The 119,830-nt window shown below is 42.2% G+C and overlaps 3 protein-coding genes and 1 pseudogene across 8 annotated transcripts; 2 read left to right on the forward strand and 2 right to left on the reverse strand.

Annotated features, from left to right (window-relative positions):
• Positions 1 to 5,615: 5,615 nt before the first annotated feature.
• Positions 5,616 to 13,936, reverse strand: slc16a3b (solute carrier family 16 member 3b). 3 transcript variants are annotated; one of them, XM_060940076.1, is made up of 5 exons: positions 13,800 to 13,936; positions 8,949 to 9,196; positions 8,565 to 8,708; positions 7,659 to 8,438; positions 5,616 to 7,549 (listed from the first exon to the last, which is right to left on the reverse strand). In XM_060940076.1, the coding sequence occupies exons 2-5, from the start codon at positions 9,169 to 9,171 to the stop codon at positions 7,122 to 7,124; spliced, it is 1,575 nt and encodes a 524-aa protein (XP_060796059.1). In that variant the 5' UTR covers positions 9,172 to 9,196; positions 13,800 to 13,936; the 3' UTR covers positions 5,616 to 7,121. The 3 variants fall into 3 exon arrangements, with proteins under 3 accessions (XP_060796059.1, XP_060796058.1, XP_060796060.1); XM_060940075.1 differs by having other exon boundaries at positions 8,949 to 9,199; XM_060940077.1 differs by lacking the exon at positions 8,565 to 8,708 and having other exon boundaries at positions 8,949 to 9,199.
• Positions 13,937 to 20,190: 6,254 nt separating this feature from the next.
• ccdc57 (coiled-coil domain containing 57) lies at positions 20,191 to 67,798 on the forward strand. 2 transcript variants are annotated; one of them, XM_060940078.1, is made up of 21 exons: positions 20,191 to 20,289; positions 20,691 to 20,768; positions 23,457 to 23,895; positions 24,573 to 24,681; positions 27,015 to 27,116; positions 27,207 to 27,364; positions 27,446 to 27,520; positions 27,808 to 28,008; positions 29,785 to 29,943; positions 34,669 to 34,831; positions 35,050 to 35,166; positions 47,287 to 47,470; positions 53,250 to 53,438; positions 53,669 to 53,769; positions 53,927 to 54,127; positions 54,934 to 54,990; positions 55,677 to 55,896; positions 57,433 to 57,563; positions 57,833 to 57,952; positions 58,064 to 58,250; positions 67,590 to 67,798. In XM_060940078.1, the coding sequence occupies exons 3-21, from the start codon at positions 23,498 to 23,500 to the stop codon at positions 67,781 to 67,783; spliced, it is 3,066 nt and encodes a 1,021-aa protein (XP_060796061.1). In that variant the 5' UTR covers positions 20,191 to 20,289; positions 20,691 to 20,768; positions 23,457 to 23,497; the 3' UTR covers positions 67,784 to 67,798. The 2 variants fall into 2 exon arrangements, with proteins under 2 accessions (XP_060796061.1, XP_060796062.1); XM_060940079.1 differs by having other exon boundaries at positions 23,486 to 23,895.
• A 4,653-nt stretch (positions 67,799 to 72,451) lies between these two features.
• fasn (fatty acid synthase) lies at positions 72,452 to 106,682 on the forward strand. Of its 3 annotated transcripts, none has more exons than XM_060940080.1 (42): positions 72,452 to 72,702; positions 83,018 to 83,158; positions 83,964 to 84,116; positions 84,236 to 84,409; positions 85,058 to 85,258; positions 85,586 to 85,708; positions 86,975 to 87,090; positions 87,173 to 87,307; positions 87,460 to 87,922; positions 88,050 to 88,237; positions 88,688 to 88,877; positions 89,634 to 89,728; positions 89,835 to 89,969; positions 90,455 to 90,658; positions 90,785 to 90,900; positions 91,716 to 91,891; positions 92,088 to 92,279; positions 92,463 to 92,543; positions 92,648 to 92,833; positions 92,938 to 93,117; positions 93,253 to 93,456; positions 93,605 to 93,918; positions 94,143 to 94,529; positions 94,677 to 94,841; positions 96,291 to 96,406; positions 96,545 to 96,699; positions 96,825 to 97,028; positions 97,220 to 97,370; positions 97,476 to 97,654; positions 97,757 to 97,876; positions 97,982 to 98,104; positions 98,684 to 98,907; positions 99,057 to 99,255; positions 99,338 to 99,489; positions 99,597 to 99,688; positions 99,781 to 100,178; positions 101,705 to 101,893; positions 102,010 to 102,237; positions 102,951 to 103,162; positions 103,257 to 103,355; positions 104,846 to 105,097; positions 105,195 to 106,682. In XM_060940080.1, exons 2-42 carry the CDS (start codon positions 83,032 to 83,034, stop codon positions 105,330 to 105,332), a joined length of 7,536 nt encoding a protein of 2,511 aa, XP_060796063.1. In that variant the 5' UTR covers positions 72,452 to 72,702; positions 83,018 to 83,031; the 3' UTR covers positions 105,333 to 106,682. The 3 variants fall into 3 exon arrangements, with proteins under 3 accessions (XP_060796063.1, XP_060796064.1, XP_060796065.1); XM_060940081.1 differs by having other exon boundaries at positions 102,013 to 102,237; XM_060940082.1 differs by lacking the exons at positions 72,452 to 72,702; positions 83,018 to 83,158 and adding an exon at positions 83,589 to 83,651.
• Positions 106,683 to 110,440: 3,758 nt separating this feature from the next.
• LOC132897636 (zinc finger BED domain-containing protein 5-like) lies at positions 110,441 to 111,611 on the reverse strand (annotated as a pseudogene).
• Positions 111,612 to 119,830: the final 8,219 nt, after the last annotated feature.

A 119,830-nucleotide genomic window follows, 5' to 3' on the forward strand; every position in this document is an offset into this window, starting at 1 on the left:
TCAGGCACACTGCACTTACTGGCAAAACACTACCTCCAAAACAACTGCACTTCCCGCATACAGTCTTAAGTGTGTGTCTCCTCATGTCCAGTGGCTTGCCCTGTCAGCAGGATATTGATGTTATGTCCTTTCCTATCTCGCTGAGCTATTACAATCTGCATTCATGGCAACTGGCAGGCCTGGTCAGACAATTAACTACATCCCAAACCATACACAACCCCAGTAAGAGCAGAGTGGAGCCCCATACTTGAGACTGGATTCATCTGATTTTTGATTCCTTGACCGTGTGATGTCCATACGAACATGTACCATCACAGGGAACCCGATCGTAAGTGCAAGGTAACATATCTCATAAACACTTGACCATTGGACAACGAAATTTGTATCTTTATGTATGTAAGATAGATGGGTTTTTATCCAGCACTTATTTTTATTTTTAATTTGCTTTTTAAAAATAATGTGGGATTATATACTAACACATTTTACAGAAGATATTCATGAGATTCATATAAAATTAGTTAAAACAGTTTTATTAGTCCATTAGCTTGTTGGAAAGTTGACAGTTTCTGTCATGTAAGGGCGATCGATGGATATAAGTGTAGGAAATTTTTATTGAAAGCTCACTCGCAAACAGATCCAAAATGGAGGCGGAGGCAGAGTTGAAAAACGGGCAGTGGTCGAGTGAGGCACAGACAGGATATCAGAGGTAATACAATACTCAAAATCCAAAAACACAAACAGGGTCAAAACCAGAAAAGTGATACAAAATACAAGGCTTGGTAACGTCAGACGTAGGGTACAGAGCGTATACTTCACAAAGTCTGTGTATTACTGGGGAGCAAAGTGATGAGATTCCAGCCAGACGTAGGACATCAGGATGGATCCGGCAGGTCCAAAGAGCAGAAGAGATGTCTCAGGATCGACATGTAACTCGACAAAGAGGGACAGATTGATAGAAAACACAGGTTGTTAGGTATGCCCAATGCCACCTAATGGTTTAGAACAGTATACAGTTTGCGTTGATCAGCATCCATACATCCCAGTTGACCAAAACACTCCGTGCCTGAGGACCCTCCAGATCTATTCCTTTACCTAATAAAAAGCTATTAACAAAAAGCTTGACTATAACGATGTTTTCAGCCTAGACTTAAACACGGAGACTGTGTCTGAGTCCCAAACACTACTATTCCATAAGTGTGGGGCTTTGTAAGAAAAGACTCTGCCCCCTGATGTAGCCTTCACTGTATGAGGTACCAATACATAGCCTGCACCTTTTGATCAAAGTAGGCATCGTGGGTCATAAACCAGAAGTTTGCTCAGGTACTGTGGCACAACACCATTCAGTGCTTTATAGGTCAATCGTAGTATTTTATAATCAATGCAAAATTTGATTGGGAGCCAGTGCAATGTGGATAAAATAGGGGTGATGTGGTCATATCTTCTAGTTCTAGTAAGGACTCTTGCTGCTGCATTTTGAACGAACTGGAGCTTGCATTTATTGGAACATCCAGACAGTAAGGTATTACAATGATCCAACCGAGAGGTAACAAAGGCATGAACTGGTTTTTCTGCATGATGTCATGACATATTTCTTACCTTAGCAATATTTCTGAGATGAAAGAAAGCTATCCTTGTAATATTATTGAAACGAGTTTCAAACGAAAGACTGGAGTCAATGATCACACCGAGGTCTTTTACTGCTGCACGTGAAGAAACAGAAAGGCCATCCAGAATTACTATATAATCAGAAAACTTACTTCAAGCTGCATTTGGTCCTAGCACTTCTGTCTTGTCAGAGTTAAATAGAAGGAAGTTAATAAGCATCCAGTGTCTGCGCGGGTTTCCTCCGGGTGCTCTGGTTTCCTCCACAGTCCAAAGACATGCATTGAGGTTAAATGACTACTCTAAATTGCCCATAGGTGTGAATGTGTGTGTGAATGGTTGAGAGGAGAAAATCTCTATAATAATCCAATAGAAGGCAATGGGAAACCACGACTGTAATTTTCCTTAGAAACTTTGACAGAAGTCAGAATCAAGTTTATTGCGAAGTACGTTCTCACAGACAAGCAGAGCGGCCAAGTCACTGCAATGACGTCAAATAGTGAGTGAGTGAATCATTTTTTTTCTTTTAAATGGAGCTACATTATCTAAAGTAAAGCAGAATGTTGACTCTAAGCTTTCAGTTGCCCGATCAAGTTCTGTGGGGTCTGACAATGATCCAATAACAGCTGAAAACCCTTTCATGATAAATTGATAAATGTTGTGCAGTGTATTGATAAAACTTTGTGCAGTAGCACAACAAGGTTATATATTATTGCTCAGACATACAGTACCTTGCAAACGTATTTATCCCCCTTGGTGTTTGTCCCGTTTTGTTGCATTACAAGCTGGAATTAAAATGGATTTTTGGGGGGTTAGCACCATTTTATTTACACAGCATGCCTACCACTTTAAAGGTGCACGTTTTTTTGTTATAGTGACACGAACAATAATTAAGATGAAAAAAACAGAAATCTGGAGTGTGCATAAGTATTCAACTCCTTTCGTATGAAACCCATAAATAAGAGCTGGTCCAACCAATTCACTTCATAAGTCACATAATTAGTTGATTAAGATCCACCTGTGTGCAATCAAAGTGTCACATGATCTGTCACATGATGTCTGTATAAATCAACCTGTTCTGGAAGGACCCTGACTCTGCAACACTACGAAGCAAGCCACATAAAAACCAAGGCGCACTCCAAACAGGTCAGAGACAAAGTTGTGGAGAAGTATAGATCAGGGTTGGGTAATAAAAAATATCTCAAACTTTGAACATCCCAGGGAGCACCATTAAATCCATTATAGCAAAATGGAAAGAATATGGCACCACTACAAACCTGACAAGAGAAGGCTGCCCACCAAAACTCACAGACCGGGTAAGGAGGGCATTAATCAGAGATGCAACAAAGACACCAATGATAACGCCGAGGGAGCTGCAAAAATCCACAGTGAAGATGGGAGTATCTGCCCATAGGACCACTTTAAGCCATACACTCCACAGAGTGGGTCTTTATGGAAGAGTGGTCAGAAAAAAAGTAATTGCTTAAAAAAACAGGTTTGGAGTTTGCCCAACAGCATGTGGCAGACTCCCCAAACACATGGAAGAAGATTCTCTGGTCAAATGAGACAAAAATTGAACTTTTTGGCCATCACGTGAAATACCACGTGTGGCGCAAACCCAACACCCTGAGAACACCATTCCTACAGTGAAGCATGGTGGTGGTAGCATCATACTGTGGCAATATTTTTCATCTGCAGGGACATGAAAGCTGGTCAGAACTGAAGGAAAGATAGATGGCACTAATACTGGGCAATTCTGGAGGAAAACCTATTTGAGTCAACCAGAGGTTTGAGACTGGGACGAAGGTTCACAGTCTAGCAGGACAATGACCCTAAACATACTGCTAAAGCTACACTGGAGTGGTTTAAAGGGAAACATTTAAATGTCTTGGAATGGCCTAGTCAAAGCCCAGACCTCAATCCAACTGAGAATCTGTGGCATAACTTGAAGATTGCTGTACACCAATGCAACCCATCTAACTTGGAGTTGGAGCAGTTTTGCCTTGAGGAATGGGCAAAAATCCCAGTGGCTAGATGTGCTAAGCTAATAGAGACATACCCCAAGAGACTTGCAGCTCTAATTGTAGCAAAAGGTGGCTCTATAAAGTATCGACTTTTTTTTTTTGGAGGGGGGGGGATACTTATACACACTCCAGATTTCTGTTTTTTCATATTTGTTTGTGTCACAATAAAAAAAATGTGCACCTTTAAAGTGGTAGGCATGTTGTGTAAATCAAATGGTGCTAACCCCCCAAAAATCCATTTCAATTACAGCTTGTAATGCAACAAAACAGGACAAACACCAAGGGGAATAAATACTTTTGCAAGACACTGTATTTTAAATGAGATAATGGTCTGAGGTAGCTTCAGACTGTGGAAGTGCAACTATATTTTCTATATTTAATCCGAATGTTAGTGTTAGCTCGAGTGTGACCACCATTATGGGTAGTTCCTATGATGTTCTAATTAACCCCTACTGAATCTAGAATGGACATGAATGCTGTTTTCAGAGGATCTTCCAAGTTATCAAAGTGAATATTAAAATCTCCAACAACTAAGGCTTTGTCAAAGGAAACAACCGGGTCTGAAACGAAATCCACAAATTCAGAAACTGATCCTGGGAGCCGGTAAACAATTAGTAACAGAATTGACTGGGTAGACTCGTTTTTTGTGGCTATATAAATGTTACTATAAAGAACTTCAACCATATTGAATTTATAACCAGGTTTTTGTATTACACCTAGATAATTATAAATAACCGCAACACCACCTCCTCTGCCAGTTAGAGGAGGCTGATGTATATAACTGTATCCAGGAAGACTAGCTTTATTTAAATGCTACATACTCATTTCGTTTAATCCATGTTTCTGTTAAACACTGTACATTAAACTCCTGATTAGTAATAAGTTAATTAGCACTTTAGATATGAGATCTAATATTTAATAGTAATACTTTTAGATCAAAAGGTGCTGGCAGTGGCTATACAGTCAGTATGAGCCAATTTTATATTAAAATTAGGTTAGAACAAACTCAGTATTTCTACTTTTTTGTATAGTTCAGGGAACAGACACAGTCTCGCCACAGTGGAACCTGAGTGATGTCTGCTAGCTGCACAGTCAAGCCAGCTTAGCTAGTATGTCTGCTCCCTGGCTCTGGATTCAATAGCTCTACTATAATTCAAAACAAAGGTTATCATTTTGGGAGAAACAACTCCACATAGGCGGCACGGTGGTGTAGTGGTTAGCGCTGTCGCCTCACAGCAAGAAGGTCCGGGTTCGAGCCCCGTGGCCGGCGAGGGCCTTTCTGTGTGGAGTTTGCATGTTCTCCCCGTGTCCGCGTGGGTTTCCTCCGGGTGCTCCGGTTTCCCCCACAGTCCAAAGACATGCAGGTTAGGTTAACTGGTGACTCTAAATTGACCGTAGGTGTGAATGTGAATGGTTGTCTGTGTCTATATGTCAGCCCTGTGATGACCTGGCGACTTGTCCAGGGTGTACCCCGCTTTTCGCCCATAGTCAGCTGGGATAGGCTCCAGCTTGCCTGCGACCCTGTAGAAGGATAAAGGGGCTAGAGATAATGAGATGAGATGAACTCCACATACTCTAACTGATTAAAAAAATTAACAAAGAAAAGTTACTCACTGATGTGGGGATGTTTTCAATAAGGAGACTTTAGTAGTTATGGAAAGAGTCTCCACTGTCAGTATTTTGTAACATTCAGCAGGTTTTCTGCCAAGTGAAAACCTTCAGGACAGGAATGTGCACTTTTCAGTAACGTCCAGAAGCATTTTTGTCTCAAGAGCGAAAAGTGACTGAGAAATTTGTCTCATGGATTTTTACAGAATCTTAAATGTTTGTTAGTAAATTTGAAGTTGTACAAGAGGAATAACACTTTCAGACCTGCTATTCTAGGAAAATAGTTAACTTTGGTGCTAATGGTCTTATCAGGTATCACACCACCCTAGAACAGCTTGCCTCATGTTTTATTCCTCAATTAAAAGCATGCATCATTTAGAATTTGTTTGCTTTCAGTTAAGAACTTTATTCATCAACTTACAGAAATAGACAGCATCTTGGACAAAAAAAAGTGAAGACTTAAAATATTCTACTTTGTGTGTTTTCTGTAACGTCATTCCAGGTTTAAGGCACAGCCAAATCTCAAGTATTTTAAACCATCAAAGAGCACCCTATACACTCTGCTGGTTCACGAAAGAAACTTGTAACAGAAGTCTTATTACTGACCAAAAACAAGATGCTGGATAGGTAGTCATGAACAGTGCAACCTTTAAAATGTTGAACATGTTTTCACTAGAAACGAAACATCCAAATGTATTTAAGAAAAAAAAACAAAACAAAAAAAAACATTATACATATCTAAAAATAGCAACTATTGTTGCTAGCAGCAAATATCTAGCAACAAGAACTACAAAACTATGATAAGTAGTGAAAAATATAAAGCAGACTAACTAAAGCTACAACATTAAAATCAATGGCAGTGTCAGCGACTTCATTTCATCATTCATCCAAATTCATTCAACCTCATCTGCTCTACTTGTTCAGACCAGTGTTTAACACTGGATAAACCCAAAAATGTTTGGTTTTATTGCTAAAACACCCAATTTAGCTCACAAATGACTTGTTAAATGAGCTTAGGAGTAAAAACCAGTGTGATTTTGGGGGGGACTGCACTAGAGATACATCACCCAGTAGACTACTGAAGTTGCACTACACTGCCACTTTGAAGTATTACAATCAAGCACAAGGACCCCATTTTAAAAACTTCACTGACAAAACACTGAAAATTAAGTGTGCGCATTTCAATGGGTCTCCAATACAGAGACAGTTATACATTTGACTGTGGGTAACTTGAAGCAGCTCAATTTGCGTAACGTTTACAGACCTATGCCACAAATACTCCTTTACACCAAGCTTGAAAAGACAATGAACACTTTACACAGTAGCCAACACTACAATTGAGATCAAGCATGTTCACAATAATGGTTATGAATATTTACTGGCTGTTGGTTTGGTAACAAATCTAAAATACATCTCTGTGCTGCACACTTCGTAATCTGGGCAGGTCCTTTAAATAACACTGCACCATTTAATACTTCCCTAGATATTGATTACTTAATGACCGAGTTGCTGTTTCACTGTAGGACAATTTTAATCGAACAACCATTAAGAGTAATTTTAAAATCCAAAATACTTTATTAGTATGCCTGTTTCGTATCCTTGTCCACATACAGTAGCTTACTTTAAATTTGTGGTAGTATTTCTGTTAGGAACACAGCCTTTGTTTTTATATGGGTGCATAAACCCACTTTTGGCTCATCACTGTACAAGGTTGTAAAAGGATAATGTGTTCTAAATGTCTTTGAAATTCAAACACTAAACGTATCTGTAAATCACAAGACATTGATCAGTGCAGTACAGAAAGCACACAAGACATCCAAAGCAAACACGTAAAACATCAAGTTCTTTCTTTTGCAAACAGTCCAAGACTATCTCACAGTACCGAGATCACAGAGAACTTTCAGGTTCCATTGCACCGCCATTCGCTTTGGTCACTGCTTCAGAAGGCTTCTCAAGATCTACAGACTCAACCTGAAGTGCATCTTGACTTGCCGTTTCTGGCTTGTCAGGGTCCTCAGTGGTCCCTTTCTGGGCTTCCACCTCTGGATTTATACTCTGCTCTCCTGCCTGTACATCACTGGGCTCCGGTTCTTTCTTCCCACCTTGATCCTCTTCATCCTGAGAAACTCTGTTAAACTGCTCCAGCTCAGTCTCTGTCACAGCCATCTCCATCTTGGCAGAGGAGTCAGGCTGCTGAGGTGTTTTCTTGATAAAAAGCAGGTTGCAGATGCAAAGTACGAGAGCTGAGAGGACCACCTCACAGCCTGCTAGCAGGAACACGTACATGTAGACCTTGGTGGCATCCAGGAGCCGACCTGCAATCCAATAAAATAAAAAAGGCTTATGATTTTACCTTTAATATATTATCCCAAGATCGGACATAAGTTATTGTTGTTCTTATTCTTATTAAAAAAGTGAACCGACCTGCACCAGGTGGCCCCACTAGCACAGCAATGGCCTCGACCAGGAGCACCAGGCCGATTGCACTGGAGAACTTTTCTGTTCCCACAATGGCCATTAGGACCTCAAACTGCAAGGCTCCCACCATTCCATAGGAGACACCGAAGAAAATACAGAAAATTACAAGTGCCGTGTAGTCCTTTGACATGGACCCTATAATATCGGTGGTACCATTAAAGATCATAGCAAAGCTGAAGAAGTAAACACAACGTGGGCGCACCCACTTCAGTCCAGCAATAATACCACATGTAGGTCTAGCAAAGATATCGACAAAGCCAAGAATGGTGAGCAGAAGTGCAGACTTGGTGTCTTCATTGCCCAGCTCTTTTGCATAGCTAACTACAAATACTGGTGGCACAAACAGCCCTAACACCATAATAGCTGCTGCAATGGTGTAGATGACAAACCCTCGGTCTTTAAAGACACTGAAGTCCAGCAACTTGGACTTTGGTTTTGGCTTTTCCATCATTCCTTTTGCTGCTTCCTGGTCATCTTTCCTCTTTGGTGCCACCAATGGCCTCATGAGGGCTGCACATGCACAGCAGTTAAGCAGTATGCCTCCGAGGATGAGGAAGCCACCACGCCAGCCATACTTATACTGAAGAACTTGGCCCAGGGGAGATAAACAGCACAGTGCAACGGGACTCCCAGCTGCAGCCAGTCCGTTGGCCAAGGGTCTTTTTTCACTGAAGTATCTATTCAGCATGATGAGTGAAGGCTGGAAATTCAAGGCCAGACCCAAACCTGCAACAAACCCCACACTGCATTAGACAATTAACTTAAGGGTGCCAGTTGTAAGCTTAGTTCAGCATCATGAGTGTTTACACACTGACTTATTTAAAAGCAAGATACATGTTATGAACAATTCACCCGTGATGACTCCAGTGCTGAGATAGATATGAAAAATGTTGCTGGCAAAAGACGCCAAGATCATGCCAAGAGAAGCAAAGAGGCCACCCACCATCATCACAGGGCGACACCCAAAGCGATTTACTAAAACACTACACAGGGGACCTGTGAATCATAATGAATGAATCAAATTTTAATTAACCAGCTATTTATTTTCAATTCATTTATAAAGGCAGGTCATATTAGTTTAAAAATCAGACAATACAATCTTCCTTAGCTGGATTACTTCATTTAAAAAAAAAAGGGGGATTTTGTTCTACCTTTTTGGTGAACGCCAATACAGTTTAGCTCTAAAAGTGAAACCATATTACAGTGCACAATCATATTTCTAAAAAGTGTCCCAACCTGAACCATAGAGCATTGCCAGCAGAATCGAAGAGATCCAGGCAGTGTCACTGTAGCCCACACCAAACTCACGAATCAGCTCTTTAAAGAAGACGCTGACAGCTTTAGGAAAAGCATAGGAAAAGCCAGTGATAATGAAGCAGCCAAAGAGCACAGCCCAGCTCCATCCTCCATCAGGGGCCTTCACCCCACCACCTCCATCATCCACCACCACTCCTCCCATGATGCTCTGTTCAAGTCACTTGAAGCTGCTATGAAGAGAAAGAGGCCATGTTTAAACACAGATAAATAGGAAAGTGAAGTGTGCTCTCATGGGTCTTATCAACTGATCACAGCTTTAAAAGGACAAAGATTTATAAGAGAGCAAAACACTCCTAGTTTGGTGGCCAAACAAAGTGCATGAGAAAATGTGATGGAGCAAAAATACCATTGGAATGAAAGTTTCAAATGCCATTAAAAACACACCTCTGACCTATTTAATGCTGTACACTGGTGCTTCCCAAGACTAACCATTCCCAACAGCCAGGGTGTTCTTCCTAAAACACACTAGCTACCATCAGTAAAGCCAAGTGCTTTACAGTATTTAACAGAGATCATCAAGTGCTTTAAAATTACTGTTGCTTAATTCTGCCATATGCCCATAGACACGTGATTAGCCAGCTCATGGCTTATGAGATGTAGCTCAGAGAGGCTTAGCTGTTTTTGATATGCCCCAGGAGGTACACAACTCATTAAAAGTTCCAGCTCGATATATCATTAGCAAAATACCATCAGTGGTTATCGTTGCATTGTTTGTCCTCCTATGGGTTTATATTTTGTTTTAAAAAAAAAAAAACCCTGTACTTGTGTTCTTGGGTTTGTGTCTGGAAGCCAATCCACTTGAAAAATAGTGTCTCATTATTTAAATCATGATTATGCCCAGCTGTTTTCTAACAAAAAAAAAAAAAAAGGACCTTTGGCTTGAACAGGTAATGTGTTCTAAATGAATACAAACAGGAGGTGAAGAGTTCATTTTTCTTGTACAAGTGAATGGGAGGTTTTAATTTTACTATTGAGGTTTTTCACCTGACGTCACAGGGTCACATGACGCCCCGGTGTCCGCCATTTTGAAGGTCAAGCTACATACTAACGCTGCAGACAGAGAGGGAGAACCAGCTTGAAAAAAAAAAAAAAAAAAAACATGTTACAGACACCGGATCCAATGTAAATAGCTGCCAGAGCGCGCTCCAGCTTGCTCCCCCTCAACTTAACCAGCGATCCGGCTTGCTCCCGGAGTGCTCCGGCCGAGGTTCCGGAGCGCGCTCCGGCTTGCTCCCCCTCAAATTAAGCAGCGCGCTCCGGCTTGCTCCCGGAGTGCTTCGGGAGCAAGCCGGAGCACGCTGCTTAATTTGAGGGGGAGCAAGCCGGAGCGCGCTCCGGCAGCTATTTACACTGGATCCGGTGTAAATAGCTGCCGGATCATAATTACAGTAAACTAGTAAATACAGTAAAGGAAAAACTTGAGACTGAAAAGGTTTTAACAGTCATCCAAATGACTGAACGTAAACATTGCTACAGTAACATACCAGCTACTATGCTGTTGACATTAGCTAGTGCTAACAGCTAGCTGCTAGTACACTGCTACAACACAGACAGACCCTAATAATACAGTTTTTGGTCATTGCCTGGTGACAGCAAATTTATAACGGGCCATGTCTCAGACTAAGAAGTTATTTCAATGACATTTAATAACACTGTTTATCCTGAGGACCGAAAGTAAATGAAAATGTGAACAAACCTTAGCTGTAATAAGATGGCGACCACCGGCTCCAGGGACGACCCACTGATGTAGGCATGTTACCCAGCCTGACAGAAAATATTTGTAGGCATCCAAACTCGTATACGCTTTCAGATCAATACCTGTGTATGGCGATGGGTTTTTAACGACATAGGTATACAGATCATGTGGGCCGAAGTCAGGTAAAGACGAGGGCTTCGTGTACTTCCATACGTCAGTGAACAATCCTGGTGGAAGCAGGTAAACGTCGTTCTCTAAGCCTGCTAACCTCAATTTTTGCAAATACCTCTCCCTCTGCTCGCCCTGTAAATGCCCTACGTCGCTGGATAGTGAAGGTGTTTTCTGCATCTCGCTCCTTTTTCTTTTATGTTTTTCGTTTGTCACCTTCCTCGCATTCAAACTGATTCGAGCCGTGACATCCAAAATGGCAGCCTAACGATGCATCACATGACTTGGTCACGTGGGTGAAAAACCTCAATAGGCACACAAGAGCAGTCAGATAAAGTGTGCAGGACAAACAAAGACCATGTTCTGTAAGTGCTATTCATTTAGTCATTAGTAATTGCCTTGTCTGGGTCACAGTGGTTAAAATTAGGCTTCTAGTTGTTGGAGCCAGAATTCACAGACCAAGTGGACGGTGTGAGCATTTCTACCTCTGGTATCTCCCCCCCTGCCCAGTGTCTTTCAGAGGCATAGTTGTAGGGTTAATATTTAATATAAAACTAAATACTCATTTCAGTTTAGGCAATGTTGAGAGGAATAGGCCCTGGATCTAATGCAACTCTGACCAAGATAAAATAAAACAATGGACATTCCTGCCCATCATACTCCAGCTGAATGTTGTCTCACTCTTTCCTGATGCACGATTTCAGTTACTCAACAGTTCAGGGTCTCTTTCAAACTGGGGTTGTATAAATGGAGAAAGTTTATTGCTAAAGGAACACACTGGACATTAGGGAAGGATGCGACACCCCTTGATTTGTTCCATTAATGTTTGAAAGCGTAACATGTATTAAATAAAATGTCCGACATACAGGACACACAGGCAGCTTAAGACATGCTTAAACAAAATAAACAAAAGTTAAATTTGAAATCCCTTTTCTTTTAGAAAATATTCTAGTTTTACTACTTCAAGTTAGCCCACTATTATGCATGAGCTCACTGTGTGGAACATAACCTATGACAAAACATCCTGTCATTAGAACAACCCATGAAATTCCCCTTTAACACTCTTGCGCAAACCCTTTCAAATGTGCGTAACTATATTGTTACTTAGAAAGGAAAGTGTTTACAGGACACTTAAGGTCACCCACCTAAAATGGTTCCATACAATCATTACAGCCTATATAAATAACTTAAGTGGCATTACAAATCCAAGAGAATTTCCAATGACGGACAAACAAGCAGTGGTAGATCAGGCAGTTAGCATTCATTGAGAACCTACCTAGCTGCTCCCTGGGGTCTTTCCACATGCGATTGTAATGGTGTCCAGGCTACATCTCTTGTGAGGCTTTTGTGGGTTGGAGTTTGGATAAACGCTACTTAACCCTGTCCCCTGCACCCAGGCTTAACTTGTACTAAATTAGGACTGTGGCATTAGTCGTCACTAGAGCCATAATTAAACATCAGTGACTGTACACACATTCACTCTGCATTCCCAAAGAGACAGGTATTTGCTGGGGAGGCCGATGTTAAAGGATAGTGTGCGCGCACACAAGGTTTGAAAGGCAAGTTCCCTCCTTGTTGACCAGGATAAGCACAGAAACCTGTTTAAAATAGGTCAATCCTTTCCGTTTAATACGTATCCATCTTTTAAAAAACAAAAACAAAACCACAGTACCATAACTGCATTTTAGACTAGACTAGGTAAAGGATACATACAAAATCAAAATACAAACCCGTGCAAATACCATCTCAGCAACAAGGAGAGGTAGAGTTTATTACTCTGGTTTCTGAGAGGTAGGGTCACAATATTTATCCAACCATCCATTACCTATAAAGTTTATCCATCAGGGTACAGACATCAGCTGGATTCAGGCAAAAGTGTGGGTCACCAATCTATCACCAAGTTAAGACAGAGATAAACAACCAACCAGTCACACGTTCACACCTATGGGCAATTTTGAGTAAACAGTTCCTCTAATCCCAAAGTCTTTGGGCTGTAGGAGGAAGTTAGAGCACCCAGAGGGAAAACAAGCCTTTTATCCATCCCATTTAGCAGGGATGTATGATGATCTTTCTTTAGGATTAAAAAACATATGTTATAAGCAGTAAATTGATTCCAAAATAAACATTTAAAAAATGGCTGTGTTATTATATCAAATTAAACAACAAGTGCATAGGGCTTCATTGAACATGATAAAGTTGACAAAAATCCTCCATTTAGTGCAAGTCAAGGTTTGGATCAACCAACTAGGCTACTTAATTGAAACCCCTATCTAATAGATCTGGCAAGAAAAAAAGAAAAAACCTCAAGCAAAAAAAAAAAAAAGTTATGTCCATGAATGTAACGGAGTGACTCTATAGGATGAAAACTAACACCCAGTGCAGCTCACAGCACGTCATAGTGTACGTGACTAGACTGGAGTATTACTTCTCCTTCTTAGTAATTTAAAAAAAAAAAAAAGTTACTCCACCTAGTGAACCTGGAAATGAGTAGAGTTCCAGTTTCACATCATTCCGATGCGCATGGATCACAAGCTGTAGGTTATTAGGTTTCTATAACCTAGACCTAGAGGATCATTTCGCGACCTCAATTCAAACAGCCTCGTGTTGAATGAAAATAGGGCCCATAAAATAATTACAGCTGCTTTATTAGAAATAGGTTGGAAATATTACAGAAAACCAACCTAGTGTGAGGTTTCAAAACAGGAAAATATATGGAAGATTATTTGTTGTCCATAGAAGAAACAAACAAACACTCAGAAACCGACAGTGTTGCAGGTAAACAAGTTAGAATAATAAATATATATAAATAGAAATTAATTGTGCCGGATTCATCCGGCTCAGAAAGACCTGTTAACAGCTGGACACCAGGAACAAAGCAAACGCTTAGAGATACTAAAATAGCCTACCTTATCGACTTTCAGCTGATAAATATGTCCTTTAGTATCACAAGCATGGCTCTATCCGACATGAACTGTATCTCACACACCTGAGTGTGGAAACCGTGGACGTGCGCAAATGATGCGCTTTTCTAGTGCGACGTGCATCATCATCATCATCATCATTCTCCCCTCCCCTCCCCTCATCACTTCCTCCTCCTCCTCCTTTTCACTGTCAGCTTAATTTAAGAGAACTTACAAAACCTTGTACATGTTAACAAACCGGTTCTCTGCATGTCCATTACAATACACATGTTCCAGATGTGTATCACTGATACCTTTATTTGTAATGTGTAAGCTATTCTCTGAGCTTAGTCATTAAATTGTTTTGAATGATCTGTTAAGCTATTATCACTCTCGGATGCCATCAATCACTTTGCTTTAAGTTGTATGAGCTGTAAGGTCTGTGCGACAGCAAAGCACTCAGGGCTACGTGATGCCAGGCAGGTAGTGATTTGATGTGTCGTTTGTGAATGATTCGACTCTTTAAGGTCATTCCTGAGAGTCGACTTGCATATATAGTACGAGGCAGTTTCAAGTTTCAGGTTTATTAGTGATGCAGTGCAGAGCACAGCATCACTATTGTTCTTCTATGCGTTTCTTATTATTATTATTATTATTATAATTATTATTATTTATTTATTTTTTTCTTATTATTATTCATCTTCCGTACCGATTTTGATTGCTAATAACTCAATAACCGTGCATCGCACGCAGGCGGGCTGCATACGAAAACGTGCGGCTCGGTCGGACTCGGCGTGCTATTACTTTGCCCGACATTCAGTTAAACCCTCTAGCGCCACCAACGGCTCAAGACTCAGGTACATTTCTGCTTGTAACTTTTCAACCGTTGGTCCCATTTTCGAAAAGGTCTCCCTGGAATCCTTGGACCCAGCCGAGTCCAGTGCACCCTATGACGTCATTTTCCGCCCGCCTACTTTTCCCGCCATTTTGATTTTATTCTTGTTCATCTTTCCATGCAAACTTTGATTGCGTGTAACTCGGTGACCGTTCATCGCACACGGGCAAGCTATATATCAAAACGTGCGGCTCGATCGGACTCGGTGTGCTGTTGCTTTGAACGTTCCTGTGTGAAACCCTCTAGCGCCACCAACGGCTCAAAGTCTCGTGTAAATTTCCCATTCATTTTTATGGAGTTTTTGGAAAACTTCAAACGTCCCCCTCTGCGTCTCCTTAGCAGGCCCTTAACGTCGTGAAATTTTGCACACTGTTTCTTCACACACTCAAGGTTCGTCTCAGCAAGTTTCAAGTCACTGGCTTAAACTCTCTAGCGCCACCAACTGCTCAAACTCGAGGGTGCAGGTCGCCGGTACGTTTCCGCTTGTAACTTTTGAACCGTTGGTCCGATTTTCGAAAACTTGGTTTCGCTGGACTCATTGGGCCAGGACGAATCCAGGGCACCCTTTGACAAAATTTTGAATACGGGAAAGTTTTCCCGCAATTTTGCATTTTGTGAAAATCACTTAAAATGCTTCTCATCCCTCATTTTTTGACCCATTTCTCCCAAACTTGGTAAATTGCACCACTGCACTCAGCTGCACAACACAATTACCCGGTGTTCAGAATTTCATTAACGTGGGGCCGTGGCGGCCAATCAAATTTGCGCCCGCAGCTCGAGGTCGCTGGTACATTTCTGCTTGTAACTTTTGAACCGTTGGTCCGATTTTCAAAAACTTGGTATCTCTGGAATCCTTGGCCCATGCCGAGTCCATAGCACCCTTTGATGTCATTTTCAACCCTGAAACATTTTCCGCCATTTTGAGTTATGCGAAAATCAATCATACTGCTTCTCCTCCCTCAATTTTTAACCACTTTCTCCCAAACTTGGTCTTTGGCTTCTTGGGGCTAATCTGCATAATACACTTGCCCGGTGTTTGCGGTTTCAGGACCGTTTGGCCGTGGTAGCCAATCAAAATTGGCCGCGCAGACGCGAATCAGGATGTTTGCTCATATCTCGGCCGCCCTTTTGCGTACCTTAACGAAACTTCGTGGCATTATGCCGCGCCCCTCCACAAATGCCAGCAAAAAAATTGGGACAGTCTGGCCGCTAGGGGGCGCTATACCTAGGGACAATGTCTTTTGCCTCTTATCTCATGCTGCCTTTTGGGTGGTCCTTTCACCTTGTTAGTGATGAAGTTGGTGTCCCTGGATTCCTTGGGCCCAGACGAATCCAACTATGACATCATTTTCCGCCCACCTACTTTTCCCGCCATTTTGAATTTACTCTTATTCATCTTCCTTTCAAACTTTTGAATGCGAATAACTCATTAACCATTCATCGCACACGGGCAAGCGATATATCAAAACGTGCGGCTCGATCGGACTCGGTGTCCTATTGGTTTGTATGTTATTCTGTCAAACTCTCTAGCGCCACCAACGGCTCAAAGTCTCAGCTACATTTCCCATTCATTTCTTTTCGGTGGTCCTTTCACCTAGCCTCATATCTCAAGCTGCCTTTTGGGTGGTGCTTTCACCTAGAGGCCTGGCTTCACGCACTGCATCACTCTCGCGATTTCCCGCAGGGGAATTGTCTAGTTGTCATATACTATCCATCCATCTATCCATCCATCTATCCATTATCTGTAGCCACTTATCCTAGAGGGTCGCTGGAGCCCTGGGATAGGTCATCACAGGGCTGACACATAGAGACAAACAACCATTCATACTCACATTCACACCTACGGTCAATTTAGAGCCACCTAACCTGCATGTCTTTGGACTGTAGGGGAAACCGGAGAACCTGGAGGAAACCCATGCAGACACGGGGAGAACATGCAAACTCCATTCATTTACCAGTAATGAAATTCTTAGCCTTAGATAAGCATAAGCAGCTTTATATAAGCAGTTTTATTATTCATCCATTATCTGTAGCTGCTTATCCTGTTCTACAGGGTCACAGGCAAGCTGGAGCCTATCCCGGCTGAGAGGCAGGGTACACCCTGGACAGGTTATCGCAGGGCTGACACGTAGAGACAAACAACCATTCATACTCACATTCACACCTACGGTCAATTTAGAGTCACCAGTTAGCCTAACCTGCATGTCTTTGGACTGTGGGGGAAACCGGAGCACCCGGAGGAAACCCACACAGGCACGGGGAGAACATGCAAACTCCACACAGAAAGGCCCTTGCCGGCCGCTGGGCTCGAACCCAGGACCTTCTTGCTGCAAGGTGACAGTGCTAACCACTACACCACCGTGCTGCCCCATATACTAATTGATAATTATGCAGACATCATTTACCAGGAATTAATTTCTTAGCCTAAGATAAGCATAAGCAGCTTTATATAAGCAGTTTTATTATTATTAATTATTATTATTTATTTCCAATTAGAGGCTACTATAACTATTAGATCAATAGATTACTGGTAGCCAATTTTCCTAGCTAGCCTACGTAAGTACGTATGTAACTTAAGTCTATGTAACTTTCCTCACTGATGCTAACCTGAGGTAATTTTTAAAAAAATTTAGGTTAGTACCTCAAGGTTTTAGGTTAGTTTTAGTTAGGGGGTGCGCGTTATTTTTCTGACTGTTGAAAATTTGTACAATTAACGTGAAAGCTGTTCTTGAAATACTTCACCAATGTAAGCTTCTCAGTGGATACATGTTTTCACTGTTTCCAACATAGTCCTTAGAGCCAACTTCTTCTTCTTTATTTGCCTTGTCTGGAGCAGATATTGGTGGTCATGATCCTCCATTTTTCTCGGTCATTTGAGGTCCTTATGAATGTGTTATTGTCGGTGCTATTGTCAGTAGTCCAGTTGTTAAGGCTCTGAACTACATGAGTTCACATGTAATTAGTTTTGCTTTTTTTTTAAACAAGAAAATAAATTTGTGCAAAAGGGGCGTTTTGCCCCAGTAGTGGGGTAAGTCTCCCTCTAATGTGGGGTAACATGCCCCTAGCCTGTCAAAGCAATTCGCTTCATGCATTAATAGCGAAATCACAAGATAAGCAGTTTTATTATTTATTTATTTATTTCCAATTAGAGGCTACTATAACTATTAGATCAATAGATTACTGGAAGCCAATTTTCCTAGCTAGCCTATGTAAGTATGTACGTAACTTAAGCCTGTGTAACTTTCCTCACTGATGCTAACCTGAGGTAATATTTTTAAACTTAGGTTAGCACCTCAAGGTTTTAGGTTAGTTTTAGTTAGGAGGTGCACGTTATTTTCCTGACTGCTGAAAATTAGTACAATTAACGTGAAATCTGTTCTTGAAATACTTTACCAATGTACACTGCAAAATACTCATCTCATCTCATTATCTCTAGCCGCTTTATCCTGTTCTACAGGGTCGCAGGCAAGCTGGAGCCTATCCCAGCTGACTCCGGGCGAAAGGCAGGGTACACCCTGGACAAGTCGCCAAGACTGCAAAATACTGAAAACTGAATTTGAAGAGAAAATTACTTAATACTAGTGAAATTATCTTGCTGCATGGACAGATATCTTTACTTGATAAGACATCTTAGAATAAGTTGGTTGCAATCTAGAACTAGGTTTAATAATCTCAGAACTGGTGTCTTGTATTCTAATAGGAAATGCTAGATCGTTTCAACTATTTTCAAGATATTTTCACTTGCTAAGATATCATTTTTTGCAGTGTAAGCTTCTCAGTGGATCCATGTATTTCACTGTTTCCAACGTAGTCCATAGCAACAATAAAACTGTAACTTGATTCCATCTATTGTGCTACCATCTGTTGAGCTAATCATCCTTTCTTAAAGCTGAATAGCTGGATTACAAAGGATGCAGCTCAGCATGGCCAAGTCGAAGGCATACAAAGGTGCCACCTCCCCCCCTTTGGACTGTGGGGGAAACTGGAGCACTCAGGGGAAACCCACACAGACACAGGGAGAACATGCAAACTCCACACAGAAAGGACCCTATTGACATCTGGGCTCAAACCCAGAACCTTCTTGCTGTGAGGTGACAGTACTAACCACTACACCACCATGGTTGGTTAGTTTGGGGGAAAATGTGGAGGGTGTTTTACCCCAATGGGCATTTCCCCCCAACTCTACAATAAGAAACAGAGTAGCGCAATTACAAAAATGGCATGTAAATTACGTCACAACATAGCACCAACACTGTGCAATACTGAGATAGTTAAAGTGACCAGTGGTCATTTGAATATTTTTTTCCTTTCTTTCCCCTTTTTTGTTTAATATCTATACTCTTGCAATGTGGTGATTCCCAGCTGTATGAGGCAGTATGACAGAGAAGGCCTGCTTTCAGTGTATTGGAGATGGTGATCATTCAAGATAAATGCAAATTATTATTATTAATTTTTTATATAGTGAAGAGGGACCATAACATCAGGTGGCACGGTGGTGTAGTGGTTAGCACTGTCGCCTCACAGCAAGAAGGTCCCGAGTTCGAGGCTGGCGAGGGCCTTTCTGTGTGGAGTTTGCATGTCCTCTCCGTGTCTGCATGGGTTTCCTCCGGGTGCTCCGGTTTCCCCCACAGTCCAAAGACATGCAGGTTAGGCTAATTGGTGGCTCTAAATTGACCGTAGGTGTGAATGTGAGTGTGAATGGTTGTTTCTCTGTGTCAGCCCTGTGATGACCTGGCGACTTGTCCAGGGTGTACCCCGCCTCTCACCCACAGTCAGCTGGGATAGGCTCCAGCTTGCCTGCAACCCTGTAGAACAGGATAAGCGGCTACAGATGATGGATGGATGCATGGATGGTTGGACAATAACATCAGGGATGCTGACTGTATTTTTTCAAACACATTTGTACTACCTTGCTGATTTAATTATTTCCACAGATCTTTTTAATGTAATTCGAAGCAATGTTAATTATAAGAATATGTTTTCATGAAAGGCTGAGAATGAGTAAAGAAAATGAACCGTTTGGGAGCACAAAGAATCAACTCTTTTTTGTGTGTCAAATAAATTGACTCATTGGAAGGAGTCAGAGACGGCGGATTTCAGTTTCCTGTTGCGTCACCTGCCTTTTGTTTCCCCCGGGAAACTGGTGTCACTGTGTTCCAAGATTACTGTCCGTAAATATCAGTGTGAAATCCCACGAAAGGAATGTTTGAGTCATGATGAGTAAACTGAGGATAAACGTGGAGTATCACATATAATCAGCTGGATTTTAGTCAGGGATGCAAATATCAGTTTAAATGGGCATTTCTATTTTAAGAATTACTGAAAATCTTATTATAGAACAGGAGCATAGATCGTGTTTTTTAATCGTTCTGTTATTAAATATTGCACAATTATTCCTACAACTATTAGTAATATCAATAGGCACACATTAATATGTCAGTTGACCAAACAAACAAAACAAGACACATTCCCGGTTGAACAAAAGCGGAACGCTTCAGCTGGAGTAAGTTTCACACGGAACTTTTCAGCGGCACTCTGAATCTGCTGTTCCCATAGAACCCAAACTGATGGCGTATGCACAAATCTGTTGTAGAATTAATAGTAAGTGTGTCCTTTTTTCAGTTGCCTTCAGTAATCTTTGTATTTTGTCGTAAATTTATATTCTTGTGCACAATATTTGACTTACATTAACAGTTATTGACCTTAAATGTAAATAATTTAATAGTATTTACCCGGTAATATTTACAAGTAGTGAGTAAAACGTCACTAATTTGGTCTCCATATTACACTGAGCGTTTACATTTCACTCAGATTTAGCAATATGCGGCTGCTAACGTTCACTATGCATTAAAGTCAAGTGTAGATGTTAACTAATTAATATAAATACAATACAGTGATATAATCGGTTTCTGTTAAAAGTTAATCAAAATATTAGATTCCTCTTAAAGGTGGAGCAAGTATGCCTCTTATAGTTTGCTTAAGACAACTACTTTTTCTTGTAGGTGACTTGTGAAAAATAAACACACACTTTTTGAGCTCACCCCAGAAAGTGTGTGCTGCAAGAAGTCAAAGTATTCAAGGTAGGGAATAAAAGTTGAAACACTTTTAAACTGTTATGAAATGGTGTACAAATATTTCTACTAATATATAGATTTAGGCACTGCCTAAAAGCGGAGCTCCCATCTGTTTCTGGGTTGTAGAATTTTCTTATATCATAGCCAGTCTCTTTTGTTTTATTTCTTTACTGGCTAGCACTGACCACGAGGCGGGGTGTATGACTGGTAATTACTAACACTGGCCACTAGGCGGCGTGTATGACTGGTAATTGCTAACACCGGCCACTAGGCGGCGTGTATGACTGGTAATTGCTAACACCGGCCACTAGGCGGCGCGTATGACTGTAATTGCTAACACTGGCCACTAGGCGGCGTGTATGACTGGTAATTGCTAACACCGGCCACTAGGCGGCGTGTATGACTGGTAATTGCTAACACCGGCCACTAGGCGGCGTGTATGACTGGTAATTGCTAACACCGGCCACTAGGCGGCGTGTATGACTGGCAATTGCTAACACCGGCCACTAGGCGGCGTGTATGACTGGCAATTGCTAACACCGGCCACTAGGCGGCGTGTATGACTGGTAATTGCTAACACCGGCCACTAGGCGGCGTGTATGACTGGTAATTGCTAACACCGGCCACTAGGCGGCGTGTATGACTGTAATTGCTAACACTGGCCACTAGGCGGCGTGTATGACTGGTAATTGCTAACACCGGCCACTAGGCGGCGTGTATGACTGGTAATTGCTAACACCGGCCACTAGGCGGCGTGTATGACTGGTAATTGCTAACACCGGCCACTAGGCGGCGTGTATGACTGGTAATTGCTAACACCGGCCACTAGGCGGCGTGTATGACTGGTAATTGCTAACACTGGCCACTAGGCGGCGTGTATGACTGGTAATTGCTAACACTGGCCACTAGGCGGCGTGTATTACTGGTAATTGCTAACACTGGCCACTAGGCGGCGTGTATGACTGGTAATTGCTAACACTGGCCACGAGGCGGCGTGTGTGACTGGTAATTGCTAACACTGGCCACTAGGCGGCGTGTGTGACTGGTAATTACTAACACTGGCTACTAGGCGGCGTGTATGACTATAATTACTAACACTGGCCACTAGGCGGCGTGTATGACTGGTAATTACTAACATGATGCTGTAATTGATGCAGTATGTGGTTTGGCATTGTCATGTTGGAAAATGCAAGGTCTTCCCTGAAAGAGACGTCGTTTGGATGGGAATATATGTTGCTCTAGAACCTGGATATACCTTTCAGCATTGATGGTGTCTTTCCAGATGTGTACGCTGCCCATGCCACACGCACTAATGCAACCCCATACCATCAGAGATGCAGGCTTCTGAACTGAGCGCTGATAACAACTTGGTCGTCCTTCTCCTCTTTAGTCCGAATGACACGGCGTCCCTGATTTCCATAAAGAACTTCAAATTTTGATTCGTCTGACCACAGAACAGTTTTCCACTTTGCCACAGTCCATTTTAAATGAGCCCAGAGAAGACGTCTGCGCTTCTGGTTTGTGTTTAGATACGGCTTCTTCTTTGAACTATAGTTTTAGCTGGCAATGGTGGATGGCACGGTGAATTGTGTTCACAGATAATGTTCTCTGGAAATATTCCTGAGCCCATTTTGTGATTTCCAATACAGAAGCATGCCTGTATGTGATGCAGTGCCGTCTAAGGGCCCGAAGATCACGGGCACCCAGTATGGTTTCCCGGCCTTGACCCTTACGCACAGAGATTCTTCCAGATTCTCTGAATCTTTTGATGATATTATGCACTGTAGATGATGATATGTTCAAACTCTTTGCAATTTTACACTGTCGAACTCCTTTCTGATATTGCTCCACTATTTGTCGGTGCAGAATTAGGGGGATTGGTGATCCTCTTCCCATCTTTACTTCTGAGAGCCGCTGCTACTCCAAGATGCTCTTTTTATACCCAGTCATGTTAATGACCTATTGCCAATTGACCTAATGAATTGCAGTTTGGTCCTCCAGCTGTTCCTTTTTTGTACCTTTAACTTTTCCAGCCTCTTATTGCCCCTGTCCCAACTTTTTTGAGATGTGTTGCTGTCATGAAATTTCAAACGAGCCAATATTTGGCATGAAATTTCAAAATGTCTTACTTTCGACATTTGATATGTTGTCTATGTTCTATTGTGAATACAATATCAGTTTTTGAGATTTGTAAATTATTGCATTCCGTTTTTATTTACAATTTGTACTTTGTCCAAACTTTTTTGGAATCAGGGTTGTAAGTAAAATGTTTAATTTTTAAGATGAAATATGTCCATTTATCAAATTTCACTTCAAATTTAGAATTCTAATTAGAAATATTTGCCTTTAAAAAGATCGTTATTTCTTTTATTCATCTGCTGACACTTGATTTAAAAACCTAATCAGTTTTGTTCTGCTCTCAGTGTAAAAGCACTTAAGCAAAGTAATTAATTACTGGCACATTGCTCTCCTCCTGAGGGAAAGCTTGGCTACTGTTAGCTGTATGATACAATAAACTGTCTGTTGATACCTCATTGTTAACAAAAATAATGGGCGTGATAGCCATTCAAACTATTGTTTGAATTATTCAGTGCCTTTCAATGCCTTCTATATGAATGATTTATTCCTTTCACGGTTTTTTGATCGATTCACTTCACAAAGCTAATGTATTTACACATTTGTTTCTCCATTGAGGACCGGTTGAACAATGTCGTGATGTTCAGCCTTTAAAAACCATGCAGGATGGTGTGGATCTTGAGGCCCAGCTAGCCTCAAAGGAGAGGGAATTGAAAGAGCTTCAGGCTTTGCGTGTTCAACAGCTGGAGACTGCACTGTCTGAGGCCACCAGTGAGCTTTCCACCTTGAAAGAGCGCTTCCTGCGTTTACGAGATGATTTCCAGTTTAACCTGCGTGTGCTGGAGGAGCGGGACCAAGAGCTGGAGCGCTATGATGCGATGACCGTCCGCATCCAGACTGAAAATAGTGCCTGGCAGGCAGAGCTCAGTGAGCTGAGGATCCAGCTAGCCAAAGTGCAGGATGCCCTGGGAGAGGAAAAAAAGCAAAAGGAAGATTTGCAGGCTCAGTATCAGAAAAGAGGAGTAGAGCACCGGTTACAGCTGGAGAGAGTGTACAGGTAAAGAGTGTTTTGTCAAAAACCATTATGATTAAATTTTTTTTTTAAATCATCAAAAGTTCTCATGCTGTTTGATAAAAGGCTGCAGTTAAGTACCATTGAATTTTGCTAACAGCTAAGGACACTGCAGAAATTATCAGCATTCCTAGTTATAAAAAGTGCTATACAGTCATGTTGTGGTTAAGACCACCTAAACCAAGACCAGGACCAGAGTGTATTGAGATTGAGACAAGACCAAAACTTTTTGAGGAGTTGAGATCAAGTCAAGAACAGGACCAGACCAGGGAGTGTGAAGGGGGGGGTGGGGGAGGGGTGACAGCCATTAACAGTAATGAAAATTTTGAATTAGCATTGAGTCATGTTACTGGTCTCATTTGAAGCAGGAAGTTTTACATCAATCACAGTAATGATGTTAGCAAATAAATCAGACATTGCACAGGCAATTTAGTGAAATCTCTGTAATTGTGGTCTTGACCGGTCTTGAAATAAAATTCCGAGTCCTCTATGTCTGAGACCGAGACAAGACCGAGTTAAAATGCGCTGGAGACAAGATGGAGACCTTTGAAAAGTGGTCTTGAGACCAGTCTCAAGTACTACAACACTACTAGACAGTCTATATCTGAACCAAGGATATTACATTGAGAATCCTGACTTTTAATAATGAGTTTGTTTTACAGCAAGAAGGAGGATGAGATTCAGACAGTCAGAGAAGAGAATGAGACACTGAGGCGGGACCTCCAACGGCGAATCCAGGCATCAGATGGCGAGTTGGCACTGCAAAAACAGGTACCACACACACCTTGTCCAATCTGTCAGATGATCAAAAGGTAGGAATTAGTGTGACCAGTGTGTTTGTTCTCTTCACATATCCTTGTGTGCATGAGGCATAAAGTGTCTGCACTGAGGTACATTTGAATTTGCAAAGTATTTAGCCTAGATGCTGATTGATTTTTTTTTTCGTAGACTTGCTTGTCAGTGTGTCATTAAACAAAGCTACTGATTGAAGAAAATGAATAATAAAGTCTATGGCGGTCTTATTTAGTTTACATTTTAGCCCAACACAAATCTGCTTGCCATTGCGTGGTATTTAAACTAAAATGACCGTCTGGTACCTCGCCTGACACCGTTTCTTGGTCTCAGTGGATTTTATCCCTCAGAAATGTTCATGTCGCACTGTAAAATGAGTAGCTGATTAATGCCTAGACATTGGATGGTGGTGTTGTGCAAAATGTCACATCATGTGTTGTTCATACCGAGAATAATTGTTATTAATTTCAATGCAGTCACATTTGACATTTGCTTGTTGAGCTGGGATTAACTGAGCTGTGCTCAGCAGCTGCATTTTAAATATGTCTGTAGTGTTTGTTCCCACTTTAGTCCATTTAGATACTGGCATACGACACTGCAAAAAATAATATCTTAGCAAGTGAAAATATCTTGAAAATAGTTTAAACAATCGAGCATTTCTTATTAGAAGAATACAAGACACTAATTCTGAGATTCAGAGGTGGGCAAAGTACCCAAGTTTATTACTTAAGTCAAAGTACAGATCCCACTGGTCAAATGTTACTCCGATACAAGTGAAAGTTGTCCAGTCAAATTTTTATTTAAGTTAAAGTACTGAAGTACTTGCGTTTAAAAATACTTAAGTATTAAAAGTACATTTTCTGTCAACGCATTGTTGTTTTATTGCCACAACGCTTACAAAGCCTAACGCTTCTGAAGCAACTGACTGGATTTACTGACTAGCTTGTAGAACCTGTAGAGCTGACGCTCCACCTGACATGCTAGCAAACTCTTTTCAAACTCAAAATTATATTGGGTAGCTAATGCTACTAGAAAAGAGAGATTTCTACATTGTTTATTTGGCAAGATTATGCTAATGTTATTCATGTTAGCGTAACTCTGTTTTTACATGCTAACTAACAGTGTCCAAGTTAACTAGCTATATGTTAACGTTAGCTATGGACTAGGCTGTAGCAACTTGGTGGCCAAATCCATAGAAAGTCATTTGACGAACCAGACTGCATAGCTATTGCAACGTTATCGCTAGCTCTAAAAGCACAGACAACTTCATTGCAAGCTTTCTCTTGGAATAAAATGTTTACATCCTTCAATATGGACGGCGAGTTTTTGAAGGCCGTGATGTGGTTCGTTTTAGGCAAACAAAACAAACATTTAAAATGAAACAAATCTTTATTTCTTTCTGAAAACTGAAACATGGGTTCGAGGTATAGCTATGAGTGCGTGCATTCTCCAGAAGAACCGCCTCCTTCCATTCTGCCATCAACTGATCGTGTTCAAATAACGCTGCTGAAAAATTGAACTTGATTTTATACAGCCTATGGACGTGACCTGACCCTAGTGATTACTGATAGACTGTCTCAGTGTCATCTGCGAAAAAACAATCGCATTTTATAAAAGAAAACAAAAAACATCCACTTTCAAAGCTGCATCATAGTAACGAGGACCTTGATAGAAATGTAGTGGAGTGAAAAGTACGATATTTGTCTTTCAAATGTAGTGAAGTTAAAGTCATAAGTTTCCAAAAAAAAAATACTCAAAGTACAGATACTCAAAAAGCGTACTTAAGTACAGCACTCAAGTAAATGTACTTCGTTACTGTCCACCTCTGCTGATATTATGAAACCTTGTTCTAGATTGCAACCAACTTATTCTAAGATGTCTTCACTAGTATTAAGTGATTTTTCTCTTCAAATTCAGTTTTCAATTTTTTGTAGTGTAACACTTCAGGAATAAAACAAAACCCCACACCTGTCCTTGACTATTGTTGGTCGTGTATCATGCATTTAATAGCACTCAATATGGTCTTGGATTGTATTATTTACTTACGGTTCATTTTGAAACCCTCTTTACGTAAGTTTCAACACCATTCAGTTGATGGTGTTAGACATATAAAATAGGGAAATCTAATATACCAGATCTAAATTAATTCCACATCCATGATCTAGGATGTTTTGTAATCGCCTCTGACGTGTGTGAGAGCAGTGTTTTCCTGTTTTTAGAAGCAGATATTCTTCCAATGCACAGCCCTGAGTGAAGCTGTAGTAAGCTGTGCAAGTGCATGACAGCTCGTGTCTTTTTGTAATTGATGACAGGAAATGTTGGCAGACTTCGACAGTGAGATGCGAAAAAGAGAACACGAGTTCAACCTGAGACTGGATGAACTGCGGAACGTTGTGCTGTCTCATGAGCTCAAGGTGAAATCTAATGAACCGAGAACCACAAACCAAAACGTTTTTCATGGGTTTATCATGTTAGATTATTGGACGTGATGGTTTATTTAACAGGTGCAGCTTCTGAACAAAGAGTTGGATGTCCATGCCAAAGCCCGCAATGAGGCTGTCGAAGCACTTCAGCTGTCTGAGCAACTCTGTCAACAAGCACAGAAAGAGATCCTGCACAGAGACTGGGACCTCAAGAACACATCTGCAGTCAAAGACTCAAGGTTCTTATGTCATGCAGCATATCTGTATTATTTCTCCTTTAATTACACAGTTACTCACTGAGATTCTTTGTCATTTCCTAGGATAAATGAGCTTGAGGAAGAAGTGACCCAAATGAAGGCTAAACGTAAAAAAGAAGTCGTCGTCAACAACCGGAAGTAATCCATGATATCACATTTAATCATTTCTCCAGCGCACAATTTAATGCTGAGTAACTTGGAAATTGATTTCTTTTTGAATTAAAAACTTTATATTAAAATGTGCACAGAATGTACAATATGTACGTTTGTCCCCCCACACCTCCAAAAAAAAATCATGCATAGGTTATGAACTTTACTGTGATATTTATATGTACTATAAATAACCTGTGCACTTTAGACCGGGATTGTCCGGCTGCTGTGAAGTAATTAGTGTTATTTTGCTGTGGTGTGGCCACTCGCTCCAGGCATGCAGCGTTGGAGCGCAGGGTCCGGGAGAAAGAAACTGCTCTGGAGGCCATGAAGGAGGCGCACATATCTGACCTGCACGAGGAGAAAAAGAAAGCCACACAGCTCCAGATGCAGCTAGACAGCCTGGTCCTGGAGCAGCAGAGGAGAGAGGAAAGACATACAGAGGAGATGATCCAGAGAGAACAGCAGATCCAAGAGTAAAACACACACACACAAACTCCATGTCGATTATTTCTGCTAATATGAGACTGCCAAAAAAAAAAAAAAGGCCCAATAGGCAATAGTGATGGAAAGCTATTTATTTACTAACTAACAAATAATTAGTGAGGTCATATATCCACTGGAACAGGATATGTTTAGGTCTAGTAAGTTTTTGGTTTGCTCCAGGAAAAAGTTTCAAACTGGCAGTTTAACAGAATTATGTTAATTGTGTGGACAATCTTGTACAATGCTAAGTCAAATGCTCTTTCCTGTGAGCATAGAAAGCCTTTGTGTATCTCATATACATGACTTGCAACCACATGATCAAAACGTGCTACGTCACGAGCAGCTAGGATGACAGCTGCTGGAAGTGTGTCTGTAAACACTGCTGAATTTTCTCAGTATTTCCATGATTTGAACGCTCAAGCAAAGATTCGGTACAAAGAGAAGATGGATATGTGGTTTTGACACGCATTATTTTAAAAAAGTCAGACTTTTCTGAAGATAAGACACTTCTACTGACCGTCGAGTACCAGTACAGGTCATTTCATCCAATGCCTTTTTGTCCAACAGTTAAGACATTTCATCCAAAGCCTTTTTCATGCACACAATTATTTTATATTTCAGGTATTTGTTTGTTCGAAAAAAGGAGGAATTCTGAATGGAATTTGACTGAAGCAAAACACATTTTTGTAAAGCAAATGAGCGCCATAGTACGTGCACTTTGACACTAAAGAGCGTACTGAGGGGGGTAACCACATAGGCCTGTACCACTTGCTGACCCTGGGATGAGTTAACTCGCTTGTCATTGCAGGCTGCTCGCTTGCATGTCTGTTTCTGGCTGGATCATATTAAATCTTCAGGAGCAGAGCAGCACTCTCGCAGGGGATTCGTTCGTGAATACTGGGCCAAGGCATGGTCCTACCGACCCAAGACCGTGCTCTTTCGACGGGGGGTGCTTAGAGGGAGGTGCCTGTAAAATTTGGCTTTGCTGTGAGCTCCGTTGACGGACTTATTCATTTTTAAAGCCGGCTGGATCACGTTAAATCTTTAGGCGCAGAGCAACGCTTTTGTTCACAAACGCCGGAATACCTGAAATGTAAAATAATTGATAGTGCATATGAAAAAGGCTTTGGATGAAATGTCTTAACTATTGGATGAAATGGTCATCGAACGAAGTGTCCTGATCCCCTCGTCTCCTCTCTGTACTAAGCCTCCGGGTTTCCTCGCCCTCTTTCTGAATCACGGATGGTATTCTAAAAAATCGGAACATGCCCCAGTTATGTTGTGATTGTGTTATTTTGTCATCTTTGTAATGTATTGTTGTGACCACAACCATATACAGCACAAAGATATGGCATAGCTAAAAGAACGCTTAAAGCAGTGGAAAAACAAAGAAAGTTGCGCACGCGTGACTGTTTTGTATGGAATGTTGCTTGACCCTGCCTTTGTATATCGACCAACATGGCCGACATCCGGGTTTCTATTTTGCTTTGACGTCACTTGCGAGTCAAGGATTGGCTCCTTAAACATGACTGGTAATTAAACCTATAAAAAGCTAAAACTGTTATTTGGTTAGGTGTCTAATGGCTTATTAAGACACAGCTATGGCCCCATAACTATTAACTATTAATAATTAACTCTTGTCCATTATTTCTTTCTTCTACTCGGATCCTTTTAACCAATGAAAGTTACACTTGCAGAAGTAACATGAGGGGGAAACGATTAATCTGTCACATTATCATAATAATAGTTGTCTTGTTGACCGAAAGGCTCCGTGCACAGCTGGAGAAGACGCAGGCCAGCTGGGATGCTTACATCACACAGGTCTCTAAAGAAACGGTTGCCAAGGACACAGAGTTGCTGTCTGCGGGGGACAGAGAGGCCAAAATCAGAGCAGAGCTGCAGAAATGTAAAGAGGGTTCAGAGAGGTAGGTGCTTGCTAATAATCACACTGATCAGGTGTCTCATAGAGTGTTGATCATAGAGAGTTTATATTGACTTTAAACCTCTTGCTAAGTAACCGCATATTGGTGTTTATACTGTACATACAGCAAACAGGGCAGAGGGAAATGAGTGTTATAATTTTGAGAATAGCATTTCTTTCAGCATACCTTTTTCCAAATATCTGTGTTTGGTGTAATACAGTAATTACATTGCGAGCATTTAACAGACACTCTTATTCAGAGTGTCATACAACATGCCTGGGGAGCAGTTAGGGGTTAGGTGCCTTGCTCAAGCGCACTTCAGCCATTCCTGCTGATCCAGGGAATTGTACCAGTGGCCCAAAGCTGTTTCTCTAACCTTTAAGCCATGGCTTCCCCTCAGGAATATGTCAGGGATCCCCTACATCTCAGACATGGAGATGTTCAGATTAGTTTTCCTTTGACAAAAATGAGAAAATGCATATGTTGTAATACTCTGCCATTATTAATGTAAAGTGGGGCTAATAATCCAGTGGGACTGCATATTTTCTACTTAATTGACATTGCATATTAGCTCCTCTGGCCCATGAGCTATTGCCATGGTGTGGTGTCCGTCGTCCATCCGTCATCCACAATTCAGTTAAATCGTATCTCCTCCATCAATTCTCCATGGATTTCTGTTCTGATTGTTTGGTTTGAAAGAACTAGTTCTTCTGTACAAAACTTGGTCAGTGTATTGTCAAATTTTTTGCTAACGAACTGATAATTAGGTCACCTTAAGTTTTCGGACTTTTCACTAGAATTCTGTCTCCTCTCTCATTTCTCATCCGATTTCAGTTCTGATCAATGTTTTGGGTAGATCTTCCCATGAGTCACAAAACTTGGTTGGTTGGTTGGTTGTTGATTTTCCTGTTGTAAGCAATTTTTTTTAACAACTTTGTTTATTTTCAGTTAAATCGTATCTCTTCCCTCTATTCTCACTGGATTTCAGTTCCGATCGTTGCGTTTGAAAGAACTAGTCATTCTGCACAACACTTGGATAGAGCGCCGCTTGGGGAACGAAACTTAGTCCTTTGTTGATTTTCCTGTTGTAAACAGTTTGTCATGGGAGATTGGTCCTCTCTCACATTGTCACATTTCAGTTCTGTTTGATGTTATGGTTGTTTTGATGGCAGGCCAGATGAGCTACTACGTCCTTGACATTCTGGTAAAAATATAAGGTTGATGAGGTGCAGGTCACTATCTCGAGCCAATCTCCAGCTGACATAATCTATAGACCCCTTCGCATGTTTGTAAACAAACCGACCGTTGCCAGGATGCACGCGCAGCCTGGACTCAAACAATGGCGCTGCCCATAGACCGGCATTATGAGCGGTCAGATTATGCAAAACAATTGTCGTTACAAGATCGAGAATGCTACGTAAATAAGTTAACTCTAACAAGTGGACATCGCTTACCGGATCCATATTTAATTAGAGTGGACGGACGATGTTAGTAAGTTCCCTGGTATACAATGGCCAGATATATACTCGTACCTTATTGACAAGACTTCAGTGTACACCCACGAAAAACTTTGTGCCTACAAGTCTTTAGATGCATATGATTATGTTGTGTGGGCATGTACAACTTGATTAACAGTGGGACATTGATATTCATTTTGTTTTAATCAAATTATGCCAGTGATGTGATGGCAATGTGGCTTTAGCTACAACAGCAAATCCCAACACTAAACAGCAATTTGCAGGAGGTAATGGCATGAAAGGAATGATAGTGTAAAGAGTGCAGCTAAGAGAAATCAGAGCTGCGTAAAAAGCGAGAGGCAGAGAGCAGAAATGAAACTGAACGGGGCGGGAGCTACTGTAGGTTAGAGCAGTCAACGTAAGTTGGCATTTAGAGTGAGGGCACACAATTTTACCTTTCCATCCTTGCTTTAAAATTGTGATTTTCGGCATACACAAATAACGATGGCACAAAATCTGGACTGCTTGAGTCAAGCGAGACCTCTCCTACAAACAAAATTGCATGCAAAGCTAAGTTAACATGCTAACAATATTCATTACATTGTGTAACTAATGACCCAGCTAATCAGACAAACGTTACCAAAGTATTTTGCTACATCAATAAACGAAGACTAGAAAGAATAAAAAAAGATTTAATAAATAGCCTGATCTTACCTGTGATGAAGTGGGCGCTGCAAACCCGCGCGTTTTTGATGGTGCTTTCATCCCAGTCTACACGTTTGATGGCTTGTAGTCATAGACGTCGGCGATTTTTTATTTTTTTTTGGAATGGGTGAGATCCTGCTGGAATTCTGTACATTTTAACCCCATCACTGCTACGATTCTGACACCTGACAACACAACAACTAGGCATCGCTGAGTCTTTTTTGAGTCCAGGCTGCGCGCGCAATTTCCTCTTGCGTATGAATGACGTTTACTGCGAAGGGGTCTATTTAAACGTATATATTTAACCTTTATTATACCAATTAAGGCTCTGATGCAAATGAAACCTGAACACAAGGCTGACAGCTGCAATTCTGTCCAGATTTTTTTTTTAAAACTTGAGTACAACCCCAAATCAGAAAAAGTTTAAATGGTATGTTGTAATTCAAATTAAAACTGAAAACAATGATTTGTAAATAATCTCTCTGACCACACTACACATTTCCACTGTGTGATGGTCCATCTCTGATGCCTCCGAGCCCAGAGAAGTCAACAGTGCTTCTGAACACAGTTAACATAAGGCGTCCTTTTTGCGCAGTAAAGTTTTAACTTGCATTTGTTGATGTAACTCTGTATTGTGTAGTGCTTGACAAAGGTTTGCCAAAGTAATCTCGAGCCCATGTGGTTCTGTCAGCTACAGGTGAATAACGGTTCTTGATGCAGTGCCATCTGAGGGGTCGTAGGTGTTCAGCTTAGGCTTGAGCCCTTGCCCTTTACACACCGAAATTCCTCCAGATTCCTTGAATCATTTAATGATATTCTGCACCACAGAGAGTGAAATATCCAAATCCCTTCCTATGTTTCTTTGAGGAACATTGTTTTTCAACATTTCATTAATGTTCTCATGCAGTTGTTGACAAACTGGAGATCCTCAGCCCATCTTTTTGCTTCTCAAAGAGCAGGCCTTTCCTGGATATTGATTTTGTATCAAATGTCACCTGTTGACATCACCCATTTCAAATCACATCATCTCATCTCATTATCTCTAGCCGCTTTATCCTGTTCTACAGGGTCGCAGGCAAGCTGGAGCCTATCCCAGCTGACTACGGGCGAAAGGCGGGGTACACCCTGGACAAGTCGCCAGGTCATCACAGGGCTGACACATAGACACAGACAACCATTCACACCTACGGTCAATTTAGAGTCACCAGTTAACCTAACCTGCATGTCTTTGGACTGTGGGGGAAACCGGAGCACCCAGAGGAAACCCACGCGGACACGGGGAGAACATGCAAACTCCACACAGAAAGGCCCTCGCCAGCCACGGGGCTCGAACCCAGACCTTCTTGCTGTGAGGCGACAGCGCTAACCACTACACCACCGTGCCGCCCAAATCACATCATTATTTAATTATTTTACCTCGTTACCTGCCCTAAATTGTCCTGTCCTAACTTTTTTTTGGAATGTATTGCAGGCCTTAAATGCAGGAATGGATGTATATTAACAAATGAAATGAAGTCGATCAGGCGGCACGGTGGTGTAGTGGTTAGCGCTGTCGCCTCACAGCAAGAAGGTCCGGGTTTGAGCCCCGTGGTCGGCGAGGGCCTTTCTGTGTGGAGTTTGCATGTTCTCCCCGTGTCTGCGTGGGTTTCCTCTGGGTGCTCCGGTTTCCCCCACAGTCCAAAGACATGCAGGTTAGGTTAACTGGTGACTCTAAATTGACCGTAGGTGTGAATGTGAGTGTGAATGGTTGTCTATGTGTCGGCCCTGTGATGACCTGGCGACTTGTCTAGGGTGGACCCCGCCTTTCGCACGTAGTCAGCTGGGATAGGCTCCAGCTTGCCTGCGACCCTGTAGAACAGGATAAAGCGGCTACAGATAATGAGATGAGATGAAGTCAATCAAACAAAACATGAAATATCTTGGGTTCATACTGTCTGTAATGAAATGCAAGTCAAAGTTGAAAAAAAAAAAAAAATCGCTGCTGCCCCCCCCCCTTAATTTAATTAATTAATTTTTTAATGTTCATTTTCCATACAGTACCAGCTTTTCTGATTTAGGGTTATAAAAATTTTATTTTAATAATATATTTAAATGTTTTTCAAAACATAATCTTTTATATTGTTTTCATACATTCCTTGAAATCTGAACTTTGTTCACATTCTTGTTTCATTAGTGGTGGGGTTTTTTTTTTGTTTTGGTGAAGGCGGTATTTGAGCTAACCTGAAATACAACAGTCCTTTAAACTTGTAATGTTTCAGTAAAAATTTTGATGAAGTAATACATGTGCAATGGGTTTTGTGAGTGTCCGTCAGTAAGGGATGTTAAGGAGTTGACTTTAATGTCAGGGATGTCCGACTGAGATGTTCTAGACGACCTTCCAGGAACAACTGTTGTGTACGTTTGTAGGAAATGGAAAAAGGTCTTGGAACTCGCCCTGGAAAATACTTCTTGAAAAACAGTAGAAAACCCTGTACGTGTGACTTAATATAGAGTGATTTTTAAAAGCAGTTCACAGTCTGTTTGCTGTGGATAAAGTGTCCAAATAAACCTTGTGTGATGGATTCAGGTATAAGCAGCAGTTGGCCAATGCAGTTCAAAGGGAACAGGCTCTGGAGCAGAAGTGTGTGCAGTTGGAGCTGGACTGGGAGCAACGCTGTGAGGAAGTGCGTGCTGAACACTACCTCAAGAGTGAGGAGCTCATCCATGGGCTGACCCAGTCCAGAGAAAAGGTGAGCTCATTCACACTTAAATACAGGCAAGCTGAAATATCACACCAGAAATCATCCAAGGCATGAGAGATAGTCGGTAAACTTGACCAAGTTCGTACAAAGATGTCACGTTTCAGCGGAGGGCTCCAAAAACATAAAAAGGATCATGGAAAAATTGTATAAGTAATCTGTGACTTGACTTTCTGATGGTATTAATGTCCTGAACTGTGTCCCCTCAGGCAAATGCTGAATTGAGGGAGAAGGAGCGAGAGCTGCAGGAAACGGTTGCTTTGCTAAGGAGTGTGACCACAGAGCGAGACCAGGCTGTGCGTGAACTCGCCTCTAACACATCTCAGGTTAGAGCAAAAAAAAATGCCATTCCTGCCAAACTGATGGCAAAATCAACATTTGTTTTCCTTAAGGACTACAAGCATTTGCTTTCCATTCATTCAGTAAAACCTCACTTCACTCTCAGAGATGTAAATCTTTCATCACTAGTATACATGACCCTGACCACAAGAAGGGCAACTAAATGCCAGAACTTTTATCAGAGGTCAGTGAGAACCCTGAGTTACAGTGCAATGCAATAATGAGTACACCCCCCTGAAAAACGACATTTTTCACAGTATTAAAATGAACACAAACAATATGTCCCAAACAGTTCCTTGATGTTTACTGCACTATGTTCTTACATTATAACTCAAGCAGAAAGGTGAAAAGATGCCTTAAATTACATATTTTTCTGTTTCCGTGAAAGTGGGGTGGAGCAAAAGTGAGTACACCCCACAACAAACTCAATTACATCCAGTACATTTAGTACTTTGTATGGCCTCCATTATTTGCAATGACAGCCCCAAGTCTCCTTGGCATGGAGTGCACAAGTTGACAACATTTGGCTACATCAATCTTTTTCTATTCTTCAAGGATGACATCTTTCAGAGCCTGGATGTTGGATGGAGAGTGATGCTCAACCTGCCTCTTCAGTATTCCCCAAAGATGCTCTATAGGGTTCAGATCAGGTGACATACTTGGCCATGGAATCACTCTCACCCTGTTCCTCTTCAGAAAGTCAGCAGTGGCCTTAGGCCAAGTTTACATTAGACCGTATCTGTCTCGTTTTCTTCGCGGATGCACTGTCCGTTTACATTAAAACGCCTGGAAACGCCGGGAAACGGGAATCCGCCAGCGTCCACGTATTCAATCTAGATCATGTCTGGTCCGGTGCTGTGTAAACATTGAGAATACGCGGATATGCTGTGCTGAGCTCTAGCTGGCGTCGTCATTGGACAACGTCACTGTGACATCCACCTTCCTGATTCGCTGGCGTTGGTCATGTGACGCGACTGCTGAAAAACGGCGCGGACTTCCACCTTGTATCACCTTTCATTAAAGAGTATAAAAGTATGAAAATACTGCAAATACTGATGCAAATACTGCCCATTGTGTAGTTATGATTGTCTTTAGGCTTGCCATCCTTCCACTTGCAAGTGGTAAGTGACGCGCATACCCGATGTGCACCGAGAGAGCGCACACAGCGGCTCAGTCCCGAATTACTGCTCGTGCACTTCACTTGCGCGCTCTGTGAGCTGCGCAGGGCCGGAGTGCGCCCCCTCCAGAGGGCACTCGCTGTTCAGGGCGGAGTGATTTGGAGCGCAGGATGCCTGCGGAGCCGAGCGTATCCATGTATTGGCGTTGCTGTGTGCAGGCGAATCGTGTATTGGTGTTGCTGTGTGCATGTTAATCATTTTAAAAACGTTAATCTGATGATCCGCTAATACGGTCTAATGTAAACCCCACCTTAGATGTGTGTTTTGGGTCGTTGTCATGTTGAAAAATGGCACGACGACCAACGGCCCGAAGTGATGGAAGCATCTTAGCTTTCAGTATAGAGCAGTACATTTGAGAATTCATGATGCCATCAATGAAATGCAGTTCTCCAACACCCGCAGCACTCATGCAACCCCACATAAGAACACTACCCCCTCCATGTTTCACTGTGGGCACCATGCATTTTTCCTTGTACTCCTCACCCTTGCGACGCCAGACTGTTTTGAAGCCATCAGTTCCAAAAAGATTGATTTTGGTCTCATCACTCCAGAGTATAGAGTCCCAATAGCCTTCATCCTTTTCAGCATGTGCCCTGGCGAACTCTAGACGGGCTTTTTTGTGACTGGGCTTTAGGAGAGGCTTCCTTCGGGGACGACACCCATGCATGCCATTCCGCTGCACTGTACGGCATATTGTGTCACGTGACACATTTGCTCCAATTTCAGTCTCTACTTCCTTAGATACCTGTTGTGCACTTGCATGCCGATTTTCCTCAACTTTTCTCATTACAAGCCGCTCCTGCCTGGGTGTTAATTTTCTTGGCCGGCCTGTACGTCTCTGTACTTTGGCTGCAGTTCCATCTGTCTTGAATTTTTGGATCACTTTTGCAACCATGTTCTTACTGATAAGTAAGGCTTTACTGATCATCTTGTAGCCCTCACCTCTCTTGTGTAAAGCAATAATCCGCTTTCTCAGATCCAGAGACATTTCCTGGCCATGAGGTGCCATTGCTGACAGCAGGAAATGGGAAAGGGTGGTTTGCTTTAGGTAACAGCCTTTTGTAGCCAACTGCCTAATTAACACCTGTGTAATGACTAATTAGACTCACCTGTGGTTAATTGTTTGTTCAGGTCCACATTGGTAGCCTAAAAAGTTGCTTTACTCAGAGCCCTTCAGTGGGGTGTACTCATTTCTGCACCACACATATTTCACTAAAACTTAAATAAAAATCATTTAAGTTATATTATTAGCCTTTGTTTTGAGTTCAAAAGCTCAACAGAACCTGTGTTTAACTTAGTCTGGGAACATTTTGGAAATATATCTTTGTGTTCCTTGTCATATTGTGTGAAATGTTACTTTTCAAAGAGGGTGTACTCATTATTGCATTGCACTGTATGTGTGTGCATGCACTCCTTTTGTAAGTCATTTATCATGTAACATTTAAAGGTCTTTAAATAGCGTGTCAGCAAGGGATGCTGTAACTGTAGCACCATGCGGCACTCAAAGTTCAAGGTTCCTCTTGTGGGAGTATTTTAGGAAGGCTGTATTTGATGACAAGCATGCATGCCTGATTTATTTTGAACAGCTGAATCTGATAGGCTTCACCCTGAATCCAAAACATTTGCCACATCCATTATTCCAAATCCACAAATGCATATTTCCTTCGTGTGACCCAGTCAAGACCCGAATATGATCTGGGCAGGCTGTGGTGCACTTTAGTATTGCGTATAACTTTACACAGTTCCGCACCAGCTGACGGACTGTGAAAAAGTCATAGAAGTATGACTTGAGGTAACCAGAGGTGAATGCTGTCTTGATGTGTGGACGTTTCCTTTCATTCCATAGTTAGGAGCATTCACGATGGAACAGGGGCGTGTCTAGAATGCACCGAGGTCAGGCCAACTTCTACTTCTGCATCGAACCTATGCCGTACGTATGGTATCGACCCTCGTGCAGGGAGAAGCAGTTATACTTGCATGTGATGTGTGCATCTTGTCTAGGAGGTGCTATCGCATGAAACGCAACAGAATGTACTGCTTTTAGAATGGAATGCAAGCTCTGTGTTTCACTGTAGGAATAATAAACAGAAAATAACGCGGACAAAAAGTTGTTTTCATGGTTCCCATGGGTCCTTGAAAGTTTGTGAATTTGGAAAAAAAAATTCAAGGCCTTGAAAGTTAGACATGTGTCATTGAATGTCCTTAAATTGATATATTTTGTGCAAAAATAGAAATTGAAGACCCTCAGACAACACTGCATCAAGTACCGTCATTCATCGTTAGCTGATATAACCACATGGGCTTGGGATTAACTTTGTCCAGCACTAAAATATGGAGTTACATCCACAAACGTCTCTTAACATTAACTTTCTTGCCGCTATTTAACCTGCATCATTCGACATCAGTCACTCATGCACGCACGTGACGGTGGCCGTTACACTTTCTTAAGGCAGGTGGCGTGTATTTGTCAATTCATTTGGCCATGGTCATGTTCATGAAAAATGTGTTTTGTGTTGTGAAGCTGGTGATAATGAAATAAACGAGCTCAACTTGCACATCGTTTCGCTGTGCTGTGTTAGAAAAGGCAAGCGACCACATCATCTGCCATCACTGTAACAGTACAGTCGAGAAGTCTTGACACAATCAAGCCTCTTTTTCTTTTTTTTAAATTGTTGACTGTGAGTTTTTGTAAAGCCTGCTAGTTCTCATTATAAAAATACTTAGTGTTGTAACAGTAATTATTAACCTTGAGCCGTGTCTCAAGCTATGCTGTGTTGGGTCCTTGAATTTCATCGAAGTGATCCTTGAAAGTCCTTGAATTTTTGGTGTGGGAACCCTGTGTTTTGAAACGGATCTACTGGGGGGAAACTGTGTGTGATTAATTATAAACCAAGTGAATTCTCTGAAAACATTTTCTGAAGTGTTTTAACTCCTCTGTATTGAGCAGTATGAGCAGCTCGAAGCCAAAGTCCCACTGTACGCTCAGGAATGAGGCACAAAACTAATGCCATAGTGTTTAAATCCACGGGATTAGACGCAAGATGAAACTAGCCGTTATGATCTACAACCACTATAGAGTCTCACACTTTATAACACGATATCATGATAATAGATTTCCCATTTTCACAAAGAAGAAAGAGCAGCTAGAATATGATGCTGCCAAGCGGACCGACCAATCAGTTGTTGCAGTCTGCGTCGCTATGATGTGTAGTTAGATTTCTGGTGAGGTGCACCGTGTAGGATACGTGGCTGTGCCATACCCTATGGCGTAGATTCAGTGCGGGAAGGTGAACTGGCTTTTAGCCCACATGTTGTCTGCATGCCTACCCCCATAGTCCATACTCTGTTTTATCTTCGTATCCCCTTTCCTTTATGACCTCATTGAGACAAGAAAGGCAGACGTGGTTCCTAAATATTCAAAATTACTCTAGGAGTCCATCTGCATAACTATAAAGACCACTGTCAGAGTTGACGCAGTATTACATTTGGTTGTGCGAAAAGGGTTGGCTTCATTTTAAATGCAACTGAACAAAATGAGAAAATGGTTGGTTTTCCCATTTCATCATTTCAATTTTGAAATGAAAATGAGATTACTGCTCTCTCTTTAGCCTACTACTAACTGTTTCCTGCTAGACCGCAGCCTTAACTTCTGCTCGAGTACTCCAGCAAGCAGCAACATCCTTCTGATGTCTGCCAGCTAGCCTAAATAATCCAGAATTTAAGTGAATACACAAAACAATGAATGTAGTGGGAACCATTTAGTATGCTTTTTAATTATACAAGTCATTGGATATTACTGGGCAGGAAAGTTGGGGTAACGTAGTTAGCTATCTGTCAGTAGGCTAATCTTCCTCATGGCAAATTAGGATGGTGATCTCAAATTTTATATGGATTAGCTACAATTTAGTTAAATAACATGGTACTTGGGTTAACCAGAGTAACTATAATTGCAACAAAAGTTATTCGTCTCATATCCTAATAAGTACCGTATTTGAAAAACCTGGAGAGATCAGGGAACATAGTTTGGGTGAGTCTACACGTGTGTATGTGCATTTGGTGAAAATCAAAATGAGAGTTGAACAGTAGGCCGACCAGAGTTAAGGAGAGTGGTGGGGTGAGGAGCCTGGGGATTTGAACACCCAGTTGTGGAGAGCATGCGATAGTAAAGTGATAGTAAAAAATATGGCATGGCCCCACCATTCAAAAGAGAACGTAACCTGTGGCTGGCAGGACAGGTTCGCGGCAACAGAAAAATTATCCAGGGTTTCAAACCAATAGCTTGTTCCTAGGCATGCCCCTGCTAGGGAACACTGGCTGAATGCATTAAAGTTTGCTCTTAAGATTATAATTTATGTACGTAAGATGTTGTTTTTTATGTATAATTTTTTTGGTTAAAAATAATTACCGCCAACAGATTGATACGGAATAGAAAAGGGCTGAAAATGTTATTGGTCACAAGTATTAAAATGTAAGGATGAGAAGTATACAAGTAAGGATCATAAAGAGAGTTAGGTGTCGCCATCTATTGGCAGCTCAGCACTATGCATCCTGAGGCAGGATTTTACATCTATATTGGATGCGTATTAGCCTGGGAAATCCCATGCTGCTTTGCACAATCGTTCCGATCTGAAAAGACAGCATGGAAACTATGGTCTAAAGGCTCGCCTGAGTTAGGGAGCCAATCAGAAAGTGGGGAGGGGTGGAAAGACGGTGACGCATACTACTCGACAAAGGGAAGCTTGTAGTTTATTTGGGACTGTTTACAGATCACATTTAACATGGCGGCGAGTGATACGAACCAAACCAGCTTCTCTCATATTTGTCTTGCACAAACGGCAGTAATCGTTCGGTGCCATTGTTTTCCTATTTTTGTTTTGCCTTCTCTTTCTCTTTCCTTCTCTTCTTCGCCTCTTCGTCTTCTTCGTCACTCTAACTACGTCACCGGGTACAACTGCCATGATTGACCATGGGCTACGTATACGCCAAATGATAGACATTCGCAACGTCCAATAAACGGCCGTTGACAATTGTAAACCACACCTCCCCTACGAGAAATTCAATAGGCGGATTCCAGCCCATATTTCACTTGTGATATGGTCTGGTGTTAACCAGACTAGATGCATATTGGTTAAAGCAGTGGTTTTCAAAGTGGGGGGCACTAGGGGGGCCCCAATGTCAGTCCTATGTATGTCTATGTCTTTGCATGGGATAGAGAGAAAAGCAATTTCAATTTCCTTGTATGACCTGTGCATATGAAGAAACTGACAAAGCTGACTTGACTTGACTTGAAAGTTGGAGGGACGATGATAAAAAAAAATTGCGAAAAAATTTTTTTTTTTAAATATTATTAAATATATTGTAATTAGTTTTTTAATCATTATTATAAAATATAATTATTAATAATACATCATATCGAAACGTTGTTTGCCATGCTCATCTCTCCGATTGCCTGTGACGTTGCGGTTTGCGCCATTTATCAAGCTGCTTTGCTCCTCAAACTAGCGTATTGTGGGGGAATACTATTTTGTAAAGCACTTGAAAGAAGAACTACTGGGAAAGACATTTTTCAAGTTTTGGACGATTACATCGAGTCTAACGGACTGGACTGGACCCGTTGTGTGGGGGTGTGTTCAGACGGAGCCGTGGCAATGACCGGGAAGATCAGTGGAGTGACCGCTCTCATTAAGCAGAAGGCCCCGCATGTAGTGGCCACACACTGCATGCTCCATCGCGAGGCACTGGTCGCAAAACGGATGGATAATGAGTTGAATCAGGTACTACAGGAGGTTATACAAGTAGTGAATTTGATTAAAGCCCGTCCCATGAAACACAGACTGTTTACCCTGCTTTGTAATGAGATGGGTGCTCGTTTTGAGGGGCTGCTGCTTCACTCGAACGTGCACTGGCTGTCACGGGGCGCAGTTTTGAACCGTGTATATGAGCTGCGGAGGGAGGTTGCAGAGTTCCTCTCATCTGAAAAGCATCAGCTGGCAGATCGGTTCACCGGTGCAACCTGGATCTGCAAACTTGCATATATGTCAGACATTTTCCAGCATCTAAATGTACTGAATCAAAGCATGCAAGGACGTGACACGTACATACTCCAGGTGCAAGACAAAGTGTGTGCTTTTTCCAAAAAGATCATGCTGTGGTCAAACAAGCTCCAGGAGGGAGTTACAGAAATGTTCCCACTACTTCACCAGGAGCTGCTGTCATGTGATGATTTGGGCTCCGTCTCTCCATTGATCCAGTCCCACCTGGAGCACCTCCAAGGATATTTCAAAGGATATTTCAAAGACTATTTCCCTGACCTCGAAAACACACATTTAAACTGGGTTAGGAACCCCTTTGCCCCCGGTGTCGGTTCTAGTCTGGACTTAGTCACAGGAGGAGCTGATTGAGATGACAAACTCGGGGATTTAAAAATGGACTTTGAGGCTCTTCCCCTGTCTGTCTACATGTAAGAAAGGACTATCCCAGCTTGGCTGACAGGGCATTGAAATGCCTTCTCCCTTTTGCAACAACCTACTTGTGTGAGTCTGGCTTTTCAACTTTAAAGGTACTCAAAACCAAACATGGAGCACGTCTACATGTGGACAGTGACATGCGTATGGCACTGACGGAGATTAAGCCCAGGGTTGACAAACTATGTAGGAGCCACCAAACCCATCCTTCCCACTAGTGTAAACCATCTGTCACTCACAGACAGACAGACAGACAGACAGACACACACACACACACACAATTGAGAGTGGTTTAATTTCTTTTGTGCTGTTCTTATCAACAGTTTGTTGAAAAGTTTATTGTTCAGTGCGAAAATATTTGTGCTGAAAACATGTTAGTTAATAATATTCTTATGCTAAACAAATGTAACAATTATTGAATAGTGAATAAAAGTAAGAGAAAATATTCTAAAAGTTGTTTCTTTACATATTTTGTAGCATTGTCTGTGGGTTTGCAAAGGGGGTCCCCGGTCAGAAGCTAATGCTGTTTGGGGGGCCTTGGCATGGAAAAGTTTGGGAACCCCTGGGTTAAAGCTTATAAGCATCAGATTCTTTTTCTCAAATTTTCTGCCAGTGTTAGTCATAACTTCTTTTCAGCATCAATGTAAGTTTTTGCATTGCATGAATCACCCTCCAAGAAGGGGGACAATGTATGTGTTTCCTCTGCAGCACATGCACTTATCTGTAGAGCTGCTGAATCATGCATCTCAGCTGACGGTCTTCCTCTGCTAGGCTTAGTGTAACCATGCTTACCACCCAGTGAGGCTCCTGTCATGGGAACCAGAATTCTCCTTGGTTTTCTATAATATTAATATAGATAATATAGTTTAGTATTGGTTGAGAGATTTATATAGTGTGTGTGTGTGTGTGTGTGTGTGTGTGTGTGTGTGTGTGTGAGATATCTATTACACAGACACAAGTGTTTTACTGGGAAATATGCCACTCGTATTTTTCATACAAACTACATCCGTGACATTGAGTAACATGTATTTAAATAATATTGGCTGGCGTTGAGTGGTATATCAGATATATTCCATTCAGCTAGAACATTATTGAACGAGTCGAAGACGAGTTCAATATCATGCGAATATATCTGATATACCACGAAAGAAAGCTGCTATTATTATTATGAGACATTCTTTTCAGGCGTTCAACGTGTCTTTCTCTTTCAGAATTCTCTCAAAATCTTCCGTATTTCACGAAGCAAACCTGGCGGACATGTTTGTTCACAAATCATCACAGTCGCTCACTAGCATGGAAGTTTTACATCTTCGACGTGTGACGTCATGTCTTGAACCATGCAATATCATAAACCATATTCAACGCTCATTCTCCATTGGGTAGAGTGATGTAATACACATACAGTGGTGCTTGAAAGTTTGTGAACCCTTTAGAATTTTCTATATTTCTGCATAAGTATGACCTAAAACATCATCATATTTTCACACAAGTCCTAAAAGTAGATAAAGAAAACCCAGTTAAACAAATGAGACAAAAATATTATACTTGGTCATTTATTTATTGATTACAATGATGCAATGTTACATATCTATGAGTGGCAAAAGTATGTGAACCTTTGCTTTCAGTATCTGGTGTGACCCCCTTGTGCAGCAATAACTGCAACTAAATGTTTCCAGTAACTGTTGATCAGTCCTGCACACCAGCTTGGAGGAATTTTAGCTCATTCCTCCGTACAGAACAGCTTCAACTCTGGGATGTTGGTGGGTTTCCTCACATGAACTGCTCGCTTCAGGTCCTTCCACGACATTTCGATTGGATTAAGGTCAGGACTTTGACTTGGCCATCCCAAAACATTAACTTTATTCTTCTTTAACCATTCTTTGGTAGAACGACTTGTGTGCTTAGGGTCGTTGTCTTGCTGCATGACCCACCTTCTCTTGAGATTCAGTTCATGGACAGATGTCCTGACATTTTCCTTTAGAATTCGCTGGTATAACTCAGAATTCATTGTTCCACCAATGATGGCAAGCCGTCCTGGCCCAGATGCAGCAAAACAGGCCCAAACCATGATACGGCATGTTTCACAGATGGGATAAGGTTCTTATGCTGAAATGCAGGGTTTTCCTGTCTCCAAACATAACGCTTCTCATTTAAACCAAAACGTTCTATTTTGGTCTCATCCGTCCACAAAACATTTTTCCAATAGCCTTCTGGCTTGTCCATGTGATCTTTAGCAAACTGCAGACGAGCAGCAATATTCTTTTTGGAGAGCAGTGGCTTTCTCCTTGCAACCCTGCCATGCACACCATTGTTGTTCAGTGTTCTCCTGATGGTGGACTCATGAACATTAGCCAATGTGAGAGAGGCCTTCAGTTGCTTAGAAGTTACCCTGGGGTCCTTTGTGACCTCGCCAACTATTACACGCCTTGCTCTTGGAGTGATCTTTGTTGGTCGACCACTCCTGGGGAGGGTAACAATGGTCTTGAATTTCCTCCATTTGTACACAATCTGTCTGATTGTGGATTGGTGGAGTCCAAACTCTTTAGAGATGGTTTTGTAACCTTTTCCAGCCTGATGAGCATCAACAATGCTTTTTCTGAGGTCCTCAGAAATCTCCTTTGTTTGTGTCATGATACACTTCCACAAACATGTGTTGTGAAGATCAGACTTTGATAGATCCCTGTTCTTTAAATAAAACCGGGTGCCCACTCACACCTGATTGTCATCCCATTGATTGAAAACATCTGACTCTAATTTCACCTTCAAATTAACTGCTAATCCTAGAGGTTCACATACTTTTGCCACTCACAAATATGTAATATTGGATCATTTTCCTCAATAAATAAATGACCAAGTATAATATTTTTGTCTCATTTGTTTAGCTGGGTTCACTTTATCTACTTTTAGGATTTGTGTGAAAATCTGATGTTTTAGGTCATATTTATGCAGAAATATAGAAAATTTCTAAAGGGTTCACAAACTTTCAAGCATCACTCTAGGATAAGCGATATGCTAACAATATTGCATGCTATCAAACCAAATGAATGAGACCCACGAGAAGGGACTGGAATACATGTTTTTATTCCATCGAGAAAGTGTCCTGTATGGATAATTTTCAACCTGTCACTCTTGAGGATATCGATGAATTTTGATAAATTTCTCTATCTAATAATAAGAAAATCACACATGGACTGACTGAAGTTTATGTATACGGTATGTTTGTGTGTATGTGAGAGCCAGAGAGAGATTAACACAAGTTGTAAGCATTCTTAAAGTTTTGAACTGTACCATTCAAGCGCCAGTCCAGAAGAGCAGTTTTTTTCTTTTTTTTTTTTTTTCAAGCTCAGAACAACAGACATTTAAATATGATAACTGGTTCACTTTTACAGCAGGTCAGCCCCACTTGATGTACATTATAGCGGCTTAACCCCATCCATTTTCATGACAGCAGATGAACCCAACCTGTTCACACTGAAGTCTTTATCAGTTATTATGGTCAAAGACAGCGAGCCATTGTGCTGTTCCTGGATGGTGGGTAACAAAAGTGTTTCTACAGTACATAAACTTCCTTCTTCTTCTTCTTCTGGCTGCTCCTGTTAAGGGCCACAGTGGATTTGTTCTGCACATTTGATTTGGCCTTGGTTTTACACTGGATGCCCTTCCTGACGCAACCCTCCCCAGTCTATCTGGGCTTAGGATCAGGGCCAAGTATACAGTGGCTTTTACATAAACTTCCAAAGGACCTAAGCATTCAAAAGGAGTGGCTGAAGTTGTTTGTTTTTTTTCCTTCCTGATTCATGACTATATTTAGTTTGAACACAACTAGTTAGCTTTTGCCTTGCTAATTACTATATATAGCTATATGATGCCAGCAACATGTTTTCAAGAGAGTTTGGACAGGGGCATGTTTTCTACTGGTGTTGTATCAGCTCGACTTTTAACAAAACTCTGAATGTTTGGGAACTGAGGAGACCAATTTCTGTGGTTTTGAAAGTGAAGCGTTGTCCCGTCCTTGCCTCATATAGGATTTCCGTTGTAATTCAGGGTCTCGGTTTGATAGTAATTTGCCATTATTTATTTTCCACTTATTCCTACAGATTTTTCTGCATGTACCACAGGTGGTTTAGGGTGTGCTGCTTTTCACTTATGAGGCAGCCATTCAATCAGAACAGAAATCATATTCCTACAGCAGTCATAATAACACAGTAACAAAAGAACCTGATAAATTCTGAGAAATAGAGAGCAGTTGAGGTTTACTTGAGGTAAAACAATTAAGTACAATAACAGTATAGGATATAGGGCCTTTAAAACATGGTCAGCTTCCAGCTGTGACTGGCTGTGGGAACAGAATCGAATGTTTAACTTCTTGCACCAACAGCACTACTTGTAGGCCCAGACACTACCTGTCACGTTGTTTGTTTTGCCGCTCTGTTGAATAGTCTGTGGTGTTTCTTTGTATCCTTAGGTAACTAGAGTGGAAAGCAACAGTTTTCCTTCAGAGGAGATCCAGAGGCTCCAGCAGCATAACCGCAACTTGCAGGAGGTGGTAGCTGAGATGAAGAGACAAATGACTCTCCGCACAGAAGTACCCCTAACTCAGAACCCAGTGACAACTCGGCACACTGACCCTGTACACTCCTCCACTGCAGGTACTAACTGTTGGACTGTCATTTATGGCAGTGCTTCTTAAAAGACCCCATGTCCTGCACATTTTTGTGATTATATTGTTCTAAGGGCCGTGACAAAGAATGTCAATGGTAGTCTAGCCTAGCTACCATTTTCATGCCACTGTGTTGCAAAAATATAACCGACCACAGCAAATTAGAAGCGCTTGAGATATAAAGCACAGGTGAATCATAATTGAAAATGAGACGCTTGCTTTGCTTCCTCCTATTTCCCTTCTCTAGTAGTGAATTGGTAGGCTAAACAGCCCATCAAATAATTATTTCTCCTACACGCCTCCAATACCATTTTGTCATGCTTAAGCAGTCAAATAGGAATTGATACTTATGGAATTGAAGTCTCTGAGCCACAGTAGGCCAACGACACTCAAAGGTGCTTGGCAGCTGACAGTTGCCTTGCAGCGTCAAGGTCTTTTTCCCCATACGGTGGTGCTTGAAAGTTTGTGAACCCTTTGAATTTTCTATATTTCTGCATAAATATGACCTAAAACAACATCAGATTTTCACACAAGTCCTAAAAGTGGATAAAGAGAACCCAGTTAAACAAATGAGACAAAAATATTATACTTGTTCGTTTATTTATTGAGGAAAATTACCCAATATTACATATCTGTGAGTGGCAAAAGTATGTGAACCTTTGCTTTCAGTATCTGGTGTGACCCCCTTGTGCAGCAATAACTGCAACTAAATGTTTCCAGTAACTGTTGATCAGTCCTGCACACCGGCTTGGAGGAATTTTAGCTCATTCCTCCGTACAGAACAGCTTCAACTCTGGGATATTGGTGGGTTTCCTCACATGAATTGCTCGCTTCAGGTCCTTCCACGACATTTTGATTGGATTAAGGTCAGGACTTTGTCTTGGCCATTCCAAAACATGAACTTTTATTCTTCTTTAACCATTCTTTGGTAGAATGACTTGTGTGGTTAGGGTCGTTGTCTTGCTGCATGACCCACCTTCTCTTGAGATTCAGTTCATGGACAGATGTCCTGACATTTTCCTTTAGAATTCGCTGGTATAATTCAGAATTCATTGTCCCATCAATGATGGCAAGCCGTCCTGGCCCAGATGCAGCAAAACAGGCCCAAACCATGATACTACCACCTGCATGTTTCACAGATGGGATAAGGTTCTTATGCTGGAATGCAGGGTTTTCCTGTCTCCAAACATAATGCTTCTCATTTAAACCAAAAAGTTCTATTTTGGTCTCATCCATCCACAAAACATTTTTCCAATAGCCTTCTGGCTTGTCCACGTGATCTTTAGCAAACTGCAGACGAGCAGCAATGTTCTTTTTGGAGAGCAGTGGCTTTCTCCTTGCAACCCTGCCATGCACACCATTGTTGTTCAGTGTTCTCCTGATGGTGGACTCATGAACATTAACATTAGCCAATGTGAGAGAGGCCTTCACTTGCTTAGAAGTTACCCTGAGGTCCTTTGTGACCTCGCCGACTATTATACGCCTTGCTCTTGGAGTGATCTTTTGTTGGTCGACCACTCCTGGGGAGGGTAACAGTGGTCTTGATTTTCCTCCATTTGTACACAATCTGTCTGACTGTGGATTGGTGGAGTCCAAACTCTTTAGAGATGGTTTTGTAACCTTTTCCAGCCTGATGAGCATCAACAACGCTTTTTCTGAGGTCCTCAGAAATCTCCTTTGTTCGTGCCATGAAACACTTCCACAAACATGTTGTGAAGATCAGACTTTGATAGATCCCTGTTCTTTAAATAAAACAGGGTGCTCACTCACACCTGATTGTCATCCCATTGATTGAAAACACCTGACTCTAATTTCACCTTCAAATTAACTGCTAACCCTAGAGGTTCACATACTTTTGCCACTCACAGATGTGTAATATTGGATCATTTTCCTCAATAAATAAATGACCAAGTATAATATTTTTGTCTCATTTTGTTTAACTGGGTTCTCTTTAATCTACTTTTAGGACTTGTGTGAAAATCTGATGATGTTTTAGGTCATATTTATGCAGAAATATAGAAAATTCTAAAGGGTTCACAAACTTTCAAGCACCACTGTATAGAAAATGGATACTGTTTACCTGTCAGGGTTGCTGAGATGAACAATCCTTCACATTCACACCTATGGGCAATTTAGGTGGTGTTTACATTAGACCGTATCAGCGGATCATCAGATTAACGTTTTTAAAACGATTCGCGTGCACACAGCAACGCCAATACACGATTCGCGTGCACACAGCAGGCTTTCGTCTAAACGGGGGAACAGGGGCGCTGCGCCCTCTTACTCTCGGCGTGCGCCCCCTTACCGACTCCGTGAAAACATCCCAGCAACACTACGTGACAATGTGTCTGATCATCAAATACGTTATAATTGCTCCAAAAATATTCCAATCATAGTAGATACACCGCCAGACGGTGCAAAAACAATCCGAATTGGCGTTTTCCAGACTGAGGCGCCATGTTGTTTAGTTGTTTACTTGTCGCGGCTGCTCTCGCGAGATTTGACATGAGTTACATACAAGGTCAGCTGACTTGTAGAGTGAGATTTCTCGAGACTGAATGACCTTTCACCCACTGGCGCGGGAGCTTTTGACAGAAGTAGTTCGCAAGTTGTTTTTGTTGACACTTGGGCATTTAAAGATGTTATCCCGCGGCACGAAGCGGAAGAAAGCCAAAGACTGTCCGGGGCAGAAGAAGATTAGGCCAAATTAAAAAAAAAAAAAAAAAGTGTGTTTCCGGTAACCCGACTGATCGAGAATTTCCGCGTCGAAATTGCCGACCGTAAAGTTTTTATTACAAATTTCCCTCGATATTTTAGTGTAAGCGGCGTTAGTTTGTCATAATTTTTTGTTTCAACGCATTCAAGTTGTGAAAGAAACGATAAAAAGTCAAATGTTTCGCCACTTCTATCAGCCCTCCTCCATAAACTGAGCCGAGCCGCCATTTTGAATCCTCATTCAAGGCTGTAATGCAAATTGCTTCCTTTTCAGTATACAAGTGCACTTCCATGGCAGGGAAAAACACTACATTTTGCCGCCTATGTAGTCCCCTATTTATACAAATAGGAGTCATTCAGGATTCAGCCATGTTTTTGCTTGACCCAAGTTCTACAGTAGGCTAGGCTAGGCCGTCTGCTTTTAATGGAAGTAGCCTAGCCTAGGACGTTACTTTCACGTTATTTCTTGATAAGGTGTTTTCACGTTATTACATGAAAATATCATGAAATATCGCTTCCGTAGATCATAACTCGAACTCTCGCAATATTTTTTTTTTTTATTCGTTTAAAGATTTAAAACACTTATTTTATTATGATGTGTGGTATAAAGGATTCTGTGCCAAAATACTATTTTGTAAGATGTTTACTTGTGTTAATTTTTTCGAACAAAATTTAAAAAAAAGAAAAAAAAAACTTTCCTACCTACCGACCTTATTTTAGTATTTCATGTTACCGGAAACACACTATTTTTTTTTTTTTTTTTTGGCCTTACTTCTTTCTTTTTCAATGTTGACAGACAATTTGTTACAATTTCCCTCTCAGATCGCCTCAGAATGTCCCATTGGAGCATTTTTCAAAGGCTTTGCACGGCGGGGGGAGACAACCAGCACCATCCCCCCCCCCCCCCCCCCCCCCCCCCCGCTTCGCTCCCTCGCCATGGTGAGCGCCCTCATACTAAATTTTTCTAGAAAAAACCCTGCACAGCAACACCAATGCACGGATACGCTCGGCTCCGCAGGCATCCTGCGCTCCAAATCACTCCGCCCTAAACAACGAGTGCCCTCTGGAGGGTGCGCACTCCGGCCCTGCGCAGCTCACAGAGCGCGCGAGTGAAGCGCACGAGCAGTGATTCGGGACAAATAGCAGGAAGTGAAAGTCCGCGCCGTTTTTCAGCAGTCGCGTCACATGACCGTGGCATGACCAACGCCAGCGAATCAGGAAGGTGGATGTCACAGTGACGTTGTCCAATGACGACGTCAGCTAGAGCTCAGCACAGCGTATCCTCATTTCTCAATGTTTACACAGCACCGGATCAGATACGTAATGGATTGAATACGTGGGCCCTGGTGGATTCAAGTTGTTCCGCCTGTGGAGTCGTTTCCCGGCGTTTTAATGTGAACGGACAGTGCATCCGCGACGAAAACGAGACGGATACGGTCTAATGTAAACACCACCTTAGAGTAGCCAGTTAACCTAATCCACATGTCTTTGGACTCTGTGAGGAAACCCATGTAGGCACAGGGAGAATATGCAAACTGTGACTGCGAAGTTCATACCCAGAACCTTCTTGCTGTGAGGCAACAGTGTTAACCATTTACTCCACCAGGTCTTGTCATACTTAACTAAATTAGCAAACAAATAGACTACCTAAGCTGAGTTAGAGCAGAGCAAAGACAAGATGAGAGCATGTGGTCCCTAGACCAAGACTTGACAGCCACTGATTTAGCAGTTGTGTGGATTTTGTTTAACGTTTTTGTTGTAAAAGGCTTATTCTTGCCTTTGCATTCGCCTCAGGCCCTGTCCACACGGCAACGGATTCAGGTGACTCCGATACAATTGCTTATCGTTTAGGCCTGGCGTCCACACGGCACCGGCGTTTTGGGTGCCCAAAACGCAATCTTTTTGAGAACGGGTTCCAGAGTGGAAAGATCTGGCAACGTTGCCGTTGTGAAGTCGTCTGGATGAGTAGAACGGATTTGTTTACGATGACGTCACAACCACATGACTGTGAGTGCTTCACGCCGGGTAGAAGTGTAACGAATATCACCAGGAAAAAGCCTTACAGAGCACTAGTGAGAGTGAAACACGAGCTTGGATATTATTATTATTATTATTATTATTATTATGTTCAGTGTTAGTTCACAGTAGTAATGCAAGAAGCAGAATAGTGACAGTAATAGTGAAGCAAAAACATGCAATTGTACAAACACTGCAGCTCTACAGCAAAATATTCATTTATGAAATGGTCTGATTCTTAACACCAGTAGTGCCAATGATGATCTCATTGCGATGCGATGCGAGTTGTCAACAAATCCTATAACTTGGTTCATGAAACGCGCTTACAAAATATTTTCACTGTGAATATTTATTGTGTAATGGTGCAAAGTGAGAGAGAGAGAGAGAGAGACTCTGCCCTTAGGGCAGAGTCAATCCTGCCAGCAAAAATAAGGAAAAAAAGGAGCGATCTCACCTCTTCAGATGTTGGTTTTAGTCCTACAATACATTCCTCAAAAAGGGCATAGAGGAGCAAATTAATCTATCAATGTGTAGCATTCAATTTATTCCGGACCATTAAAGACGCCGCCTTCCGCGTAGAATCATACGTCATCCTCGCCGCTATATTGGATAGGTCAAAGCGGAGAATAAAGATTAGCTGCGTTTAACTGTACCAACAGGTTTGCCGTCCAAACAAGATCACATGGGATTACCTTTCACAGGTGAGACTGGAAAAATACTTTTCATTGTATTTGGTCATTATAATGTAATTTTATGAACAGATTTTCCTGACTTTGTGGCTAATATGAAGTCTCGCGCATAATAGTTTATGCGCATGCGTCCTTACTACTTCTATTGTTCTGGTGTCTCCGAAGGGACCGTCTTACAGCGCCCCTAGAGGTGTGGCATGTGTATTGCATCATTTTCAGCAAGTGTTGCGTTGCCATATGGACCTGATATTTTACTGATCGTTGCCCATTTGGACGCGATATATTTTTAAATAACATCTCGTTGCCGTTGTGTGGATGTAGCCTCATTCTCTTAAAATCTTCTGGCAGGAATTACAGAATACAACCAAGCAGTAGAAGAAGAACTACAAAAACTGAAGGCTAAATTTAGGCATCTTGAAGATCAATTAGAAGAAGCCTCTAAGATGACTAATCCCATGCCCACTTCAAGTGTGCTTCCTGTTTCCCCTGAAAATGCCTACCTTCAAAACCACATCAGATCCCTCAATGAAACTATCGGTGAGTTTGGCTAGTTCAAACATTCATTATTGTCCATTAACTGATGTTTTGTATTTTGTTCAAAGACTTGAAGACTGCCACTGTTTCTGGGAATATAAAGTGAAAAATACAACTTGTATGAAATAAACTGATCGCTGCAACACCTGAGAAAAATGCTGAGCAGAACTGATTTGGCATAAACATGCTGTTCTAGGCTGGTGTGTGTGTGTGTGTTTGGGGGGCTTTGGCAGGTGGATTGAGAGCTGAAAAAGTAGCCAGTGCTGCTGCTTTGAAGAAACAGGAAGTGAGGCTGGCCCACTTGGAATCAATGGTGACTCAGCTGACACAGCAGGTACTAAAACTAGGCTGTAAGCTTCCCTCTGTTTGGACTGTTTCCCTTTCCAACTGCATTAATAGTTTGTAAATTCTATAATGTACTGTAAATGACACTGCCTTTATTGAGTGGAAAGACCAGTATTTTGTCACGTCTGTGTTACGTCATCTTCTAGTGTCACTCGAGACAAATCGAGAATGAAAGACTACGATTAGAACTGGCCAATCAAAAAAGAGGCGCAGCAGCTGAAGAGGCAAGCTTGAAGCAAAGGTTGACTGCTGCAGAGATGCAGCTCGAGGAGGTGAAGAGAGAGGCAGAGGAGTACCAAAAAGGCAGTGTTCTTCATAATCTGGAAACAGTTGCCCTGGGCAACCAGGTGGGCATGATGTACAGAACTGTGCGTGTTAAAGGAACAGTCCACCGTATTTCCATAATGAAATATGCTCTTATCTGAATTGAGACGAGCTGCTCGGTACCTCTCCGAGCTTTGCGCGACCTCCCAGTCAGTCAGACGCGCTGTCACTCCTGTTAGCAATGTAGCTAGGCTCAGTATGGCCAACGGTATTTTTTGGGGCTGTAATTAGATGCGACCAAACTCTTCCGCGTTTTTCCTATTTACATAGGTTTATATGACCAGTGATATGAAACAAGTTCAGTTACACAAATTGAAACGTAGCGATTTTCTATGCTATGGAAAGTCCGCACTATAATGACAGGCGTACTAACACCTTCGGCAGCGCATTGATACAGAGCTCAGATATCAATGCGCTGCCGAAGCGCGCAGAAGGTGTTAGTACGCCTGTCATTATAGTGCGGACTTTCCATAGCATAGAAAATCGCTACGTTTCAATTTGTGTAACTGAACTTGTTTCATATCACTGGTCATATAAACCTATGTAAACAGGAAAAACGCGGAAGAGTTTGGTCACATCTAACTACAGCCCCAAAAAATACCGTTGGCCATACTGAGCCTAGCTACATTGCTAACAGGAGTGACAGCGCGTCTGACTGACTGGGAGGTCGTGCAAAGCTCGGAGAAGTACGGAGCAGCTCGTCTCAATTCAGATAAGAGCATATTTCATTATGGAAATACGGTGGACTGTTCCTTTAACATATATTTTTAATAGAAGCTCAGGATCCTTACAAATATTGATAGAATTTAAATGCAGTGTCTTTGTGCAGGTGTCTGCGCTGAAATTGGACATTGCAAGCAGGAGAGAGCCCATCATACTTCAGCCGGTAAAACCATTTATAATTGAACTTGATTATGAAGCTTTAAAGGTTGTATGGGAAGAAATGTTTTGCTTTCCTTGGAGAATACAGGGGGCTGCAAAAGTAGGTATACGGTAAGGATTATAAGCGAACAACAGCAGCAGGACGACTTCTACTTTCAGCAGGATGGGGCGCCACCGCACTTTGCACTCAATGTGCGTGCACTACTTGACAAAGAATTTCCCAACAGGTGGATTGGGCATCGGGGAGCCGTTGACTGGCCACTACGTTCACCGGATCTCACCCCTATGGACTTGTTTTTCTGGGGACGTGTACAAGATAGGGTTTTCACATGCAAGCCACGTTCTGTTGATGCCATGATTCAGTTCATACAGGAGGCTTGCCAGAAAATTGATGCTGATAAAGACATTTGTGCCAGTGTGTGCATGGGTGTCCACACTCGACTAGTGGAGTGTGTGAATGCTGGGGGCAAACAGTTTGAACATTTGAGGGATTAATATGTTTATTATTGATATGTTTGTATAATCAGTAAAATAACATTTTGTGCAAACGTTTTATTTTTCATTACTGTATACCTACTTTTGCAGCCCCCTGTATTTAAAAAAAAATACAGTTCACTGAAATAATTGTCATTTGTCATGGTGAGCAATGTTAAGCCTGTGTTGCTTGTTTTAATCTCACTCCTTTTCTAGAGTGAGATGGTGAAGCAGCTTCAGGAGGAGAACCTCAGCCTGAGGCAGCAGCTGCTGTTACAGGGTCCTGGCAGAGGGAGTGATCTTGGCAAACCCCATGTGCTCCAAGGCAAACTCGGACAGGCAGCTCGTTTGATATCTCGCCTCAGCCAGGACAAACAGCAACTCATTGAGATGGGCAACAGACTCAGGGCTAAGCTGATAGAGTCAGGGTTGGATGGTGAGTTTTTTGTTTGAAATGCACCACACCAAGCTTTTAATAATAGAACCCCAATTCTTTTTGGAAATTGTTGCACTGTTTGCCCACGCAGTCTTTGACAGAGCAGTGAACCCCTCCCCATCTTTACTTCTGAGAGACTCCGCTTCTTTGAGATACTCTTTTTATACCCAATCATGTTACTGACCTGTTGCCAATTAACCAAATTAGGGTTTTAAAAAACAAGCAAGAAAATGAACAAAAAAAACCCAAACAGCTTTTGCAGTATTTGTTACCTCTGTCCCAACTTTTTGGAAATGTGTTGCTGGCATCAAATTCAAAATGAGCATATATTTTTAAAAAAAAATTCTCAGTTTCAACATTTGATATTTTGTCTTTGTAGTATTTTCAATGAAATGTAGGGTTTCCATGATTTGCAAATCATTGCATTCTGTTTTTATTTACACTTTTCACAGTGTCCCAAATTGAAATCGGATTGTGTGTAACAGCTATTTTAGAAGTTGTTATTGGGTAAAGTCATATATGAAATGGAAATCTTTTCTGAAGAATTCCATTTTATACAGTAATTATGACATTCAGTATTTGATCTGCATCAACGAGATGATTACTTGATATAATTAAGTTATTCCACAAAATTGAGTCGTACATGAGCTGATAGTCAATGAGGTGTGTAGTGCTGAGTTGACTATAAGCCATGTATTACGAGATTGAGTGGAATAACTGTTTTATTATATCCACACTGACTGGGTTTTGAGAAACGGAGCATTTTTATTTTTTGCAAATTCGATACATAAATTTATACAAAACGTCCAATATTATTTCCGCTTAGAATGTAAACAAATCGGCAAAATGACAGTAGCAGTTTGTGAAAAGTGCTGCTGTAATAGTTCTTGAAAAATAAAGATTCTTTAATTCCATATTTTGTTGCCTTTTTTTGTGTTTTTTGGGGTTTTGTTTGGGAATAGAGTTGTTTTTATTGCGTCCTCTTTTGTTTTTCTCTACTCACGGTATATGAGCTGATAGCTTAGTAGTAGAGTAGCCAATCAGCGCGTGATTGTGGGTCGAATAATACTTGATGTACTTGACAACTGATGTATAATATCCAGTGACAGAAAGGATGAATACTGTGGAATTAGTAGTTCATGGGATGACGGCATATGTCCCAGTTGTTTAGTTGTCTTCCATCACACTGGGCTAATCCCTTTTTGCAGTTAAGTTACACAAATGCTCATATGAACACCTCCACCCCCAGAGTATCCAACACTGTCTTTCATCCAGGAATCCTCAGCTGTCTTTATTTTCATGCCTCACAGTAGTCCCAATACTTTGTGTTAACATAGCACACAAGTTAACAAAATGAATGCATATCTCTAGAACACTTAGTCAGGTCTTCACGTCACATTAATTACATGCAGTTTAAACTATTGTTTTCCCAATAGACATCAGTAATGTTTCAGATACTGTATATTCAATAAATAAAATATTATGATCCAGTATGCTAATTGTTGTTGTTTTTTATTATTATTTTTTTTCCATCAGGTTTGCAACATTCTGAAACAAGATCCAAACCGAGCCTTTCTGAGAAAGAACCCTCCAAAGAGGAGTCTGATGCCCAGCCACATGGTCATTTGTCTTCTCTGGAACAACTTCAGTGCAAGCTTACTACTCAGGTGCTCGAGACAAAAAGACCTAAAATCTTAGCTGCCTAAACTTTTACTTCAAAACATTTATAATTGCTTACTAAGTATAATGTGCAAAAGAACATATTTCCATACAACATGACTGATTTGTCATATTTCTTATGCAATGCTGTTATCAGTGAGGCCACTAGAGAGTGCCAGAAAAGAGGTTATTGAACTTTTCTATCAGATGTGTTATTGCAGACATGTCAATCCAGTAAATAAACTCTTGGTTATATTTTTTTTTTCCTGTCGTCCAGGAACTGCAATATGCCCAGAGAGATCAAGGTAAGAACAATCCAATTATAGTTCGTCCCCTGTCTGGGAGTGGGGCCAGTGACTCCAATCCATGGGAACTGCCAACAAGAGTTAGAGTCCAGGTAATTACGATGCTTATTTTCACTGTCTTAAAGAGCCTTTCAAAGTGGATGCTTTTCAGATGAGGCCTTTACTAGCAAAACAACATAATTTCTCTCGTTTCTCTCTCCTAGCATTCAGGCAGTAAAGAGAACACTCCCCCTGTTCAATTTCCGTATAAGGGCCCAGTGCATCAGGCCAGCTCTCCCCAAACCCTCCCATCCTCAGTGGGTACTGAGGAGTCTCTGCAGGATATGTGGAAGATGATGGGGCATAGCTTAAGTCCCAGAGTGCTTCCTCCTAGTAACAGTGAGGACCAAGGTGAATTTCTGTACTTACCCTGCTAGTAGTCATATACAGTCCCCTCCAAAAGTATTAGGGTGGCAAGGCCAATTCGTTTTGTTTTTTGCTATACGCTCCAGACATTTGGGTTTGAGATCAAAAGATGAATATGAAACTATGGGTCAGAATTTTAACTTGCATTTCCTGATCTTGACATCTAGATGTGTTAAATAGCTTAGAGCATGACACCTTTGGTGACAGACCACCCAATTTTTAGGTGAGCAAAAGTAGTGGAACAAAGTCTTAACATAAATAGCACTTAATGTTTGGCTGCATATCCCTTCCTTGCAATTAATGCATCAAGCTGGTTGACCCACTGACGACATCAAACTGTTCTATCCTTCTTTTCCAAGCTTGTACCCGAGTTTCGTTCAGTTATTTGTTTTGAAGGGTTTCTCCCTTTTTAGTTTACTCTTCAGGAGGTGAAATGCATTCTCAATTGGGTTAAAGTGCATATCACGGGTAAATTCAGGATCAAGATTAGTGTAATTCTCCTATTTTATATTAAACTTTGGTCAAATATCGGTCACATTTTGTATGTTGTGCAATTTTTTTTTACCTTGCGCAATACCAGAAAAATTCAGTTGAAATCAAGCCATTTGAGGCGACTTGGTCCGCCTCTGAAAAAACTTGGCATTTGGATTTCCCGGCAAACATTGATTTTTGTGACGTCGTGGGTGGGACGCCTCCTTCTGAATCCTACGTCGGCGCTGGTTTGTTTATGAGAAAACGACTTGGTGGTTTTCTGCAAATTTCTTCAACGTTATCATGTAATTATTAAAACGGTTAACAGATGTATCGTAGGAGGGTGTAGCAACACCAATCTTGATGGGATTAGTACTCATCGTTTTCCAAAAGACCGGACAATGAGAGAGAAATGGGAGCGCTTGGTCTACACAGGCTGTGCAATGAAACTGTGCAAGCTCTCACAGCCTGCTGGTGCTTCCGCAGGTAACGTCACAAATCTGGCTCCAGACTCCCTTGGGATTTTTCCAGATGTTTTTATTTTATTTTTTTCTGCTATAGACAGATGGCCTTGTGCAGAATTACCTCTCTGGATGAATGTGTAAAGGGACATACTTTCATAAAAAAATAAAACGAAATTGGTCCAGGATATGCACTTTAAGGTCTGGTGGTTGACTTGGCCAATCAAAAACCTTCCATTACCCCCCCATGAAGTTCTTTGTTGTGTTGGCAGTATGTTCAGGGTTATTGTCTTGGGGCATGATGAAGCCCCTCCTAATTAGATTGGATGCATTTGTCTGTAAACTGGCAGACAGAATGTTTCTGTAGACTTCTGAATTCCTTCTGCTGCTACCATCATGAGTTACATCATCAGTAAAGATTGGTGAGCCTGACACTACCTGCACCATGCTTGATCAGTGAGTTTAGACTGTATGCTTTGGATCATGGACAGATCCTTTCTTCTTCCATCACTTTGGTACAGGTTAATCTTGGAACTTTTGTAGCTCAACTCTGTATTTCTTTGCGAATCCCACTATGGCCTTCTGATTCTTACTGCTGATGAGTGGTTTGCATCTTGTCATGTAGCCTCTGTATTTCTTCTCTCAAAGTATCCTTTGAATGGTGAGTTGTGATGCCTTCACCCCTGCCCTGCTGGTGCTGTCAGTGACTGTTGTTTTGGGGTTTTTCTTAACAACTGTCACAATGTTTGTCATGAGCTGCTGCCATTTTCCTTGGCCAAACTGTTTGATGTCTAGTTGTTGGTACACCAGGGGTTTCTTTCTATTTCTTTCCAGATCCTATATTGTTGTATTGTGTATAGGATATTCCAAATTTTTGTATTGGCTATATTGAAAGCTTAAAAAACCCAAACTACCCTCTCAGCTCTTAGTAAACTTCTACAAGAGCACAATAGAGAGCTTGCTCTGCTACTGTGTCAGTTTGATACACCAGCTGTACTGCAGAGAACCGGAGAGATTTGGAATGGATAGTTAAGACTGCACAGAAGATTGTGGGGACTAAGTTACCAAATCTGGACATTGCCCATTGGGCAAAAGATACAGGACCATCAGAACACGCACAAGTAGACTGAGGAACAGCTTTTTCCCCAGAGCTGGAGCCTCCATCCCCCCCAGGTTTCTGCTAACATGCTGATCACTTTACATTCAGGACTGTAAGTACAATTATTACAATCTGTGCAAATATCTGCCTACAATGCAATTCCCCCACTTACTTTATCTTGTATTTTATTTATCCATCCATCCATTATCTGTAGCCGCTTATCCTGTTCTACAGGGTCGCAGGCAAGCTGGAGCAGGCTTTTAGGCAGGATTTTTTTTTAGGGAGTCTAACTTTTTTGCAGGTGTCACTGTATGTGGCGAGGTGTAGCGGCGCGTTGAGCGCCGCTGGCACGAGTGTTTTAGGGGGTTCCGGGGGTACAACAGATTGGTAATACAATATCAACTTTGGGAACACCAAAACAAAATACACTGCAAACTGCGTATATTTTTAATGAATATTATTATTAAAATGGGTATATTTCTGGGATTTTTTGAGCTGGAGTTGCATATTAAGCATGACAAATTAGCTATAAAGCTTTCTGATCGCAGAATACTACATAAATAAAGCTTGTTGTAGCTGTGTTTGTCTCAGTCAGTAGTGCACCTATTGCAATTGCATTACATGTGACAACCAACCCCGAACACAGTGTGACAACCAACCCCGGCTGACCAGTTTTGCTTTCAAAGCCGCTAGCGTCCAAAGATTTAGTATAACCTACTATTTAGTATAGCCTACTAGAAATACTACCCGCCGGCTCGACTACCACACTCTCCACTACGTAGCCTGTAATGTTGGGAAAATCTGCATGAAAATGTGTTATTTACTGTTAAAAGGATTTATTCGGGATAAATAACATGTCAGGTAAGGCCGGTTTTCTATAGACTACATTCCACATTTAGCTGCGGCAATATAGTCTACGGCTATATTGTCTGGATATTTATGCCAGTGTCTCCTAGGCATACATCTTTTCCCCCTCTGCTCTGGGAACGCATATTACAAGTGCTTTGTACACCAAATTTATTTAATAACCCATTTATTTATAACGAGGGCTCTCACAACTTTGAAATTAGTGCAGCCATAGAAACGCGTGTTTCTGTAGCTCTGCGGCGGGTGCCTATATTTTGTACTCTGGGCTCGTGCTGTTGCTATGGTAACCCTGGGCGTCTTCGGGAAAGACAGCTGTCAAAGCGAGACTTCTGAAATTTCCAAAATGGCGGTGTCAACAAAGCTTGTAGATCCTCGGAAAGCTCAGACTCGGCGATTTTTTAACATATTCAGCTAAGTTACCGGACATAACACGGGCGGAAATATTAGGGCGTCTTTAGGGCGTCGTACTAAAAAGTAGGGCGTCCAATTTCTTGTTTTTTTCAGTACAGGGCGTCGAAAAGACGCCCAGACGCCCCTCTATCTAAAAGCCTGAGCTGGAGCCTTTCCCGGCTGATTATGGGCGAAAGGCGGGGTACACCCTGGACAAATCGCCAGGTCATCGCAGGGCTGACACATAGACACAAACAACCATTCACACTCACATTCACACCTACGGTCAATTTAGAGTCACCAGTTAACCTAACCTGCATGTCTTTGGCCTGTGGGGGAAACCGGAGCACCTGGAGGAAACCCACGCGGACACCGGGAGAGCATGCAAACTCCACACAGAAAGGCCCTCGTCGGCCGCTGGGCTCAAACCCAGGATCTTCTTGCTGTGAGGCAACAGTGCTAACCACGACACCACTGTATTTTATTTATATTCTTTTTTTACTGCTGCTGTTTTCTCTCAGTGCTACCCAACTAAGTTTCATTGTATAACTACAATGAAAGTCTTATCTTATCTTGAAAATTGGATCTGTGTTCCCACTTTTCTCAGCTTCGAAATTGTTTGTTTGCTTTTTCCCCACAGACAGTTCTCTGGTCTTCATGATGGTTTATCCTTTTTAACAACATACTTGGTCTTCTCCCAGGGCTCACACCAAGAGTAGACATTCAGGGCTTCTAATTGTTTAACAAATCAATCTAAAGCCCCTTTTACAACACTGGGAATCTTGCGCCTTCATGCCGCCTAATATTACGAATAAAATATCCGAAGGCGGAACGGGGGTGTTCTGCTTCTAACCCAGAATGATCGGTCGTAAGAACTGGAATCAATGTTCACGTAAAAGAGACAGGGATGTGATGTTTGACACAGATATTGTTCTTTCTGAGACCAGTACGAATTCGAACATCTCCATCTACAGCGTCGAAGGTCCACACACCTTTCTGCCTCAAATCGCTTCCTACTTTACTTTCTCCTCAACATATTTCTCATCACACAAACATGTTGCTTGCAGGAGTCTCTCTCTCTCTCTCTCTCTCTCTCTCTCTCTCTGTCTGTCCCTTTCTTGCTCTTTTCCTGAAAAGCTGCTTCAGCTAAAGGACACAAACATGTTTTGTATCTTGAGGCTATTACTTCCCTTAACTGTGAATTATTTAACAGAAGTAATTACATGTTGCATGTGATTCTCATCAACTTTGTTAGAGTGCACAGCTAACAAAAGCACCTCAACACTCAGTATTCATATTTCTGATGCGTAGATATGTCCCCCTAGACAGCGACACTCTGTTGTAACATGCCACGCCTCTGGTTGCAGAACACAGGCTCGCAATGTAAAAGCAAATGCTGGCATGGCTTTATTTGGTTCACTATAAATCACTGAAGTTGGAATATTGAGGTGTCGTCTTTACATAAATATTGCAGAATATCTGTGTAAAAAAGGCTTAAGAGGGCACACCTGGGCAACAAGAAATGCCTGTCGGACATGTGTTCTAATAGTTTTGATCACTTGAAGAATGGGTAGGTTCAAACAAAAGGTGCCATGTTCTAAGTTGTTAAACACGCCTGTATGTAAATATCAGGAAATGAAACCTGAAATTCTGATCTATCGTCTCATATTCATCTTCAATCTCAAACCAAAATGACTTCAGTGTATAGCAAAACCTAAAGAATTGGCCTTGCCATTCTAAAACTTTCACAGGGGACTGTAAGTCAATATGACTTATCTTTGAAGACGTTGAAATTCAGACTGACGGTTTTATACACTATATGGCCAAAGGTTTGTGGACACCTGAATCACACCCAAATGTGCTTTTTGAATACCCCATTCCAGATTTAGTCCCCCTTTGCTCTTTTAACTTCCACTCTTCTGACTGTGGGGATTAACCCATTCAGGCAAGGAGGCACGGTGTGCAGTTGACATTACAGTTCTTCTCAAAGGTGTGGTTGAGGTTAGGGTTCTGTGCAGGCCACTCAGGTTCTTCCACTTCAGCCTTGGCAAACCTGGACCTCTCTTTGTGTGCAGTGGCATTGTCATGCTGGAACAGGTTTGGGCTAGTTCATTACCATGAAGGATCATTGTAATATTACAGCAAGTACCAAGACATGCTGTTTGCTTTGTGGCGAAGTTTGTGGAATGCCCACGTGTGGGTATGACCGTATGGTGTCCACATAATTTTACCATTTCATGTACTTTAAGTTCATATCCCTGATCATATCATATATGCATAATGCATAATTTCTAGAAAACGTTAAATGATATTCTGATGTGAATGTCAATGACTTTATACAACTATCATTATAATAATCTATTTCATCAGTGTGAGAGATCACATTTTTTCTGATTCCTTGATTCAGGAATATGTGTTCAGGATACATGTGCTAGACAACCAAGTACAGTAAGTAGCAGCAGTTTAAAAAAAAAAAACTTCCAAATGCAAGAATCTGCAGCATCTGCCGGTGATTCTCAGGGGGTTAGCCACATGGAACTAAAATGAGACCACTGCAGAGTTGATCAAAAGCATTAGGTAATTTGGTCTGACATGGAGTTTTCTCAGAGTATGAAGGAGAAAAACACTGATAGGAATGATCTGGATGGAAATAAAAACACCTGGAAACGTCTGCATGTAAGTGAGTTTAAGGAATGTTTTTCCCCCTTGTAGTGGAGGAAAAGGAAAGACATTTTAATTAAAGCGAATTTAATGCCCCTAAACCCCACTTTTTTCCTTTGATTTGACCATATGTTTTCGAACCATAGCTGATCCAAAAGGCCATAAATTGATGGAAAATCGATAAGGTTAGCCGATTTTCACAGAATCTGCTGAGACTGATCTGGAAGATCCCAAAGGGGTGCGTGACGTCACACGTGTAACAAAGATCCAGGTATCAGTTTTTTCATGTGCCCAGCAGTGGTTAGACCAGTCTCGATATAAAATCACGTTTTGGAGAGAATTCTGATAATGATTGGGATTCTTATATGTCGGATGAAGGGGCAGAAGATTATCAACGATATAACGGAGTAAACTGTTATCTTTTCGAGCCCCCAAGATGAGAAACCGATGCCACTACACTCAGTTCACGACAGTCCCACTCACCACCTATAGCGCACCACCAGCCAGAGAGAATTGGAAACACAGATCAGTTTGTGGATTTTTATTCTAAGCTGGCCGCTGCAGAATATCGGGAAAATGTTTACATGTATCTCGAGAAATGCAGAAATATAATCTTTAAAATATACTTATTCAGTGTAATTACTGAAAGAAAATATGAAGTAGTGGGCGATAATAGGGGAATCGATGAACTGTCCAAATGTCAGATCAAATGTCATTTTATTAAATCAATGGGTTTCTTTTTTGCTCCAGTAATTCCTATGCGGTCGTTCTGGTGGTGATGAACACTTGATGAATCACAGGGTTCTCGCCAGCGCTTTATATGGTTGCGGCCCGCTACGCTAAAATTTCAGACCGCAACGGTAATTTCCCCCCGCTACGCTAAATTTTTAATATAGCGTAACGGTTGTTTTCAGTTGTTCATCACCATCGCCAAAAGTTTTTTTTTTTCCTGCGCACTTGAGCAGTTTTCAAGGTGTCAAAATCAGCCTACGTTTGTTAGGAAACCCATGCCTGGAAATCAGTTCCGAGAGAGAGAGAGAGAGAGAGAGAGAGATCCTGGCGATAACTTTCTCTTGAACTGGACTTCGGTGAATGACAATGGATGACGGACCCCCTCGCAAAAAAAGAGACATTCGCTCTTTCTTCACAGTTAGAAATGTAAGTGCACCACTTCTACAGGTTTTCCATCACGCTTGAAAACTTAACCCAAAGCCCTTTGATGAATGAAAACGTCTACTTTGTAAGCAGGTTTAGCAATATGACAGGGCGCACGTATCGGATGATTAGCGCTAATTTACTGGATCCCACTGTGGCTAACATTAACACACTGGTAATCTGCCTGCATGCCATCCATCGTTATATTTCTATAAGGAGACAGGCACAAGAGAGGTTGGAGGAGATGAAGGAAAGGACATAGGAGGCAGAGGAAAGGAGGTAGCAGATAAACGGGCAGAGGATGGAGGGAATGGCTAGGAGGAGATTAAATGTCATTTAATAGTTTTAGATTATATATTAATTATTTATTAAGGGGGCTGGGTGTATGTTATGCCTGAATGAAAATGCAATTTGTTTTTTTTTTATTTTTATGTGCTCAGGCATTTCTTAATTTCTTAATACAATAAAACATTCATTATCTCTTTGGTTGTGTCTGAGTTTACATATCTTTTGACAACACCCTTTGTAGTTCAGTGAAATACAACAGTAGGTAACACATTGCCAAGATCCAAAGATGTAACAATTTTCCATCAAGGATATACAACATAAAAAATGCAATTTATCCCCTCCAGGAACGTCAAATATGGCCAATTTTGGGCATGATTTTTCAAAATCTCCGCACCATCCCCCCGCTCGGTCGCTACGCTCCCTCGCCATAACCCATTACGCTAAAAAAAAATCCTGGTGAGAACCCTGAATCAGATTTATTATTAGTAGGCGACACAAAATCTGCCCGCTTCGTTTGCACAAACCTTACCCGCTGTCGCTTTAGATTCATGTAATTTCACAGAGATTCGTGAACTGAATGTCCTGTTGTATATGAATTTGAACATCCAAACACAACACAGCGCTTTCTCTTCATTATTTTTGTAAGATTCCAACAATATCTAATTTCAGTGAGTAAACAAGCACGGAGTCAGATGAACCGAAATAACCAGGGTTCCACGTGTAACATCATGCGAGATTTGCCCTGACGCAAGGCTGTCTTTTTCCAGGATCCGGATGCCATGATTTATCGATAGTTTTGCGCTTGATGATAAAATAACAAATAATTAATATTATTTCCCCCTCTGCTTTTAATAATTTAATTTTGGTTGTTGCTAATGATGTATGTTAATTTTAAAGCATTACAATAAGGCATTACATTCACTTTAAGGTTTGATTGCGTGATAACTAGTGAAGCAAAGCAATGAACAAAGCTGAGAACAAATTTGCATCATTCAGTGTATCTAGGCAAGTGTCCAGAATTTTTGTGAAACAAAAATCATACTGTTCCAGACGTCAAGGACCATTGACTGAGCTTGCCCAATCTCTGGCATTGGCCTCAATAGATCAGAGCTCACCTTCTTCAGAACATTATGCCATTCTGTGAATTACCATTAATAGCAAAAATGAACTTTCCTCCAGGAGAGATATCATATGTAACTTAAGACCATGAGGTTTTGCATATCTTTTCCTTTAATTATGTGACCTACTGAGTGTGATCTTATTGCCCTATATTACAACACGCTATCATTATCAGTTTCACGGCTGTACAGAGTGATCAGAGGCTTTATGCTGGCTTTGCACTGAGGTAGGTAGTCTGGATGCAGATGTGCTGACTGTTGTGTTTTGCTCTTCTGCCAGTGTAGCTACAATTCATGCCAATATACCAGGAGCTCAGGCAAATCTGCATCTGGATAGCTATGTTCCCAACATGTGCCAACATTTCACCCTGTCAACTTTTAGGTTTCATGGGTTCTTAAGTGGTTTACTGGTGAATAAAATTCAAACTGCCTCCAATTAAGGAGAAAAATGGCAGTCATTAGTTTTCTTAAATATACTGAGGATGGCATATCATGGAAGAAACCTTAAGGCACATAAGGGACCTTCTACACTGAAACTGGCCATACTGGGCGAGAAAATTGGAAGACCATAAACAAACATTCTGAATCCTAATGACATCCCAGATCTCAACACCCTTCTGAACCTTTCGTCGGTATCAGAAATAGAAAATATAAAATTCTAGACAAACAGATTGTATGGAGTCACAAATTGCAGCTCAGATTTCAGAATGATAACTTTAAATGCAGAGCTACACAGCATGCCTTTTTTTTTTTTTTTTTTTGGTGACCTTATGTCCTGATGCCCCTACATGAGTTTCCTCTGAATAATTTACAGATACGGTTCCTGTATCAGCCAGAGCCGAAGAGCACAGAAATACGCCTCATCCCGGGTTACCAGTTAGAGTTGAAGGCTTGAAAGCAGCGATCCAGACAAGAAACAAACAAACCAGAACTGCATATCAACCTGGTAAAAAGGCAAGGCTTGCTGGTAAAGCAGTCAAGGTTCGAAATTACAACATTCAAGACTGAAAAAAAGCAGGTATAAAATGTCCCATCTCAACATTTTGAAATTACTATTAACAAACCTGATTCTGATGTTTTGCCTGAATACAAACGATGTTAAATGACTTTTTTTATACAGTTAGGTCCATATATATATATTTGGACACTGACAAATTTTCTTTTTTACCGGTTTACTGAAACATATTCAAGGTATAGTTATATAATGGACAAAGTCCATACTTTCAGCTTTCATTTGAGGGTATCCAAATTAAAATTGGACGAAGGGTTTAGGAGTTTCAGCTCCTTAACATGTGCCACCCTGTTTTTAAAGGGACCAAAAGTAATTGGACAATTGACTCAAAGGCTATTACATGGGCAGGTGTGGGCAATTCCTTCGTTATGTCATTCTCAATTAAGCAGATAAAAGGCCTGGAGTTGATTTGAGGTGTGGTGCTTGCATTTGGAAGATTTTGCTGTGAAGAAAACATGCAGTCAAAGGAGCTCTCCATGCAGGTGAAACAAGCCATCCTTAAGCTGCAAAAACAGGAAAAAAAACATCCGAGAAATTGCTACAATATTAGGAGTGGCAAAATCTACAGTCTGGTACATCCTGAGAAAGAAAGAAAGCACTGGTGAACTCATCAATGCAAAAAGACCTGGACACTCACAGAAGACAACAGTAGTGGATGATCGCAGAATAATTTCCATGGTGAAGAGAAACCCCTTCACAACAGCCAACCAAGTGAACAACACTCTCCAGGAGGTAGGCGTATCAATATCCAAATCTACCATAAAGAGAAGACTGCATGAAAGTAAATACAGAGGGTTCACTGCACGGTGCAAGCCACTCATAAGCCTCAAGAATAAAAAGGCTAGATTGGACTTTGCTAAAAAACATCTAAAAAAGCCAGCACAGTTCTGGAAGAACATTCTTTGGACAGATGAAACCAAGATCAACCTCTACCGGAATGATGGAAAGAAAAAAGTATGGCAAAGGCATGGTACAGCTCATGATCCAGAGCATACCACATCATCTGTAAAACACGGCAGAGGCAGTGTGATGGCTTGGGCATGCATGGCTGCCAGTGGCACTGGGTCACTAGTGTTTATTGATGTGATGCAGGACAGAAGCAGCCGGATGAATTCTGAGGTATTCAGAGACATACTGTGTGCTCAAATCCAGCCAAATGCAGCCAAACTGATTGTCCATCTGTATTATGAAACGCCGACCAATGACCCAAAACATAAAGCCAAAGCAACCCAGGAGTTTATTAAAGCAAAGAAGTGGAATATTCTTGAATGGCCAAGTCAGTCACCTGATCTCAACCCAATTGAGCATGCATTTCACTTGTTAAAGACTAAACTTCAGACAGAAAGGCCCACAAACAAACAGCAACTGAAAACCGCTGCAGTAAAGGCCTGGCAGAGCATTAAAAAGGAGGAAAAAACAGCGTCTGGTGATGTCCATGAGTTCAAGACTTCAGGCAGTCATTGCCAACAAAGGGTTTTCAACCAAGTATTAGAAATGAACATTTTATTTACAATTACTTAATTTGTCCAATTACTTTTGAGCCCCTGAAATGAAGGGATTGCGTTTTTAAAAAATGCTTTAGTTCCTCACATTTTTATGCAATCATTTTGTTCAACCCATTGATTCTGATTCAGATCACTGAATTGTTTTGTTCAAAATTCATTGTGGTCATGTACAGAACCAAAATTAGAAAAAGTTGTCTCTGTCCAAATATTTATGGACCTAACTGTATGAAGCAGATATCACACACATACCTGCTATACCTTGTGTATTTTGATACTAAGCTCTGTTTTTAAACAAAGCAGTTGTGAAGCAAAATAATTGAAAATAAAATGTTTTGTGAATAATAAAATATTTTTATACTCAATAACTGGGTACAGTGGTTGTATTTTACCTACACAGTTCTTATGCCTATACATTTCTTATACCAACATTCACTGGCCCTTTTATAAGATGTATAGTAGGTGCAATTGTATTACTGGAAAATGGACATTGCTGATCAGGTATTACATGGGTGGTTCACAGGAGTGATCCTGACATGCTCGTGTGTCGCAGCACACTGTGTCGTTTCTCACTGGTTGCTTTATATTTTACACATGCTTTTGCACCTTCAAGGGTTCTAGCCCTTTATCCGTGACCGCTTCCGACCACAGCACTGATGACTGTTGGATATTTTTCTCAACCAGCAATAAAACTGAGGTGTTGGGCCTGATACAGATGTACCAGCATCTCGCACACTAATGTGATTCCCATGTCTACAGTGGTGCTTGAAAGTTTATGAACCCTTTAGAGTTTTCTATATTTTTGCATAAATATGACCTAAAACATCAAATTTTCACATAAGTCCTAAAAGTAGATAAAGAGAATCCAGTTAAACAAATGAGACCAAAATATTATACTTGGTCATTTATTTATTGAGGAAAATGATCCAATATTACATATCTGTGAGTGGCAAAAGTATGTGAACCTCTAGGATTAGCAGTTAATTTGAAGGTGAAATTAGTGTCAGGTGTTTTCAATCAATGGGATGACAATCAGGTGTGAGTGGGCACCCGGTTTTATTTAAAGAACAGGGATCTATCAAAGTCTGATCTTCACAATACATGTTTGTGGAAGTGTATCATGGCACGAACAAAGGAGATTTCTGAAGACCTCAGAAAAAGTGTTGATGCCCATCAGGCTGGAAAAGGTTACAAAACCATCTCTAAAGAGTTTGGACTCCACCAATCTATAGTTAGACAGATTGTGTACAAATGGAGGAAATTCAAGACCATTGTTACCTTCCCCAGGAGTGGTCGACCAATAAAGATCACTCCAAGAGCAAGGCGTGTAATAGTTGGTAAGGTCACAAAGGACCCCAGGGTAACTTCTTAGCAACTGAAGGACTTTCTCACATTGGCTAATGTTAATGTTCATGAGTCCACCATCAGAAGAACACTGAACAGAAATGGTGTGCATGGCAGGGTTGCAAGGAGAAAGCCACTGCTCTCCAAAAAGAACATTGCTGCTCGTCTGCAGTTTGCTAAAGATCACGTGGCAAGCCAGAAGGCTATTGGAAAAATGTTTTGTGGACAGATGAGACCAAAATAGAACTTTGTTTTAAATAAGAAGGGTTATGTTCGGAGAAAGGAAAACACTACATTCCAGCAGAAGAACCTTATCCCATCTGTGAAACATGCAGGTGGTAGTATCATGGTTTGGGTCTGTTTTGCTGCATCTGGGCCAGGACGGCTTGCCATCATTGATGGCGCAATGAATTCTGAATGATACCAGCGCATTCTAAAGGAAAATGTCAGGACATCTGTCCATGAACTGAATCTCAAGAGAAGGTGGGTCATGCAGCAAGACAATGACCCTAAGCACACAAGTCGTTCTACCAAATAATGGTTAAAGATAAAGTTAATGTTTTGGAATGGCCAAGTCAAAGTCCTGACCTTAATCCAATCGAAATGTTGTGGAAGGACCTGAAGCGAGCAGTTCATGTGAGGAAACCCACCAACATCCCAGAGTTGAAGCTGTTCTGTACGGAGGAATGAGCTAAAATTCCTCCAAGCCGGTGTGCAGGACTGATCGACAGTTGCCAGAAACGTTTAGTTGCAGTTATTGCTGCACAAGGGGGTCACACCAGATACTGAAAGCAACTTTTGCCACCCACAGATATGTAATATTGGATCATTTTCCTCAATAAATAAATGACCAAATATAATATTTTCGTCTCATTTGTTTAACTGGGTTCTCTTTATTTTTAGGACTTGTGTGAAAATCTGATGATGTTTTAGGTCATATTTATGCAGAAATATAGAAAATTCTAAAGGGTTCACAAACTTTCAAGCACCACTATGTCTGCCACGTTTTGGTCCTGGCATCATGGTTCCTTTCCATGTGTGGAGCAGGTGGAAAGTGGAATAATTTGTATAATTAGTATAAGCCTGTAATTATATTCTCGCAAAGCACACCTGTATATGAAACAAGAAGATTTTGCACTTGAAGAATAATCAGTATAAAATATCTTGTATGGTTTGAACCAAAATAACCCTTTATGAGACACGCCCTCTTGATTACCTCACAGTCTAGAGCAGGGCTCCGTCATCATCTCACCCGAGATCAGAGCCACGCCCTTTGCTCATCCTGATTGGCCAGAAGTAAACGTCAATTCCCCCCCCCCCCCCCCCCCCCAAAAAAAAAAAGCCAAACCTACGTCATAGGTATTTTATCTGTGAGGATTGTTCTATAAATCTCGAAAATGGATATTCTATTATCAATTTCACCTCGATATATTTTTCCATAGAAATATAACAGCTGATTCAAAGCTTTTTGCAAACAAATATCGTGCATTTTAGTTCAAATGCAGCATCTCATTTTAAGATAATAAAAGTAAATACTGTCTCATTGATGCTGTCTTTATCTGATCAAACTCTGGCAACGATTCTGACCGGGTTTTATAAAGCAATATCGGCTACCTGGTCGAGATTGCGGTAATATCATGCGGTGTGCTGTAACCCTGTGCATGATGCTGCCAATATAGATGTGCCTTTTCATGCTGTGAACTCGAATAACCTGGGTTTTGAGGCGGAATTAACGTTAGGAAATCAGCTCAGTGATTGGCTGCTGGAGCCCTGCCTCCCTTCTCATTGGACCAGAACACCGAGACAACCGTCAGCCCATGTGGCGTGGCTATATCACATGGCGAAAATTTAAATTAAACAGACATCAGTGCAAGACATCTAAAGCACTGAGAGTGATTTTTACAGCAAGACAGGCAGTTAAAAAAAAAAAAAAGGGGGTTAGTTATTTAGCTAGATCCACTATCATCCGGGTCACTGGTAAAGAAATTACAGGTTCGAGGCTCTACTGCTCACCTCGGATGCTCATCCATCACGGTATCTTTCAAGCCCTTGTGTGACTATTCTAAGTGGTGAGTACTGAATTAAATCTTATGACAATATTTCGTTTATGAAATAGTTAAAGAAATGTCACAGAGACTCACTGTGTGTTTGTCCTTCGTGGTGAGAAGTGTGAGTCTACGCACTTTTTTCCCCCTTGTATAAACATATTTGCATTTTTATTTTTTTTTTACATTCCTGAAATATTAATTCATGCTTTCAGTGGTAATAGATCTCAAACTCCTCACGCACACTTTAATATCTGGACGGGCTTGACTTTGAATAGACAGACAGAGTAAATAATAAAGGCGCATCTATAGGTTGAATCCCAAATTACGTTGTAGTTAGTGTGCACCACTTAGTGCACAGAATCCGTTACTTCACACCCTACGCAGTGCACTTGGCCAGGGAGCAGGAAGCCATTTTAGATTCAGCCCTGATGGAGGATTTTGAGAACTAGCTCAGATGCTAACTCGGTTTATATTTTAACTACAGAATGACTTCACGTCTCTCTCCGTGTTCACACTGTTTCAGGGCAAAAAAAAAAAGTAACATATATATTTTAGGGAATAGTTAACCGATTTGTCACACATTTAGACCTGTAATCTTTACACAAGGCCTGCTTGGAGCACTGAAGCTTAATGTAGCCTCCATCATAACCTCTGTGTGTATGTTAAACTGTTTGTGTTCCAGATTTAATTCTGAATTCTCACTAACCAGTTTATAGTTTCATTCTGAACAGTGTGGCGAGAGAAAGTTTGTAAGATGTTTCAGGAAATTATATAATAAACTGTCCTGGTGTTTTAGTCAGAACTTTGCCACTGTCTTAGACATCAGACTCCCCCCCCCCCCATCTTATTCTTTTTATATTTGTATATGTAAATGTTTTAATTTCTCTAGAAGTTTTTCTCTATTTCTCTGTTTATCTGTAATGATGCTGCTGGAATCTTAATTTCCCTGAGGGATCCTTCCCAAAGGGATCAATAAAGTTTTATCTAATCTAATCAGTCCTGTTTAAATCCAGTTCAACATTCCCATAGTCCTGTGATGCCAAGGCCTGTCTTACTACTGAAGCCATTCAGTATTATCATCATCATCATCAAGTGATAAGCACTGTATCACTGAAACTTCTGTTTCTTATCAGCACATGTTTATAACCCGGATGTCTGGCTGGCACTGATTTCATGATTGTGTGACCAACCAGTGACTTGCTGACACTGAACTAGAAGACCAGCTCCCAGTCCTGGAATATCTCCTGTCCTGCACATTTTAGTGTTCCTGCCATAACGCATCATCTAACTTCTGACAGGAAATGGTTGTATAGAGCAGGGGGAAGAATAAAATGTGCAGGACAGGGAGGGACTTTGGGATCAGGTTGGGAAACTGCGAACTAGAACACAGGCCCTGAATCAGGATATTCAAGATGGATAGATGGCTGGTGTTTTCTGAGGCATAATTGTCATTTTATGTGGTCCTGCTTATTCACAGAATGGTTTATTTGTCTCGTATTTAAATTCAGATTTTTTTTTTAAATTGCTAGATTCTTTCAGGAACTGAAGAAAAATATCTGTCTGAAATTTGTCCAGAAACCTAAACATTTTTTCATTTTTATATGTTGACAAACACATCTTATTAAAATATGTCAGGGATGTTTTCAAACATTTTTGATCTGAAAAGTTCAGTGGTGTATAATTTGTATGACCCCTGCCGCTCTCAACCCCTTGGACCATGGGGTCCTATAAAGTCTGGCCATCCTATAAGAGATGATGCTTGTTTGTGTATTTGAATCATTTGGTGACGCTCATCCTTTCATACCTGCAAAGGCGTCATTAGATCTGGGTCAGGCAGATTAGCCCTTCTTCCTGGAAATCCATTTAGTTGCTCTTTCAATCTGCTCTGAGCACTCGGGCATCTGGTTGTGCTGAAATAATAAAACTTCATATTTAAAGGTCATAGGCGAAATGTAGAATATCAACTTTATTGTCTAGAAGAACGACCCAAAAAGCGAATTAAATCTTGCTGGTGTCTAATTTGCACCCTAAAATTGAATAAAATGCTTGTTTTGCCCAATTTCTGAAGGTTTGTTTACATCACTTATGCGCACTTTCACCACCAGGGGGCAGTCGTCGTGACGTCATTTAAGCCAAACAGACCTGGACCAGCTCTGTGTTTACTTGCAAACTGAGCACACGTTTAGGAGGTTCATTTATTTAACCACTTTCTAAATTAACTTATTTTTTTGGCTGGAGAGAAATATACAGGGTTAACTTTCAACAATTCAATAATAACATATGCCAGGATATTTAATGGGGTTACCCACTGATGCGCACAGGGGCGCGCGCACACAATCCCTATAATAGAACGTGGAAATTGCTAATATTAATACAAGCATTATACTATTTATAGCCTACTCTAAACATACACACAATCATGTTAGCATGCTAACATGCTATTGACTAGCAGGTAGCCATTCAAGATGTTGATTTGTCATATAGCCTACACACTAACAGACACAGCGGTTATTATTGGGTAATGAAATTCTTATTTTTCAACTACCCGACCAAACTATGCTTACTAATATAAAATAAATATATGTAAAATATAAAGTGCATATGCAATGCAAAATATAAAAGTAGAATAAAAATAAATGAAAATGAACAATTAAAATAAAGTAACAAATAACCGATCAATGTGCGGTAGGACAGCAATCAAACAATTGCAAATCAACTTCAACTTGGTGGCCACTTTATTAGGAACACTTGTGTAAAAACATGTACGTTGAGTGTGTCGGCCATTGTCATGTTAGCTGTGATTAACCAACTTAATGGCCACATTATTAGGAACATGTGTCTTTATAAACACTCGCATACATTTAGCATGCAAATGGCATGTGAACCATTAGTATGTTAGCATGCCTGCAGGTATCATTTTAGCGGTGATAAATTAACTTCAGCTTAGTGGCCACTTCATTAGGAACACTTGCGTTTGGACACGCAGACAGACATTTATCATGTTAGTCAATAGCATGCTGGCAGGTAGCCATGACAAACTATCCCTTTTATCTCATTTACACAATGATTATACAGGATCCCTCAGGATTCTTTACTTGAAAAATTGCAAGCAAAGGTGAAAAATGTTCATCTCCAATCTTCTCCTTTTTGCTTGGGCATTGCTGGTCCGTTTCTTCTTTGACTGCTTGTTTTTGTGCTCGAATTTTGTTGGAACAGCGTCGGGTTTGAGCTTCTCTGTCCAACACTAACACCTAAACAATCCACTTGTTCCTGAACCGGTCCCGTTGTTACAGTTCACTACACAACAATTAGGCATGGGGTTTCTTTGGAAATTCCTGAACGCACGTCTGTAATCAAGCCAAACGGCAATGAAGATACCCGGAAGTGGACTCAACTCAGCGGGTTGTTTGGCTTAAATGACGTCACGCGCCGAGTGGTCCCGGAAATGACCGAACAGAAATTCGCCACGAGCCACGCTAACTTTAATTAGTATTACTTATTAACACTACTTCTTGGGACCAGAAGAAAATTACAGAGGGTTTTTTAACATATGAAGTTTCAAATGTGCATACAATTAAAACCGTTGCCTATGAGCTGTAAGCAGGGGTGTCAGAAGCATTTTTAATGTGTGTGGGGGGGTCCTCCCCCAGAAAATTTAATTAATTAGATGCCATTTCCTGCATTCTGGTATGTTTTTAAACAGGTTTTTAAACACCTAATTTTTACCTACAAAAGTCACTTAATTCAATGACTATTTTAGAGACTCAACAATAAGTCCTCATTCAACTAGTCCATATATTCATCAGCCTGTTTTTAAACCCACTGCTCTGCCCAAGATAATGAGATGAGTGTGACACAATTTGTCACCAACAATGACTTTATGGGTGCATTTTACTTTTTATTTTGCTTCCTTTTTTTTTTTTAAATTTAGTTTTAGATGTAGCACAACATGCCACTGTGCCAAGCAATAGAGACACTCAACTGTCTGTTTAAAAATAAGAATATTCATAATTTCACACAATGAACAGGCATGACATGGCATCATGCAAACTTCATAACGCAAAATCACACTGTCAAGCAACAGTGACGCATAAAAAATGACTTATCACAAGTGCAATTTTGTTAACCACCAACAGTGACTTTAGTGGGTGCATTTTACTTTTTTCTGATTTAGTGATATAACAAAAATGACATGGCATCATACTGTCTTCATAATGCAAAATTACACTGTCAAGCAATGACACACACATCAACTTGTATTCAAGACACAAGAAGGTCCATATAGACAGCACAGTACATCTCATCTCATTATCTCTAGCCGCTTTATCCTGTTCTACAGGGTCGCAGGCAAGCTGGAGCCTATCCCAGCTGACTACGGGCGAAAGGCGGGGTACACCCTGGACAAGTCGCCAGGTCATCACAGGGCTGACACATCGACACAGACAACCATTCACATTCACACCTACGGTCAATTTAGAGTCACCAGTTAACCTAACCTGCATGTCTTTGGACTGTGGGGGAAACCGGAGCACCCGGAGGAAACCCACGCAGACACGGGGAGAACATGCAAACTCCGCACAGAAAGGCCCTCGCCAGCCACGGGGCTCGAACCCGGACCTTCTTGCTGTGAGGCGACAGCGCTAACCACTACACCACTGTGCCGCCAGCACAGTACATGAAAAAATATAAAAATGTATATTAAAAAACAATACAAAACATTTAAAAAGGATGCAAATAAAGCATCAACAATTACATATATAGGTCTATATTTTTAAAATGCATACAAACTTCGGGTCCAATGTTTCCAAAAGCAAGATGAGTACCTTGTGTCACTTACAGAAACGTCAGTTAAAGACACAATAATCGTGTTCTTAGACCCAGTCAATCTGCACATGAATCTATACATAAAATTTCTCAGGACGGCATTAAAAGTCGGCACATTGTTCGTAACGAACATTTCACTGGCACTAGTGCACCTGGGAATTTTGAGCAAAATTCTCAAAGCATCATTATATGCTACTTGAAGTTTTTTCATTTTCGCATTACTATAATTGCACCACAAGTGGGCAGTATACAGTGGAGTGCAGTATGTTTTGAAAAGCGATATTTTTACATCAGTAGTACACGTGGAATTTGCGAGCCAGCATATTTGCCTGCCCGTACAGTTTACCACACTGATGCTGCACATCACCACTGAGGTAATCTCTTATCACATGTCCCAGATATTTAACTTTCTTTACAACCACAAGTCGTTCACCTGCCAGTGAGAGAGGGAGAAACAAGCTTCATATCCTCCTTGGTTCTAGCAATCAGTACTACACTCTTCGATGACTTAAATTTAATATCATACATTATGCCATGGCAGCACGATGGTGTAGTGGTTAGCGCTGTCGCCTCACAGCAAGAAGGTCCGGGTTCGAGCCCCGTGGCCGGCGAGGGCCTTTCTGTGCGGAGTTTGCATGTTCTCCCCATGTCCGCGTGGGTTTCCTCCGGGTGCTCCGGTTTCCCCCACATGCTCCGGTTTCCCCCACAGTCCAAAGGCATGCAGGTTAGGTTAACTGGTGACTCTAAATTGACCGTAGGTGTGAATGTGAATGGGTGTCTGTGTCAGCCCTGTGATGACCTGGCGACTTGTCCAGGGTGTACCCCGCCTTTCGCCCGTAGTCAGCTGGGATAGGCTCCAGCTTGCCTGTGACCCTGTAGAACAGGATAAAGCGGCTAGAGATAATGAGATGAGACATTATGCCATATTGAGAGCATATTCTTAGAAGCTGCTGCAGGCCAGCACTGGAGGGAGACAATATCACCAAATCATCGGCGTAAAGCATATGATTAACGAGGTTATCCCCCACCTTACAGCCAGTTCTACACTCCTTTAGCTCCATAGATAAGTTATCTATGTACAGATTGAATGAATGAATAATAGTGGAGACAGAATTCTACCCTGCCGCACTCCAGTAGAGACATAGAAGGGTGTGGACATACTCACCCCCCACCTAACTTGCATAGTTTGATGAGAATACCAAAACTGCAGTATCCTAATTAGGTAAGAGGGAACACCTCGCTCATGCAGTTTGACAAACAGTTTCCCATGATTGATACGGTCAAAGGCGCATCCAGGAAACACATGAAGACTGTGCTACTACGTGATCTGTACCTATAGACAATTTCTTTAAGTGCATAAATACACAAATCAGTTCCATGCTTACTCTTAAAGCCAAACTGATTGTGTTGATACTATATATTCTGTAAGCCTATCCATAAGGATCCCTTCTAATACCTTGAATAGTATACTTGCTAGTGCAGTAGGTCTATAGTTATCTATACTAGTTAACTTGCCAGTCTTATTTTTAACTACAGGTACCAACAAGACATATAACATTGATCCAGGAAGTATTCCATGCTTCATTAACCCAGAAAAGCATAGAGCAAGTAACACTGAAACACTTTGACTAGTGTATTTCAGATGTTCAGCTGTTATCCTGCCCACAGGCTTTGTTCGTTTTAAGTTTCTCAATAACATACTTCATCTGGCCAGATGATTACACCATCACTGTGTGGTATTTCACCCAAGTTAAACACATCACTCTTCACACAATTAAGTGTTCTCATATACCCCTTTTCCACCAAATCAGTTCCAGGGCTGGTTCAGGGCTGGTGCTGGTTCACAACTCGTTCAACTTGTGAGCCAGCTGAGAACCAGTTTGCTTTTCCATAGCTCGCGGTGCTAAGGGAAGCCACGTCATTACATTGCTGTATACGTCAGTTACGTCGCTACGTTTACATAAACCTTGGCGCGAATATCGAAGCAAAAACAACACGGGAGAAGCAGCAGCAGCAACAACAATAATAATAATGGATGACTTCGTGTCTGTACAGCTGCTGCTTCTTGTCGCTTAAAAATGGCAATCTTTCGCGGTCTTGTTATTGTTGTTGGTCTTAACAACTCCGCCTCCCCGCTGACGTAAGCGGTTCTTTCCTCTGGCCCAGCAGAGAGTTGGTGCTAGCCTGGAACTGGTTTTTCTGGCCCCAGAGCCAGTTCTTTGTCAGTGGAAACAGAAAACCCGGTTCCAAACTAAGCACTGGCCCCGAACCAGCCCTGGAACTGCTTTGGTGGAAAAGGGGCAATAGTGTCTCCTCCATAGCTCTGCAGTGTTTTCAGGTTCAGTAATGCCATCAATACTAGCAGGCAGTGGCATTTTACTGTTTTCCACCTTCACCTCCTTCCAGAACTCATACATTATTAGTTTAACTTTTTCGCCATAGAATTTGCCCTCGTAGTCTGCTCATTTCTCTTTATAAAACGCACAGCATATTTGAATCTAGCATTAGTCCGTACCTTGGGCTCACAGACTGGGCCATACCTAGGTTTGCCTGCTAAAGCCCATCTTCTAGAAGCATCTTTTGCCTCCATATGAACTTCGTGGACATAGTCATTCCACCCTGGTCTCACAATATGTTTTCACCACCTCTTTTTTTTTTTTTTTTTCCCCCCCCCTCAGTGGCTCACTTTCTTCAGCTAGACAATTCACAATTTTATCATACATTGCACACAGGTCATTATTGTGACTTACATTCTTACAGTTGATATTCCCACACATAATTGCACCAACAGGTAACTCAATATTTCTTAAGTACACATCAGTCTGTAACTTGTAATATTGTAGGTCAGCTTCTGTAAGCCTTACCCAGTCCAGAGTCTCACTTGGTCCATGGCTGTCATTGCAGACAAGCTCAGGTAGACCCTTGAAATTAATAAACATAGAGACCAGAATATGATCTGCTGTAACCAGACTATGCAAGATCTCAACCTCCTCTATACAATCATGTGCATCAAGTGTCGATATACAATGGTCCAACCAGGATGTAGTGTGCCAAGCTTCACTCACGTGTGTATAACTGTCAGCTGGCAGTAGTTCCTTAGTGGACATAAAACAGAACTTCACACAATGAACAAGTGCAGTTTTGTCAACCTACATGCAATGGTGGTACTACAGTAACATTTACAGATTAGTATAACAAATAGATTTATAGATATAATTCCTCCTTACATTGGTGCCACCACAATTTCTACCACTTCATAACTTTTATCCCCCTTTCCTTCACAATCCACCTGGAATAACATCCAGCATAATGGAATACCCCATTAGGCTAAGCTTATTTCATTGTTTAGTTGAACATTAATTTAACATGGCCTAGGGTTAATTTTAAGGGCATATAACAAAAGAATAAGGTTTTAGCAAAAGCTAGACGTTGTGAGGTGGCAGTGGGGCTGACATTACCTCCTCCACTTTCAAGCAGCTGCACCTTGCACCAACATTTCTTTGCTTGCACTGAGATTGACTGACTTCACTTGCATGCGGTGAGTTGTTGTAGGGAACGCCCGGAAAACCCAGAGTGGATTTTCAGTGGTATGTGTATTCTCTTATCGAGCAAGTTGAATGGATTCTTTCACGAAGCAATAGAAACGGCGCTGGGTGAACTAATATTTTATGTTAAATGTGTGTGGGGGGTCCAAACGAAGAATTATGAAATGTGAAGGGAACACATCCCCTTCACATTCAATGGTGGCAACGCCCATGGCTTTAAACATGAAACAAGTCGTGCACTAAAACTGTCAGAAGATTGAAACGTCTCACTTTGGCTCGTTCTTAATGATGTAAAAACCGTGTGAGTGATTTTCATGTTGACTTGTCAGAAAGCCTTTTAAGTATTACCATAACGTGTGCACATGCATGCACACAGTGGCAAACTGTTGCATGTCCGCACCTGCCTTGTGAATACATCTTCTGGCAACAATCAGGAACAGCACTGGCAAGCGCAGGTCTTCCACGGGATGAGGAAATCAGGTTTTAAACAAAAATCTCTGAATCGGTTAGATAAGCATTCCTCCCTATGATAAGGTGATTGTTCAGTCGTTAGTGAAAACTGATATGGTGAGTGACTAAGCAACCATATACAGCAAGTAGCAATCAGAAAAATGTCACACACACACCTGCCTTATTCAAAACATCTTTGGAGTGTTTGAGTTCTTGTGTTAAGGGAGTGCAGTGCGTGCGTGTATATATAAAAATTTTATATGTTTTAGAAAACCACAAATTACCAATTTATTTTAATAGATTTGCCTGCTCTTAGAGGTTACACTCCATCGTATCCTATGGATTTGTGTGGTTCTCATCTCATCTCATTATCTCTAGCCGCTTCATCCCTCTACAGGGTCGCAGGCAAGCCGGAGCCTATCCCAGCTGACTATGGGCGAAAGGCGGGGTACACCCTGGACAAGTCGCCAGGTCATCACAGGGCTGACACATAGACACAGACAACCATTCACACTCACATTCACACCTACGGTCAATTTAGAGTCACCAGTTAACCTAACCTGCATGTCTTTGGACTGTGGGGGAAACCGGAGCACCCGGAGGAAACCCACACGGGGAGAACATGCAAACTCCACACAGAAAGGCCCTCGCCGGCCCCGGGGCTCGAACCCAGGACCTTCTTGCTGTGAGGGGACAGCGCTAACCACTACACCACCGTGCCGCCCGATTTGTGTGGTTATTTATTTATTTATTTATTTATTTTTAAAACCGAGGTTCCCATGTTGCTTTCGCTTACGTCAGCTGGCTGTGTTGATGTAAATGTGCTTTGGAAATCCAATTTCTCTCGATGATCTAAATGTTCTTGCATGAACTGAAGTTGTGTAGTTTGTTAAACTCGTAGACAGCGGTCCATTTTATGTAGCTGGACCTGTTTAGTTGACTGCCGCTGACCGACTTTGCATTCTGCTACAGTTGAAGTACAAAAAGTGTCGCCATAACAAGTAAGCAATGACGTGAGGGGACAGTCCTTGTCGTTTCAGTCCCATGGTGAATTTATTAACGAAATTATGAATGGAATCAAGCATGTAGGGAACAGGATAACTTAAAACATGCATATTTGCAAAGAAGTCTTAATTTGTAGGCTTGTGATTGAATTCCTCTCCTGTGAGACCTGCTTTGGATTTGATGGAAGCCGTACAGAGGGAGACTTTGTCCTCCACTTTCAGCTTGATTTGCACCACACGCTAGGCAGTGATCCTCCCCCTGCTTCTGCTTTGTTGATGGGCGTTGTATGAACAGAATTGGAGTGAATTTTTGTTCCCTAGACAAAGCCTACAGCCTCTAGGCGACCCCCTATGAGCACTGTGTCCTCTTGAGCCCTTTCTCACCCTGGATGAATGTGGCTGGAAGTAGGTCAGATGAAATGTTGAATTGCAGTGTGACAGACTGTAATTATTGGATGTTGGCTCTCTAACTACCTTTTTCCTCCCCCCCTTCCTTTCTGGCTGATCTCACAGAAACTCCCACTAACATGGAGGAAATCGTCATAGCGGGGATTTCAGGTCGACTTCCAGAGTCGAACAATTTGGAAGAATTCTGGCAGAACCTTGTCAATGGAGTCGACATGGTCACAGAGGATGACAGGAGGTGGAAACCAGGTATCCTGCAGAATTGAGTATATACTGTACAGGACAAAGACTAAAAAGGGTTTTGAATTATCATACATGTAACAGCTGTGTTTAACAGTACAATATTTACATCTTTAGTCACCACTTCATCCTGTTCAGGGTCATGGATGGGCTCTGGCTCTACCGCTAGTGTTGCAATAAAATGTTAAAAGGCAAAATTATAAATGCAAAACACACTTAAAATATTTCGTTACATGAACCTTTTTATGGATAAAGAGAAACTTAATTTCTTTCTATGCAAAGTAATTTTTCTTATTAGTAACTGTACATAAAGCTTAAATCATTTTTTTACAGTAAAGTTGCAAACACCTCATTCAGTATAAAAGGAAGTTGTATTCCATTTTGTTACAGCATGTAAAATGGAAATTTGTTTATTTCAGAAAGTAGTTTACATCTGAACAGTTGCAGATTCTGAACGGAGTTGATGAATTAATTACACATTCAAATTTTGACTTCCCCCGTGGTGGGTTTTTATTTTTATTTTTTCCTTCTTTGTGTGCACTGTTGGTCTCTTTTCCCACCTGGCTGCTCTCCCTGTGCTGGCCTTGGCATGCTTGACGTCTTCTCAATAGATCCTTCTCTCTACTTTCTCTTCTTGGCAACCAACTAAAGTTCACATTCATGTGCTAAAGTATCAGCAGTCTTGGTGTGCTGAGGGCTAAGACATGTCTTTTGTTACAACGGAAGGTGTGTGTGTGTGTGTGTGTTTGTTGTTTGGGGTTTTTTTTCCTTCTTTTCATACCTGACCTCTTTCCATATCTTTACCTCTCCTCAGGTCTGTATGGTCTTCCTCGCAGAAATGGAAAACTAAAAGAAATAGACAGATTCGATGCAGCATTCTTTGGCGTGCATCCTAAACAAGCACACACCATGGACCCACAACTGAGGCTTATGCTCGAGATATCGTACGAAGCCATCGTTGATGGAGGTCAGTGACCTGATCTTTTCTGCAACAACTCTCTCTAACTGGGCAGTTCAGTGTTGATTCATCAGCCTCTTATTCGATTATAAATAAAAACAGTACTTTGTTTTTACTGTGCTTGGCAGGCATAAACCCCACATCCATGCGTGGTACTAACACTGGAGTTTATATTGGTGTGAGTGGTTCTGAGGCAAGCGAGGCCTTCAGTAAAGATCCAGAAGAGCTGCTGGGGTATAGCATGACCGGCTGCCAGCATGCCATGTTCGCCAATCGCCTCTCTTACTTTTTTGACTTCAGTGGTATGCAAAATTTCAGTTTTCTATAATTCATGTCGTTTTGTCTATAATATGGAGTTCTGAAGTAGCTGATCAAGAGTCTTTTTTAGATTTAGCATTTTATTAAAAAAAAAGACCTCATTTGAGCATATTTGAAAACCAGAGCTAGAGAATTTTTAGTAATTCAGTCATTAATTGTTTGTCAATTTTAAATATAAAAAATTATAGGAAAGTGGGTATATTTTATTTATTGGATATAGGTTTGGTTATTTAATCATAGACATTTGTTTTAATGTTTTTGTTTTTTTTCAATTAAAATTGGTTGCATATTGTGTCGGAGTTAGATATTTTTGTTTATTGATTTTATAAATCCAAGTTTTTGTATTTAGAATTTAAAAGATTTATGACTATGGAGCAGTCTTGCTTTTCTTTAGATCTTAATCCATGTAATTAAGGCTTATCTTGTACAACATGAAACAAGTTAGCTGGTTAATTGTAATAAATCATTGATTTTTAAGACTTGGCAAAATTATCTCAATCATGTTGGCCATGATTATAAAGTCCTGCTACCATATTATTAGTGTTGCCTGACGACGAGTCATTCCATGTATGGCGTGATGTGTTAAGTTAAGCTAACTGGATGACGGTTGTTTTTTTGTTTTTTTTTAAAAGGTCCCAGCACAGCTATTGACACAGCATGTTCTTCCAGTCTCCTGGCTCTGGAGAATGCCTTCAATGCAATTCGGCATGGTCAGTGTGATGCGGCTCTTGTAGGGGGAGTTAATTTGTTGTTCAAACCCAACACCTCAGTGCAGTTCATGAAACTGGGCATGCTCAGTCCTGATGGAGCCTGCAAGTCTTTTGATACGTCAGGTAATTTTGCCGTTTATTTATACTAGTGGTTTTTTTTTGTTTTTTTAAAATATAAAGTGTTTTGGTATTTATTCAGTCAGTCAGTTGGTCGGGTTCAATGCCCGAACTGATGATCACATCAGTTTTTCTTTGGCTAATCAGACACAAGGTACGCCACCACTCTTGCCGGAGCGGTTGGGGGTTAGGTGCCTTGCTCAAGGGCACTTAAGTCAATCCTGCTAGTCTTTTTGGTATTTATTAATTGCTTGACTAGTTCGAGTATACCAGAAATCTGACCACTGGCGCTATGTGTATGAAGGCTTAAACTTCTTGTATCGTCTCTCCCAGGAAATGGGTACTGTCGCTCAGAAGCTGCTGTGGCTGTACTCCTCACAAAGAAATCCATGGCTAAGAGAGTCTATGCTACTGTGCTCAATGCTGGCAACAACACGGATGGTTATAAAGAACAAGGTACTATACTGAATACAATCGGTTATATGCAGTGCAATCAAGCATCAGATTATGATGTGCCTGGTGACCTCATTCTTCTGTGTACATCAGACCATCTCCTTTCCCCCAGTGCCTCATGGCACACTTGCATCTCGCCAGTGTTTCTAAATGTAATGTTGAAACTGAGTGGGTGAAGTGACCTGGTGTTTCACCAGAGAACAATTAAAGGGACTCTTGTTAAAAAAAAAAAAAAAATCCATTTATCCATCTTCTACCGCTTATCCGGATCTGGGTTGTGGGGGTAACAGCCTAAGCAGAGCAGCCCATACTTCTGTCTCCCCAGCCACCTCCACCAGCTCTTCCAGGGGAATACCGAGGCATTCCCAGGCCAGCCGAGAGATGTAATCTCTCCAGCATGGCCTGGGTCTGCCCCAGGGTCTCCTCCCAGTGGGCAATGCCCAGAAAACCTCCTTTGGGAGGTCACCTATTATTATTATTTTTTTTTAAAAAGCCATCTGCTGCCTTTGAAGTGAATTGCAATGTAAATAGTGACGAGCCTTTTAAGGAAATGTGGCAGGACTGAGGCATGTTGATCTGGCAGGGGGCGGAGCTAATTTATAGGCTGTAAAAAAAAAATCCTGGATTAAGAAACTTGAGATTGTATTGATCCAGGGCAATATTTTAAAGATGTGCCTGGAGAAATGTATCCTAGGCCTAGAAACACTTTCAAAAATTACATATGGCACCTTTAATACAGGCAGCATGGTGGTGTAGTGGTTAGCGCTGTCGCCTCACAGCAAGAAAGTCTGGGTTCGAGCCCCGTGGCTGGCGAGGGCCTTTCTGTGCGGAGTTTGCATGTTCTCCCCGTGTCCGCGTGGGTTTCCTCCGGGTGCTCCGGTTTCCCCCACAGTCCAAAGACATACAGGTTAGGTTAACTGGTGACTCTAAATTGACCGTAGGTGTGAATGTGAGTGTGAATGGTTGTCTGTGTCAGCCCTGTGATGACCTGGCGACTTGTCCAGGGTGTACCCCGCCTTTCGCCCGTAGTCAGCTGGGATAGGCTCCAGCTTCCCTGTGACCCTGTAGAACAGGATAAAGCAGATAGAGATAATGAGATGAGACCTTTTAATACACACGCGTAATGTAAACAGCCTTTCCTCATTGAGTGATCGGTCAAGAAAAAGAAAAACATCCTCAACATTCTGGCTCCACTGTCATGGACATAATGCATTATCCCAGATGCTTGGATTTCAAAAGGTTTACTGAGAGGTGTTTGGTGTTGTCCAGGTGTGACGTTTCCTTCAGGGGAAATGCAGCAGCGTCTTGTCCGTTCCCTCTACCAAGAGGCCAGTATCACCCCGGAGCAGGTTGAATATGTTGAGGCCCATGGCACTGGCACCAAGGTGAGTCAGGCTCCAGACAACTGTAAACAAATGCACGTCTGCATTAAAGCGAGTTTTAATGCTGACTTGATTCTTCTCTTAGGTTGGGGACCCACAAGAAGTGAATGGTATTGTCAGTGTGTTCTGTCAGTCCAAGCGTGAACCTTTGCTTATAGGATCCACCAAATCCAATATGGGCCATCCTGAGCCTGCCTCAGGGCTTGCTGCTCTTGCAAAAGTGAGTCTACAAACATGTCCATCCTTACCGCTTTTTTTTTTTTTTTTTTTTTGGTGTGTGTGTGTGTGTGTGTGTGTGTGTGTGTGTGTGTGTATACACATTGTATATACACTACATGACCAAGACTGTGTGTGTCTCCCCTGTACACTCAGGTGCTCTTGTCGTTAGAACATGGTACGTGGGCTCCCAACATCCATTTCCACAACCCTAACCCAGACATCCCAGCGCTCTTAGATGGTCGTGTGAGTGTGGTAACCGAGCCCATTCCCGTGCGTGGGGGCATTGTAGGCATCAACTCCTTTGGCTTTGGAGGTTCGAATGTTCATGTTATCTTGCGCCCGCCAAAGCCCAAACCGACTGCTCCAGATTCGCCAATACCTGTGCCCAGGATGGTGCAGGCATGTGGGCGCACTGAAGAGGCTGCTACCTTTCTCCTGCATAAAGCCCAGGAGCACAAGCATGACCTGGCCTTCCTAGACCTGCTAAGCGAGGTGTGTGCTGTTCCCACTTCAAGCATGCCCTACAGGGGGTACACACTGCTGGGAGCACAAAGCGATGTTACAGAGGTGCAGCAGGCTGCACCTTCCTCCAGACCTCTCTGGTATATCTGCTCTGGTAAGTCCACAATGGCCCAAACCAAGAATTTCCCCTTGTGGATTCTGCAATTTTTTATCCAAGGTTACACTGTCATGTTTGCATTGAGTGTATATATCATTTTTTTTTTTTAATATATGTCCATCAGGTATGGGTACACAATGGGCCGGTATGGGCCGTAGTCTAATGCAACTGCAGGAGTTCAGAGAGTCCATCCAGCGCTCAGACATAGCTTTGAAAGACACAGGGCTGTGTGTGTCACGCCTGCTAATGGAGGCTGATGAAAACGCCTTTGAGGACACAGTCCATGCATTTGTGGGCCTTGCAGCCATTCAGGTCCGCATTCCCCGATGACACACTTGCACAATTCCTGAACTGTGCTTATCGTTTACTATGCACTGTCACAATCACCACTATGAAATTTGATGTCTGGATCGTTCTGTATCTGGTTATTTCATCATCCTTTAAATGTAGTCATTCATGCTGAATAACTGACGAAATTAATTACTCAAAATTCAATGGTTTATTTTTTCAAAAGATTATATGACGGGTTCTCAGATTTTCCACAATGTCCTATTCTGCTCTTAATGTCTACTCATTAAATGTGGACAGTCATCTTAGGTCTTGCATGGTTTTGCTACCTAGTTAATTTTATTTGTCCTTTTTATGATGTAGTATTGTGTGCTGCACCATGATCCTGCTGAAGTGCCATTTCATTCAAGTGTGCCTGTACAATATATACAGAATGACACAAACTTGATATGATTATTGTGCATCATTCCCCAGATTGCACAGATAGACATGCTGCAGAAGATGGGCCTCCAGCCGGATGGCATTGTGGGTCATTCTGTCGGAGAGCTGGCATGTGGCTACGCTGATGGCTCCCTCAGCCACACTGAGGCCATCCTGGCTGCCTACTGGAGAGGAAGGTGCATCAAAGAAGCCAACCTGCCACCTGGAGGCATGGCAGCAGTGGGTAAGATGACCTGTTCCTGATGAGTCTGTTGTGAAGTGGACTTTAATACCCTGGTGCTGAATTTAAAGGGGAACTGAAGTCATTTTTTAAACTTGCTTTATTTCTTAATTAACATGTTATTCAGTTACGTTTTCGGTTTTAGTAAACTTTATATCGTGACTCGTATTGGCAGCTAATTGCAATTAAATATTATACTTATCGGCCTATTCGGTTTTTAGCCATGTTGAATTTAGTTCATGTGGTCCACGACAGGCGTCGCTTATCCGTGCGATCTTCACGAGACTTGTGCGAGACTTCGAAACGCCAGGTGTTTAGTGGCGCCATTTTGAAAACTGTTTTCCAAATGAAATATTGCACAAAAACGAGTTTAAATGATGATTACTGCCTACTTTTTTTTTTTTTCAAACTTTCCTGATCACTATCAAAACAAACACAACTTCCGGCTTGATTACGTCCGCATTCGAAAGAGGGCGTGCGCGTCTTTTGACAACGTTGGCAGATGTTCGTCACTTTGATTTCCACTGTATGTTTTACTTCTGTCCTACGATGTCTCGCACAGGTCTCGATGAATCTCGTTTACGGCCATTGCTTTGACATATGGACTGATATATTACATGGCATATTTCAAACACTCATAACTTGCTATAGCAGTGACAAAATGGCTATCAAAAATGCATTCCTATATTTAATAAAATGAGAAATAGAATTTTGATTATAAAAATTTGCCTTCAGTTCTCCTTTAAACTTTGTTGTCAGGTCTAACCTGGGAAGAGTGTAAGGCTCAGTGTCCACAGGGGGTAGTCCCAGCCTGCCACAACGCAGAGGATACAGTCACTATCTCAGGGCCACAGGTACAATAATACCTCATGATGCAGTTTCATATTCGAATACTTTTGAAGTTACCTGATTTTAAAAAAAAAAAGAAAAACTTCTATATACATTGTGTTTGGCGTGTAGGAGGCAGTTAGCAAATTTGTCGCCGAGCTTAAGGAGAATGGTGTGTTTGCTAAAGAAGTGCGTAGTGCCGGCGTTGCATTCCATTCCTACTACATGGCTTCCATTGCTCCTGCTCTGCTGGCTGCTCTGCAGAAGGTATGCTGTAGCTTTAACTTCTACTTTAGCACCACAGTGCCATCTGGTGGTTTGGCTCAGTGATGCTGTAGCATTTTTCTGACCAAAATTTGGTTTTGTCTCACGTCCCCCTTCAGTACCCCAAAATAATGTACGTAAAATGATAAACTTATTTTAATGTTCTTGATGCCAAAAGAATCCACTACACTTCTAAAAGTTTTTAAAATATCTCTAACCCCTTACTCCTTAAAATATTGGGTTCTATGCAAATTCATGAACATTCCATTAAATTTTGTACAGTATTAGGGTTGACACTTTTACTGTCAGCCTATTTAATACTTTTCTGTTCCCCCCCCCCCCCCCCCCAAACCACCACCTCTTTTAGCCCAAAATTAAAGTTCATCTTTAAAAATTGTACTTGAGGTACTCGGTTATTTTAATCCCCGAAATCAAGTACTGTAGTGAGCGTACACTGACCACAACTATTTTTGTGTACACTGTCTCAGGTGATAAAAAGCCCATGTCCTCGTTCTCCTCGTTGGATCAGCACTTCCATCCCCCAGTCAGAGTGGGAAAGCCCTCTGGCCCTCTACTCCTCAGCTGAATACCATGTAAACAACCTGGTGAGCCCTGTACTCTTCCAGGAGGGCCTGAGCCTCGTTCCTGACAATGCTGTAGTGGTTGAGATCGCTCCACATGCTCTACTGCAGGTAAGTGATATAGCCTGTAACGAGCTCTTGTAACCTACAGGAGATGGGGTGTTTTTTTTTTTTATTATAATTTTTTTTTTTTTTTAAAAGCAGCACACATTAAATATACTCCGATGCTCTTTCTAGGCCATTCTGAAGCGCAGCCTAAAGCCCACTTGTTCCATTTTGCCGTTGATGAAGAGGGGACATGCCAACAACCTGGAGTTCTTTCTTTCTCACATTGGCAAGATCTACATGAATGGGTCAGTACTTAGTTGCTTATATCGAACTTTTTTTAATAAAAGGATAATGTAACCGGTCATGTCTAAAAATAATTTTAAACCAAAAAAACAATTTCAAATATGATGTGATGGCAGAAAGAATTAATTTATTGATCCACAAACTGCAATCAATGATCTTGGTCTCAAGAGCAACTGAAGTACTCCTTTTTTTTTTTTTTTTCCTCTCCCCTTTCTTTTATACCCTAACTGTCCCTGGTATATTGCTATAATTTGGCACTTTTTCCAGTCTAAGGCTCACTCATCAGACTACGGGGTTTTTTTTTTAAATAAAACTTTGGTCCGGGTTTTTTTTTGTTTGTTTGTTTGTTTATGTCCATCTTTTCTCCTACTTCTTGAGAATAACATTCTAATAAACTGTGCTTATGATGCAAAACCTAGATAAAGGAAAGAGTGGTCTCAAACTAAAATCCATTGTATGTTTATCAGGAAAAAATGCAGCCATGGGCATTCCACATCTGCAAAAAATGTCAGTCTGTTTTCCCAGAAAAAAACATTGTTAGCGAGCCATTCAGAAAACCTGCTACCTCAAATAATCCATTATTGAAAAGTGATTTTTCTCAACGACAGCTGAATCAATTCCATGTATCTTCGTGAATGTATCTTTTCGTGTGACTCTATCATCTCAACCTTACGTTTCAGACTACCATTATAATTATTTTTCAAAGGCTAATAATAAATATTATACAGAACTTTACAGTCCTGTCTAGCATGATTTTTTTTTTTTTTTTAAAGAAACCTTTCTAGCAAACATTTTTTCCTCCTTGTTCTTGTTGTAGTATTAATGTGGACAGTAAGAAGCTGTATCCAGCTGTGGAGTACCCTGTTCCAATGGGGACCCCCCTCATCTCCCCTCTTATCCAGTGGGACCACTCTCAGAGCTGGGATGTGCCCAAGGTGGAGGATTTCCCAGCAGGCTCTGGAGGCTCCACCTCAGCCACTGTGTACAATATTGGTAAGTACATGGTAGTAGGGGTGTGGGGTGGGGTTTTTGTTTTTGCCCCCCACCACCACACACAAAATATATTCATGGAAATGACTCTTGTAGCATGTTACTAGATGACCAGCTCATCAGTGAAGGTAGTTCTTACAGATACTTGCCACTATCCAACAGACTTTTTTCCACCTTTTTTTTTTTTTTAAACTTGCAGATATTAACCCTGAATCTTCAGATTACTACATGATTGGCCACCGTATTGATGGGAGAGTCTTGTATCCAGCAACGGGTTACCTGGTGCTGGCATGGAGGACACTGATGAGGAGTTTAGGTACTGTCATGGAACACACCCCGGTTGCTTTTGAGGATGTCACCATCCACAGAGCCACCATTCTACCAAAGACTGGTGAGTGGTTTTCATGCACAGCAAAGATTAGTTTTATCTTTGTCTGGGTCATGTTTAACTTGTGTTTTACAAATTGCCTTCATTTTGCATGTAAATGGAGGAATGGAAAATAATAAAATACAAAGAATAGAATAAAAATTCACCCTACGGGAATCAGTTATATTATTCTACATCACACCACAGGATCGGTCCAGTTGGAAGTTCGTCTCATGCCTGCCACCAACCGCTTTGAGGTGTCTGAGAATGGCAACCTGGCAGTCAGTGGTAAGTTATAACCAAGTTAGCCAAATGTTGTTTACTTAACTTTTATGTTAAGTGTAAAGCTGCTGTGTTTGCCTCGAACTTTCTAATATCTCTGCCTGTCTCAGGTAAGGTGAGCATGTTGGAGGAGGCAGCTTTGGATTCTTTCCACTCTCAGATGGCTGAGCTTGTGACTGTGGAGCCAGAGGAACCGAAACTGCGTCTGAAAGCTGGAGACATCTACAAAGAGCTGCGTCTTCGTGGATATGATTATGGCAAAACCTTCCAAGGCATTTTGGAGTCCAATAACACTGGTAAACACATGCATACTGATTTTCTATTGTGTATAAAAACCAGCATTGTGTGTTGTGAATATCTGGTTGCATTCTTTTAAGTGTGATGTGGGTGTTTTTTGCAGGGGACCATGGGAAACTGCAGTGGACAGGAAACTGGGTGACATTCCTGGACACCATGCTGCAGATAATTGTGTTGGGCCTGCCTGGGCGTAGCCTGCGCCTCCCGACACGTATCCGTTCTGTGTGTGTAGATCCAACATTACATGAGAAAAGAGTTCAGGATTACTCTGAGGATAGAAAAGGTAAATACATTTAAGGGCCTTGTTGCACTTTTTATTTTGGATATATCTGTCCCGTGGCTGCATGTGAAAATATATTAAACGTGTGATGACCACAGATAAACTAAGGTACAGTGTATTATTTCTGATTTTCTTTAGCTGTTGATGTTCATGTGAACCGCTGCTTGGACAACATAACAGCGGGCGGGGTTCAAATCTGTGGGCTCCATGCCACAGTGGCACCCCGTCGCCAACAGCAACAGACCCCACCCACTCTGGAAGAGTTTGTCTTTGTGCCCCTGGTGGAGACTGAGTGTCTGGTATCTAGTGAGAAACTAGGAGAGCAGCTCAGATGCAGTAAAGGCAAGTTCCTTTCTCCTTATGTCTAGTAGGTGCTTTTTTTTTTTTTTTTTTTTTCTTAAATTCTTTCATCTTTGTGCCTGTGCATGCAAAGTACGTCTCAACTGTCAAACCTCTTAATATGTTGAAACACATGAATCTTTTTCTACAGGTCTGATTAACCATCTCCAGCAGAAGTTGGTCAGGCATGGAGTGAAGATTTCCATCCCAGGGCTGGATGGTGTACATGAGGACCAGCTGATAGATGCAGAGGCAGAGAGTGACCTGTTACGATTGCTGTCAGTACTCTGTGGTCTGGAACTTAATGGGAATCTGTACTCTGAGCTGGAGCAGACGTTGCAGAAGGAGCGGGAATGTCTGCTGCAGGATCCTCTCCTTAATGGCCTGCTAGACTCGCATGCGCTGCGCCACTGCCTCGACACAGCACTCGAGAACTCCACTCCTGGCAAGCTCAAAGTTGTGGAGGTAGAGTCAAGTGTTTACCCCATAATCCGTTAAGTTCAGAACAACACCTTTTTTTTTAAAATTGGTATTTAAATTGTGATGGTGAAAGGTGGGATGGGGGTCCCCCCAATCTTGAGGTCTCCCCCCCCCCCCCCCCCCCATCTTGATGTTCTAAGCTCAAATTCTGTAAGTTAATTTGAGCCCATTATGCTTTCCATAATTTCACTGTGTACTCCTCTCTTCAGGCCCTCTCCAGTGACGGCCGTGTGTTTTCCCGGGCTGTCAGCCTCCTCAACATTCAGCCCATGTTGTGTCTGGACTACACGGCCTCTGATGTGAGCACAGAGCTGCTCTCAGCCCAGCAGAGCTCCCTAGAGCAACAGGGTGTCTCCGCTGCCCAGTGGGATCCTCAGCATAGCACGGCCACGGGCAGCCTAGGGGGTGCTGACCTGGTGGTGTGTAACTGTGTCCCAGGACCCATTTCAAACCCATCAGCTCTGCTGGAAAACCTGACATCAGCTGCCAGGGAGGGTGGCTTTGTTCTGCTACACACCCTGCTGAAGGGAGACACGCTGGGCGAGACGGTGGCCTTTTTCACCTCTCTGGACAATCCGATCAGCCTTCTTACTCAGGTGTGTGTGTGTGTGTGAACTTGTATCATATGATGGTCAGATAACCATCTGAAAACTCTAGTGAAAAATAGGAATAATGTGTACCATGTAAGCTAGCTCAGTTGTGGTTCCCAGTAATTCCTTGTGTGTGTGTGTGTGTGTGTACAGGTGGAATGGGAGAAGCTGTTTGAAAAGGTCTCTCTTAACATGGTCTTGGTGAAGAAATCTTTCTACGGCTCGGTTCTCTTCCTTGGCAGAAAGAAAACTCCTGAGAAACAGCCTGTTACTCTGTCTGTAGACCCCACGGATTACAAATGGGTAGAGACTCTGAAGGTGAGTCTGGTTTGTCCTGCAGGATCTGTGGACATGGCTTTAACTTAAAGCCGACAAACACATTTGTCTGCAGAATTCACAGAGTGATTGTGATGAAAATGCACCATTTTTCAAAAAAGGTTGACGGTTCACGATACCTGTAACATGGAGTCCAATGCAAAAACACTTCATCTAGTGAGGTGTAACACTTCATGTACATCTTTTGATTCGTAAGTAAGCTTTAAAAGGAAACCGGTACCAAAAAATGTTGCTTCACAAATTTTTCTACAGTTGTGCCCCGCCCCCTGTTACTCTGAGGTCTTTATTTCTCAATGAAGTTGTGCTAGAACATTGAAGAAAAATATTAATTTAAATAATTTGTAAAATAATATTTGTAAAGCTTGTTGTGGCAGCACGGTGGTGTAGTGGTTAGCGCTGTCGCCTCACAGCAAGAAGGTCCGGGTTCGATCCCCGTGGCCGGCGAGGGCCTTTCTGTGCGGAGTTTGCATGTTCTCCCCGTGTCCGCGTGGGTTTCCTCCGGGTGCTCCGGTTTCCCCCACAGTCCAAAGACATGCAGGTTAGGTTAACTGGTGACTCTAAATTGACCATAGGTGTGAATGTGAATGGTTGTCTGTGTCAGCCCTGTGATGACCTGGCAACTTGTCCAGGGTGTACCCTGCCTTTCGCCCGTAGTCAGCTGGGATAGGCTCCAGCTTGCCTGCGACCCTGTAGAAGGATAAAGCGGCTAGAGATAATGAGATGAGAAGCTTGTTGTACAGTTTGTACTTTCCTGGACAGGAATACTGTAATATTAAGTATTATATCCCCTATCAAAAAATTCTCCTGTAGGGATTGACCAAGGATGGCTCATGTGACATAAAATGATTCCACCACTGATTTAAGCAATGTATCTCATGAGATCAAAAATATAGTGTGAGTCAGTCGTGGTATATCCTGGACATACCATGAACTGACATCACAATTTTAAGCTATACGGCAGACTCAAGTCACTGCTGTGGCTCCGTGAGCATTTGTGTGTAGATCTACGCATCATGATCATACCTAGCGAGGCAGGCGATAGCATAGTACATTGCGCAGGTCGAAGGTCACTCTGATGTAAATGGCTGCCTCCAGTGAGTTTATGCCAAGATTCAATCTCGTAGACTGAGGATTCCCCCCCCCCCCCCCCCCCCCCCCCCCCCCTGTCGCCGAGGGCTGTAAATCAAATATTACCATGCATTGAGAGGTGTCAGTAATTATGGATTCTCTTTGGTTACTGGCATAATACCATTTTCTGAGCGGTGCAACCCTGGAGAAAATGGTACTATGCCAGTCACTTCAGAAGATCCATAATTTCAACTGGAGCCTTTTGGTGCATGGTATATTAGATGACTATACGTTACATCTCTCGGACATGACTCGTCTAATCCCGCTATCTAAAATTATTCATCTTTGTCTTTCTTCCATCAGAGCCTGCTGGCTGAGAGTTCAGATAATCCAATATGGCTGACAGCCACTCAAGGCCATAATGGAGTGGTGGGGATGGTCAACTGCCTGAGACAGGAGCCTGGAGGCAAACGCATCCGGTTAGTTTTATTTGTCCTTTATTGCACTACTTCTGTCTACTGAAGCATGGGTGTATTCAGTGCATTATGCTTTTGGTTGAAAGATGATTTCCTTTAAATGTCCGTGTTCATAATGTGATTTTTGTCTCTTCTCACAAGGTGTGCATTTGTGTCAAATTTGAAGAAATCCTCAACAACACCTTCTCTCCAGCTTTCCCATAAGGACATGCAGGCAGTGCTGCAGAAGGACCTGAGCATGAACGTGTACCGGGATGGACAGTGGGGGATGTTCAGACACCAGCTACTCGCGCAAGGTAAACCATGTCAGCACTGTCCCTGTTCTGTAGCTTTATACTAAGCACACTTGTGGTATAACAAAATTGAGTCACTCGCTATCATGTTTTACTTTGTTTTTATGACCTTTTTATTTGTGTTGTAGATTTGAAAGAAGAGCTAACTGAGCAGGCCTATGTGAACGTCCTGACTCGTGGTGATCTGTCCTCACTACGCTGGATCGCGTCCCCTCTGCGCCACTTTGTTTCTTCCAGCCCTAACGTGCAGCTTTGCACTGTCTACTATGCCTCACTCAACTTCCGAGACATCATGCTGGCTACAGGCAAACTGCCCCCAGATGCTATCCCAGGTAGCTATAGTAAATCTGAACAAGTGGTGTTTGTGAATAATCTTTTATTAGTCAATTCCGTTTCATGGTAATATTGGACACCATGATTTTCATGTTACAAGAATTATCTACACTTTTTAAATGTATTTCTTTTGTTAAGCAAAGTGACCTGGCATGTCCAGCACTCAGTACTTTTTACTGTCTTCGTGCAGGAGACATAGCACTCCAGCAATGCATGCTGGGAATGGAATTCTCAGGCAGGGACCCTAATGGGCATCGCGTGATGGGTCTCCTGCCTGCTAAAGGTTTGGCCACTTGTGTGGATGCAGACAAACGCTTCCTTTGGGATGTCCCGTCCAGCTGGTAAGGCACTCGCTCACTGTAAGAAGAGCTTGGTGAATATGGAGAGAAATATTCTAGAACTCCAAACCATGAGAGTAGTGTAACTCTCCGTGTGTGTGTGTGTAGGACTCTGGAGCAGGCTGCCTCGGTACCTGTGGTCTATGCTACAGCTTATTACTCCATGGTGGTGCGTGGGCGTCTGAGGCCTGGTGAGAGTGTGCTCATCCACTCGGGCTCTGGAGGAGTGGGCCAGGCTGCTATTGCAATTGCACTCAGCATGAACTGCAGAGTCTTCACTACTGTGGGTGAGTGTTTTCATAACAAGCATGCAGTGACAAGCCAAAACAACAACCAAAAAAAAAAGACCTCACAGAAAGTATCTGGTTCTGACACCTGGGATTTGACAGGTTCCAAAGAGAAGAGGGCCTACCTGCAGGAGCGATTCCCACAGCTCAGTGCAGAATCATTCGCTAATTCAAGAGATGCCTCTTTTGAGCAACATGTCCTGAAGCACACGCAGGGCAAAGGTCAGAACCTCATAAAGAGATGATAAATTAGAGAGAGAAAAATCTCATTTATGTAGAAAATTGTTACATGTGAAATACCATGTACTAATCTGTGTTTGGACACAGGAGTTGATGTGGTTCTGAACTCCTTGGCTGAGGAGAAACTGCAGGCCAGCTTGCGCTGTTTGGCCAGGCATGGGCGCTTCCTGGAGATCGGCAAATATGACCTATCGAACAACACCCCTCTAGGTGAGTGCTACAATCCGCTAAAACACTTTCCCAAGACAATATCTGAAAAGTAGCATCTACATTCAGCTTGCACGCTGTAAAGCTTTTTGTTTTTAGCCCTAGATCACAACCTGTGTCAAATTGCAGACCTTCCACTGACTGCAGCAAATATGATGAATCATATTTGATAGTAGTGCTGTTTAGTTTTTATTGCTGACTTATTCACTCGCAAAATCCAGGTTACGCTGTTAATGTCAACTTGAATATAGCTGCAGTTTGAATAAAGCAAGGGAATGTGCGTTTCTACATTTTAAGTTTTTGAATAAACTCCCTTTGTTTCAACTGACTCTCGTTAGTATAATAACAATAATCGTAATCTTTTAACTAACTGTTCTCTGCAGCTGCTACTTTTTTTTTTTTCTCTCTCTTTTAAATAAACTCTGACCCACTGGGTATTTATGAAAGATCCAGAGATGCACAGGGATCGCATTTTGAGTCCCATTGGTACTGAGCACAGTCCGTGTCCATCATTTGTTTCGCTGTGCAAACAGTAGCTGATGAGTACTGGTTTGCTTAACCGGATTTGTTCTCCTGCCATAGGCATGGCTCTTTTCCTCAAGAATGTCGCCTTTCACGGGATCCTGCTGGACGCTCTGTTTGAGGAGGGTAACCGCGAATGGGAAGAGGTGTCCTCACTGCTAAAGCGGGGTATTGCAGATGGAGTGGTGCAGCCGCTGCGCACTACTGTTTTTGAAAGGAATCAGGTGGAGGATGCGTTCCGCTACATGGCTCAGGGGAAACACATTGGCAAAGTGCTCCTGCAGGTGAATATGACCTCAACCTGAAATGCACACACAGGTGTCTGTCTGGGTTGAGGTCCAGCTTCTTGTAATCCTACGTTATGATCTGATAACGTTTTTTGTTTCACAGTCTCTGTTTCAAGGCCTTGAGTTCTGTATGTTTTCTTCCTCAGGTGCGTGTGGAAGAAGATGGCGGTGTGGGTACAGCTGCTCCTCTCACACTCCCTGCTATATGCCGGACTTTCTGTCCTGCTTCACACTCGTACATCATCACAGGAGGTCTGGGAGGTTTTGGACTGGAGCTGGCTCACTGGCTCACTGAGAGAGGAGCTCGCAAACTAGTGCTCACATCTCGCTCTGGAATTCGCACCGGTAACACTCTTGAATTCAGCAGAGGTTAAAAATGTCATGCTGCTATATCAACTTGCTGTAAAATGTTAATACCTTTTGACAGGTTACCAGGCCAAGCGTGTGCGAGAGTGGCGCTCTATGGGCATTCAGGTGCATGTGTCCACACGTGATGTTAGCACCCTGGAAGGGACTGAGCATCTCATCACTGAAGCCTGCCAGTTAGGCCCTGTTGGAGGCATCTTCCACCTTGCTATGGTAATCGGCTTGCTGTTTTTTACCCATTTTGTTTGACAAGGGTGGGTTCCCCCAATCAGGACCAAGATGTTCAGCTTGCAATTTATCCTCTTATCCTGCGCCTATAGGTTTTGCAAGATGGCATGCTTGAGAATCTGACGCCTAAGCAGTTTATTGAGGTCAACAAGCCTAAATATGATGGAACCCTCCACTTGGACAGGTAGGCTTATAGTAGCTCATGATTTTTAGATTTCAGTACTAAAACTTGTCCTCAATTTCAGTTAACAATAATTGATTTTGGGTTTCATCCAGAGTGACGAGGCAGAAGTGTCCTGAGCTGCAGCACTTTGTGGTTTTCTCCTCGGTCAGCTGCGGCCGTGGCAATGCTGGTCAGAGCAACTATGGCTTCGCCAACTCCACCATGGAACGAGTGTGTGAGCAGCGTCGGCATGACGGTCTGTCAGGTCTGGCAGTCCAGTGGGGTGCCATTGGTGATGTGGGTGTAGTCTTGGAGACCATGGGTGGGAACGATGCTGTGATTGGTGGCACACTGCCCCAGCGTATGGCCTCCTGCCTGGAGGTGCTAGACCGTTTCCTGTCCCAGCAGCATGCCGTCATGTCCAGCTTCGTGCTGGCAGAAAGGGTGCAGGTGGCAAAGGGGGAAGGCAGTGGGCAGAAGGACCTGGTGGAGATGGTGGGTCATATTCTAGGTAAATTTGGGTTTTTATCATTTTTTTAATATTACCTTCCTTGTTTTGTGTGATATTTTTGTAGTTTTTATTTTTATATATATTTCACGTTTATTCACTTAGTAAATGCTTTCCTTCAAGGGGCAGAAATTAGTTAAGGCAAAGTGCACAGTGGTTACATGATCAAGAGCCTAGCAGTAGCTCTCTGGATGTAAAATTGGTCCTGAGATTGATGCCATGTACACACGTAGCCGGGTATTTTTAAAACCGAACATCCCCCCCCCCCCCCCGTTTATAAAAATGTTTTATCCACACCACCTCGTCTTCGAAAAAAATCCCTTCCACACATAACCGAACATCTGCGTTTTCAATCACATTCATAAGCATTACAAACCTGTAGATGGTTATTTCCCCAAATCCTACCCCCTAATCACATCGCCTGTGCTCTTGGAGCAGTAGTTGGGCTTCTAAAATTAAACATGTAAATAGCACCTGCACAATAATTAACGCTTTCAAGGCACTACTCCAATCCATTACTCTTTAGCTAGCTGCACACTGCTGCACCGATTTTCAGCGTACCGAGCCAACTGAAGTCGCGAGTCAGGCGTAAAGACTAGTTTTCGATGGTACCGACTCATCTCACAGCCGATTCGAAAAACTAATCGGGAGCCAGACTGATCGGCGAGAGTCGCTAGCAATAGCCAATCATATCTTTCGCATATAACACGTGACCTCATTAAACACAATTTCCAGCGCGAGAAATACGTGTTGGTAGCACCTAATGCAGGTATATACTGTAATTCCATAGACTGAAGCTTTATCCATAGACACAGTGGGCTGGAAAGCCACTCTGCTCAAGTTGTGTGGCTGAATTCCAAATCGCTTTAACTCCCCTATATAAGTGCATTATTTAAGGTTGGAAATAATAGCTCATGCAGCCGATAGTGCGCTACATATTCCATGTTGTGTCATTTGTAATTCAGCCTGTAGCATCTTCAAGTGTTGGATTTAACAGTAACTATATCCAATAGCCAATCACAAAGCTATTAAGTTGTCACGTGTCGCTTCAATCGCGACTGCACTCGTCAACAGTCGGGGATGTGTACGTGCCCTGTTGGGAGTCAGCTCTGAAATGGGTCGGTTCGGTACCGCGTGGATCGCCGCTTAATCTGGCTTCTGCAGTAAACAAAGGTCGCACGTTTGACGTCGGGGCAGATTTGTTGTCATTTTTTTGGCGCAGATTGTGACGTTCTAAAACGCAAAACTCCGGTTATCTCTGTCTACACGAAAAGGCATACACGGAGTTTTCAAAAATCTTCACTTTGCCCGGAGTTTTTTTAAATATTCGTTTTTGATGTGTTTTCATGTGGATGACAGGCCAAAACGTAGAAAAATATCTTTGATTTAGCAGATACCCGGCTACGTGTGGACGGGGTCTTAAACTTCCAGGTCACTAGAAGTGTGTGTGTGTGTGTGTGTTAGTTATGTGGATAACTTGCTCTATGCCTTAGCTTTATATTAAATAATACAACTTGTGCTTGCCGTAGGTGTGCGTGACGTAAGCAGCCTGAATCCTGACACCTCACTGGCTGATCTGGGTCTGGACTCGCTGATGGGTGTTGAGGTGAGGCAAACGCTAGAGAGAGATTATGACCTTGTCATGGCGATGAGGGACATCCGACAGCTCACAATCAACAAACTGCGTGAGATGTCCAGCAAATCAGGAGGCTCTGAGGGTAAGCATGTACTGTACCTACTACATCTCAAGTGTCGTCCCCCCCCCCCCTTTTTTTTATAATTTCTAAAAAAGAGAAACAAAAAATATTATGATTTCTTTGACATTTATTCTCAGCAGATAAACCATCCAAGGGGAAGCATCCTGGAGCTCAGGCTTTGCTTGATTCTGATCTCACCAGGTTGCTGGTAAATCCGGATGGTCCCACAGTGGCTTTTTTGAACGAGGTGAAGAGTGCAGAAAAGCCGCTGTTCCTCATTCACCCTATCGAGGGCTCTACCGATGCTTTCCGCACCCTCACTGCCAAGCTCAGTGTGCCATGCTATGGCCTGCAGTGCACCAAAGGTACTGACAACACAGCAGAGTCCACTTTTTAGAGTGAGACTGAGCTCATAACTGCCCTTCAGAACTTTAGTCAACTCAAATTATTGGCACAGAGTAAAGCATACAAAGCATCTAATGCCTGTATACATAATTGCTTGTATAGAGACTGTATAATTTTGTCAGAATGCTGGTTGCAAAATTATTGGCACCCCACGATTAACATTTTGTGATGTCCCTTAGAAAGATTAAGAGCATGATGTCCTATAAGGTACTAAACGCTTCGAGAGGAATCTTGGGACACTCTTCCATGAACAACGAATAACGCCTCCTTTAAATTCTTATGTGAATGCTCTCAAACCACAGGATTTCAATGTGGCTAAATTCCAGTTCTTATACAAACCAAAGTACAATTGTGGCCTCATTTGAGTTTCAATGGTGCTTGAAGTTCCTGTGCCATATTTTGTAGATTGCTCTCAGGAAATCTGACACCCCCACCCCCCTTGTGTGGTGGTTTTTTTTTTTTTTTTTTTTAAATAACTCTGATGCTCTTAAAGGGTGGATTTTGAAATTGACTACATAACCAGATTCTAATGTAATAAATTAAAGCTGGCCATTTTGAGATCAAGTTATTACTGACATAATTGGTATTTAAGTGCCAGTGCTGCTGTTGTACAATAGTTTTATGCTACTATAATTAACTTTTCTCTCGGTGTGTGGTGGGGCTTTTTTTGTAGCTGCACCGCTGGATAGTATTCAGAACTTGGCTACATATTACGTGCAGTGTGTGAGGCAGACGCAGCCAGAGGGGCCGTACCGCATTGCTGGCTACTCCTTTGGTGCTTGTGTGGCTTTTGAGATGTGCTCTCAGCTTCAGGAAGCTCATTGCCCTGTGGAATACCTCTTCCTTTTTGATGGCTCACATTCTTATGTGGCAGCGCATACACAGGTGGGAGCCACTCTTCTGTGGATGATATGCTTCAAACGCACATGATGCTTTGTTTGTTTGTTTTGTTTATTTACGGTTTCTTTTTCACCAATAGAGCTACCGGGCCAAGCTGACGCCCGGCAAGGAGTCTGAGGCCGAGACCGAGGCACTGTGTGCCTTCATCCAGCAGTTCACCAGCATTGAGTACAACCAGGTAAACTGCAACAGGAAGTTTGCCTTCAGGCTTTTCCTCCTTTCATCTCTGTGGTCTTTATATGCACAACAATAAATATGGCTTCATCCAAGATCTGCTTCTCTTCTGTTTAGACTGAATAGTGTTTCAGAAAGCAGCACTAAAGCTGAAATAACACTTTCACAATTACATGAAGGACATTTTCATAAAACCAAGGCTTTCTGCTAGAACTTGGTTAAAAAGGCATTCATTACAGCTTGAATTAATCCATTGATCCCAGAATACAAGCTAGTACATCAGGGCTGCATGATGGAGACAAAGACAGGCTGGACAAACCTGATCAGGTGGGCCAGCTCTGTGGTTGGCATGAAGCTGGACTCTCTGGTGACGGTGGCAGAGAAGAGGTCTATGCACAAACTACTGAACATCATGGACGATGCCAGTCACCCTCTGCACACTGTCATAAGCAACCAGAGGAGCCTGTTCAGTGACAGAATGCTCCTTCCCAAGTGCAGGACGAACAGACTTAAAAACTCCTTTGTCCCTCACGCCATCAGACTGTACAACTCCTCTCTGGGGGGGTGTAACAGGAGGACAGGGGACAGGAAGGAGCAGTAGCCTAGCCTAACAATAAGCAATACCGGACAATGTGCAATATAAAGTGCAATGTCGCTCCTGCTGGCCCGCCCCCTTCCCTTTTTTTTTTTCTCCTCTCTCTTCCCCATATCTTATTCTTTTTATATTTATATATGTAAATACGGGCGGCACGGTGGTGTAGTGGTTAGCGCTGTCGCCTCACAGCAAGAAGGTCCTGGGTTCGAGCCCCGGGGCCGGCGAGGGCCTTTCTGTGTGGAGTTTGCATGTTCTCCCCGTGTCCGCGTGGGTTTCCTCCGGGTGCTCCGGTTTCCCCCACAGTCCAAAGACATGCAGGTTAGGTTAACTGGTGACTCTAAATTGACCGTAGGTGTGAATGTGAGTGTGAATGGTTGTCTGTGTCAGCCCTGTGATGACCTGGCGACTTGTCCAGGGTGTACCCCGCCTTTCGCCCGTAGTCAGCTGGGATAGGCTCCAGCTTGCCTGCGACCCTGTAGAAGGATAAAGCGGCTAGAGATAATGAGATGAGATATGTAAATACTTATTTTATCTAGAAGTTTTTCTCTATTTCTTTTCTCTGTTTGTCTGTAATGATGCTGCTGGAATCTTAATTTCCCTGAGGGAACCCTCCCAAAGGGATCAATAAAGTTTTATCTAATCTAAGATAATATTGTTTATTATAGTGTTGCACATTGCTGTCTTTTAAATTGGCATTACTTTGACCAATATTATTACTTATTTGGATCACACTAATGGCAGATTTGTTAAAACACCCACAGAAATCTTTGAAACTCAACAAAAACTGTGGTTTGTTTGTTGGCTCCATTCAATACTGTAAGCTTTATTGCACAGAGCAGTTTTGCTCTAACAGTTTACTTGGCGTCTAAGCTCTGTGTATTCCTCTTCCACATTTATAGCTCTTGGAAACATTGCTGCCTTTGAAAGATCTGGAGGCTCGAGTGAACCATACAGTGGATCTGATCACATCCAGGCATAAGGGCATTAACCGTGACTCCCTCTATTTCGCTGCCTCTTCATTCTACTACAAACTGAAGGCTGCTGATTGCTACATCCCTTCTACCAAATACCACGGTAATGTCACCCTGCTGAGAGCTAAAGTCAGCAATGACTACGGAGACAGACTAGGAGCTGACTACAAACTGCATGAGGTAAATATATGCTAAGCCCTTGTGTATAATAATTTGAGTCATAATAAGCACAAACAATGCAATATGTATTTCAAATTGTCCTATGGTTTGCGTGCAGGTGTGTGATGGAAAGGTTTCAATTCATGTGATCGATGGTGACCATCGTACCTTTCTGCAAGGAGCGGGAGTGGAGTCCATCACAAACATCATGCACGGCTCACTGGCAGAGCCGCGTGTTAGCATCAGAGAGGGTTAAATTTGATTATCTTTCCCATCTCTCCCCCCCAATTGACCGACCACAACAGTCTGGCCAAATCCTGCATGAGAGAAAGCCTTTGCGCTCCAGTACATTTTTGTGCTGGGAATGTAACTTTTTTTTTTTTTTTTTTTAAATGGTCATGTTCTGATTCATGAGTGTTTCATGTTCTTGTATTGAGAAAATAATTTTAAGTGTTGTGTTATCTTAAAATGGCTTCTGAAATATCGTGACCTTCAGTAGTGCCTAGATACCAGTCCAAATCAACTTTAATGGTCTGCTAAAGGGGTATAGAGGCTTCATATAACCCTACTGATCAGCTCACACCAGTTCATAATTATCCTTTAGCCATATTCTCTTCATAAACCTAATGATACAGACGTGTACACATGTTCAAATTTACAGGATGATTCCAAACCAAGTTACTAATGTTCCAGTTACTAGTATTAACATCCCCCCCCCCACTGTCTTCTTAATCCTGGTGTTAAAGTCTTTTTGGTGAAAGTTTTATCATTGCTAAGTATACAAGGGGGGGAAAAATGTTTTTCACATCAGCGCCTGAGCCATGATTACACACGAGGATTTATGAAAGAATGATTGATTTTTACATTTTGAACGAGTTAGTATTGTACATGGTTTACTGAAAAGAAAGGCTTCTTGAAAAGCACCAAAGGCCTACCGGAGACTGATGGGAACACAATTTTTCTTCATTCAAGATAACCTTTTACTGAAGTTACTGTATTTTCTGAAATGGAATGCTGCTTCTGTACTAATCTGTATAACAGCAGGCAGATAAGTGAAATCTTGCTGTTTTGTGTTTTACTTTCAAATGAATTATACCAACATTCCTTCATTCTTTCCTTAGATACATTTGCAAGGTGTATGTGTTTCTACAGTGTCTCTCGATTCCAAAATGCTCAGCGCTGTTTTTTTTTTTTTTTTTTTTCTCTCTCTTAAATCGGCAAAGTGTGCCAGCATTGGTAAATAGTTAGTGCAAAATGTATGTTTGCTTTGTGGCTAGGTCCACAGTTGACCCAAAACTCCGTTCCCTTTTCCCGTATGGTGTTCGGATGAAGGGTTTTATTTAGTATTGCACTGAAGTACTGGTTGTACAAATGAACCCTGATTGGTTTCCCTGCTTCATTTGGAATGAAGAAAGGCAACACAGTCCGAGAGTGACTCTCTGGAGATTATCTGAGACTTCTCTTCAAGTCGATGACGAACTGGGATGCCTTCTCTGATGTGTTTCGTGCACAAATGACTGATGTGGCTTTGTTGTATATTGTTATTGTAATCTTTATTTTTGAAGTATTTATTTAGTAGTTCAATTAAAAAACCATCACTAATTGATCTTTGCTTGGGTCTTGTTTATTTTTAGTCTTTTGTCCAGAGATATCTTTAGACAATCTTCTAAGACAGCCAATGAATTACAGTCAAATTGTATGTGGGGTTTGTTTTTAATTAAAGTAGTATAATAAGCTGTTAACATTTCTGATCTCATCTCTAGCCGCTTTATCCTGTTCTACAGGGTCGCAGGCAAGCTGGAGCCTATCCCAGCTGACTATGGGCAAAAGGCGGGGTACACCCTGGACAAGTCGCCAGGTCATCACAGGGCAGACACAGACAACCATTCACATTCACACCTATGGTCAATTTTAGAGTCACCAATTAACCTAACCTGCATGTCTTTGGACTGTGGGGGAAACCGGAGCACCCGGAGGAAACCCACGCGGACACGGGGAGAACATGCAAACTCCGGACAGAAAGGCCCTCGCCGGCCACGGGGATCGAACCCGGACCTTCTTGCTGTGAGGCGACAGCGCTAACCACTACACCACCTTGCCGCCCATTTCTGATCTATAAATGCCTTATTTTAGGTTTAAAAATAAATTAATTGTATACAATTTAAAGGGGCCAACTCACCCTGTCCAGAATCCAGCTTTTTGTTTTGAAATCATGATTGCTGCTCTGCTAGCTCTCTGTGCAGCAATACCTCTGCAAATTCACTGTTAGTGATCCATTTGAAACTTTTTTCTTCCTCTGTGTCCTGTGGAAGTTTTGAATAAAATATGCCTGATTTATTTTCTTTCCTTCTTGGCTGTCCCGAGACAGCTGAGGCTGGTTCTGGTTCGTTACAATGGAATAACCATACAAAAATGGAATGGATCAGTCAACAGAATTAAAAAAAAAAAGAAAGCACAACTTTATTCATCACACACTTGTGAAATTTCCTCTCTGCATTTAACCCATCTGAAGCAGTGAAAACACACAGGCGCGCATGCACACACGCATACCCAGAGCGGTGGGCAGCCATGATAACAGCACCTGGGGAGCAATCGGGAGTTAGGTGCCTCGCTCAAGGGCACCTCAGCCCAAGGCTGTCCCATATTAACCTAACCACATGTCTTTGAACTGTGGGGGAAACCAGAGCACCTGGAGGAAACCCACGCAGACACAGGGAGAACATGCAAACTCCACACAGAAAGGCCCTCGTCGGCCGTTGGGTTCGAACCCAGAAGTAGCAACTCTGACAAAATCTCTTCAATGTCATGTTCGTAAGCTGCCCCCCCCCCCCCCAAAAAAAAAAAAGCTGGTTCATTGCAGTTGAGGCGCCACCCCCCCCTTACTGGCCCCACCCCTCCTACACCACCTTGCATAGATAGATAGACTATTATTTTTAGGCGGCCCACACTTATCAGTAGCGGTAGGTAGGCCTATCATCATTACGAGGCTATTGTTATAACTGGAAGTAGTGTCAGACTTCTAATGTGAGCTTGCAGGCATTATTATTATTACTATTATTATTATGAGTAGTGGTAGGCCTATTATCATTACTAGGCTATAGCTATATAATTATGAGGTTACATGTTTTGCTGTTATTATTATTATTATTAATAATATTATCAGTAGGAGGCGGCACGGTGGTGTAGTGGTTAGCGCTGTCGCCTCACAGCAAGAAGGTCCTGGGTTCGAGCCCCAGGGCTGGCGAGGGCCTTTCTGTGTGGAGTTTGCATGTTCTCCCCGTGTCCGCGTGGGTTTCCTCCGGATGCTCCGGTTTCCCCCACAGTCCAAAGACATGCAGGTTAGGTTAACTGGTGACTCTAAATTGACTGTAGGTGTGAATGTGAGTGTGAATGGTTGTCTGTGTCTATGTGTCAGCCCTGTGATGACCTGGCGACTTGTCCAGGGTGTACCCCGCCTTTCGCCCGTAGTCAGCTGGGATAGACTCCAGCTTGCCTGCGACCCTGTAGAAGGATAAAGTGGCTAGAGATAATGAGATGAGATGAGATTATCAGTAGGCCTATTATCATTACTAGGCTATTGCTATAACTGGGAATTGGCACTAGGCCTCTGATATGAATTTATGCTTTATTATTATTATTACTAGGCCTAATAATAGGCATATCATCTGCATGTTTTACAGAAGCTTGCAGGTAGGTGATGTTAATGTGAGACCTGAGCCTGCTTTGCCTTGCAAAGATCCTCAATTCTTGGTGCAATGTCTGATAAACATAGCCTCAAATCATCCTCGATTTGTGCATGATTGCGGTATTTTGTTTTGAGTGCAGTCATTTTTGAGAATCCTGCCTCACACATATATGTGGACGTGAAAGGGGGGAGAATCTTCAAGGCGACGTCACAGAGTTGAGGGTATTCCTGCATCAATGCTGCCCAGAATGACGAAAGAGGGCAGGAGGTAAAAAGTTCCTTCAGCCTACTGCATATCTGTCAACCCTCCCGTTTTTCCCGGGAAATCCCTTATTTTGACTTATTTCCCGCTGTCTTCCCGTTTTTTTATTTTCCTGAAAATATCCCGTATTTTCACATTATATAAACGTCCCGTATTTTCACAATATAAAAAAGTCGGTAGGTCCAGAATTCATGACGCGCCTCTGACAGGAGTTTACAGAAGGAAGTCGGGCCATGAATTCCCGTCCCCGCCCTCTCAGGCATCAGTAATTACAGAACTCCGTCCGGAGGCGAGGCTGAGCAAGTGATTAGGTCCAGTGTTGCCAGATTGGGCGGTTTCAAGTGCATTTTGGCGGGTTTTGAACATATTTTGGGCGGGAAAACGTCAGCAGTATCTGGCAACACTGATTAGGTCTGAGGTGAAGATGGCGATGCTAATAGCTAAGAAAAACATTAGCCTCTCTTTCTTTGATGATTTCAACAAGTGCGTGGCTGGAATGTTCCCAGACTCTTCCCTCGCAAAGAAATTTTCCATGGGGAAAACGAAAGCCTCCCAAATAATCAAAGGTAAGCTACACATGTTTACATTAAGTATGTCCTGGCTAAGACCTCATAAATAGCCTAGTGTAAACTAATTGGTGTATTAACTGTTTTATCCACTCATTGTCTATTTTATTTTCTATCTGAAACTTACCCATTTTAAATCACTCTTGGTTTAATATTTTATATTACTTATTTATCTATCTATCTATCTATCTATCTATCTATCTATCTATCTATCTAGTGTTCCGAGGCCATGATTATGGTAAAACCATAATAAATTGCAATGGAATTGAATTTATTGACTGGTTATATAATGACCTTTCTTATTTTAACATAAGATACGTATTTTAGCCCTTAATTTGGGAAATAACTGGTACCACTGAAAGCAAATAAAAATAAATGTATAGTTTATTCACAAATGCACTCTATAAACCATAAGCATATTGAGTTTGGGTCTTGGCTATCACCAACATGCACCAGAGTACAGGAAATCACAAATACTAGATAGAAAATTGCCCCCCATTCAACTACACACCCACTTTTGGTGAAGGGTATGACTTTCCGAAATTTTCCCTTATTTTGAGTTAAAAATCTGGGAAATATCCCTTTTTTTCAAACCTCAAAGTTGACAGGTATGGCCTACTGTCACTCTTCAGCTCAGTAAGCTGTTCCTGCATATCAATTGACAGCTTGTTTGCTGTGCACACAAATGGATCTCGAACCCACGCAAAAGAGTGATAATCCTCTTTAAAATACGTTGCAAATTCTTTTCTCGTTGCAGACAGGTGCTCAGACGCTGATTGAAATAGAGAGGAGAAATCATGTGACGTGCCTGCATGTTGCAGTTCCCTCGACTGATGCGGCCATGCCAGAGGTCAATTTTTTTGTGTGAAGGCGTCCACTCTGTCTGCGAGGAGCAAAATATGAGTTTCGCGGCCTTGCAGAGACAGGTTGAGGCCATTTAAACGGTCAAATATATCGACCAAATAGGACAGAGACGCAAGCCACCTAGTGTCATCCAGATGCTTCACCAGATCTGATTTGATTTCTGTCAAAAAACATGTCACCTCCTCTCGCAGCTCATACAACCGCTGCAACACCCACCCCCTGGAGAGCCAGTGAACTTCAGTGTGCAGAAGCAGCTGTTCGTGCCCTGACCCCATCTCCTGGCAGAGGACCCCAAACAAGCGAGAGTTTAGCGGCCATGATTTGATTAGATTTGTCATTTTCACGGATTGGTTCAGCACGGAGTCAAAGAGAACCGGCATTTTTTTTAGCAGCTAATGCTTCGCGATGGACCATACAATGTGTCCATTTCACAAGTGGAGCTACTTGCTGAACACGAGCAACTAGGCCACGCTCGTGGCCCGTCATTGCCCGTGCACCATCCGTGCATAGGCCAATGCATCGGTCCCAAGCCAAACCATTTTCATGGATAAAAATATCAAGGACATTGAAGATGGCTTCTCCTGTAGTGTGTGACTGAAGAGGCCGGCAAAACAGGACATCCTCCTCAATCGCTTTGTCATGCAGATACCTGACATAGGCGAGGAGCTGTGCCTGCCCAGCAATATCAGTGGATTCGTCCAGCTGCAGTGCGTAGTAAAGACTCTGTTTTATGAACTCTATAGTCTAAGTTGCTCTCTGATGCCATTAGACATGTCTGAAATCCTCCTAGCGACTGTGTCATTGGACAGTGGTACTGCACTGAGTTTGGCTGCTGCACTATCTCCTATCATTATTCTGCACGTCTTGTGCGGCCGGCAAAATGAGAGTCTCGGCAATTGTATGCGGTTTACCCAGTTTAGCTATTCTTTTGGCCATTACATACGATGCCTCCAAACACTGTTTAGACACAGTGCTGTGCACTGAAATGGCTGCCTGTTGCTGATGGAGGCCATCAAGCTTTCTTTTAAAATATTCTGCCGGTTTATCTTTAATAGCAGCATATTTTGTTTCGAGGTGCCTTTTAAGTTTGCAGGGCTTCATGCTGTCTTTTGCTAGCACCTCGGCACACACGACACACTGAGGTCTCAGATCAGCCATGACTGTAAATCCAAACTGCAGGTATGCTTCATCGTACCTTCAAAGCTTTTTTGCAGCTGGTGGTGCGTCGGTTGCCTTGTTGATCCTCACTAGAAATCTCTCCATTTTTGTGAATTGTAATTTGGATGTGTGGCTATGTTAAGAGACAAGTATTGGGGACTAATCAGACGGGACTTATGCACGTTCTTTAATGCAAGTGTTTAACAATTTTGCAGGCAATACCAACTGTATTTGAAGACTTGATCGCGTGTGTCGTATGTGTTGCAACATGGTGAAAAAGGCAGAGGCTTACCCTATTAGCTAAGTGCACGCTTAGCAGTTAAAAAATAGCTAGGGCTGAGATTGGGATAGTCTTTAAAAATACTTTTTGTGGTATTAGTAGACTGTTTGGGTTTGAAGTAAAGGCCTAAAGTAGATCGATATCAACACTGATAACAGATAGACTAGCGAGTGCTGGCACAAGCGAACTTGGCAAGAGACTAGACGAGAGTGAATGAAGCTCAACGCATGTGCAGATGCTTATATAGTAGGCTAGCCTAGTAGTTACGTGACATCGCGTCACAGGCTCAAAATACTACCCCCTGTATTGGTAAATTTGAAATGAAACTGTGTGGTTGATTTATTTCTGTGTTATAGTAGTCCAACCACTTGCATTTTCGACATGGGAATTTTCATGATTTTTTAAAATGATTTTTTCCCCTCATCCTAGCCTACTCGCCCCCCCCCCCCCCCCCGGGAGAGTGTTGAGAACCACCGATCTATAGGATATTGTTGGATTGTTTTTTATGTTCGTGGATGTGAAAATGGCGGCTTGTTACTTGGTGGAACGGCGCCTGGAAAGGCTGATCTGGCCCCTTTACGTGTTTCTGGCAAGTTTAAAGGAAAGCCAGTTACATTTTATAAAAACCAGGTGGGGTGGAATGAGCACCCCATGACCCATTTTGACCATAATACATGCATGAAAATCCCTCACCTTTCAGTGAAATTCGCCGTTTTGAAACCAAAATGGGTGACCTACGTGAATCGTGTAGATCCGATGAGAAAAAAAAATTGGGGGGGTTGATATTGACCCAAAGGGCAAGGAGGTCACGTCGCACCCATAGACAGTTCGCGCCGGTTTGCGCCTCCTCCTCCTGCTTTGATATTGACGCCATAGCGACGAGTACATCTCGCTGCGAAGGGCAAGCAGCATCATTTCACGCCTCTTCTCCTGCTGGCCAGAGCGTGCACACATCAGTCAGAGTGCAGACCAGACCGCTGGAAGCTGGATTGTGTCATCGGACTGAATTTCCTCATCTCATCTCATCTCATTATCTGTAGCCGCTTTATCCTTCTACAGGGTCGCAGGCAAGCTGGAGCCTATCCCAGCTGACTACGGGCGAAAGGCGGGGTACACCCTGGACAAGTCGCCAGGTCATCACAGGGCTGACACATAGACACAGACAACCATTCACACTCACATTCACACCTACGGTCAATTTAGAGTCACCGGTTAACCTAACCTGCATGTCTTTGGACTGTGGGGGAAACCGGAGCACCCGGAGGAAACCCACGCGGACACGGGGAGAACATGCAAACTCCACACAGAAAGGCCCTCGCCGGCCCCGGGGCTCGAACCCAGGACCTTCTTGCTGTGAGGCGACAGCGCTAACCACTACACCACCGTGCCGCCACTGAATTTCCTACTTTTTTCAAACTTTCCTGATTTGCCATCAAAACAAACAAAACTTCCGGCTTGATTACGTCAGCATTCGAAAGAGGGCGCGCGCGTCTTTTGACAATCCCTGTGTCCGAAATTGCTCGCTACTCACTATAGAGGGATTTCACTGACGTCACCCGAAACCGGAAGTAAACAGACCCTGCGCCATTTTGGAAGACCAACAAACTCGTGATTAGAGGGAAATAACGGCAGCGGTATGTGAACCCACGAGAATAAAGTGGAGTGGCAAACGACTTAAACAAATCTGAGCTGTTTTATTTATGATTTATTGGCCCAACAGTAGACTTGAAAGAAACCTGTGTGAGACTTGGCAAAAAACTGTGGATATAATGGATAAGTCTGTGCATGATCTGCGGACACTTTGAGGTAAGCAAACGCAAGAAATTCAGATTTAAAACATGCTAAATTGGCCCCAAGTTGATAACTGTATGAGGAGCAAGCCTCCCAGACTTCTACAATTTAATAATAATAATAATAATAATAATAATTTAGTATGGTTTGGGGCTTGCTCTCCCTCCTATTATATAAATAAAGCATAGTTGTTGTGTAGGCATATATCATAAATACATATGTATAATTTGGATAAATTAACCTAAATTATGGATACCTTAATAGTAACAAAAAGTATTAATTTTTCAACTGAAAAGATATATTATTAAAAGATAAATATCAACAAGATTACCTTGGCCATAACTATGTGTAGGTTATTCTTAATAACAGCTGTAATATCACGAACCAAGCCACTAACAACATAATTGTAAGCCTGTAGCCCTTTGTAGGCCTTCAAGTCATCAGCAGTGTAGGCACTGGTGTAAACAACAAATAATTTACAATGTCTGGGTAGCAAACAGATGGCAGAATTGGTGTCAGGTCCTCCTTATGTTTCCATTCTCCCTTGCCGCGAATCTTATCATATGGGACAAACCCATCAATCACAGCCAGTTTCTCCACATACCGTGCCCTTTCTGCAGCTGGTAATGTACTCACATAACCAGAATTATCATCCATCGTGTCACTTTACTCTCGCTCGTACTTTGTTTTATATTGTGACAAGGTTCCCGCGGGGTCTTAAAAAGCCTTAAAAGCATTGAATTTAAGAATTTGGAAATAATACCTTAAAAAGCCTTGAAAAAGCCTTGAATTTTAATGTGTAGGTCTTAAAATCTGTGCACAGTATGTAATTTCTCCGTATAGAATTTCTCATTATTTTTTAATATCTTAACTGCCATTTATTTTGGTAAATAATGTACCGGTTGCCTAAGTAAGTAAATAAGTGGCGGAACTGGAGCTGTGGGCGGAACCATGCTATCGCACGCACACCCCATTGGCAAAGTTCTTTGAACACACATCCCTGAACTTGTTTGGCGCGCGGTAAAAGGAAAGTCTGGAGAATTAAGTCTAAAAGTATAAACGAAAAGTCTATAGCCTACATATAGGCCTATCTATGGAAAAATGGGCAAATGTAAGTTTAACGAGGCATGGAGGCATCATATTTCATTTCGTGAGTGGGTAAAACCTGTCGATGGCAATGTATTCGAGGCGTTTTGCTGTGTGTGTAAAAGGGCGTTTAAACTCGGCACAATGGGCGTGAAGGAGCTAGAATCGCACGCGAAATCATCAAAACACATAGCATGTATGAAAGAGAAACAGCGAACGCCTTCCATCCATCGCCAGTGTTTTTCGGCCAGCCGAAGCGGCGGTCAACGTTAATCAACTACCTAGCATGGCTAATGCCAGCCAGCCCGTTGCTAGTGTAGTCCCTCATGTAACGACTGCAAGAGTAGATCTGCGCACAACATTTGGGTCTACACAAACAATGAAAGCGGAGGTGTTGTGGACTCTACACACAATTGCGCAACATCAGTCCTATAATTCGAACGAGGGTATCTCGGAGTTGTTAAGGTGTATGTTCCCGGACTCCGATATTGCTCAGAGCTTCAGATGCGGTGCCGACAAGACAGCCTACATCGCAAAGTTTGGTCTCGCGGTCCACATCAAAGACGAGCTGGTGTCTAAAGCCAACCAATCACCGTTTGTGTTGATGTTCGACGAGAGCATGAGTGAAGTAATGAAAACAAAGCAGCTTGATGTACATGTCCACTTCTGGGACGAGGGACAGGTCAGGTCCAGATATCTTGGCTCTCAGTTCATGGGGCATTCCACCGCCAAAGACCTGCTGTCGCATTTGAAAGTAAGCACAACCTTTTATTATTATTATTTTACATGTTTCTCAATTGATATTGATAAAGCTGCGAAATTAGGTCTTGAATTTGTGTATAAATGGTCTTAAAAAGCCTTGAAAAAGCCTTGAATTTCACTTGAAGAAACCTGTAGGAACCCTGAGTGCATGTACTTGGTCTTCCAATATGGCACCTAACAAAATCTCGCGGCGCGGTGACGTCATGCAGTAGCCCTCTATAGGGCACTGTATAGTGGAGACGCCATTTTGTAGTGCTGTCCGTGCTGAAAGAAATCAAATTAAGTCTCAAATTTGATTTAATAAAAGACAGCAGCAAAGAAGAAAGTATTCAGCCTTGATTTAAAAAGAACTGAAAGCTGCAGGTACTTCCATATCTCGGCAGGCTGAGTGGTATGCTGGGGCACCTCTTGCCAGCAGACCAGGATATCCAGAGGGAACTTGTGCGGTTCAGTGTTGACCTGACCATCCCCAGCTTCAAGGAGGGAGAGAGCATCGTGGAGTGGTGGGGTCATGTCTTCGACAAACCAGACAAGTACCCCTCCCTGGGTGCACTGGTTAAGTGTTGCCTCTCCATCTTTCATGGACCTAGAGTTGAGTCCTCATTTAGTCTGATGAATGATGTAATTGATCAAAGGAGTGGCAACATGAATGTGGAAACATTTAATGCAATACAGACGGTCAAGTACACGCTGATGTCCAGGGGGAAGATAGCTATGCAGCTCTTTAGAAGGGAGGACGTGAAGTTTGGGAAGTGGACAGAACATTGTGCAAGAACATTAACTCTGCAGCAGCCACGTACAAACACCAGCAGAGGGTGAACAAGGAGGAAAAGCAGCAGCAGCAGAGCAAGTATGGCTCTCAAGCAACTTGCAGTGCTCAGCAGGCCAAGAAACCGACTGCTGAAGGAGAGAAGCGGGCAAGGCTGAAACATGTGGCAACTCGGCGAAAGTGGGCCATGGAGACACTGGTGGTCCAGGCAAATAAAAGGAAAAAATGATCACTATTCCTTGTGTGTTCCACTTTCTTCGTTCTATTATTCACATTTTTTTCCAGGGCATAATTTCACTATAACTACATGTATTTGTACTGTATGTCCTTGTGCAAATGTCAATACAGTATACTTAGTAAGAAGGCTATAATATTTATCCTGGGGGAGGACCCCCCAAACAAAATAAAACAACACCAGAGGCCACGTCACCACTCGCGCACCCTTCTCACCTTTTTCACCCCTGACCCATTTTCTCATCTCATTATCTCTAGCCGCTTTATCCTTCTACAGGGTCGCAGGCAAGCTGGAGCCTATCCCAGCTGACTACGGGCGAAAGGCGGGGTACACCCTGGACAAGTCGCCAGGTCATCACAGGGCTGACACATAGACACAGACAACCATTCACACTCACATTCACACCTACGGTCAATTTAGAGTCACCAGTTAACCTAACCTGCATGTCTTTGGACTGTGGGGGAAACCGGAGCACCCTGAGGAAACCCACGCGGACACGGGGAGAACATGCAAACTCCGCACAGAAAGGCCCTCGCCGGCCCCAGGGCTCAAACCCAGGACCTTCTTGCTGTGAGGCGACAGCGCTAACCACTACACCACCGTGCCGCCTGACCCGTTTTCGTGCCTGATAATAAATTACTTTCAATAGCGAAATTGATGCAGTGTGCACTGTAAGAGGTCATTAGTGACCGTTTGAAAGGCAAATCTGGTCATAAACATGACTCCAAAGGTGTTTATGGAGAATGAGGGAATTTTTTGTGAGTTTGAATTTTTATTTCTTTAATAAAATAAGTTATATGGACAGTGAAGACAGTGGCACATATGAGTTCCTGTCAGATGGGAAGAAAAGGTACAGTATGCATGAAATGTAATATGTGAATTAAAACATATTTGATATTTAATTAAATATGTTTTTAAAAAATATTTAATAATTAAATATTTTCTTTTGATGGCATTTTCATGTTCTTGCAGTAATAAGAATAATCCAGAGAAACTAGACAGATGTATTGGCATCTGCTTGTGACCATAGTACAATTTTCCATATGCATGCATACATAACTATGTAAAGACATAAATAAGCTGAACGATTGTACTGTATATTTCTACCAGAGTAGCATGTAGGAATTCAGGGCATTCATTCATGCTCGATAACCACTTTATCCTGTTCAGGATCAAAATGCACACACACATTTACACTTGGGGTAGTTTTAGACTAGTCAATCTTGTTCAAGCCAAACACTTATTGCCCATTGCAAAAATCTCATCTCATTATCTGTAGCCGCTTTATCCTGTTCTACAGGGTCGCAGGCAAGCTGGAGCCTATCCCAGCTGACTACGGGCGAAAGGCGGGGTACACCCTGGACAAGTCGCCAGGTCATCACAGGGCTGACACATAGACACAGACAACCATTCACACTCACACCTACGGTCAATTTAGAGTCACCAGTTAACCTAACCTGCATGTCTTTGGACTGTGGGGGAAACCGGAGCACCCGGAGGAAACCCACGCGGACACGGAGAGAACATGCAAACTCCACACAGAAAGGCCCTCGCCGGCCACGGGGCTCGAACCCGGACCTTTTTGCTGTGAGGCGACAGCGCTAACCACTACACCACCGTGCCGCCCATTGCAAAAATCATAAAATCAAAAATAAAATATATAATAAAGGTTGGGCCAAAAAAATAGGGTGTCTAAGACTTTTTCACAGGACTGTAAACACGCAAAGTGAATCAACAGTATTACAGTATTATTGTATCATCATCTTTTGGCTGCTCCCGATTAGGGGTCTCCACAGCGGATCTTTTGTCTCCATTGCTCCCTGTCTTCCACATCTTTCTCTACCACACCTGCCACTTTCATGTCGTCTCTCACCACATCCATGTATCTCCTCTTTGGCCTTCCTCATTTTCGTTTGCCTGGCAGCTCCATCCTCAACATTCCCCTTCCAACATGCTCTGCATCTCTTCTCAGGATGTGCCCATACCATCTCAGTCTCATCTCTCTTAGCTTCATTCCCAACCTCTCCACATGTGCTGTCCCTCTGATGTGCTCATTCCTTATCCTGTCCAACCTCCCATCCCAAACCTTAACATCCTCAACTCCGCCACCTCCAACTTTGCCTCCTGCCTCTTCGTTAAGGGTACGGTCTCCAATCCATACATCACAGCTGGTCTCACTACTGTCTTATACATCTTACCTTTTTTACCTTACACTTTTGCTGGGACTTTCCTATCACAAATGACTCCCGAAATCCTTCTCCAACTGCTCCACCCTGCCTGCACTCTCTTTCTCACCTCACTATCGCAGCCCCCATTTTTCTGCACAGTTGAACCCAGGTACTTGAATTCACCAACCTTCTTTACACCTACTTCTTGCATCTTCACTACACTCACATCCCCATTCTCATTGATGCACATGTACTCCAGCCACTGGGGGTGTATAAGGGTGCTCTTGGTGCGGGTCACAAGCCCAGATAAATGGAGAGGGTTGTGTCAGGAAGGGCATACAGCGTAAAACTGTGCCAAATCTAACATCCAACCATTATCTGTAGCTGCTTATCCTGTTCTACAGGGTTGCAGGCAAGCTGGAGCCTATCCCAGCTGACTATAGGCGAGAGGTGGGGTACATCCTGGACAAGTCGCCAGGTTATCGCAGGGCTGACACAGAGACAAACAACCATTCACACTCACACCTATGGTCAATTTAGAGCCACCAATTAGCCTAACCTGCATGTCTTTGGACTGTGGAGGAAACCCATGCAGACATGGAGAGAACATGCAAACTCCACACAGAAAGGCCCCTGTCGGCCGCTGGGCTCGAACCCAGGACCTTCTTGCTGTGAGGCGACAATGCTAACCACTACACCACCCATCCATTATCTGTAGCTGCTTATCCTGTTCTACAGGGTTGCAGGCAAGCTGGAGCCTATCCCAGCTGATTATAGGCGAGAGGCGGGGTACACCCTGGACAAGTCGCCAGGTTATCGCAGGGCTGGCACAGAGAGACAAACAACCATTCACACTCACATTCACACCTACGGTCAATTTAGAGCCACCAATTAACCTAACCTGCATGTCTTTGGACTGTGGAAGAAACCCACGCAGACATGGGGAGAACATGCAAACTCCACACAGAAAGGTCCCCGTTGGCTGCTGGGCTCGAACCCAGGACCTTCTTGCCATGAGGCGACAGTGCTAACCACTACACCACCCATCCATTATCTGTAGCTGCTTATCCTGTTCTACAGGGTCGCAGGCAAGCTGCAGACTATCTCAGCTGACTATAGGCGAGAGGC

The sequence above is a fragment of the Neoarius graeffei genome, chromosome 14 (genome assembly GCF_027579695.1).
Source record: "Neoarius graeffei isolate fNeoGra1 chromosome 14, fNeoGra1.pri, whole genome shotgun sequence".
Taxonomy (NCBI): Eukaryota; Metazoa; Chordata; class Actinopteri; order Siluriformes; family Ariidae; genus Neoarius; species Neoarius graeffei.

Excerpts from the sequence above, each read along its gene's own strand:
- fasn (XM_060940080.1), top strand. The coding sequence starts at position 83,032 with ATGGAGGAAATCGTCATAGCGGGGATTTCAGGTCGACTTCCAGAGTCG. Across the intron at positions 98,908-99,056 it reads TTGGCAAAGTGCTCCTGCAG|GTGCGTGTGGAAGAAGATGG; the intron begins GTGAATATGACC and ends TTTCTTCCTCAG. Across the intron at positions 103,356-104,845 it reads CCAGCATTGAGTACAACCAG|CTCTTGGAAACATTGCTGCC; the intron begins GTAAACTGCAAC and ends CCACATTTATAG.
- ccdc57 (XM_060940078.1), top strand. The coding sequence starts at position 23,498 with ATGCAGGATGGTGTGGATCTTGAGGCCCAGCTAGCCTCAAAGGAGAGG. Across the intron at positions 28,009-29,784 it reads AGAGAACAGCAGATCCAAGA|GCTCCGTGCACAGCTGGAGA; the intron begins GTAAAACACACA and ends GTTGACCGAAAG. Across the intron at positions 53,770-53,926 it reads TGACTCAGCTGACACAGCAG|TGTCACTCGAGACAAATCGA; the intron begins GTACTAAAACTA and ends GTCATCTTCTAG.
- slc16a3b (XM_060940076.1), bottom strand. The coding sequence starts at position 9,171 with ATGGGAGGAGTGGTGGTGGATGATGGAGGTGGTGGGGTGAAGGCCCCT. Across the intron at positions 8,709-8,948 it reads GGCAATGCTCTATGGTTCAG|GTCCCCTGTGTAGTGTTTTA; the intron begins GTTGGGACACTT and ends TATGATTCACAG. Across the intron at positions 7,550-7,658 it reads AGTGGGGCCACCTGGTGCAG|GTCGGCTCCTGGATGCCACC; the intron begins GTCGGTTCACTT and ends ATTGGATTGCAG.